Source organism: Plectrocnemia conspersa, unplaced genomic scaffold (genome assembly GCF_051122295.1).
Source record: "Plectrocnemia conspersa isolate PC_06_02 unplaced genomic scaffold, ASM5112229v1 ptg000008l, whole genome shotgun sequence".
Taxonomy (NCBI): Eukaryota; Metazoa; Arthropoda; class Insecta; order Trichoptera; family Polycentropodidae; genus Plectrocnemia; species Plectrocnemia conspersa.
This window is the reverse complement of record NW_028277172.1, coordinates 22,439,939-22,558,108: the sequence shown is the minus strand read 5'-3', so window position 1 is coordinate 22,558,108 and position 118,170 is coordinate 22,439,939. Positions and strand designations below refer to the sequence as shown.

The following is a 118,170-nucleotide window of genomic DNA, read 5'->3' as shown; positions in this document are numbered from 1 at the left end:
AGCAATTTTTAATTACGTTTCGCCCGTAAAAATATGGCTAGCCAAAGGTCTCTCTGGCACCCGGTCGATATTTTAAATTAAATTTTAAACTTTTTTACGACTTAGGAAGCTGTAAAAAAAACTTTTTAATTGATCGTATATTTTGAATAAAAAACACTTAAAATTAAACAAACAATCTTTTAAAATAAATATTAAAAAATGCGCTCCCGATAAGAAAACTGTTTACGTTTCGAGAAGCTGTGTTTAAAAATATAAATTAATTAATAGCGAGCGAAAATTATGGCCCCGATTTTTATTCGAATAAATTTAATTACGAATACAAAGAATTTCAATGTAAATAGACTAAAAACCTTTCTCGCTTAAATAAGCAAGCAATTAAAAAATTAATTAAAACCGGATTCAATTTAGCCCTGGCGAGCGATCCGGCAAGGGGCGGAGAAATGGGCCAAAAAAATACATAAGAAAATCACTATTTAGAAACTTGCGCTTGTTGAGGATCTGTGGGTGTTTATTGTTGTGATTTTATTTTGATTTTTAGCCAACGTTAAATAAAATTCAAATATAATTTCGGGCAATTAGCGGCAGCCGTGATAAATTGCCCGACGCGCCAAATTAATTGTTTATTATGTTATAAAAAAAAAGGTATTAATTAAAGTTATTCTTTGCGTAGCGTAAGGAAAAAAATATGGATCGCGTATGGGCATATTTATTTATATACTCGACGTGTAATTTTGTTACAGCTAATTACTTTCAGGGTGTACGTACGCAATAAGTGTAATTTATTGGGATGTAATGCGAGCGAAATTTTGCAAGAAGAAATTTATATTCTACGTACTTTTTACAATTAATTAAATATTTTATAAATAAATGTAGCTTTAATATAAAATACGTACACTATATAATAGTCTGGTAATATTGTATATAATTAAGGCCTATAGGACGTTCTTTATTGTATTGGTTCATTGTAGCAATGATCCCATTACATTTTATAATGTTTACAGTTACTTTTAAATAAGCTGTAGCTCAGCCCAATATATTTGCATTTTTTTATATTTATAACAACATAATGTGTTCAAAAAAAATATAGTAATCTACGAATTCAAAACCTTCCAATCACCATATAAACATAAAAATGTATAAAAGTATAATGCACATGAAAGGAATAAATAAATATGTATGACCACTATGTCATTATGAACGGCCACCCCAAACCATGACCAGCGTTATAATTTTTTTTTTTAATATTACAGCGTTAAAAATATTTTTAATTTAATTCATAAATTAAATTGATTATATGTATAATAATATTCAACTGTAAATTGCGTGTTGTATCGACACAAGATCATATTTGAATAGTTGGAAAATTATGAGAGAGACGAGCAGTTAATTGGAGCTCGTTTTTTGTTCAAGAACTCGCACATCTAACTATCAGTAATAACAACAACTAGCGTATCTAATACAACACTAGCATGAATTCTGATTAATTTCTCGAGAATTAATTAGTACATATGTGGCACATATTATTAAGTGCAATTATCGATAATAATGACGAGCCCGCGAGCATGCCAGTTTTCGTTTCAATGTGTTTAATGAGAAAGCGAACCGGTTTCCTTTTTCTCATATCGATATTAATATCTGTGGCTTAAAAATGAATTAATAATTAACATATTACATACAGAAATTTATCGTGTGACATTTTTATCAAAAAGGATGAGGTTAAAGCTCGTTAAATTTTCCTCTGTGAACAAATTAAGAATATTTAATTCTATAATAATATTAAAGACATCGAAAACGTCGTGATTACGATCGTTTGTAAAATAATAATTAAATTCTGTAAAGTTCATTAAGTTTTACGACTCCTTCGCTGCGACCACCTCCGTAAATAATAATAAAAAAATATTATGTTTAATTAGTAATAAATTATCAAATGCTGACGCTGAAGATACGCCCATGAATAATTGCGTTTAATATTAATTAATATTTAATTTGATTGGTAATTAAATTGTAAAAAACAACTATTGTCTTTGTGATGAAGTCACCTAATACATGTAAAAAGTATATCTTATAACACATACAACTTTAAGCTTATATATCATTTAATTGAATTATAATGAGCCGCAACCTTTTTATTATTTTTAGATATAATTATATATATTTTAAAAATATATATCACTAATTTACAGAAAGATTTCAGTCTGATATATTACATCTTACTATGAATTTGTAGGTATTGATTGTATTTACACCGTTGTAACGCATTTATTTAACCCCTGTAATATTTATAATATAAATATATAAATAATTTATACTTGCAGCCCGCTGATTTAACACTAAAAATCTAATTAGTCAGAAATTATAGTTATGAAAAAAAATACTAAGCATGTTTTTCAATAAGATTGATTAAATATGGTATTTACAATGATTGAAAAGCAAAAGTATTGCAAAAAAAATATTTGCTTTGAATCAAACTATTTTATCTTCATATCAAAAAAGTGCAAGATTGTTAACAAACACTGATATACTCGTATAGTACTAAACTTACATATTACAACGACTTTTAACGACAATCTTATTTATGATTCAATCAAAATCTCGCAAGTTACTTTGACACCAGTTGAACCAGCATACACCGCAATTTGCATCACAATTACTTTTAATGGTTGCATGCGTGCTTCAGTCGTTCCCAACGGGCGGGCCGCGGGCCTGTACGCCCAATCAAAAGTTTTCTTTTGCCTTTGCTTGAAAACCAGTTGGTGTAAGTATCCGTATATTAAATGTATAATTTTGTAAAACATGTGTTAAAAATATTGAAAATTTATAACTCATGTAAGAATATACAGCAAAATTTAACCAGAGATTGATTTTTGCAAAGCGAATAAAAGAACCTTTTTAGAAGTGCGACTAAAGAACCTGCCAAACGCTGATATTGAAAATATAGTCAAGAAGGATCGGCACTAGATGGCTGTCGGCATCCGGTTCCTTAATACTGTTTAATGTCAGCTATGAGGAGCTGGTCCAGTTCGTATCATTTAATTAAATTTTTATTGTTTCTCCCTAATATGTATTCTTTTAATTATATTTTTTTGCATATTAAAATAATACTTTGTATTGTTTTTTTAACCTGTTAAGCCACGGTAGTCCAAATTTAATTAAATTAAATAAATAAATCAACACAAAAACAAACGAAATTTATGAAGGTATGCAGACATAAAACTCATGACATATTACAGTCCAAAATGTTCATTTAATTTTAAATGTTTTGACTTTTGTCAACATTTTTTTCACGCTACCAAAATATTTAAAAATGTATATATTGCCATTTCTAGATATCTCCAAGTGGTGGTGGAAAAGCTGGCGGAGGGATGACAGTGGAAGATCCTTAGTTCTTTCTTAGAGCAGAGATTGATTCCTCTCAGCTGCGGTGCTCATATGATGCAGTCCCTCTCAGGACGTGAGCGTCCATGACCGTATGTAGTCAATTTGAGTTTCTGCCAATGTCTCATTGGAGACAAACGTTATGTATTCAGGGCTGCCAAGCTTACTGACCAATCACAATCATGTAGCGATCATCCAGCCCTAAAACAAAGAAATTAGTATACGCCTTTAGAAAGTGACATCTGTTTAATGGACATCTCCGAGGTCGAATTGTGCAACGGGATGTTGTGGCCTTACTGTGCTTTTTGCGATATATTCGTTTCCGTGATTATTTCGTAAAAAACTACTTGTTGTCAATCATTTAAATAGATTGTAAATATACTATACATATTTAAAATCCAAATTTAAACTGATAGTTCGGATTATTCGTGCCCTTCTTCCCGGATAATGGCGAGTATACTGGATTTTGGTAATTTTCCCTATTTTATTCGTTATCAGATTATTCCTACGATCTTGTTGGGAGTGTTTTAGTTAGAGAAACTTTCACTTAACATCTCGGAATCACTTTTGGGAGCAAGCGGAATTTTTTTCTATACATAAACAACGTCTGCGAAAAATATTTTAAAATAAAATAATATTTTAAATATTGACAACTCAACAGTTATTCGTGTCCTCTATGACACCTTGGTTCGCAGCATCCTTTAATCAAGAGATATAATTTGAAATTTGGAAATCTTTAGATATTATTTTTAACTTATTCGATTATATATTATTTTTTACATAAAACAAATTTAAAAAGTTACTTTCTAAATAATTACCTGAAATTTTGTAGCAACTTTCTGTGAAAATGTAATACCACTAGTGCTAGATTTGCGAGATTTTATTCAGACAAACATTCTTTGAGAATGTTTATGTATTTTTGTTTGTGTCATTCCTTCCAAATCGTAATATATTGTCAAATTTAAATAACTAATAAAAAAAGCATCGATGAACAGAAGCCGTCAAACCGGATTTGGGTATCCCGTCGCGATAATATGACGTCCGATATAATTGCTTAATTATAATTTGTTGTCGTTATATAGATAGGGGATCAACGCCGTCATTTCTTCGCGGCTGTCATCTGCCCCCGTAATCTGACCAATTTTATCGACGTGAAACCGGTCGAAATGCCAATTTATGACTTGTGGCCCGACACGCTAATGTATTCATACCTGACCACTTTTACGTATCAAAATGGAGAAAAAATAAAAACGAGCTAAAGAGCCACTAAACATTGAGATTGGAATTGAGCTTTATAAAAAAAATATATTATGAACGCATCTGATGCAACTGGTCTGCTAAAGAATCAAAATAAAATATATACAAAAGATAAAAATATATTTTAACACCGAATCTTATCCATACTTATTTATTATTATAAAATGATCGATTATTTAATATGATTCTAAAGAATGTATAAGAGGAAATAAATAGAACTTAGAAACTTGTTTAAAAAATTAGTGACGGTAATGTTATGAATGTTTTCTTCTACAATACAAATGGTTGAGTCATTAACCAGATATAAAGCATTTGGCATCGAATGTACAGCAGTGTAAATCTAATTTAAAAACGCATGTAAATCTCATCATTAAAACATTGATAAAAAGGTCAGATAATAAAAATATAGGCAACGTTCCATTATTTGATGAGCATCTAAATAACTTAATTAAAAATATAAATATTTGTCATTACAAATGGAAACAAGAATATAGTATTATCTTGACCCAGAAAAAAAATCTAGCTAGAAATGCTGTTACTACTCATTAAAGAAAAATAATATAATAAAATGTTTAATGACACTAATAATAAGCAATTTAAAGCATAGAAAAAAATATTAAAACAATTATCAAAAATACTTCATAAAATAAAAGTGATTCTATTTAATAATCGAGATTTAACTACAGATAAAAAAATAGCCGATTAATTTAATAAACATTGCATCTCAATTGGAACATTTCTATCTTATATTCACCAAATTAAATTAGAAAAAGTCATAAGATATACACAAAAAAAAATTTAAAATTAACTCAGCGCCTCATACTGATATCATAACAATTAAAACAATCAAATCAATTAATTGCCCCTATTTTAGTAAAATTTTTGAAAAAGGAAATATTCCCGATTGCCTAAAAATTGCCAAAGTCACTCCTTTTTACAAAGTTAATATCGGTTTTAGCAGTTCTAGCAAAAATATTTGAATCAATTTTAACCAAAAAAATTTTAATAAATTTTAACCAAAAAAATATAATCCAATACAAAATATGTAGCTTTTGATTAAATTAATGAAATACAACAAAACTTCAGCATTACTTATAGAATTAAAAAAAGCTTTTGCCACAGTAGACCATAACATTTTATTTTTTAAATTAAAATAGTGGGACCAACGCCAAATTTATTAAAAAGCTATTGAAATAATTGACAACAAGTAGTTATAATAAATGGCACACACACTTCTAATAGAAAACAAGTTAATGCTATACAAGCATACACCATGTTGCATACGAGACGCTGATCTCTATCGAGACCTTGGAAAGAAGACAATACCAGAAAGTTGCCTTATCACATCAACAAGGGCTTAAGGATCACGTCAATGTTGACGCCATTTATCTCTATTTATCAACAAGCTCTCTATAAAAATATTGTCTTCAAACAAGTAAATGGTTTCATTTCTACATCCATCATATGATACATTATAATACGGTGATATATAAGTTAGGGGACTTAGTTGTTAACTAATACTACATCAGCTCCCAAATGTCAAAGGCTATCATCATCCTCATGGCACTGCCACTTTCCATCAGTGGCGATTCTTGAAGCAAGGCACCATCGGCAAACGAGTGGGCGGCTTTCAGCTCCAAAGACCGATGGCGGGAGCTCATTTGCGGAACATTGGAATGGTTTTAGGGTAGCCGACGGTGGCGTAATGAAGTGACGCTGGACGAGTCCATTACTCCTACCGCCCACCCCACCCCCTTATCTACGAAATCCACCCCCTCGCATTTCACTTACATAGAGACGCCAGGGGTAATAAAATATAGGATGTAAGTATACTATCAAAATATTACCGGACACGTTTCTTCCATCAACGCCATTAAGTAATCAAGCCGGAAATTATTATGCTCCAAAAAGTTTATCCGTCGTTTCTCAAAACTTCGATTATGGGTCTGGGCGTTTATATTCATAACAGCGCCGGGCGATTAAACGGATATATTTTTCAATTAGCCGTTTCAAATTTGGACGAGGAAAAATGTTTGCCACCACTGGTCGTGACCCCGCTAATCATAACGGATTTTTAATACTTTATATAAATTTATACACAAAATTATATTTTTAAGATGCCATTACATGTTACAGAAAATAGATAAATTCTATTATTGTGTGATTTTTATCAGTGTTTACTGGCTTTATAAAATAGATAAATAAATGCATCGTGCATTTATTGAATTGTAAATATAAATTAAGAATAGCAGAATATTTATAGATGATATAAGCCTTCAATGCTAGTTCCTGTAAAAAAATGATGCTGAGTTCAGTGACTCGCGAGTAAGATAACGAGAAACAGCAGAGGACTTAAACATTTCGACCGTTTTAAAACTATCAGTTTTTTTTTTAATATTGTCCAACTATTTGTAAAGAAACTTTAATTACAACGTTCAACAACGCAGGTAGTAAACTTTTTTCCCAATGTAACGCTGCAGTAAGCTTTTTTGGTTTTTGAATAATATATTTTATTTATTTTTTAATTATATAAAAACACTTTTTAATTGACGAAATTCCAGAAATTTTTAGGTTAATATTATGCAACAATAAACTTTCTTTATTTTTCAAATCATTCAAATCAAATTTAATTTTGCATTTATCTAAAGTAATTTACAATATTTTTTATATACATTAAAACTTTTACTTTATTTATAATCTATTAATTTTTGTTCTTTATAAATACTAGACACGCCCGCTGACGTCAAAAATTTTTTAGCTACACTACACAATCGCTAACACCAAATGTATTAGTAGTCTTTAACCTCTATTTAAATAGTTCACATTGAGGAGATTGCTGCCACGATGTTAACGTAGTATCAGAGTCTAGTTTACCAGCTTAGAGTTTTGAAACACTAATCGGTGTGACTTCGTAGCCAGTAAGACGCAAGGGGAAATTAGTGAGAATTGTATCATATTATATTACATACTAACTGTCGGTACCTCACTGTCATGAGGTACCAAAGCTACTGAGGACCCTCAACTTTTTGGGTTTTAAATATTATTTTTATAATATTTGGGTTGAAATTTGATAATAAAAGCACTGTGTTGTTGTGCGATTTACAAAATTAATAGGAAGAGATTGCACGTTTGCGCCCGAGAGATATGCGGTTGATCCTTTTGCATTTTTTACTGCTACCGCGTTATTGCGTAAATTTGTGCACTACACAGACGAGCATTTAAGAATTTGTAGCTATTGGTCAAAATGATTATATCTGTAAAAAACTACTTCATATTTATATTGTATTACGATTTTAAATAAGTCTGCAACTTTACTAAATATTAATAAAACATTTTGTATTATTTAAAAATATGTTTGCAATTTAAATATGTTATAATAATAAATAGCATATGTTACACATCCGATAATAAAAAATGTTAAGCCTTACTGACTGAATTTTTTTAATGCAATAATGGTTTTAATAGATTTTATTTATATACTTAGTGTAAACAACAACTCACGCCCAAATATGAATATAATAGTACATGACACAAAAAACATAAAAATAAAAAAGTCGAGTGTTTTAGGACAATTTTAAAATAAATTTTAAAATTTTAATATTTGCATCCTCATAAAATTATTATGTCATATCATTGTCAGTGCTCCGTGTAAGTATTGTATTTAGATTTTAATTATTCTGCATAGTTTTTATTGCTTATAATTATTTTTTAGAAGTCATGAGCGAGCAATAATATGATAAAAAAAATACGTTTTATTACCATTTATATGGTTTGATCGACATTAACATTCAATCCTCATACATACTAAGTATATATTACATGTTCACGTTTAAAACGTACTTGGTTTGTTTATATTTAATCAAATTTAACAAATATGTGTATTAAATCAAAAGCAATGATAGTTTGTATGTATGGCTCATGTTGATGTTTATATTTTTTATTACTGCATTTTGCTTCAACGCGTGTTGTATATATTATATAAACCCAGCTCTTTGTTGTTAAAAAGGTGTCATTTCCTACATTCGCAGTATTTTCTCTACAATATATGTGCATCTACAATTTGTTGATATCGTCCTGATTACGTCTTATCCATTAACATTTTTGTCCTTTGCTCGAGACGTTTCCGTGATCGGGGTCCGAATGAGAGCAAGAAGAGAAAAGAGAACAGGGGGCGAATCGTTTTCACGGTGGCCCGTCATCATCTCTCTCCACTATTCTACTTCCAAATGAAGTGAATTACACACTCGACCGACCTTTCAATATAAGCGGCCAGCGAAGCGAGCCGAGATGGCCCGATCCTCCAGGACATAAATCTGGAGACGCGGACGCGAAATACGCTCACGTCGCACAACTTTCAATTGAAAACTTCTAGCTATAAGAGAAGATAATGCGGTGAAAGTAGTATAATTATGTTTCGAAAATACTTCGCATTATAGGATCCATTGAAAAGGATAGTAAAATTAAATTTCTTAAAAAAGATACGCGGCAGAATACAGGAAAATGTAAAAAAAAAATACAGCAAAAAAAGAAAGAGAGATGAGAAAATGTAATAAAGTAAAAAGTTAAATAGTCCATTAAAATACAATAAATAATATAATAATAATAAAATAAATAAATGAACGTCCAAAACCATATTTACTGCATAAAGTTATAAATAAAATATAGTAGTTTTAATCTCTTAAAGTTATATAGGTTAGTTATTTAAAAAAACTTATTCTTCATAATTAATGTGTTATGTTACAGATAAAGATAAAAGTTCGGGTACGAGTATATATTCGTCTTGGTCCAATATCTGTATTACCCCTCGCAGCTTCTAGCAGAGGGTAGATGAAAAAGGGAATCATTTAAAAAAAGAAAACAATTTGAATCGCTGCCTGAATACATAATGGCGCAGAGCAAGTTCCTCTTATTTTCCACTCAGGTGCCCTTTTCTATCCCGCCGGTGATGTAGCCCTCAAATAAATAACGTCAATTGTACAAATTCGATGTTAATGCTAAAACTTTCATACGGGACGCGAAATATTACTGAGACCTTTCTATATCTACTATTTCTATGTATGGGAACACAAACCTTTATATACTTTATGTGTTCAATACTGTATTTATTGCTCAATTCTCGAAAAATAAAAACTCGATTTGATTATTATAGAGAGGGACTAAGAATTGATTTACTCTTTGAATGTTCATGGATAATATACCGAGAAAAAGATTAATAAGACATAAAAACATCTTTAGATATAAATAGATTTTTTTTCAAATTAAATGTACGCCCACTTAACACCAAATGCTGATTAAGTACATAGCAGCTAATCCAGTAATATTATAAGTTACGCAACTGAACAGATCATTCACTATTATCAGTTTTAAAAATCCTTTAAAATGTTCGCCCATCCCTAATGTATGTAGCATACTGTATTTGGTGTTTATCCCGCTGCTTCTACCAGATCGCAATATTGCGATGCACTAGTGAAACGCTACGCACTTCTCTTTGTAAGCAATTAGCTGTTTTGAAGTTTATAACAGCATTATATTTTCCCGTAGTATTCCATCTTAAAAAACTCTCATAAATTACGCCTATGTAAATATGTATGTACATCTAAATTTGAGATGTATCTCGTTGAAAATGAAAGATGGAGTTTTTGAAAAGGACATTACGAGTGAAAATTCGCATTTGACGTCGAGTGTCTAATTTGGCATTGTCGAGGATATGAAGATGCATTAGCGATCTGTTAGATAGCACATCCGAGAGGCTCCTGTGATCCATCTGCGGAACACGCCTGTGCACTTAGCGACCCGGTGCCGCTAATTACGTCAATTAAAACTTAAATCCGCTATCTATATCACCAGGACACGCCAATTCTGCGACAGAAGGGCCATAAGCTGCCGCTGAGATTATATAATTATTCTAAAAGCATTTTTATTTTGAGTATTTATTTAAAATCTTGCCCAGTGAGGTTGTCATTAATACATTGTTCTAAACTAAATGATGCGTGATAAACATCCAGATCCATGTGGAACGCGTGATGCTAATTGCGAGTGAAACAATTTTATTTATTGTTTAATTAATCAATTCAATATGTTTATTTATAGACGTCTACACTAAAGATTCTGAATAAAAAAATCTAGAGTAATAAATAGTAATAATACTACAAATAGTCCTGATAGTCTAAAAATATTTTATTTTTTTTTAAGATGAAGAAAGAGGAATGATGGCACAGAACAAAATTTGATTAAAAACCATGACGTATACATACATATTTTGCCACATCGAAATTAAAAATAAGCCACTCTTATATATTTTGGTTATCGATTATTCCAGGTATGCAATCACATATTTATAATCATTGTAAAATATCGTCTATTAGATAACATCCAAGAAACTACACTTTGTATATTGCGAGTCGTCACTCAGTACGAATTTTTGTAAATTTTTTTTCTGCAATAATGATTTTAATTTATTTTGCTGTAATAACCAAATTTAGCCAAATAACCTACTGCATCAAAATCGTCGTAAAATATAGTATCCCCAAATATCAATAGATAAAAAAATACGCTTTATTAGCATTTATACGGTTTGATCGACATTAACCTCAATCTTCATACATACTAAGCATATATTACATGTTCACGTTTAAAACGTACCTAGTTCAGTCAAATCTAACGTATATGTGCATTAAATCGGAAGAAATTATAATGTTTATGTATTATAAAAAGAAAAACTCACTTTTCGGCCTCGGAACCCGTCGCCTGGAATTCAAAATTTGAAGATTTCATTACGAAGATTGTTTATCTAATTTAATCAATGTATTTTGCATTAAATCGGAATTAATGATAATGTTTATGTATTATAAAAAGAAAAACTCACTTTTCTGCCAATCTTCGTAATGAAATATTCAAAATTTGAATATTTCATTACGAAGATTGTTTTATGATTGTTTATCTAATTTAATCAATGTATTCTTCTTATCCTTAACAAATTATGTATATATTTAATTTTTTATAGGTATAACACACCTTGTTTTTTTGCAATCCGATTATTTATATTCAGTCAAATGACGAATTAATGAAAATTATTGTCGCGTAGCAAAATTTTGTTTATAAACAATAATTATTTAAAACTGTTGTTACGTTACTGTCGGCCATCTTGTTTTATATTTGAATGCTCATTTTTCATTGGTCGAAACAACAGAATGCAATACCGGCGGCTCAAAAATTAATCGGAACAAATTCAAATTTTATTTTTATTATTATAATATTATTATAATTAAACATATTTCCTTTGTTTACGTGTATTATTTATTATACACCGTTCATACAAAGCGATACGATTTACCGAGTAGAGAATGTGTCATTTCAAATTATGCGCGTCCGGAAGCGGAAGCGACGGCTTAGAACAATTATATTAAGATTTTGGCGACGGGAGGTGATGGGTGGCCATTAGCTGATTGAAGAAGTTTACATAATGTAAAAATAATGGGGCGCGAGCGCGTCAGATGTTGCCAGTCGAGAAAATCTGTCACGCCAGTGTTACCAAAGTGCCGCCAAATTTTGGCCATAACAAAATCTAAATGAAAATATATATGTATATAAATATAAATAGGCTCGTATGTTTCAATACTTAGGCACTTCATAAATTGAAAGATACTGTAATATAAATAAACTATATTTTCCATTGGTAATATATTTATAAAACTTGCCTTTAATATGTATGATTTTTATATATTATTTATAGATTTTATAAAAGGTGCAATAGTACAATCCCCAAGACATAAATTTGTAAAATCTTATAAAGAAATCATGTTGATTCGAACCTAAGATCTTTCAATAGGTAAACAATGTTATCACTGTGCTGTTTTATGTAGTATATATACACATTATGTATATTGTGTACGCAGAGTCAAGTATTAAACACTCGTTATGATAATATTCATTTAAGAACGAGAATGAAAAGGCACTCGCAGAGAGTGGAAAATGTAAAAGGGAAGGAAAAGCGGGGGTGGTTCTTAGCCACTTAGCGCCGACATGAGATTCGGCTGCAGCTTTCTAACCATTAGTATAAAAGCAAACCTGAGACTCGATACAAAAATGCTTTTGTGCCCACTCCACGGAACCTGCACAGCCCTCAACAACAACACCCCTTATTTATCATCATCACCATCCCCCTCGGTTTACACACTTATCCTTAGCCGCGACCTACATTTCCACTCTGCCAACTTTTTTGTTGGACATTTCTAGAGAGCCACTGCGCCGTTTGGGTAATGAATTTTGAACAATGTATTATTATTTTTGCATAATCTATGCATATAATATAAAAAATGCTACATACGTGGGTGTGTATTATTCGCAAAAATTCTTTCAGACGTAGGGTTGAATTTGTTTTAAAATTACTTATTTAGATTCTGATGCGAGAATCGAATCTATAGCTATGAGTTAATATGAAGGTTACACTTTTAATTATTTTGTAAGTATAGTAAGTATAGTGAGTGTGAAAATATCTTTGATAATATTTTTATAAATTTTATCGAAAGCGATATGTATTTTTAATGCGAGTGGAAAAAGGGTAAGTAATGTTGCCGTCAGAGGACAGTGGGCACGGGGTGGCGGGTAGTACGTTTTTAAAAGGTTTTTTTAGAGTCGTACCCCCCGAGGGTTAGGAGCCTAAAAGCACTATCTCAGCCAGTGCTCCACAAGTCTTCTCAAATTCAACTTACTTTTACCGGGGAAACAACTTATCGATGTGTTACCCACTTTGCAAACGCCGCTAGAAGCGTTAGGGGCGCTCAATCTTCCGAGCCCGTTCCCACTTTTGCGATCTAAAACTAGATATAGTCTCAATCAGATGGCGATAAACTAATTTATAACTTTGTGTTGTGTACGGTGATTCAATGAAAGGTATCTTACGGAATTTTGCGCAATGTTTGTTAAGTCAAACATACGAGAGATATTTTGTTTAAAAAATAGTTTTAAACACTTATTGGCATTCTACTCCTTTTCACATCATAAAAATCAAATTATCGTACTTATAATTCACGATACTATTTTGTCCAATAGCTGTTTATAACATCAAAAATAAACAAATTGTAAATAATGAATTTTGATTGGATATTTACAGAACCATCAGATAAAATTCGCTTTTATTTATAAAAGCTTTACTTAGCGAATATTTATCATATATACTTTAAAGCTCATCTAATAAATGTACAGTATGCTATTCCTGGCATTTGATTTCTTAGTTTTATAATGAAAAATATATCACTATGTAATTTCTTATAAAATAGGTCTCTAGGATTATTTGTTTCAATTACTTTTTGATTGTCATTATACCTCGGCCTAGTAAAAAAATAAAAATAAAATAAAAACATTTATCAAGTCATCTCTCAGTAGCAAAAAGTACTTTACTGTGATGTACACTGAGTGTACATGTCAAATTATTATGTGAATATCTTTATAAATATGTTTAACAAAATGTTTATATTTTAGGCATTCTTCGATACACTTACATATTAATTTAAATAATTAAATGTATAAATAGTTGTCAGATGTATATGTCAGATGTATACAATATATATATATATATATATATATATATATATATATATATATATATATATATATATATATATATATATATATATATATATATATATATATATACAAAATTATACATATATATAAATTATATATGTATAATTACATACATATATTCTTTCATTAAAGTAAAGTATCAATGCACAAATACAATCAAATGTATTAACGTTGCCATTTTGAATATTTGCTTCGTAAGGTAGTAATGAATACAGAGATTTTTTTAACATATTTTTAAATAAATATTTGCAACGTTCAATTTCTATATTTATACAGACGGAATTTACTAGTTTATTATTCATACACAACACCAGTTGATAGACACACCAGACTCGCGTCTGAAGTCCCGCGAACTGTGCCCACAAACCTAACAACTCTACAAGAACGCCGCATTTCTCCAACGTGTGGAGTAGATACATGGCTTACGTGCACGATGGTGTATACAGTGGCGTAGCTATGGGGCAATTTTAAGGATTGTCCCAGGCGGCACATACTCTAGCTACGCACTGGGTGTATATTACGCGGTACGAAATCAGACCATTCATAATTGGCTCCACTACACATTGACGCTCAGATTACTACTTCGCTACACGAACCTCTTCGACCATGGATTTAGCCCTCGCCCCTGTTTGAGCAATCACCTGTAACTATTATTTTAATGATTTTTTTGTCATTATATTCGGGTTTCTTTTTATTTAAATCACTTTCTTTCACAATTTTTTACATGTACACTGAGTGTACATCACCGGAGCGCGCAGATTTAATTGTGTACCGTAATGAGTACGTTTAATAAATACTAACTAGCTCTTCTTAAACTCATGTAGCATATTTCTAATAATTTTAATTTTAAAAAAGGAAGGATTATTTTACTATACCATATTTGCGTTAATGCAGTCAGTTTGAGAGCTATACATTTCATCATCATTCATAATTAAGAAAGAGATTGCAAGTTTGGGTTTACGCCCCTACTGTTAGCTCTAAAGCACACGATACGGATATACGTTCGATATACATATAATTTTTCAAATTTATAAATATTTCACCTTATATTACAAAAAACTTAATGTATTCAAATTATTTAATATGTTATTTTTATAAAATATAATTTTAATTCAAACCCGATTGTCTTTTTATATGAAACTATAATCATAGCTTTAAAAAATAAGCATTCTATTTACAACGGAATCTAATATAGAAATAACTTAAACTTAAAGGTTTGTAGCAAATACGAGAATTCAAAATTATATCTTATATATTCTAAATCAACTAAACCCGATTTAAATCAATATCGAAAAGATTACCATAAAATCTATGTGTATTATAACTAATGGTAAAATCGCTTTCAATAATTTGATTTGTTCAAAATAATTACTAAAAAATAAAAACATTAAATTATTGCCTTCGCAGATTTGTCCTTAGGTTTTAATTACTTTAATTTAAAACAACGGTTCATTCACAGAAAGGCGAACATCGAACATTTATTTAAATAAAAATGATCTTTAGTTTCGCGAAAAACACTTTAATTTACTGTGATGTATAGAGAGTGAACATGTAATATTATAATGTGAATATCTCTATAAATATAATAAATAAAAATATTTATATTTCAGGCATTCTTCCACGATACACTTACATCTAATCTAAATACTTTCAATACATAAGTAATTATTGAAAGTAGCAAAATTTAATATCCTGTCAACAAAGTCGGGTATAAATTCAACAATACAATTAAGCATATAGGAATGGTTCAATTTTTTAATGTAGAAATGTGATGAATTGTCATGAAAATTTATTCATATTCATAATCAATAAAATGCAAAATTTCACTCACCTGTTGAATAACCAATGTTGACTATTTAAAGAAAAAATATATAAGCATGTGTAGACTAACTAACTGTTAGCCTAAACCAACTGTGAAATTTAAACTTAAGCTTCAAGCAGTGGCGTAGCTAGAGTATGTGCCGCTGGGGGCAATCCTTAAAATTGGCGTCCCTCATACATTTTTTTGCAGGGTCATGAAATCAGCATTTCTTAAAATAATAAATTTATTATTGTTAAGCTCTTGCAATTCGTAGATTTACATAAATTTTAGTTTATTCAGGATTAAGAACCACACTAGACGATTCCATCGCGAATATGCCGCCCCCAAGCAAGTGCCTCCCGGGGCCCGCCCCCCCCATAACTACGCTACTGGGTTCAAGCATATTTAACAATATTATATGCCCCTTTTAAAATATATTTTAGCATTAGTTGTTTTAATATTAACTCATAGAAAAATTTATTCATTATTTCTTGCTTCGTTTTTAATTTCCTCTCACTGCTCACTACTGACTTTGCCACAATCAGAAAATGAATTTGTATTTATATTGCAACATAAATATGTATTAAAAGTTATATGGGTCGAAAAGTTATTTTATAAAATATAGTATTTTTAATCTGAGAAATGAAGACCTCTGTACGGACGTATCTACGTGTGTCTAGCGCTCTCTGTAGCGAAGAGAGCTTTTTATTTTATCAGAGTGCTTAAATCATGCAGGTTTACTTACGGTGCCCACTTGGCAGATTGTCACCGGCGTATTTGTGTGGCCCCACTCCGCCGGGGGCCCCAGGAGCCCCGCGCGAGGGGTCGACGCCGTCACATCATATAAATTGCCAAGTTTGTGACTTTCGCAACTTTGCGCTCGCCCGTTTCGGAATTGCCGACCTTTTATAAATATTTTCGTCGTTCTGCTTTACCTCTGAGCACTTTTGCAACATAATCGATACACTGTTTGATCTAAAAATATAATTAACCACGAATACAGTATTATTTGCAATATAAACTAAAATTAAAACACAAGAGTGATCGCGCGTGCTGTGGTATGAACCGGTGCATTTATTTTTGATTCTTCAATTGTGATTTTTAATAAATTATTTTAATCGTTGACTATATATATTTTGATATCAAACATTTATAGGGATCCAATCACATTCGTTCGCTTAAGTTATCCTTATACGGCAGATGGCAGTAAACAGTAGATACTCTGCGCAGATCCATTAAGTAAATGCACTCCGCCCTGCACTCCGTACTGCATTAATATTGCATTTCTTACGGAAGTATCTGTGCCGCATGTAAACTATCCCTAGGGGCGGGCGTACTCTGCTAAGTGAATCCGCAAACGCGATGCATGTTTTTAACGGTACAAGCCAAAAAATCCGAAGAGTACATTCGGTTAATTGACATGACACCTTACAAGGCTTTCGTGACATAAGTGGTGCTGTACGGAAATAGGAAACACTTTTGTCAAATTGGTTCACCTTGAGCAGAATGAGATTTATATTTAATTGATAATTGAAAATGTGATCTCCCATAGGAAATAAATTAATAAATATCAGATCCTCTACAAAAAAGCCATTATTTTTTATGTGTACAAGTATGGTTACAAATACTTCTGCCTGTTTCTGTTTTTAATATTAAATCATGCATCCAGTGTTAATTGCTTTGGTCCCTTACTTTGTTTACTTTAACATCATCTAATAAAGCTTTTTTTCATCCTGACGAGTATTTTAAATTATAGCTGCAAGCATTGGACTTTTAGTGCAGCTTATTGACCTTTTTCTACTCTTAACTGTTGCCTTTTACACATGATTGCAAAAGCATCTCTTATAAACGATTGCAATTATTTTTCAGTCATTTATATCATATTTTCTATATAATAAAATTAAATATTTTATCGGGACCACCTATAATCGTTGCAGCGAATCGCTAAACCGATAATAAAACTTAAAAAAATGTTCCTCTTATTAACTATATATTAGAGTTTTTTATGTCGATGTGACAAACAAACCAGTATCCATTAACAGTTTCAAAGCACTTGCAAAAAACCATGCACCTTATTTTAACAAAATCAAAAGTCGATACTAAACACATTAGACCCGAATTATGCATTCCTGAAGATTATACCGTCTAATAAAATTTATTTTCGCGCCCGCCCTCCAGAAATCAGGAATAAGTAAAGCGTAGATGAGTTCTCCGAAAATAATACAACTGTGTGTTATTCTGACAACTGATTAATGACCTTAATTTATTTTAGCAGCTCCATATTTAATACTAAATATTCAATACGATAAACGTATATTAATGATAATTACTTATTAATGAGCAACACGTGTAAAATATTAATTACATACGATTTAATTAATTTGTAACATGTGCATAAAAATAAATTCGTTGTTGCTATGGAAATTTATTTTTAATAAAAAAAATATGCAGTTAATTTGTTGGTTTCAACAATATATTAGACATAAATAAAAAGTCTGGTTCCACCCAAAATCCAGAGACATCATTTCAGCGTTTTCCAGGGGGGCAAAAGTTGGCCAGTCGCTGTCGCAGGGAAAACGCTTGATTATCTAGCGTACATATTAAAAAATATATTACTACTTACAATGAGTAAGAATTGAATAAAGCATATCTAAACCAAATTTTGACCAATAGGAGAGCGCAAAAAATAAATATTGCTTCTCAGAAGTCAAAAATTCACGTCAAAATCAATAAAATCGTGTCGGCGCCGTCGCATTGGGAACGCTCGTTACCGAGCACTGGCACGATTTTATTGCTTTTGACGTGAAGTTTTGACTTCTGAAAAGTAATAATGGATTTGGCGCCCTCTTATTGATCAAAATTCGATTTGAATACATTTTAACCAATACTCTCATATCAGAAATCCGTGTAATTATCAGTAAGAATTGTTATCGCATATTTTTAAAACAATGTAATATTGAAGTGTAGATAAACTATGGAGCAATATTCGAGATACGACTTTCTTTTTTCGCTTATTTTTTCCTGCGAGTTGAGATGGTTTAGTTTGTATTTTGGACTTGACCTAATGCAAGTTCTTAAACTGTAGTTATATTTGTTAAAGTTGGGCTTGGTTAATTTGTGTATGTTTGGGTTTTTTTGGGTTTGAACAGCAAATATACGTTTCGTAACTGTCAAATTGAATTTTAAAGCAGTATATAATTTCAAAAACGCCTATCATTTCAATTATATTTTCGCTAGTATAAATATATTCTGATTCCCCAGTGAAAATAAAACTTCACCATAAAATACACATTCACTGTAACATTTATATATCGCATGTAAATAAATAATGATAAGTACACTAGATAATGTAAATTAGGAACGAGCTATTTGGGTGCGTGTAGTTGGCTATTTGGCGCGTGTGGTGAGATATCCTCCCTTTGGCTCACCGTGCTATTGGGGGGTCTACTGTGTATAAATGTATATATAGCTACGTTTGAAAAAGTTAATATAATATAAATTTATTAGCACATGTCAGATAAATTATATTTTTATTAGTAAATATATATATCTACCAGTGAAAATATATTCTGATTTGATTTCACTAAAATGACATATTATAAAAATTAATTTTGAGATTGATTCGAGACTGTTTTTATAGATTTTTTTGAGGAATAACCCGAGAATTTCCAGTTTAAAATCAAGGATCTTTTCTCAGTTTTTTCCAGGGGTGGGGGGACAAAAGTTAGCCAGTTAGTGGTCATTATTTTAATATTTCGATTTCATTAAAATTCATATTATTTAATAAAATGACATGCATTTTTGGCCAAATTCAAAAGGGACAAATAACGTCAAAGAAGATTGCCGTTTTAAAAGGACATCCAATTCTTAAGGATGTACTGAATCACTTTTGACACTTTATCTATAATATAAACAAAGGAAAGTTCAGCCGACTCGCACCTAGCGGAGCTACGCTGAATCGAGCGAGACGACCCTAAGAAACAGTATTTCAAACTGTTGCGATTTAAAAATAGCTTTTATAAAATCTTTTTAATTTCAGATTTAAAACAAATTATTTACTATTTAGTTGAAACAAGCGGACTAAAAAATTAATAATGTAAGTTATTTATTTTGATTTTAATCAGCAAGAGTGTTTATCAACTTAGTCGATTAAGCAGTGTTTTGTGTATTTAAAAACGAAACACGTGCAATGACGCGTTCACGGCTCATAATCGTGACGGTGCAGCGAGAAACAAATACGACTTTTAATAGAGCATGAGTCGTACAAACGGAAGGATTTCATTGCCCAATTTAAATTTTATTGCCTTGGCTCGTAATTACACGAATGGAAAATAAAAACAAACATACACGCGAAAAAAAGTAATAGAAAAGTTTCAGCGTTACGTTTTTTGATTGAAGCGAAAAATTTCCCCGCTGATATTAATACGGGCGTAATAAAAAGTACACCCCGTCGAATGGGCGGGGGTGCACGAATGGAGGCACCGTATCCGCACGAGCGCTCCGGCTATAAAGCATAAACCAACATAAATAACTTCAATTGTTTGGTGCCGTATTGTGAACTTTAATTACAATTTGAATTAATTTTGTAATTAAAACGGAAACTTAAGAGCTTTTCGCTTTAGGTGAAGTTGGAGCGATAGAATAGCGGGGGGCGCCGGCCTGGGCCAGGGGGCGGAGGCGCCGCGCTTCGAGGGCGTAATTAGCACCGCAATAATTAATGCCCGCCGAGGTGAGGAGGTGACGAGCTCCTGGTCGACCTTCTTCCTGTTATTCTTACCTAATTCACACACGGGAAACGGTCCGTAAATTTCTGGCAGATTTATCTCGCAGATATCAAATCTGATAATTAAATAGACGATTCACATGTTCGTTTAAACAGCTGCGTCACGTGCTTGAACATCCTTTGATGTATCCGTATCACAAGAAATTATAATGCACCTGACAAAAACAAAAAATAAATAGCAATTGCATACAAACGATTCAGATTTGCCTTGACAAGTGCACATTCCTCAGCGAATACAATATAATTAGATAAGCACACATGCATAGATATGTCTGACGGACATCATGACAGATATGTCCGAGCTTCGCCACACACGCAAACTGTCTGAACTCAGACATTAGTCCTAATACTCATTAAAAAAAACTGTTGTCTGATGTAATTTTCAAAAGAGCAAAAACTTGCTATAATATGTTTGGAAGATATATCTTAAGAATGGACAAACAAAAAGCGCACACACGTTCAAACGTGATGCTCGGATCTACATGTCCGTGTCCGATACGTTCGTTTTGAGCACGGACAACGGACAGTCAAATCTGTGTCTTTTCTCACCACACACAATCGGATTTGTCCGCCAGACTTTTTTTTTGTTTTTCTCAACAAAGTTAATTTTATTCTGGATTATTGATTTAATTTGCGATCGGGAAAACTTCACAATGAAATTCAGAAGAAACCCTTACAATATTTTATAAAGGGGGCGTATATTATGAAGGTGTAGTTTGACAACATAGCCTAATAGCTCTAAATAAGCCTTTTTCTCATTCGTCAAAGCTTCCTTGGAACAACATTTAAAATGATTGACACTTACCAGAGTGAAAAATACTTACGTTACGCATTTCAAGATGCACTATCATAAGCACATTACTAACATAGCTACTTATTCTACTAGTCTGTCACTGTAACGACTTGATTGCATGCTACAATAATTTTAATCAATCTGGACTAGACACCGCCACCCGATACTGACACATGTACATCGTACACATTTTATTTTATTTTCAATAAATATATATCAAACTCCTACCAGTCAGCAACTTGTCAGTTACCAGTTTTTTTATTAAGAAAAGATAAACATATTAATGCTTTTTATTTATGTATCTTAATATACCTATCTAGTTTAACTTTAAAGTCGACTATCTTCTAACGTGTCTCAAATTCCTCATATTTAATCGATACGCATCAGAATGTCAAAACAATACAAGATAAAAATATGGAATACCGCGAATGCGACATTTATAATTGATGACAGTGTTGAGAATGGTTTAGGGCCCCTGGCGCAAGAAGTCGCCGCCTCGCGAGGAGAGAGACCTCGGCGCGAGCAACCATTGTGCGGCCGTAATGAAACTTGTACATTTATGTAATTTCGGAATTAATTAATATGCTGTCGTGATACGTGCGATAATGGCCTTTCGGTGTAGCTGTCAAACGGCGCGGAACTCGCAACCCCACCCCCTCTCACCCCCTTACCCCTGAGAAAGCCTGCGCCCCATTCCGGTCTCTTCGCCGTGTCACACAATAATATTCCATTCAATCACGCCCTGGAACGCTTCCATTCCATAAAGGAGATTTGCCAGCCGAAACTTTCCGAATTGCAGAAGAAAAAGAAGAAATTATACCAAAGTGGATCACCGTAAGTGGTGGCACAGAGTAGGGGTGATAATCCGGCAGTGGGGTAAATCGAATATTTGTATATATGTATAGCATTTTTTAAATTCATGAAAAAATATTTCCCTTCAATTTTATCTTTCCTTATTAAGCAGTTTTAATAACACTACAACATTATTTTACACAAAGATTTTGAGAAGGCTTTAGATAAAGTGAAATGATCAATTTTAAATCAATTATCACTTCTCAGAAGTCAAAAATTCACGTCAAAAGCAATAAAATCGTGTCGGCGCCGTTGCAGTAGGAACGCTCAGTAACGAACGTTCCCACTGCGACGGCGTCGACACGATTTTAGTACCTTTGACGTGAATTTTTAACTTCTGAGAAGGGATAATTGTTTTTTCCGCTCTCCTATTGGTTAAAATTCGGTTAAGATGCGCTTCATTCGACACTCACTGTAAGTCGTAATATTGTTATAAAAAGTATTTTTCACTGCGACCGACGGCGACGGCACGATTTTACTGCTTTTGCCGTGAATTCTAAGCAAAGGACACCCCTGGAATTGACTTGCCACTGACTTGCAAACTTCCCCCCCCCCTCCCCCGGCCATGGAGAAATCTGAAACGACGTCCCTGGACGTGAGACGTAGACTCTGAGCACCAGCGGCTGTAGGCTTTCTAGCGAAGGATCCTGAGTACAATTATCAAGCCTATTTAGCGTTATCGGTACAACAAGGAACTGTACGAGCTGTATCAGAAGCATGTTGTCGTCAAGTGTATTAAAATATAACGTCTCAGATACATTAATCATTTGTCTAGCATTGTCGATTAAAGAGCAGAATTAAAACACTACTGTGTTGTTCGAACACCAAACAGAACACTGGAATATTAAATCCGCGAAGTGGAAAATCAATGCTTACCTAGAGCAGTAGCACTAAGATGGTGATGATGTTGAGTTCATTTGAATATATAACAGTTTTACGAGAGCAACACATACGAACTCCTACAAGAGACCAACCAACCCCTGATCTATACCATTCATCTATGATGCTGGTAATTTACCCATATAAAATCTTTCTTTTAGTTTAAAACTTAATACTCTCAGATCAAAAAATCTTCGAAGTTCAAAGCTTTACATTATAGCGACTTCAGTTAAACCGCTTTTGATGAAAATCCGAGAATTCCATGAAGCGAACAGCTTTAGTTCTATTTCCTATTGGTCGATTAATTATTTTAGGGATGCTATGTTCTATCTGATACATTTTTAAAGAGTATACCTCATGCTCGTTGAAGAAAGACTCTTTAAACAATGAATTCCAAATTAGTGCTACGGAAACAAGGAGCATAATCTAAACCAGATCTGAGATTAATAAAATCTCGTTTTTTAATCCATTAAACATGGCGGGCGGGCCAGAACTTAATATCGGAAGTTGTACAACGCTAACTTATCGATATCCATTCTTTCTTATTTATAATTAATCCGCAGCAATACGGCGGCGCGCCGGGGGCATAATTAATTTCGCAGTTATGAAGTGGCATAAGAGGAACGGAGTCGGGTGGTAGGGGCGCGCAGTGGCAGCGGCGGTAGGGGTAAGAAGGACCGAGGGCCGGCACCTCCTAGCGCCATACTGCCAATAAAGCTCAGTTGAAAAGCACTTAACGGGATTGATTCAGACCATTTACCATTCTTAAAACAAATACAAAGAGCTTTCCATTACATTAAATTATAAAACCTTTTTAAAGATTTAGTGAGTTCAAGGAAGCACTTAGCGGATTGAAATTCTAACGGAAGCCTCACAATAAATTCTAATTTGATTGACATTTCCATTCGGCTGAGTGGGCCGGAAATGAGCGCCATGTTTCTTTCATAATTGCCGACGCGCGAGCTCTCTCCGATATCTCTCGGTGGCTAAGTGTTGCCATAATCAGCGATTAATATCAACGCGGCGGTGACCCCCCCCCCTCCTCCACCCACTCCATTACCATTTGAATACAGGCCGAGTGTTACATTAATACATTAAAAAAGTTAATATAACAATTTTCAATAAAAACTTTTCCGATAAACAAAAACATCATTTACGTCAGAAACAAAAATATACACTCCAGATTCTTGAATGTAGCGTTGGCAACTTTAGAAAATGCAGTTCATTGGTCAATTTTATTGGCGTACAGAAGTTTTTAAATTATATTTAACATTTTTATTATTAACAAACAAAATATTTTCTGAGAATTTCTCACTTCATAAACTAATTCTTATTTGTATGCACAAATGTGAACTTTTAATTATTTAAAAAAATATTCTACCTAATCTCGATTCAATGCCGCTTCATTTAATTAATTATATGTTATATTGAAATCTTTTTATAGTCTCTATTACACCTCTTTATATTTTTTTCTATTCGTTCCTAATTTATTTTCATTTTTAGTTGTATTAGTGTGTCGCTACTTATCCCTTCAAGGTTTTGAGGCCCAAGGGGTGTGACTTCGCAGCCAGAAATAGATGCCGGAAAGCTGGTAATAATTTATTCAGTATTACATATATCGAAACAAACTATTGTATAAGTATATGTGCTTTTTATCCGAGCGCTGGTGGAGAAGCTGGCAGAGGAATTATATCCTCAGAATAATCCTCTAAAGCAGTGAATATCACGCTATCCACTTTTTATCCAAAAACACACAGACGCTTTACTCACACAATCATATTGTAGGAGTTAACAACCAGTAACTGTGATATTACATATATTTTATTTTGTGCGAAATAGACCGAAATATTTATTTTTATAGCCGGATGTGACACAGACAAAAATTCTTCAAATAAGTTGAGTGGACAAAGTAAAACATGTAAAAGTAATGTAATGTAAAAAGTAATTGAAAAATCTTTGGCAGTGATTTTGTAAAAGCACTACTTCTTTATTAAGGACAATAGTTAAAAAAATTATAAATAGTTGCAAAAATTTAAATCTCTTCGATCTAGTGAATACAATAATTTATTTTTGATAAAAATGGCAATTGTGAGTTTTTATGAGGTATTGTGTGTCCCTCCCCTCCCCCCCATATTAATTGGTCTTAACCCATCCAACGTTGATCATAAAAGAATAGTGTAAAAATAAATATAATTATATACACTTATTCCTAAATATATGATACACATATATTTATAATTAAATAGTGAAACTCCCAGAACCAAATCCGAAATAGTGCTCGGATAACAGATTCCTGAAACTCCCCTCTAACCTCCCTCCGTCATTTTCGTTGTTTGGTATAATTGATTCGAGCCGAAATACAAGAACCACATCCGATGAAAACGGGCGAAACAGGCAACGCTCGATCTGGCTACATAAAACATGCATTAAGTAATAACATAATGGAAGCTAAGTGCAGGCGCATTCCCATCACTCGGCGGCAGCCACCTGCCGGGTGGTGGGAGAGGAGGGAGCTGCCACCCGTCGCTCCGTCAAAGATCTCTCACCCCCACTACGGAGACGGACACGTAAATGGGACCGTTTTCGTAATAGGGGTCGCGGATAAAAGGAAGATTGGCAAATTGACATGCGTGCCGTAAAGAGGCGAAATACTATCGAATATTATTGCGTATTTATAAAATGGACACCTATTAAAATCAAAATATTGTTGAATCCTTCGTATGAGTTCATATCTCGAAATATCTCGATTAAGTTTTCAAAACTCTCTGATCCACAATCTTGCTACCCTATTCAAAAATAAAATTAAAAAATCGTAACTCTGATAAAAAATAGTACAGCAAAAAATAGAGTAAAAAACATATTTAACCTTTTTGCCGCAGTAATTTTATATGGCTACATGCCATATAAAAATACTGTTTCATATTTTTTTCTAAAAAAGATAAAACAGTATTTTTTTAAATTTCATCCAATATATTATTGGTTTGCAACAAAACTAAGGGCGTACACCCGCGTCCTAGCGGCATTCATGTCGTCGTGCGTATGCTGACACGGGAGTCCTTACGGCATTCAATCAGTCAATTTTAAAAAATTGACTGTTTGAATGCCGTAAGGACTTTAGCTTATATAAACTTCCGATACCGTGTTAAAGAGAATCAAATGGAGCCCCCCCTTCTCTCCTCCTATTCAGAGTAAACGGTGCCCGTTCCAATCATTCCAATATTTTAATTATACTTCTACAACTAGTAAATCTATGTTTATTTTAAAATCATATTATCTAAATTATTAAAAATACATATATAGTATCATTTTACAATAATTGAAGTGAAGCAATATAACATATTAACATTTAAATAGCTTAATCCTAGATATATAATAAAATATTTCAGAGGCCTTCGTGAGGCAAGCGCGCAAAAAAAATATTAAAAATATTTATTTTTTATATAATTGTAAGAAATATTCATCTAGTGAATTTATACAGCTAGTATATTTGAATTTGTGATTAAAACTCCACTATCATTAAATACCCTTCATAACAATTTTTCTCTTTAAGCACATAGTTACTTTTCGGTGTTTTCAATAAATTTTTAAGTGTTCAACTTAAATTTGATCTTAAATATCCATTATTTTTTAGATATAATTGCATTACAATTTAAGATAAACAGAATTATTGCTAATTTATATACGTACATGAAAAGCTACATCCGCCACTGTTTTAACATCATCATTTACAATTTTTCCTAATCAAATAATATGATTTAATAATAAATATTTTTGTTTATATTTTAAATGATTTTAAGTAAATGTATACAAATGATTATTTTTCAATATTGCCCTATTTTACTTTTTACGAACTAAATTTAATTTATCGTATATGGCTAACAAAAGTTGTCTTATTGCCAAAAGTGTCAAATAGACGCGAGTCGGTAAGTTGACTTTGTTTGATTTCGTGTATTCCGATCAATGTTAAGTACTTTAACACAGACAAACGTTACTGTTTTAGCTAAATTCTCTGCTTAATCATGGAAATACAGCCTAATAACGTTGCGCCCGACAGCCTTGACGAAGAAACGTTAAAATCAATCGAAGCTTCGCTGGTCGCGTGGATGGATGGAATACCCTGCACTTATGACATTACATGCGTAAATTTTCTTAAGAAATCCAGAGAAATCTATGAGAGAATGATGATTGACCAAGGAAATTACAACTTCATTGACGTTTCTGATCCCCGGCGAAAATGTGTTGTTAATATTTGCCTAGATGTTTTTTCTAGATTCAAACAGAAAAAGTCGGACTATGAAGCAGGTATTTTATGAATATTTTATATACAACATTTAACACTAACATTTCTTGTCACTGGTGATCCTGAGCTTTTTTTATATACGCTTGAAGATGTCTTACCTTCTCTCCTGACCTAATAGAGAGCCAATTGCCGTTACTTTGGTCTTCTTTGTCCCATTCTTTTACACTTTCAACCAAAACAATTAATAAACCTACATATTTAATTCAGCTGTATAATAAGTGTTTTTCTATTAAGTATCGTTTTTTTTAGTCACTATATTTTACTTTTCTTTACACCAAAAATTGATTAATGAAATTGTTATATTTACTTATATTTGGCTGTTTGAAGTCAAATCGGTGAGATTTTCCTAATATAAGTTTAATAAATTACTTTAATAAAAAATATGTAAACCTTCATAATTGCTCCTGAGTACCTAAAAATAAGGTTCTTTAAATATTCTGAGAAGATCATTCATTTGTCGGATATATTAGAAGTGTTGTTTCGTTATTGTTTACAATGACTTCATATTCAGATGTATTGTTGCATATGATAGTAGTCTTATACTTTAATTTAGATGTCCGCGTATGCTTTAACTTCATTTATATCTCTATGGATACCAAGATAGTTTAGATCTATTTTATAGTCATTGTTTTTATTAAAATCAAATTAAATAACATTGTAGATTAGGCGGCGTCACATTGTCTCACTCCACAATTAATCTCAAATGGATCTGTAGTCTGATCCGGGATTCAGTTAGTTTGCTTCTGTTAAAAGCTCGCTTAAAATCAATAAACATACAGTGATATTAAATAATATCCCTTTTAATCTAATTATCCAGCTTCTTCCGAAATACCCAGCATTCTTTCACAAAATTATTGCTTCTGTTATTGTGGTGATTAATTAATTTAGTTGTAATTATAATATTTTACTTATAATACTTCAATTTTTATGTAAACTTTAAGATCTTTTTTTTAAATATATCATATGATACATACATACATATATTTAATTTATATATTATTTTGCCAAAGAGTAGGTTTTGGTTAAATATGATTTTATTATTTATTAGGCTTACCTAACAATACATACATATTATTTCACTATTTCGTTTTTTTTGCCACCAAGAAAATTACCTGATTCTTGTTTTTTCTGATAAATATCTTATTAGACGCCATTGGTGCATGTGCATTTTGTTTGAGATTGAAGAAATTGGGCAACGATATAATTGGATCTGAGACATTATTTTGCCTGGCCGTTGTTTGTCTTTATATGCTTACCTGGAGATTGCACATTGTTTGTGTTTACACTGATAAAATTGTTTTCTGCAAAGAGTGCATAATCTGTATTCTATTGACCCTATCTGTTTCTTTATAAATGCAAGGGACACAAATACATAAATATTTATAATCCTTTTAACAGTTTGATGATTATGCATGATTCAAACATTATCACAATGACCTAATTATAAGTCATTTGTACAAACATACAGTTAAAAACGACTTAAATATGTCACTATTTATATTTATATATATTTAGATTTCATTATGGCCAAAACTTGGCGGCACTCTGGTAACACTGACGTAACGGACACTCTTCTCTTGTCAACTCTGGCGGGCCCCACACCCCCCTGTATATAAATAATAAACATGTAACTATAAATATTCGATAAAATACTACTGCATCTATTAAAAAATATCAAAAAAAATACATTTTTACATTAAAAAATCAATTACAATATAGAGCCCAAAAAATGTCGGAAATCAATGATACAGATGAAATAATTAGTAATTCTACATATACATATATTAGGTTATCTTATTTGTGGCAATAATTTAGTTTTATATTTTAATTAACCACTCCAAATGTTCTCTTTTATCCTGTAGTATTTTACTGCTTTTATTTTATTTGAAGACACTCAATGATTGATGAGAGCACTCCTCTTCGTCGCTTTCATATTTAGAGCATTATTTTTTTTCCTCTGAAATGTTTGGTTGTAACGATAACCAAATTCGTTCGCAACCTTTATCTCCTAAAAGCAATTTGTCCCGGATTTTATTGTGTTTTCCATCTACCACCGTTTTTCTTTCATTTATTTTTATATTAATATGTTGCCTTATTTTTTAATATGGTGGTGTATTAAAGATATTTATTTTTCAGTTTACTATTGATAATTAACGATCTATTTACCCATACTGATGCAAAAAATTATATTAACAAATAATAAAGGTTCTCCCATTTCAGTTCATTGGCTTTATAAAAGTTTAAATATTCACAATCAGCTCTTTCTTTCAGTAAAACTTGAATTGGAGGAAAAAATTAAAGAATTACTCAGCAAATGGATAGAAGTTTTACCTATAGATATTTCATTGCAATTAAACGATTTTAAGACGCATACTAGGAGGATATTTAGTATACTTAAATTTCCTGGCTCAAAATACGAACATATTAAACTTGAAAAGGAATCTACAGATGAATGTGTTTTTCATGCACATTCATTGTATAATCTTAAAAAATCAAATAACACTATGGTTGTACAAGGTTAATGACTATATTTTTATACTAACCGTGTACTAAATGCTGAAATGGCCAATTCGTATTTTTTCAGATGAAGCTGAACTTTCTTTGAATTCAGAAGAAGCTGAACCTTCTTTGAATTCAGAAGACGAAAGTCCGGGAAAAAAATGGACAGATGTTTACGAAGATGAAAAACTCGGTAAGCAATTTCCGATTGTCGTTTTAGAAAGGATCGATCCTTCTAAATATATCAAAATCAAAGCGGAACCAATGGACAGCAATGAAGAAAATATCAATACTGAACTGTTAACGGCAATCAAATGTGAAGAGGTTCCTATTGAATTTACGAATTCGGACACAGATGATACTCCCGAGCCTCCTAATACTATTAGCAATTACCAAGAAGTTGGCCCACACATCCACCATATCGATATATTTATAAAGCCAAAAATAAGCGAAATTTTATACGTAAATGCCAAACGAAGATTGTTAGAAACCCCCGACTTTTTTGAAGCAATATCTCCTTTTTTAACAAATTTAAAGCAATATGCTGGTTGCAAATTTATCGGATTAGATTTAAAACAAGTGTAATTTGTGCATTATAATATTCTATATGTAATATATGTATATGGTAGATTAAAACGTGTCGCAAAAATAACTTTTTCTTCAGATTTCTTATATCCTTATCACTTTTTATGTTATTTTATTAATTTAAATATAAAAAATGATTTTTGTTCTGTTCTTAAACGTCTTGTATTATATTAAAATAATTGTGTCGTACACGTATGTATAAATAAAAATAAAATTATCTCTAAATACATGCATTGTATTACTTTTTAAAAATATTTAACCCATCAAGTATTTTCCTGTAAAAATGTATTTAATATATAAATAGCTTTATAACAATAGTTGATGATAAAATATTAATCTCGATTAAAAACGTTAATTTAAGTGTATAATTAATCATTCACACGTAGGTCATCTAAATACCCGCCCAAATTTCAGACTCGTGTAACGCTATGTTTAACATTTGACATCTACAGTCATAGAAAATCTAATCCCCGCGTCCTTCAATGTCAATAGTTTATTTTTATAAAATTCCACGAACAGCATTTAATAGTTGACTGGCTTTTGGGTGTTTCAAATCCCTTGATTATATTAATATATCCTTTAATCGCAGATGATTGAGATATTGCGCGAATAGAAAACCCGTCTTAGGCAACACACTTGGCTAACATTTCTGGAAGAGTTTCCTTTTTAATATTAACGAAATTAAGCATGTCACCTGTTTGTAATTCAATCATTTTCCATGGATTTGATTCGGTGGCTTCATCTTCATTCTTCTTTAAATTGATGTCATGTTTGAGTTTCAAATGTTTTCTAAGCGACAATGTCGAACCTCCTTTACATATTAGTATTGTAGAACAGGTGATACATTTGGCTTTTTCTGATGCAATGCCTTTTTCAAAAAACTCCAAACGCTAGATTTCTTAGGGCCCATACGCACTGTCGGCTAGCCGCCGGCTCAAAAACGTAGGTAACTAGGCTAGGCGGCTAAGCCGAGCGACTCGAGGTCGGGTAGGACATTCGCGAAGAAATTGCAATATTAATTTTAAAGAGAAAAAAATATTATTTTAATTTCAATATAATATTCAATTTCCCTGTATGAAATATAAATGTATATATCTCACACAATTTTTTAGATGCTAAATTCATTAAATAAATCTAGAAGCAAGAAATAATATAATATAATTATACATATTATTTTTTAATTATTTTTTTTTTCGTTATCAATATTCATATAAAATTATTGTAAACAATTCGGGATTCAATTTCTACGATGAACTTTTCTGTGTCGAAGCCATTTTGTGTGAACGATGTATAAGTCGCCTCGAAAGTCGCTCCTCGTGCGAATGCACTCATCTAAACCCATGCTTTTATAGGTTGCCGCGACAGGCAAGTCGCCTGTGCATCACCTCTGCAGAGGATCGCGTCTGACGCTCCGGCGACTCGGCGCCTGCGTGCGTATGCACCCATTTAAAACCATATAAAGTACAGTCGCCGGGCGGCTAGCCGACAGTGCGTATGGGCCCTTAGAGTTCATGCTTACTGGAGGTTTGAAAAAATAAATTATATTTACATGTAGATATAATAAAATATACATTAGTCAAAATGATAAAATACCTGTGTTGATGTTTATGAAGTAACTTCTTTCGTTTTTTCAAATTAGTATCAAACTAATTGCGATATTTGCACTGCAACGTCTAGTTATATACGTACAAAAATAACTCCTGTATTTATACAAAATGTGTGGAGGAACGCCATTTTATCTGATATCACTACTCGACACGATTTTTTTGCCAAAGAGAGACAATCCTCCTTTGCCAGGCGTCAGGAATAGTAACAATTTTGAGCCACATTGGACAAATGATCTTGATTCATCGATCAAAGTTGAAAGGATAGTGCACTTCCCTTCTTCATGCCCTGGCACTAGGGATTCTTTATACCAGTCGTGACCAAACAACGGCCCGCGAAAGATTTTCATACGGCCCTTGACTCTTTTGATTTAATCAAATGAATGTTTTTTACAAGAAAAAATAATAAAAATAGTGGTGAAAGATCACCTTTGGTAAACATAGACCATGCTGCCTATTTCGACAAAAACTTTACGCTTCGTTTCATTTTCTGGCACACAGAAAACAAAACCATCTGTAGCATATTTTACGCACATTCTTGCTTCAATTTCCCATAAACGCAAAAAGCGTCGCGAACACGCAACACGTTCATCTTACAAGAACAATCTGACACTCATTTTTTCAGGAATGTGCTAAATATTCATGTACCTAAAATTCAAATGTATAAAAAAGTTTAATGTGTTGTTTATGGTAGAAATCCATCTTAGTTTGGTTTATACGTTGAAATGATTCGGTCGCATTTGCTTTTTTAGCTCAATTTTATTGGTTTAAATATAATGTGAAATATTCCTTCTAACTGGTTTTACATTAATATAGCGATGATATAAGTATGTATTTATATATGTAGTACTATTATTACGACTTTAATTGCGTTTTAATATGTATAATGTAATTTTTTAGATGCAATTTAAAGATTTTAAAAAGCAAATTTTACCTCTGACGACTGCTGATACCTACTATTGTATTTGGTAAGTTTGATATTATTTTTATAATACTTGAAATTCTTCATAAGTTAATTCACTGTTTGCCTTGTCTGTATATATAAATGGGAATTTGATAACAAAAGTTCTAGCATTTTTTGTAATATTAATAACACGTGTCTTATTACACATAATATATCTACACGTCACTACACCATAATACATGGGACAAAATATGAAAAATTTCAAAGAGAAATAACCCGACACCATTCATTGATTTTGATTTTGGTAAACGAATTAGTTTGGCTATGGTTGAAGAAATATGTCCTGAATGAGTGAACGATTTTGCTGAAGTGAGTTTATCTGCATTAACCATTACAAGAAGAATTGAAGATATAGGAGAGAATGTGAAGGAACAACTCAAAGAAAAAGTTCTCAACTTCACGCATTTTTCCATTGCACTCAACGAGAGCATAGATGCAAATCATACAGCTCAATTGTTCATTTATTTCTGCAGTGTAAATACACAATTTGAATTAACTGAAGAACTAGCGGTGTTGAAAAGCTTGAAAGATATTTCAATGTATATCAGAATCGATTAATAACCTGAAATAAAATTGGAATTCCTTATCAGCGGTTACAACGGCTGGGGCTATAAATATGATCAGTTTAAATACTGGATTCATAGATCAACTTCATCAATATTTTATTAATAATGCTATCAAAAACCATTTAATACAATTATAAATGATGCTAAAGACGGTATGCAGTTGGAATTAATTGATGTGGCGAATGATCCTGTAATCAATATAACAAAATTAAAATCTAACCATATTAAACAATGCAAGATAGATGTTTGATAGTATGTACTTATATTTGAGAACAGCATTTTTAGAATGACATTTAACAAATCAAAAAATCGAATGCGCATAACCAATCTGCTCTTAGAAATTTTTCTCCAAATTGGAACGATAGATTTAAACACCAATATTAAAAAAATAGTTAAAACACATCCTTGTTTTTTTATTTATAATATTTAAGTATCAATAAAAAATGTGAATAATAATTCTAATAAAGTTTTTACTACTATCCATATTTTTATATTTGATTCTGTACATACGTAAATTTGTACGTTTGTTTTAGGCATTGGATTTTTTTATACTGGCCTGCCAAGCATTTCAAAATTTTGACCCAGCCCGGTTCTCAAAAATTTTTGGGACCCCTGGTTTAAACCTTTAGCTTGTCAGGCCGCTATTTAAGAGCTATTAGCAAGCCAACACAGCGGCAGGCCACTACTCGTCACGCATTCCATCCCTCCAAGCAGTGGCGTAGCTAGGGTATGTGCCGCCCGGGACAATCCTTAAAATTGCCGCCCCCCCCCTTATACATTTTTCTGCAGGATCAAGGTCTGTGCCCCTAAATAATGTGTTCCGTAAACTGTGTAATTAGTAACATATTTTAATAATATTTTTTTGTAAATATGCAATGTAATATCTTGAATTGTGTCTGCTTTGGCAAACCTAAGATCACAAAAATGAAGTTATTGCCTCCATTTTATAGCGAGAATAAATAAAATCGTTTATCTCAGATCACATACATATTATATCTGCGATTATAATACATTATGATTCATCTATTTAAGAATTTTATTATTAACCAATAGAATAAAAATGATTTAATAATAATAATTTATTAATTAGTCAATTTACAAGAATAGAAAATTAAATCAAAGTATTAAAATACATATATATATAAATCCAATATACATTAAAATATATATAAAAGAATATGTAATGCTAAATAATCAAATTGATAATAATGAAAATATCAAAATTTAGCATCTCTTCTTGTCTTATAAACATTAGGTAATCTAATTTTATTTAATCATAAATATATAATTTACAAACACTATATCAATACAAACTCTTCGTACGAGTACAGTGATTCCGTTTCATGACATTTCCAAATCCACTCGGGTATTAAAAAGTTACATTTTTTATTCTTCTCCTCTCTGAGACGATCGATACAGTTTGGAGTCGTCACAGCCACGTCCACAGTTTTATCGGGCCACTCGTTTTTAATCTCGCCTTGATAAGCCACTATATGCCTTTTTATGTCGTCCACATCAAAACCGTCAACACTAATGTTTGGATCTACATAAAACTTGATTCCCCAGAAATGATCAAGTAAGACTTTTTCAAAAGTACTATTATTTGATATGTTTTTCAAATCTGGATCCGAATCTGTCTCTACTTGGTAAGGATCAATAGCTGTTTCTTTTTCTTCACTAATTTCAACTTCATCTTCTGAATTTTCATCAGACATTTGCAGTTTTTTTAGTATATTTTTCACTCTGTCTTCTTTTGAGGCTTTCTCCTGAAGTTGCATAATCCTTTCGATATCATCATCGGTGTCTCCGTCTAAAAATATTAAGAGAAACTGAATCTAATTGTGGTATGTACACAGATTTCGATTAAACATTATTAATTTGGAATTGTCTAAGCATAACAAAACTATTTTTCAGTCAAATCTTATCTATATAGTTAAATATATTGAACCAACCGTCTTCATCTGGTTCATCGTCTTCAATTTTCATGTTTCGAATTGGATTGCTTTGAAATGAAGAACTAGGCGCATCAGGAACGTTAATCGGTTGTTTAGGAGTTCTTAACTTTGGATCCGTTGCGTACCACTTCCACGGTAAATGAGCTTTCTCTCTACTGCAATCTTCGATCCATTCAGCGGTGACAACGATCCCGCCGTTGCTCGACCGTTTGACTTGATCATGTTTGGGAGTATTTGGGAATGCACAGCTATAAAAATAAATAAATATAATGTCTATGCTATAAGGAAGATTATTAAAATTGTGACTAACATCAGATGGGTGCAAGAGCCATGCCAATCTGTACTATATTTAGCACCCAATGCTACGGCAGCGTCTCTAATGTTGCCCCTCTTCGGATTAACGTATCCACTGATTACAAAAACCACGCCTCTTAAACAATCGTTACCTCGTACAATATCGGAGATTTCTAGTTTCACCTTTTTCTCTGTCGAAATAAAAAGTTATTAGACTTAGACGTATAGTTCAATAAAGTAAAATATACGTGTGGAAATTTAATTCCTGGCTTGACGCTGCAATACTGAATCTATAGGGAATCAAACTAAAAGTAACCAAATAAAAATAAGAGTGCTATTTAACAGAGAATTATTTTGAGAGATATGTGCATTTAAATAAATTCTTTGTTCCATAAAAAGAATTGTTTGTGCATTCATGTAAGGTAAATCTTTGAATTTTTTCTTCGGAAAGGGATTTTTTAAAGAGAGATATTCATAAAGACAAATGCTCGCTCACACTTAATCTATCCAACAGTAATGCACAATTCGTTTTGTGGAACAATTATTTTATATATTGCTCATTTAAATTGTCCTCTAAAAATAATTCACTTTCATATTTACTAGCAGTTTTTTTACTTTTAAATCAATCATATCAATAGAGGTTGATCTAGCATCCCGGAATTAAAGTTCCACACCAAGAAACCACACCTTTAGAATCATTTTCATCAGAAGAATGAGCTCTTTTCCTATCGTTTCTATTATTATCATTAACTTTTAAACTGGTACTAGTAGAGGCATCATTATCGGAAGCATTATTTTTAGGATGAACACTGACTCGATCTTCCTTTTCTTTTTCAACGTTCATCTTGCTCTGCGGCGTCTCTATCTTTTTGTTATTATCTTTCTTTTGATTGACAATCTTTACCTTTTCTTCTTTATCTCGCTTTTGATTAGCAATCTTTTCTTTTTCATCCTTATCTCGCTTCTGGGCCAACCTTTGCTTTTCATCTTTATCACGCTTCTGATTATAAATCATTTCTTTTTCGTCTCTATCTTTCTTGATAATCATATCTATTCTTCCATATTGATCGTCATCGTCCTCCATATACATGATTCTATCGCATTTTCTCGAGAGAGACACATCGTCTGACTTCTCTGGCATATTATTCGATGTTTTCTCCACTTTTGGTCTACTAGTTTTAATAAGCAAACTGGAAGAATCTTTATTATATAAATTGCTCGATGATCCGGCTTGTCTAATTTGAGCTTCTAAATAATTGTAAAAAATGTATTAATAAATATTCAAAAACAATGCATTAGGATCAATAAAATACCTGTTGATAATTCAGGTTTTTTCGCTTTAGCAAACAGTTCTCCTGGTTTAAATAAATTGTTTAAATCATCATCACTATCACAATCATCTCTCAACTTGAATTTGCCCAGCATTCTATTTGAAGCACTAGATTGAGATGATGACGGAGAGTCACTATTGATTATTGTGTCCGAGCTGAAGAAATGTATAAAGGAGAGACCGTACTGAAACAATAAGAGGTTTTATTTATTATTATAGTCGTATTATTAATTACACTAAGTCTCATTTTATAGATATTGTTTGTTGTATGTATTTTTTTATTTTTGTTTTTTAACAAAATTTGTGTAACAACTAAATACACAAATTTTCACATCGTGCAAACAACCATTCCCGCACTTCTGCGTTTAAAGAAACTAAAATGTAAATGTAATGTTTTAGATGAATAAAAAAGTTACTCAATTGAACCTGATCATAAAATAGAATTACATTTTTTTCTGAATATTTTGTAATGTGAAAATGTTCAAAATATCACATTATAGGAATAAAATTAGCGTGTAATTTTACAAGTGAATCTGTGGAAAAATTAACATTTTTGTAGTATTATATTACCTGTACATGTCTATTATAAGGTTGAGTACAAACAACTCTAACCCTGTCCCATCTCTGAGTTTGTATCGATTGCACGAGCTGTTCCGTTTTGAACGTTCTAACGTTTGATATGTTAAGGGAATTTCTAGAGTCCCCTGGATTCATAAATGAACTAGTGAGAAGCAATACCTAAACAGTGACACAAATTAGACATTGTAACTTACAATAAAACACAATACAAATAGAACCAAACTTCATATTGTTGATTAGTTGACTCTGATCGTCCAACTAAAACTTCTACAAGCGCACTGTGATAGTTCCCAATATGAATTGATGTGATCTGAACTGATTTTTCTAATTGAAAGACAATAGACAGTGAAGATTCGCCCTTTTCTAGAGTAGTCCATCGCTTATTGCAAATGTCTTTAGATAACAGATTGGCCGCTGGGTGGTCCTACAATGCAAATGAAAACATAACCTAAAATTGTCACAATCATATAATTAGCAGATAAAATTGGGTATTACCGGATGTTCGCTGCTAAAACTGACAATGTAATCGACTTTAATTTGTGGCATGTTTTTTTCGATTTGTTTGAAAAATTCATAAGGAAAAATGGCGCGCCAAAATTTGACAAGCTTACTTCACAACAAACCGAAAGTGAGTGATGCGCATTTGAGCTACAATTATTAGATAGTAACGGCTTAGCAGACTGATTACTACTGTCAAAAAATATATTCTATAATATATCTAAAAAAATTAAATTATATAATGTGTGCTAATAATTATTATCTAATTCTAATTATTTGCATTGCAACATATTTTTCTTAAAAATTTGATGATATAAAAATAGAAAAATCGAAAATTCGATTTTTATAGATTAAGTAACGCTTTTTGCAATAAATATCGTTTGCACACATAACTTGTAATATCATTGGCGAACTTAAAAATAGAATATTTTTCAATATTTTCTTTTAGAGTTTTTTAAGACTTATATTGAGCCCTCTACCAGGTAAGTAATACAAGGAATATGCCCCTTAGGCCAGCCCTGGTGCTGCAAACGTTAGACGTCCACTAACGTAAACCGTTGTATGAGATTTAAAGGGGCATATTAAAAAAAATAATTAAAGGAAATATAGTGCCATCTCTGGAGAAAAGACAAAAATAAATATAAATAAGATTTGGGTTTTTTTATATTAGTTTTTACTCCCATACAAACTACGCGAATTGCTGAAATGGTAACACTGGCGTAACGGGCACACACTTCCGGTGGCAACCATGGTGAGCTCGCACGCTGGTGCGGGCCCGCGCCCTGTTCAATTGTAAATAAACAACTCTTTGTCGCAAATAAAATACTACTACTAGTGTTGTATTGATCACATTTATTTATTTACACAAAGCACATGACAAACGTTAGCCTAATGCGGTTACAACACAATCAATAACTACTACATAAGTGGTGAGATGCAAATCCCTGACATTTACTTTATTTTTATAAGCTATTATTTCAGCTTAAAATTAATGGATTTTATTATAAATAACCAAGTTATATTTTATTTTAATTATTCATTACGATATTCATCAGTGATATTATAAAAATCTAGGAAAACCTAATCTGTGATTATGGATCGGAATGATAATTGTATAATTATCACTAAATCTAATTTTACAGATTCGATAGAAAATGAAAAACACTAATGTTCATTTGGGATTCAAATTTATGTCATTGATTTATTATGCTGATGCTCATTTTTTCTCGTCTTATTTTCATTATTTACTAGTTAAAAAAAAATCTATTTGTATTTAATTTATATATGACATATGAGTACATTTTAAATATCGATAAATATTGTTTTTTTAATCTAATATATAAATTGTAAAAATAAAACACATTTTCTTTTTATATTACATTAATTTTATTTTTTATTAAAAGCCACTAATGAATATATTTTTTATGCGGCCCACATATTAAAATAATTATTCCATTGTGGCCCATAGGATTTTTTGCGACCCTTGAATTAAATCTTTTATTATTTAAAAGTCAAGAACAGAATTGATTTTATTGTGATGTTAAATATTTATTAAGAACATTTTTTCTAAATATAATCATTATTGAAATTGGTATCGAATTTAACTTCTGAATAATAAATTAACTATATAATAGTTCTGCTTTCGGCCGCACGAGGGCTTTGCGATATAAAAGCTGAACTTTCAGTAAGTGAACGCTTATTCAATTGTTAACTTTGTCGTGAGAAAAAGCTCCAGTATACATACATCAGATTCTGCGCGAGTTTTATGTGAGTACAGATTATAATTGATATATTAAAACATAATTGTTTTAAAAGCATCTTATTAATATTCCATATTTTTTAATAAAAGCACTATAAATAAATATGTAACTTTTTAACACTTTAACAAAATATTATATATTTATTCATTTATTTGTAACATTTAAAATAACCGATTTTTAAACATATCTTCAAATTTAAAATTATTTAATATAAAAATATTTTTTTGTAATAATATCATATTTTAATTGCTAAGTTTTGATCTATATGTAAATCGTATTATAATATTACAATATTATATTTAATTTATAATAAATTACCTACGCAGATAATATATTTATTAATATTGAATTATTAAATATTTTTAAATAACCAGTATTAATCTTGTATTGATGTATTTATAGTATTAATTTCATTATTAGCTTTTGTGGATTGATAAACTAAAAATTATGAATATTGTAGTAAATTTTCCTCGATCTTTCTCCCTCGTTCTGTATCGAAAGGTCACCGACCTGCCTCAAGGACATGAACAATTTCCACGAACCAACCTGGGAAAATCCCCTGTCTCACCGATGACACTGCCAGATCCCTTCGCGTTTGCGAAAGGTTTTAACTTACAAAATTCATATAGACAACAGATCCGGATGAAAGTTGCAAAATTCGCGTAGGTGTCTTTCAAAGCTCTGGAGGTTTCAAATTTTCGAATTTCCACTGAATGCGTGAAAAATTTGTGCGTGGGATGTTGTGAGACTCTGATGCTTTAAATCTGAAATGATTAACTTTAGCGATCGTTCAGAGAAAAATCAGACATAAACGCCTACAAATTGTGACCTTACCAAAATGACGCAGAACTTATATTAACAATTTAATACATATATGCACAAGTAATTTTATTATTATATCTATCTAACCTAGGTTTTTGAGAAAATCTTGAGAAAAACTCCTGAGATTTGATATTTTGTTTTAGTTTTTATGTAAAACAGGTGGAAACAACCTAATGTTGCTATTCTAAATATATATTAAAAGTATCAAGTCGCAGTGTAATTATTGCATTTATCATTAGAGTAATTAATATAATTTAAAAAGGGCCAGAAATTAAAATTTAACGCTAAGGTTTATTTAACCTGATTGCATATTTTAAAGTAAATCAATATAATACTTAAAATGTTTATTCACAGATTCTGCTCCAAAAGTTCTATTTAAAATGCAAAACCTGTTTTTTTAATGTTTGTTACGGCTAACATGTTTTAATATTCTTATTATCGCCTTATACGAAATTCTATAGTTTGATGTTTTAAATACATATAACACAGAGTTTCAAGGTTATACTAATGTTGCTTTAAAATTCGATTGTTGAAAAATTTCAATGTAATTTAGTGTAAGTCTAAGATTGATATTATATTTGTATTAACAAACTTGAACCTTGCCCTTACGGTGCAAACATCCGGTGATGTACACTCAGTGTACGATTATGATTTAATGATTTAAAATTGGAAAAACACGAATAATATTACAAAATAATAATTTGAATATTATTCAAAGTCGTAACAAATATTATAAGTGTGTAAAATGAGGCATTAGACATTGCAATTATTTTGTATAAATGCAGAAATTAAACGTATCAAATATTTATTTACAAAAATAATAATGAAAAATTAAGTAGAGAATCTCTGAAGCGAAAAATCCGACATGGTAAATTATTGCCATAATATTTATTTTTGCTACTTTTGATAATTGCATATATATTGAAATTTCTTAAATTATTATGTACATACATATATAAAAAAATACCTATAATAAAATATGAACATATTTTGCAACATAATAATAGAGATATCTACTTATTAAGATGGCATGTGCACTCGGTGTACATGACAGTAAAATAAATATTTAGTATGAAAACATGTTCATACATTCTTTTGAATCATTTTTTTTAAATCTTAGAGATTGGTAATTAAAACATTGTTTAAAATATCAATTAATTACCATTGTTAAAAATAACTGATATATTTTAAAAAAAACACATTTTTTAGTTATGATGAAAGATTGCGTTTTTGCGGAAACAATTCAATGTTAAAAATAATTATAATTACATATTAATATTTTTTAAATACACCTACTTGTTTTTTTAAATAAATTAAATAAATGTCTTAAATTTGGCTTATTCTGGAAAAAATTTAAATCAGAGATTAATGTATAATAATCTCAATACCCATATTCCAAAAAGATTAAAAATTGTCTAGTTAACCTATTAACTATTTTAATAACCCAAGCAATATGTAAAACACTTTTTGTTCTACTAATCTAATGAATTCTATAAAATTAGGGAAATAATTTTTAATGAAATATTAAAATAAAACCGCGTTAAAATTTTCTTAAAATAAAATATCAATTTAATAATAAAAAAAAATTATTGTTTTTCTAAATAGCATAAGTATAAGTTTTATAAACGGTTTTCCGTGCACCTAATCACTTGATATCGAATGCACCAGTTAAATATTTAAAAGATATTTTGATCAATATTGCTTTGCCTACTGTGAGAATTTATAATTTAATTTTTTTATTATTGTCACTGGCAGTTAACACGATTTAGTTCATGTAACTGCATCTAGTAATATGAATGTGTTCAAATTGAGTTGTGCTTAGTAAGTTTCAATCGAGCAATTTAAACAACTCGTAAGATTTGTCTGTCTCGCCTTTTAATTTAAGACAGAAGCTTTCAAGCTGTTTAAAACATAATTGAGTAAAGTTTTTTATTTTTTATTGTCATAACACAGATTTATCAAACTAAATTTTTATTTTAATAAGTAACTAGTAACCGAAAGATCTGGGTTAAAATCTCATATATAATTATATTTCCGATCGATAATCACAGATTAGTTTTTCTTAAGACTGCTTTGTGATTATATTAGATGTCATTTAATTTATGTACAAATATTGATTTCTATAACGCCATATTAGGTTGCATTGCTCGGTCATTATTATCAAAGCAATCTTCCTTCTTATATCCTACAAAAAAATCTTGTTATACATATCTTTAAGACTAACTTGAAAATGTCTGGTAACATGCTGCCGTTAGTTTTATTGAAGTGACCGTTTTGGTCTAATTAGTACGGCGCCCGCCTCGTTAATGTGTCTAGACGACCCCGTTGGGAAGTTTTGACAAAATGAGGAAAATATATGTAACGTACTTTATATTGACATCTGAAGGACGTCTGATAATAATTACAGATCTTTACAATAAGATAATTACAAGCTGAACTCAAAGCACGTATGCTTGAAACGTCCATCTACTTGATTTAATTTTATTAAATATCTAATGACAAAAACATTTTTAACTTTTTCCATTGATTAAAACTATGAACTTCCATGCTTTCGCTTTTCTGTTCAGAAAACATTGGCTATCCTTTCTCTCTAACAGACACAATACTTCAAATGATCTATTTTTAATGGCTTGTATAATCAATTTTGATTCTTCGTTATATATTTCTATCACTTATATTCATATCTGTACCTCGAATTTATATACAACTCAATCCATAATTAATGTGCCTGAAAATATTAAGCAAATTCGAAATTATGAAGATTTTTTACATCTACTATTTAAAAGTTGTGTTATCTAAAAGTTAATACATAAAGCACACAACACAAAAGATTTTCTGTTTTATTTTTTATATTTAAATTTGTCGTAATTATTTGTTAAAAGCATAATACTTTTATTTATTTATCACACAGGTATTAAACAAGCGCACGTGCCGAACGCTTATTTAGGTGGATTACCCACTCGCAAATGTTGCTTTCTAAAGGGTCTGAACAAAGTAATGCACTGCATTTGCTAGAGTGAATGTGTATTTTTCAACATTTAATTTATGTATCAGTGAAATCATATCTATATTTAAAGATTATTTTGATATCACAAATAATTACAAAAAAAGTGATAATATAAAATACTATTTTACAAAAAAAAAATTTATCAATGGCAAAAATTTAATACAAATTTCAAAATACATTATCGTATAAAACTAGATTAAACATTTATTATGCACATATGCAGTTTAGAGCAGTATACAGTGGCGTAGCTATGGGGGGGTGAAGGGGGCGGGCCACCCCGGGCGGCACTTGCTTGGGGGCGGCATATTCGCGATGTTATCGTCTAGTGTGGTTCTTACCCCTGAATGCACTATAACATATATAAATCCACGAATAAGAAGAGCTTAATATTAACCAATTTATTATTTTAAAAAATGTATGGGGGGCGGCAATTTTAAGGATCGCCCTGGGCGGAACATACCCTAGCTGTATATAATTTCACTAGCACCTGTCAGATAAATTAAATTTTCCCTAGTAAAAATATATCTATCAGTAAAAATTTAATCCGATATGATTTCACTGAAATACTAGTGAAAATATATTTTCAATGGTAGTACATATTTACTGTAAAATATATACAAATGTAAACAATATGCCTTATATAAATGTAACCTCACAATACATATATCAAAGTAAAAATGAAATTGCTGATATATATAAACAAAATACTAGTTCAGCTAAAATTAAATTTTGTGATTTAAAAGTTTAAAATAGTTCATTATAATTGAATATTGCTAGTTTTATATTATATTAGGTAGTTATCTGGTTTATAGAATGATTCTTGGCTCTTATGCCAATAAATGGAAGGTGTGGTAATTCGATTTGGCGCCACAACAAATCGGTTTAGAGTTGCATTTAAATGACTAATTGCATGTTCCAGCGTTCGCTATAATTTCAGTGTGTACCAGTGGTGTATTCCGAATTTTCGTAATTGAACTTCCAGAGCAGTTAGTTCGCCTGGCAACAGTATCTATATTAATTTATTCGCGTATAACGAGTGGGCTTATAATATTAGCCGACTTTGTTACACTTTCATCCACAAAGTGTTTACTTATTAGAGTATTCACGTTTTCGTTTCGTATTATAAATTACATTTAATAATAATTCATATTTATGTTGGACGTAAAAGGATCTAGTACTTTAGCATAAAGGGATTAAGTACAATAAGTACTAGATGTATGAAGAACTTAATATTTTTAATTTTAAATATTATTTGCATACGTCAGATTAAATTAAATTAAATGTTATAACGTGGGGTCACGAAAAGATCACCGTTACAAATATGTGTAATGAACACGCACAATACAACACATTTTTTTATATATACTTCAACAATTGCATTTTCACTTTTATATAGATTTCTTAATAAATATACCTATTGAAAAGGGATTTGTAACTCAACCCTTTACTAAAATTTACCCCCGTATCATATCAATACGAAACTTATTCTAAAAATAAATATGTAAATAAATTACATATAATGGTCAAGTATAATAAGCTAAATTCAAATGTAAATAGGAAATCACTAATAATCACGCGGGACAATAAAAATAGAGATAATTGTTGATTTAATTAATACATAAACTATAATATAGCGAAAATAGTAACTATACAAATGTCAAAGGAGACAATAAAGGTCAATGTGATGAGACCTTTTATCAAATTGTTTTTAATTAAGAATATGTTTATGTACAATTGAGAGATTTTAGAAATAGATAAAAAACACTAATATTACAAATTGTGTTAAAAAATAATTTTGTACTTTTTATTATTAATATTTTATATTATTTTATAAAAATATTGCATATGTACATAGGTGTTAATATAATTATATAAATTACAAATATAAATCAGAGATTAAGTTACGATATTTTTTAGGGAAATATTTTTGCGAATCAATGACAATTAAAATGAGCAATATATAAAATAATTGTTCCATAAAACGAATTGCTTGTGCATTACTGCAACTAAAGATTTTCCGTAGAAAAAAATTCGAACCTTAGAGATACAAACAATGAGTTTGTGTTATATTAATTAAATTGGATGAAAGAAATTAAAATATTTTTCGTCAATTATATTTTTAATTGAGTATAAAAAACTGGCATTATTTATTCCCTGCAATTATTTTGAGAGCATTTAAATACATAGTTCTATTGAACGAATTGCTTGTGCAATACTAAAAAAATTCGAACCTTACATAAATAAACATCAAATACTTTGGGTATCGAGACAACAAATACAAAAACTTCAGAAACAACACGAACTTTTACATGTTTTTAAGTTATAAGTATTTAACGATAAAACATGTGTAGGCCTTTTCAACGAATTGTTTCGTTCATCGAACGAATTCTACGAATTTCGGTCATAGTAGAACCATCGATAAACATTTTTTCACAAATGTTTTTCGAAGGCGTAAAAGCATATTTTTTTTGGGGGAAGCCTTGCTTCTCAAAATAAAATAAAGGCGCATTAAGGACCATGGAAATTTAAGCGGCAGTAGTCACACGGGTATATTGAGATAAAAACGACTACGTTGTTGTTAAAATATTCGTCTTTTTTTCATGAAACGCTCTTTTGTCGTTTATTTTGCCTTTTTCTTTCACCAGGAGATAATTTAAAACCATGGTAAAAAATAATGAAAAATTATTGTTAATTTAATTTTTAGCAACATTGAGCGAGACATACGTGCTATAAATTTAAAATCAATTATATATAGTAATAATATTATTTTTAATTTCCATCTAAATAATTCTGTATTATTAAACTCAGGCAGTGTAGGAAAATTGATTGCCTGCAATTCACCGTCAGCAATTTACCGCCAGCAATTAATCGCTAGCACCTTACTGCCGCGTCAATTGATCGCATAAAAAAATATAGCCTACAAATGATCGCTAGCATATTTTAGTCTAAAACAGTGATATGTGCTTGATCAAATTATAAAAAGTATCAAATCTATCTTAAGCTATGATTAGCATATTCCATAAACTATGAGGGTATTATGGAAAAAATAGGTGTATGGAAATATGTAATTTAATATTTAGATTAAGAATTTTAATAGCATTTTATTTTAAGCATGAGTATGTCTTCCGGGTGACCATCTATAAAGGAAGCTATTGTGGTTGCTTTCCGATGACCACAAAAAATTACGAGTGCGAATAACTATTTGTTAAAAAAAACAATGCTATTGTTTCGACAAATATAATATATTCTATCAGTGGAAACAGACTAATAAAAAAGTTCAGGATCTAAATGCTTTTTGTTTATAGTTTTTGAAAGTATGTGATGGTCATTTATCTGGCTCTTGAGTGCTTAATATTATATTGTTATCAAGTGTTTGTTTATAAAGTGCGTGTTTTATTTCTAGAATATAATTAATATAATACATTTTTTTTTAATTTTGTACAGGTACAGTGACTCTACGTAACCAAAATATAATATGTTCATAGTTAATAAAATTAATGTACTAAGATTATACCTTAAGTAAATATAATATATTTTTGCTTTTTAACAAAGGGCAAAGTTAGTGTTATTTATTTTTTACATGAATAATTATTCAATTATTAATTTCACTAAAAGAATGGTAATATATATATATATATATAGATTATGATAATTTAAAATCAAAAATAATAATATTATAACATATCCATCCAAAATATAATTTTTTAAAAAAATTCTAGTCAAAAATAATAAGTTTTAGATTATGAAAATCAAAAAACATGCAACTGCAGATATGTCTAAAAAATATATATTAAAAGTTAGTTAAAAAATAATATTTTAAAATATTACTATTTTATTATTACTGATTTTGATAATTATATACCATAATAATTTTCTTGTCTTTTTTAGATCGAAGTATCTCAAAATTCACCAATACAATGCAATGGTTACGTCGAATGGTTTGGTTGTTGCTTTTTATTAATTAATATATTAAAAACATATTGTGTTTACATATATTTAAATTAAACTTTTCTATTACACACGCCATATAAATAATAAAACATATTTTCATATTATTGTTTGTATATATCAACGTCAAACATTTTCCGGCTTGGTTTTTCATTCAGGCATTTTGTATGCTGAATTTCCGTGATTAATCATTGCCCATTTAGGGTTCAAGGAACCGTTGCTTCCGGATTCCTTATAAAGACACTTTACATAATAATACGTAATAATATTTTTTTTCTCAAAAATCCAATACTTTAAAATATTGCATATTTTAAATGACCTCCAATAAATATAGTATGTACTTAAATATCTCAAATGCATTCAATGACTTATTAGTAAATAAATATAAAATAGCACAATAGAACGAAAGTTTTGGATTCTCTGCCAAGTATTCAAAATATTCTCGAACTGCTATAATAATTTAAATAATAATAATAAATGTGTTTGAGTATACTTTTATAATTGTTTAAGATCACTCTTTATGGTGATATTTATTAGTATTATTATATAATATTTTATTACATATTTAATAATTCTGCCAAATTATACAATATGTATATTATCTTTTTGCAAAAGCGCTGAAGAGTGATTGAAAACAATTTTTATTTTAATTTTTATAAAGTAGGTCATTTTTTATATCTATATTATAATTATTTACGCTGTCAAGTCAAATTATACAAAGGAAAATCTCACTAACTATATTTAATTTCTTGTTAGCCCCGAGCCGATGTAATTTAATTTTTAAAATTTCGCAGTAGTTAAAAAACGGAGTTTCACAAGAAAAAGACCTTCACCGCGAGGTCAGGGCCCCCGAGAATCATAAGGGATCTGCCTGGCCTCCTACAGCAAATAAATCTACCCGTTTCATTAGAAATTAAAATACGGAACGGGAAGGAAGACTCTTGTCTTTGTTTAACACTTGACATGGGTTTCACTACAAACAAACATGAAAATGATTTAATGCATCTTCAAAGCGATTAATTACTATTTTATGTTTCAGATGCTGATGTAGCAGATCTTCCATCGTTGGTGACGTTTCATCTTATTTATTATTTATAAGAAACAATGCATCGTTTTAAATTTAAAGATAGCTGTTAGGGTCTTCGTTTGTTCAGATTGAATCCATATTGATTTTGGATATGTTTTCGCAGGTGGGTCGTTGAACGGCCAATGGGTAGTAGAATTTCCAGTAGGGACGGCAGCTAGGTCGCTTGCTGCACAGGGTGTCGCAGCTGCTACTTTGTGGGTCAGAGTTGAGCCAAGAGCTGCAGCTCATGCTAGAAACCTGACGCTTTGGGCGTTTAGGGTCACTAGGTTACCTCCGCCCGCCAACGGTACCAGACTAAGCGCACAGGTAATCTATGATATTTCAACTACTCAAACATTCATGATTCAGTTGAGATACAGAGCAACCATCAAACTAGTTTTCATACCCTTAGAAGCGAGAGAGCTACGCCATAACCACTTTAAGTCGAAATTCAGCTCTTTTCATTAATACCTTGACTGTTCTTCTACTGATAGAGACATAGTGTTCGTTATACACTCTAGTACTACTCTATGTAATTCACATGTCAAATTGTAGTTATATATGATGCGTAGTTGTTGCTTCAGTCAAGTTTTAACAATTGACTTTGACGCTCTGCGATTTCTTTATTTTTTTTATAAAAAAAGTACAGTAAGATATTAGAGAATGTTTTACCAAGTCCTATGGTATTGCGAGGATCTAAGTTTCACTGTTCAACACTAATTGTACACACCATTGGTGACACAGTTTCGAAGCACATTATTTGGAGACGCAGACCTCAAGGATGCGCCACCTAGAAACTGTTTTGGCAGTTTTTGTCAGGAGAACGAGGTGGTGCAGACTCGCTCCGTAAATGCAGAGTAAAGCAGTGCAGTCTTAAAAGGCCACGATGTGACCCCTCTACAGGAGATGCTCTAAATGGGCGGAAACTTCATTGTGATGGCTGTCCAAGAATTAAATCTTAAAGCTTAACTTGATAACTGGAATGTAATGGGAAACCCTGGCGCCAGGCCAAGAAAAAGACTAGTGCACCGTCCTTTCTGCTTTGCTCGACGGCCCAAAATCAACTGACCGACGTGGCTCACAACTGTTCTTGTCCCTAACGCCTGTCAAAAAGAAGGATAAATTATCCGAAAGTATTTAGCAACGTGCTATAAGCTAACGAATTATGTTTTTTTATAAAGGTATTTTAACTATATGTTATCTCTCTTGAAAAACCGTTTTAAAGTTGTTCTGAGAAACGTCTTGTTTAACGATCGGTCGCCACAGTATAAACATTTCCAAAACGGCCGTACTTAGTAATTAATGTTGATTAAAAATAAAATTTACGAAATTTACACGGCTCTTGTAAACCATTTAAGATATAAAAAGAGAATCAGTCAATTTTTTCCAAAGCTGTTTAATTAAAAAGAACATCGGAAAGCAAATATTAAGCAAGTCGCCGACGGTTTAGAATTGATCCAACTTGTATTAACAGGTGTATTAAAAAAAAATTCTAATGGTCCTAACGTAAGTGCCCAAAAAAGCCAAGACCGAAAAAATCACGTCAAGTTCGATCAAATGTAAAGGTTTTGCGCACTGTTTTTTTTCGATCTTAATGATATAGTCTATTACGAATTATATTTGCGGTCAATAAAAAGTAATATTTTTCAGTTTTACACCTTTTGCGTGAGGTAATCCGAAGAAAATGAATAGAATTATGGGCAAACAACTCTTGAACTTTTTATCACGTTAACGCACCGGCTCACACTTCACTACAAATCGTGTTTTTAGACAAAAACGACACCGTCGTAATGCCGCTACCACAATACAAATTTGCAAATTTTGTCTATTCCTGCATATATAAAGGACAATAAATACACAACAATGGCAAAATCGAGTAGCAACATTGCAAAATTTTCAATGAAGTGACTGATAATCAGTGTTTCAAAATAACTCCAAACTCTTTTTAAACTGTGGAACTCGTTTATAACCCTACCTTAATAAAATTTATTATAAACTTGAAAATTGACTGGAGCTGTTGGGACAAAGATAGGAACATTGTGCAGGTATAAATTTAGGTTCATGCTTTAACTTCACCTACCCGAAAATGCAGATATTCCAGAAAGTTCATAATACTTTTTAATTCTAGAATGCTTTGATACTATTTCCCCTATTGTTTCAAGCTATTGATTTTGGACAATTTAGTCTGGAACATTTTAAAGATCTCACGTGAACTAAAAAATAAAAAAGTTACAGACCATGGTGCACATGTCATGAATTTTTCGACATGTGTTTTGTACCGTATGAAGCCTGGCATAATCGTGATCAACGCATTTTATGTTTGGCAGTGCTGGCTTTTTGGATTTTTTGTGGAGTTACGCTAAGAGTCATATCTATGTCGAAACCCAAAACGTTGGAGCACCTAAAAACCCGCGATACCGCCAGAAATCTACGAAAATGTCACAGAAAGGATCGTGCGATTATACTTGCGAATCCTTACGTGCGATTGTACTTGCCGTTGTCAGTACAACAACAAACTATACGAGTTACATAAGAAGCCATAAGTATAATATAATGCTACGTTTCAGGCGGACCAGACATTCTGTCCCGCTATAAAACTGACGCACCTTAGCAATTACGCGGATTGTGGCGTTCTGCGCATTGGACTATTAAACTGTTCGGTTAATTCCTTTACCATCATGTACAAACTTGCAGGGAGATCCTGTATTTGGCTCATCCTCAAGTCTATAGTTCTTAGATCAAATACGCTGGAATCCTCTTTGTCGTTACCACACACTCTTAGTGCATGATCTGCCTGATATTCTGTGTTCTAATTGATTGGTGTGTCCCACAGGAATTTGAAGAATATACGGAAATGGCTGGATCGGCAGCTGTGCGCGTGGGTGGGTTGGAGAGCGGCGCTGGAGGCGCTGGCTGGCAGAGGGTCGACGTGACCGGAGGAGTCCGTCGATGGGGTGGCGCTGGACCCCTGCTGCTGCTGCTGGACTGCTCCGGTTGCGGTCGGGCGGTTAGAGTGCCTATGGGTAGCGGAGGAGTCGGCGGGGCTCGCCCCTTCTTGGTGCTGCGGGCGGCTCCCGCGGGTGCTCGAAGAGTGCGTCGGAGGGCGCTGGACTGCGGCCCCGACGCCAGAGACCAGTGCTGCAAGCAAAGGTTCTACGTGAACTTTAGGGCGCTCGGCTGGGACGATTGGATCATAGCGCCCCGTGGCTACTACGCCAATTACTGTCGGGGGGACTGCGGCGTGAACAGAACGCCGGACACTTTTCTCACGTATTATTCGCACGTGCTCGACGAGTACAGGCGTTTGGATAGACTGGCGGGTCTCAGGCCGTGCTGCGCACCGCTCAAGTTCTCCAGCATGTCGTTGATCTACTTCGGCCCCGACTCCAACATCATCAAACGGGACCTACCCAAGATGGTGGTCGACGAGTGCGGCTGCCCCTGAGCTCGAACGGCCAAGACCCGGCGATGACCCAATCGTGCGAAAATATCCGGACGCTGCACCCGAGTGTCGTTTCGGGTGCTTTATAACACTTTTTTTACCGAGTCTAATCGACGCTTTTAACTAGTTAGCCAAATTATAAATTACGATATCTCAACGATCGTCAAAGATTAACTTTCGTTTCCAGAAAACGATCTCATAGCGCGCGCCGAAGACCGATCGAGGTCTTCGGTTTGCGGTGCGACTATAGGTGTACAGGAAAAGAATGTGTTTTTCAACTTTAACAATTTTACAATCTAAATACCATTTTGCTTTTCTGTTAAGTGTGTTCAAACAGACGCCAAGTAATGAGCATGTAATATGCTGTGTGATGCGGATCTTAACAATGACGTCTGATGAAAACATCTGTATTACAGACGTTTGTTCTCTGATTGTATTTAATTACACTAATGGGAAAATACGAGAGAAAGAGACAATTATTTTTATTATCGAGTACTTCACAAAAAAATAGCACAAGCTCGATGTACATGTGTTTTTATTTAAGCAATAGTGAGAAATTACAATTTTAACCTTTTGTTTTCTCTGTTTTATGCAGGAACGCCTTTTAACAAATACGTTGAGGTTGTAAAATTCAGGCAAAAATGATCCACTCCATTCTCAATGCTCGCAGCATTTCACGAAAACGTACAAAAATAATTATGTATCGGTTTCAGATAGTTCCGGCTTATTATAATTAAATATTGGTGATTCGCCTTAAACTGCCACGCTATATTTAATGTAAAAATCTCCAACAAAACTGTATTCCTAAACGCTCATTACTTGGTTTGAAAACATACATAATCAGTGAACGATACTTTTTGTTTATATTATTCTGTGTAAATAGCCTTGATAACCTAATTCTTGTTCTCTAATGTTCTTTTCCAGTAACCCTATTATTATATATTTATAGATAGGCTTCAAATTAAATTTTCGTCCGACGCGCACAGTCGGGCGGTCATCTGGAATAATAAATTATTTATACTACTATAAGAAGAACAGACGTGTGACTTCGAAAAGTTGTTTTTCTCGAAAGTGGACTCTTTACTATACCTTTTGTGGTCCGCGTCTTTTAAAAAAGACTGTTCAACGCGGAAATATGAGAGGGTGAGAGAAAGGGTGAGAAAGTCACATGACAATAAAAATGCATAAGTCCTGTGGATGCTTCGTTTCACATTATACAAAATAATATAAAAGTTATATAAACGTTTATGTCTAAACAATTATGATGATGATGATGATGATGATAAAAATAACCAAAAAATTGTAAAAAATAAACCTTTTTCGAAAAAAAATATGTAAAAGGTTCGCGGTTATGATGACACCGGATGAGGTCAACGGCTGAATTAGGAAAACTCAAAAGAATATTGTAAAATATTATTTTGAATCGCGTTGAGGGATATTTGTTTATGGATTGGGCTGGTATTTTATATTATAAATGGTCAGTTATTAAAACAAAATATAATAACAACTTTATTTTAGTTCAGCCGCGCAGTTATATTTTTTTAAATGCCCTTTAATCACACGTATTAAAAGATAAAATATGTTTTTAAATGATTAAGATGATTTTTTAATTGAAATTTTATGATTTTAAATTATCTACTTAATTAAAAACTTTTATCAGAATATTTTTTGGAACAAAATAAATATTTTCATTTGTGATAAGAATACATAAATTTATTGGTAAATACAAAAAATCAATTACTGGCCATTTGAATTATTTTTTAGTGACCATCAAAATCTAAACTATTTTTTAAACGATTGTTATCGCTACACTAAATTATTTATACTGATCGTTTGTCTGATAAAATACTGACCGTTTAAATACAGAAGCCGTTTTTTGTGAATTGTATACTATTTTCTGTTTCATATGTTGCAATCGATCCGACGCCGATTGACACTGTTCGGTGATTGAGATTTTTAGAAATTCGCTAGAATCGCTTTGTCGAAATAAATACCTACTAAATAAATAAATCACGAAATTTTTAATATACCAAATAATATTTTTTTTATTAATCAGACTTAATCGTAAAATAAAAATAAGATAAAATAAAAATAAAAATCCATAAATTTTAATTAACCCTCTGATAATAAAAATAAAATACATGTTATTATTAACATCGACATGTGAACGAAAAATATTGTTTTAAATTAAAATAAATGATATATCTCTATAATCATACAGTTCTCAATCTATTTTTAAGATTGAAAAAAAAATATAATATATAATTAATAAATTAGTGAAGGAAAAATTCACAACTTTTACTAACATATATATTATATATATAATATACATGTATCTATGTATGTAAATATGTATCAGGGGTTTTCAAGTATTGTCTTCTGTTTATTAAAAAAAATTGCTTTAAAGATTTAATAATAAAACCGCTGTTGAAAATCCCTAATATGTATCCATAAAATGATTGGTGGTTTAAAAGGTATCATCGCGATTAATTAATCATGTAATCGAATAAATGTTTTACTTTACAACTAATAGTTAAGACTAATACGTCTGCTTAATCCGATCACACTTATCAAACCACATATCATTAAAATACAGCTATTAGGAGCTTACAAAAGTATTGTTTTTAATTTGCACGATTGTTATTATTGTTATGTCTTACTTTGCATTACTATCATTATATATATTTATTGTTCCCGTGTAAAAATATTATTATATATATAAAAAAATATTCATCGAATTACTGAATTAATTATGAAATTGTTATTTGACACGATAATATTTTGTACATTGTGTAAAGAAGTGTTGTTATCAGCCGTTGAACGATTCCAAGATTCGCCATGTTCATTTTGGGTGAAATCTAAACAAACTCGTACTGTTTGTCTTTGGAATTGCATTTGATTTTTAATTATTAATAAAAAATATTATTAATTGTATAATATTCGTTCGACACTTTCAGACGACTTTATATCCTACATAAATACAATAAATTTTGAAGATAACACAGAATAAAAACGTTTTTCTATAATATCCATCCATAATATCCTTCCAGTCATAAATTAAGTTGATAAGAAGAGTAGCAGTGCTTTAAATTTTGCGAAGACTAATCAATAAAGTTTTCTGCATTGTACAAAAATTTTACCAAAATTTTTTTGTTGCTAATAAACTTATACAAAATATTTTTTAACTCTTTGAGAAATCCGTATAATTGTTACTTCAAATGCGTTTATAATATATTCCGACAAGAATGTATTTATTAAAAAAATTGTTAATTTAAAATATTTAATTAGATGAAACAGCTGCGCGAAGTCCATTTAAGATTAGGATTTTATGTTATTTTTGCATAAAAAATTACAGTACAAGTGTTATTTCACAAATTAATTACCTAGACATAATATTTCGATTCGCCTTGAAAAAAAAGTAATCGAGTAAATTTTCAAATTTTGTGTCAAATTTAATTAAATTGTACAAGATGCATAAAAACAATGACATTTAAGCAAAAAATTTAGTAGCTAGTCTATTGCCCTAAAAATATTTTTTAAGACCGTAGACTAGCGATATGATGCTAAAAATTCCATTTCTAAACAAGCTCTTATGTGACTAGCCTTTTCACAAAAACACAAAAAAAAAACAAGTGAAAAACGAGTCGCCAAATAGGAAGCAAAATCATCGTTGCCGGATTTTTTATACATTCAAAAACAGCATAACTGCAGCGCATGAACTTAGTTTTATAAGATAAAACGGGATTCACGTACCGCTCGAATTACCAGTGAATGCTTAAAAATAGACAAGATGGAAGAGTTGTTAATTTATTTTTAATATTTCTCTCTACTTCTTACACAGATTAGCCTCTGAACTCGGCACCAGTGAAGCTCACAACAAATCGACACACGCGTTCAGTATGAGCATAGATCCTTATGTATCTGCATTAAAAATATTTATATATATAAATATATATATATATATATATATATATACATATATATATATATATATATATATATATATATATATATATATACATATATATATATATATATATATATATATATATATATATATATATATATATATATATATATATATATATATATATATATATATATATATATATATATATATATATATATATATATATATATATATATATATATATATATATATATATATATATATATATATATTTTAATCTATTACATAATATCAATGCTTTTTCCAATCATTGATATGTACATTTAAATTTAAATTTAACGACACTTGTAATTCCCTTGTTGATATAATTCACTTGTTTAACAATTTTAATAATGACGGCAGAGACGTCATTTAATATCTTTCCTGTGGAGGGGACACAATAAGTGAGAATTGAATGAAGCATATTTAAACTGAATTTTGGCCAATAGAAGAGCGTAAAAAACAATTATCCCTTCTTAGAAGTCAAAAATCCACGTCAAAAGCAATAAAATCGTGCCAACACAGTGGAAACGCTCGTTACCGAGCCTTTCCACTGCAACGGCACCGACGCGATTTTATTGCTTTTGACATGGATTTTTGACTTCTGAGAAGTGATAATTGTTTTTACGCCCTACAATTGACCAAAATTCGGTTTGAATATACTTTGACCAACACTCTTATATCAGAAGTCCGTATTAATATCGGTAAGAATAGTCATCATATTTTTAAAACATAGTGTAATATCCAAGTTCAGACAAAAATGAAGCAATATGCGAGATCCTCCAGCTTATTTTCCCCTGAAAGATGAGTTGGCATAGTTTGTATTTTGTATTTGACCTAATGAAAGTTCTAAAACTAAGTTTAGTTTTGAACTTTCATTTGGTATGGTTTGGGTTTGAGCAACAAATGAACGTTTCGCAACTGTCAAATTGAGTTTCATAGAAATTTTAAGGCAGCATATTAAACGCCTATGAGTTTTTCGTTTTTACTAGTAGAAATATGTATCTACTGGTAATGTGCTTATATATCGCATGTTAATAAATAATGATAAGTATGTAAATGTATATATTGCTGCTTATTGAAAAGTTGAAATCATATAATTTTACTAGAATCTGCTAAATAAATTATATTTTCACTGGTAAAAATATATATTTATCCGTGAAAATGTACACCAATATGATTTGACTGAAATGACATACTTTAAAAAATCAGGATAAGTTCGAAACTGTTTTTTCCTAGATTTTCTTTGAGAGAAAACCCGAGAATTTCTGGCTTAAAATTATGGACATCAAAGGGCAAAAGTAGGCCATTAAGTGTCGTTTTTAATATTTTGATTTCATTAAATTTGATAGTATTTCATTAAGCGACAGGCATTTTTCTGGACAAATTCACCTGCCTTACCCCTCTCCCCCCAAATCAGATATTTTTGAAGTTCACTAGTGCCACCAAGCTGTGCTACTATTTTGCGTGTCATTGATAAATCCTGTGCTTATGGTTTCAAAGTGTTCAGTGAAACTCAGTGACTCCTCTCAGCTTCCAGATGCAAAATTTATTACAGAACATTTTGGGAATAGTTGAGGGCTTTTAATAAGACTTTATATACACAGCATAAAATAATTGTCAATGCTACGAGCTAGCTGTAATTTTAAAATATCCTGGCGGATCATTCAGTACTTAAAGTTAAATAAAAAAATATGCATCGTTTGTTTCTTTGCAAAAGTTCGTTGCTGAGAACAAGATCTTGAAATAAGCTCATATATTTTATATAAGAACAGAAACTTTTGTGATACAACTACAAACTCAGTCAATAGCTTGTTAAAGAAAAATTAGATGTACAATAGTTGATATTTAAAGCATTTTTTATTTATTACTATGATTTGTTTTAAATAACCGCTGGTTTGAACCAATATTAAGTTGCTAACAAACTTTGTCGAGCTATTTATAAAAAAGCCTGGTTGAAACTACAGAATTTGCGCTTATTTTTATTGAAATAGCGTCATTAAACATTTTGCAATATCAAATACAAAATGGGGCATAAATATCTCTCTTATTTTGAGGAGGCACTGTGTGAACTATAGTGGTTGTAAAGAAGTAGAGTATGTTTAATTCGATAGAATATGTTCCGCTGTTTTGATCGGTTGAAATTAAAGCTTTGTTGTTCAAGCGTATTATAAGAACAACCGTTTTGTAATAACGATGCAGAGAGCGTTCCTTACATGTGTTTCAAATTGGAAAACGATTTTGTTATGAATGTTTAATCTTCTACTAGTAGACCTATGACCGTTTTAAAACACCAGAAAATGGATTACAACAAACAATTCCCTATTTACTCTATATATATATAAGGGAAAAAATATGGGAATTGATTATGAGTATTGTCCTTAAAATTAAGATTAATGTTTCTCAAAACTGTCGTTAGTTGAAAAATACAATAATTCAATACAAAATTATTGTAGCTTCATAGCATATCTAAGAGAATAGTATATTTCGAAGACTCTCCCATCGATCGTTCGGGAGATGGGGCAGTTAAGCTGGCGCCACATTTCCTAGACTCGTCTGGCTAGTTCACGCATTGCGGACAAATAAATGCGTTCTGATCTGGATAGCTTCCAAATGGGAATCCTTAAGAGTAACAATCGATATTGCAGGAGCCACCAGGTCTGCCGCCATGACAACCGCACCCCCGCCTACGCGTTCCGACCATTTGAGAGCAACTGGTGGAAGAGGGTTCTATTGCGGGTTCATGCATAAACGAAATTATTGGGATTATGGCGTACTAGTACATTTTTTCAAAATAAGACTAAATAAATTATTCAATTGTTTTTTTATCTCAATATGAATCCATTGTAACGTTAATTATTTTTAAATTAAAATTAAAATATTTTTGTGAAATAATATAATTTTTTAAATAATACTTTGTCCTGCAAAGAAATATCTCAACCTAAATACTATTTTTAATTTAGGTATAAGTATAATAATAGCAATCATTAAATTATCAGGTATTTCTCCTTTAGATTGTGCTTTATTTACAAAAAATGTAATTTAGTTCCTAATATTTCTCATGTTTCTTTAATTATATTTATATCCAATTCATTAGTGCTGGTTTATTTTTTTTTATTCACAAATTATATTGTAAACTTATTATAAAGATCTGATTTAAATTCTTTAAATGATTTATTACTGCACTGTACTAATTTATTAAACTGAGATATTGAATTCACAATCTCTATACTGTCAAGTTATTCGTTTATAATGAAGTATTGAATCAGTGGCATTTATGTTCATGTTTTATGATTATAAATAATCTGTATAATATAACGTTAAAGTTTCTACGGTCCGTTGCGCAATAATTTATTACACAGGCAAATCTGATTTTCGGCACGCGTGTACCATCGGCTTATGAATGAACAATTTTCATTCAAGATTTCCCGTTGGGATGAAATGTTTGATTTGGCTGAAATATTATACCACTCTTATGCTATATATTTATTTTAATATTCAAACGTGTCGTTAGACATCAAACTCACACAAGCGAATTTTTTCGAGGTCTTCTATTATATTTTCACTAATGTGATTTCGTTCAACCATAGAACAAAATTAAACTAACGTAACGCATTACATTACTTAAATACCTTTTTCGTTACAAAATAATTTCAATGTATATTTATGAACCTCAAAATATACAAACTAGACATAAAATACGTTTTGCAAATTAACTATTCAATTGAATTTAAAAAAACTAAGAGTTGTAGTAGTCATAAAAAATAGAAAATATTAATACACATATAATTATTAAACATCCTAACATAAAAATATGTATCACCAGTATTTCTCACTTTTAAAATAATGTATCTTAGTATTTTGCATAATGTCTTGAACAAGTTTGCTTTCTAACGACACATATTGATATAATACATTGAATATAAATTTCATATCCTAGTCAAAATGTTGTGATAGTTTTCGTGTTACGAATACGTCAGCTGGGGCTCGGGAAAACCCTAAGGGTTTTCCGCAGACGCCCACGTTCACCAGAAATATTGGGATAGGCAGTGATGCAAAGCAATTCGTATACAAGTATATTATTTAATCTCAAATGATTTTGACACTACACATATGTTAGACTGCCTTTTGGGAAAACTATCCCGTTATTAGTTCAACTTTAAGTTTAAATGAATTATGGTTGTGTTGGGTTATGGGTAAAATTTCATTGAACGAACGCGAATATAAACCGAGCTATTTACGGAGGGATCAGTGAACTTTAACTAATTTGTGGATGTATGAAATATTATATAATGCTTGAGTATAAAAAATTCAGATCGATACTAATTGCAAACAAGCTTTGTATGTACATATGTAGATTTTGGTTTACGGAAATAAAGTTAAATACAAAATAATTGAAGTACATTGTAAAGTGACCTAAAATCGCAATATTGATATTCTGTCATACGCTTATATTTAATTTAATAGTATCTTTAATAAGAGCTTAACGTTCATTCTTATACGACTCACGTCCGTAATGTAAAGATGCGAGCCTATATGTTAAATATATTTAAGAAAGACAAAATTTAAGACTAGAATAGAGTTTCGCTGGTCCTTCACGCCCCGCAAAGGTCAAGGTCCCACGCCACAATAAAACGATTTCTTTACAGGGACGTTATTTAAGATTTTTTCCAGTAGGGGGCAAAAGTTGGCAACAACATGCATTTTCCTGACCATATTCAAGGTGGGGTGCTCCCACCTGCCCCTCTCAAATAAATTAATTTTATAACAATATTAAGAATTACAAAAACGAAGCATATCTAAACCGAATTTTGACCAATCGGAGAGAGAGCAAAAAACAGCTATTTCTTCTCAGAAGTCAAAAATCCACGTCAAAAGCAATAAAATTGTGTCGGCGAACATCGCGTATATACGTATATAAAATAAAATTTGTGAGCTTTTAATATTACTTATGAGTTTCATTATTAGCCATGATAAAATAATCTAAAAGTCTAATGTCTGTCTGTAAAAGAGCAATCTATTTTCTGTTCATTTTTGCCGATTTAAATGATAATATATCAACAAATATATTTTTATTATTGAAAATATCGAAATGGTAAAAGCAAGTTATGAAAACTATGAACAAATCTAAATTTTTAAACTCTATAGTTTGAGTGATATTACTAATTTTATTTTGTATACCCATTATTAGGATTATTCTCGTGTCCTGGTAAATTTAATAACTCAAAACTTTATATATGATTAGTATCATTACTGAAATGTTAAAAAATAATCATATTGCTAGGTTGCCATCGGTATGCTTTATAAATTACCTTTTATGATATATTATATATAATATAATAGGAATATGATTGTATCACGAAATGTAAAAAATATACATAATTTTTAATAATAACTTAAACTCATGCGATAATATCGGAGAGCAATTTTTCATTTATTGTTCGGTTTTGATTGAGGTAACCGATAAAAAAATTATTGGTGAAGGAAAAATATATTATGTTTGCGAAACGGTTAAAGGGGTTTTTATGTGGAATGCTTATATTTTTATAATATTCGTCGGAACTTATGATTATAAATAACGCCATTCATGTATGTTTACATAAATTATATTCAACAAAAATATCGAATAACCACATGAAAAAAAAATATATTTATGTATTTAATACAATATAAACACATAGTAGTTAATTATTTAAAACTGAAATACATGTATATATTTTTTAATATTAAAATATGGATATTCCACGTTATTTGAAAAAATATTTTTTTTTCAAGGTGAAAGAGTAAAATAAAGTAAAAAAATTATTGAATCTAAAAAAATTGATATTCATAACCCGACATGGCGCTTTTACATCGAGAAGGCATTCGACATTGTCCTCGATAGAGCTATCACAATTGCAATCAACGGAGGAACCTCCACTAAGAATATAGTCCCATAGTATCTTCAGCCTTTATATTTTATCTTTATTCATTCACAACATTCCGATGCCGTAGAGCTGCTAAGTTACGCTATATGTGGATGACCTAGGGATAAATAATATAATACATGCTCATTGAGCAAGAAAATAATCGCTAAGAGGCTTGAAAGTGGCTTGCGGCTGATGCGCAATTTCAAAGAGAAAATTAAAAGAGACTATTATATTTTTTGCAGTGCTATCTTTGTATTAATATTAATGATAAGCCATTCCCTATATTTTCTTTACTCCCGACTGAATTAGAAGAGACAATCTGAAACCATCGAGCAAAAATGATTCTGATGCGATTATTACTCTAGCATGTTCAATAATTCCTTTCGTAAAATATGCCTAGTCCAAAAATTGGTTCGTAAAGATTGTCATAAAAAAATAACTAAACTTGTCACATTGATCTTGGCAAATATAATCGATACGACTTATCGTTTAGATACAAACATATCCTACCTAAACATATCTTAGAAACTTGTCGATTGAGAAGTTTAATGATTTGCATCCAGGTGACTACTGCCATGACACAAGTCTCAAGAAAATGTGGCAGCACCAAATCTACGTAAAAGTAGAAATAACTCGCTTAGACACTAATTTTTTTTACAAAAATCCATATTCTACAAATTTATTAAATGGATTTTCAGATTATTTAAAATCTATATTTGCAATTTCAAATGATTATTTTTAAACCTATACAGTTTTTTTTGCTAAATTCTGTATTCCGTATTTGTAAATACACAAAAGTGACTCGCAATCAAAAAATTTAATTCGAAATAATTACTTACCAATAGCTTTAGTGATTTCTGGCGATTTAGAGAGATGTTTTTTCCGAACAGTGGTGGAGAAGCTGGCGCAGGAATGTTGTCCATAGACAGTACCAATATTTTGTGGTTTTCGTATTTACATTTCCTCTATTTTTAAATAATTTGGTTTCGATGGTCATTTTGTGGTTATTTTTCTGCTGGTATGTGCAGAAGTAAAGACATTATTATTAAACACTAAGCATTCCCAAATAAAAGTAACAGCCATTTTAGGTGTTTCGAAGTATGTGGTTAACATGATTAAGAAAAAAGTCGATCAAAACCTTACTTTAGAAGTGGATCGCGTTGGAAAATTTAACAGAAAGTGGATCACCACAACTCATACTGACCGCAAAATCAGATATATCTGTCTCCAAAATTGCAAAAAGAGTGGGGCTCATCTTATCCTGATGGTCAAGGAAGAAGACATCAAAGTCTCCATAATAACAGTCCGGAGGAGATTGGTTGAGGAGAACCTCGTGGGTCATCGTCCAGCTAAAAAACTTTGCCTCATGGTAGCTCTGAGGAAAGAGCGGCTGGAATGAGCCAAAACACATTAACATATGACTATTGGGGAATGGAATCGGCTATCATTTTAATGGTTTTTAAGCTTTAAAAAAATCCAATTTTGTAATTATGGGATTTTTTCATGTGTGTTTCTCTGATATCACATTATAAATTTTGGTGGACAAATCATCGTTCGTCCGACAACTCCAAGGGAAAAAATTCACCCAGAAAGAACACCCTGTTACTATTATGGTGTGTTCAGTCATCTCCTCCGAGGGAATGGGACCCCTTCACATCATGCAAGGGACTATGAGGCAGGATAAGTACAAATACTGGAAAATCGGTTCTTGCCTCAAGTCTGAAAATGGTTCCAGTAATATACGTTCATGCACGAGTTCACACCCTGCCATAAAGCCAGGAGTGTCACTGCATTCCTGGCTAAATAAAACGTGCAGTTTTTACCATGGCCAGAGAATTCTCCTGACATGAACCCTATTGAAAGCCTATGAGAACTCACGAAGAGGAGGGGGCCAAGGGGATGATTATAACAAAAAACAGCTCATCAAAACCCGGATAAGGGTTTCGATGAGCTGCTTCTTGTTTATAATCACTCTTATCACTCTCCTAAGCTAAGGCAAAATGCAAAAATGTGCATTGAGAGTATACCACAACATATTTAAATATGTTTAAATATAATTAAATAAAAAAATAAATATAGATGAATAACGAATATGGTGTTTAAATGTTCCCAATTTAATGTTTCTAATAAAAATAATAATTTCTGTGCCTAGTCATAATTTTTTTTATGAATATAGTAAAGGCGAAAAAATATTATAGGCGTCTCCATTAATATAGCAACCCACTGTATTTAATATTGTCGTAAAATGTATGATATGAACAAAAAATTATGAAAAAAAAAACAGCTAATATTAATAAACAAATATGGATCAATTATCCTGCACGACAACGCTCGACCGTATACATAACAAATCATCACCTACAAATTAAATTATTAGAAATATGAAATTTGCCGCATCCTCCCATATTCACCCGATCTCTCGCCAACAAATGTTCACTACTTGGAATTATATTTAAGGAATAAAACGTTTCGAACCCAGATGAAAGTAATTAAGGTGTTCATCGCCTTTATATAGTACAAAAATCAAGATTTAAAAAAAATAGTATATTTAACATGGTCTCTCGATAGAATAAGACCCTAAAAATGGGTGGAGATTATTTTGCTTATATTGAAAATATCGCATTTTTAATTTCACCTACAAATTTATAAATTTAATATAATACAATCTAATATATATTTCCCGTTTTTAAAATCTCCCAATAACACGGTAAATTGGGAACGTGCAGTTGGGGGACTAGAATATACTCACACAATTTTTTTGCAATACGTAAGTACGAATCAGACGCATGTGGTGAGATACCCTTTCTTTGGCTCACTCACACATTAAGTAACGGACATCTTAATAGCACGTTCCTAATTTATCGTGTTATTGGGGGGCCTACTGTACATAATACTAGTATTTTCAAACGATGACAGCGACGCTAATTTTACACTGGCAGCACTGAATGATTTGACAGATCATTGCAGCGTTCTGTTCTGTTTACCGGCTTTTAAACGTCAAAGATTTTTTAGACGTATTATTAAATTAACAACATGGAGTCAACTCAACCAACTCAGGAGTTTAAATTGGAATCAGATTGTGAATTGCGATTTGAAGTCGAGACTAAAAACGAGAAAGTTACTGTTGAGGTGAATTTTATTTTATTGTAAAGTTTAAATATTAAATAATTATTATACTAATGTATTACTGTAAACAGGTAAAATTGGGATTAGCTGAAGTTTTCGGCACTGAATTGTTCAAAGGAAAAGTTTATGAGTTTCATACGGGAGCAAAAGTCGCAATATTTACATGGCACGGATGTACTATTGAACTGAAAGGAAAAACTGACGTCAGTTATGTAGCCAAAGAAACTCCTATGGTAAATCAAAATATATTTAATTTATTTTAAACGATTGTGAAAATATTGTATGTTTGCAACAGGTTACATATTTGAATGTTCACGCTGCTTTAGAACAATACAGAACAGAAGCAGAAAAATCTGATAAAAGAGGACCAATTACTATGGTAGTCGGTCCTTCTGATGTAGGCAAGAGTACAGTTTCAAGAATTTTATTGAATTATGCCGTTCGTATGAGAAGAAGACCTATATTGATAGATTTGGATGTAGATCAAGGTCAAATTGGCGTTCCTGGAACAGTGGGTGCTTTGTTAGTAGAAAGACCCGCCACAATCGAAGAAGGATTCAGTCAACAAGCTCCGTTAGCTTATCATTTCGGTCATAAATCACCACACGATAATATAGAACTTTTCAATATTATTACCAGTAAATTAGCTGAAGTTATATCCGATAGAATGGAAATTAATAAAAAAGGTTATTATTAATTTATTTATTCTTTTGTTCTAAATTTGTTTAAATTAATTTCATTTTATAGCTCAATCTTCTGGATGCATAATAAACACTTGCGGTTGGGTCAAAGGAGAAGGATATAAAATATTAACACACGCAGCGCAAGCTTTTGAAGTCGATATTATTTTAGTATTAGATAATGAACGATTGTATAACGAATTGGTACGCGATATGCCAAAGTTTGTTAAAGTCATCTTCTTGCCAAAAAGTGGAGGGGTAATTATTTATATATTGTTAATAAAATTATTTAATAGTTACTAAATAATATTTTCGTCATAGGTAGTCGAACAATCAAAGAAAATCCGAGGTGAAAATAGAGATATGCAAATCAGAGAATATTTCTATGGAAAAAGGACACCTTATTATCCTCATTCTTTTGATGTGAAATTTTCTGATGCAAAAATATATAAGGTAATATTTAGTTTAAAAGAAGATGGTCATCTATTTATTAAACCAAAATATTGATTACACTACAAATAGATTTTCGCTATAAATGAGTAAACGGTTTGATCGAGAGTTCTTTATACTAGTTCGTGGCGAATGGGAGAGAGGCCAATTTAGAACCAATAACATCGTTGTTTAGCTCTGCCTCCAGTACATCCCTTGGTGAAATCGTAACTTCCAGGTGGCTATTTGTGGGCGATCATCTAATAATAAAAGATATTTACAACGATGCAAGACTTGTCTCTAGGTGCAAAGGTTGATATTTGGCCAATGCGATTATTTGGGATGAAAACAAACTATTTCTTATTGTCTAATATTTATTAAACTACCCGTATGATTATTCAAAAATCAATTAAACCTGGCATTCATGTAATTTCTATGTAATACATTGTCATTAATTAATTTATATAAGTATTTCATGTAAATTTCGCATTTTTGTATAGATTGGAGCTCCGTCTTTACCAGATTCGTGTATGCCTTTGGGTATGAAAGCAGAAGATGTATTAACTAAAGTGGTAGCAGTTCTAGCGAGTCCGTCTTTAGTACATCATGTACTCGCTGTCTCCTTTGCATTATCGCCTGAGGAAGACGTAATTAGAACTAACGTTGCTGGGTTTATTTGTGTGTATGTGTCTTCATATAAATAATGATATATTAACTATAAATAGAATTATATCATAAAACCATATTTTCAGAACCGCCGTCGATATGGAGCGACAAGTCTTCACAGTGCTATCACCGCAGCCACGTCCATTACCGAATACAATCTTGCTGCTTTCTGACATGTTATTTATGGATGCACATTAACGTCTTAAAATAAAACTAAAATTTTTACAATTGTATATTTTTTTTAAAAAACCAAACTAATAAAAAAATAAGTAATAAAAATTTAAGTAACACTTGTAAAATTATATTGTTTTAATTAACAGCCGAGGTTTCTCTTTTTGTTGATAGTTTCATCTGACCAATCGTTCTCTTTATTAACCACGCAGTTTTGATTTGCGAATTCTGTCGCCTGTTTCACGGCTTCTCCGACTAAAGCTTCACAATTTATAAGGCTAACCTTAAATTTTATAATGATATTTTATAATAAACAATACATTAATATTATTCTCAATATACGCTAAATATATACCTTTTTCCCTTTCATGTGAGCTATTAAATGTATATTTTGATTATTCACTGGCGGTGTAACGCTAGTTTTAAATACAGGTATGATGCTTTCGATCCATTTTTTAGCATTGAAATTTTCACTCACATAATTCTGAAATAAATTGTTGTATTAATATACTTCTACATTTTTTTTTAAGTAAAGCAAATTCACCTGAGGTACTCTACATGTCGCTTTCAATATTCCACTAGCGCATCCCATCACTAAAATTGGTTTCGTAATATCAGTTTGAAGAGCAGTCGTTAGCGATAACGTTCCAGGTTCCAATAAGTACGAACAGGCGAGAAAATGCACCATGAACTCTTTATTATTTTTATCCGCCTCAGCAATCACCGTCATAATTTCCGTCTGCACTAGCTCACTAAATTATAAACGGTACATATTAACACAATACTCACTTGTAGCTAATAAATAAATCATACATGATAGCTTGATCGTTTCTCTCTTTGAGAAGTTTTTCAATACTACTCAAAGTTTCCAAAATATTAGCTCGGATGTCGAACGGTGTCCCATCTCCTTTGGTCAATTCGTTTAATTTATTTTTAATAGCCAGTATTCGCTCTAGTATTGCTTCGCGGTGTGATATTTCATTTTCTTCTAATTCTTTCTTTAAATTATCTGCATCTGACGCAAGATTGTTTAACTGTAAGATGTAATATTTAATAAATGAGTTGTATATTAACAATATAAAATTAACTATCAATTTTACTTCTATTGCGATTTTTCCGACTACTGCTCTAAAACTAGGCATAAATCCTCCAGCACCGCGAACACTAGTCACAGTAAAGTTTTTAATATGGTTACTGAATGCAACATGCGTTCCACAACATAATTCTCTGAAAAAAGGTTATATATTATATTTGAATAAATTCTCAAAGTTCATTTCATTAAAAACTCGCAAATAAAACATGATTTTTCTACAAAATATTTCGTTGCAAATCTCTTAAGATAATGCAATATTTTTAAACGAGAAAAAACTTATAAATGGAATGTGAACATGATCGCAGACTATTGCTAGATGTTGAAAAGGGATGATCCTTAGCAAGTATACAAAAGAAAAAGAAGTTTTGAGGAAAAGAGAAAGCATTGCTTAAGGACTTTTAAATTTTTTTGTATCCATTGAAACTTTCTTAATGATTTTAGTTTTCATATTTGTGTATTCCTGCCATATATTTATGTCAACATTAAAAGACAAATATCTTCAAATTGCATTTTGTATATTTTTTTTAATATTTTATCATATTGTTGTGAATAATCTTACGTGATAAAAAAAATTGTTGTAATTTTTGAATAAAAAACTAAAACAATTTTCAAAAAGTAGGTTTTTGCAGACCTGTGTATTTATTCATATTACACAAATACAGTATATACAGTGAAATCTCTTTGTAACGAATACCGAAATAACCAAATTCCCAGTATAACGAATTTTCAATTTGTCCCGAAAAACTTTCATACAAAATGTTTTCATTATAACGAAGACCGATCTCAGTATAACGAAATATTTTGATCCGCTATTTAAGCTAAATTTATGTATGTGTGTAAATTTTATATATATTGATAGTCAAATTACCGTGAAACAAATGTATCATCATTAGAAAACTTCATTTCCACCATTCTTATATTCGTTTCTGGATAAATTTCTCCCGGTATCATGGTGACGTCTTTTAAGGAATTTAATTTTTGGCTATCAATATTATGCGTGACTACTGGCGTACCTATAGCGCAGGCCTCTCTAAAAACAAAATTTAATTAATAAATTATTATATACAACAAAACTCGCTGAGAATATATTTCATACCTGACTAATTGTTGCGCCTGATTGATCCTATTCACTGACAATTTACCACCGTAAACCCCAAAATCCAACACAAGACCGTTTCGAGTGACTTTAGATCCCAATTGGCACACAACGCTCTTCGGCAAGACCATCCTAACAGCAGCATTTAAAACATGAACAGCGGAATGATGCTGCATCAGTTCCAATCTATTATCGGAATCAATCGATAAGTCGCCGTAGCAATTTACTCTCAGAGGCTCGTCCGATAGTCTCTCCTTTATTTTACCATAATGCAATATAACGTCTTGCAATTTTGAAATATTCTCCACCTCAAATATGACATTTTCGAATTCAATAACTCCGATATCGTGACCCTGACCTCCTTCTTCGCAATAGTAATTACTCTTATCGAATATCAAGAAATAATTGGAAGAAGAATCGACATCTATCGAATCGACAATGTTTCCATTTTCATCTAAGATGACTAATAATTTTGATTTTAATTTTGGAAATATATATTCTTCATCGTTAATAGCTTTATAATCGTATTTATAAGTATCGTCAGTAATTATTAAACCTTTTGATAATAAAGAGTTGACTTTTTCCATAAAACTAATTAGACCGCTCGTTCCTTTTTTGGAAATAACGGCTTTGTGCTTCAACTTGTGCTCTAATTTCAACTCTCTAAACGATTCTTCATCAATGTTTAGCTTATTGACTCTAGCGATGCTGTTAATCATGTTGTCGTCTAAACCAAACGAATCATATAGTTTGAAAGCTAAATATCCAGGAATTTTATCTGCTTGTATTTTTTTCATTTCCTGAAACGTTTTAAAAATATATATATGTATTATATGAATATAATAAACAATGCAAATAATACCTCTTTGAATTGTTTATAGCCTTCAATTAATCCCGGATACAATTCATCGGGTAATTTCGATACTTCAGGGAATGTTTCAATCAATGTTTTTCTACCTTTTTCAACATTGGTTTGAAGCATAGATAAAGAATGTTCTTCGTGTAAGATTATTTGCTTTGCAGCTTCTCTTTTGATGTATAATTCTGGATAAGTAGCTCCCAGTGATAAAGCCACTTGATCGTACAGCGAAATTAATAAATCTGAGTTACATTCGAAGATATTTTTGCTCAAAGTGAGGGTTTTTCGCAAAATATGTCTTAATCTTAAACTTGAATAAATAATATTAATTAGTTGATAATATAAATATAGCAATATTAAATAATAAAAATATATTACTTGCTACAAGGGAAGACGTTATCGGCTAAGCATACACTAATCATTCTGGCATGATCTGCTAATATTCTGTAATTATTGTCCACATTTGCATCTTTACCAAATTGACCGGTGTACGGTGGAACTTTACCGCTTTTCTGAATAATAATAAATTATGTTTTAAAAAATATTTATGAACTTCTGGAATTTTGTTGTATATTATAAAAACAGTATGTTACTATAAATATATAAACTAACAATTATTTTTACATAGCATATTTAAATAATTGTATTACTTTATGTATAATATCCATTAGAGGTGCAAAGAGATCGCTATCATAGTTTGATGTTTTATTCTGTAATAAAGTAGCAATCCGTTCCAATCCCATTCCAGTGTCGACATGACACTTTGGTAATCTTACTATATTTCCATTACTTTGCCTATAAATGAAATTTTTTTTAGAAAATATTATTTTAAATAGATTTTATATTATAGTAATAGAGCACCTTTGATATTGAATAAATACTATGTTCCATATTTCTATGGGTGCTTTGGAATTTAAAAAGTGAATTTCAGTACAGGGACCGCATGGACCTTCCGATCCCATTTCCCAAAAGTTGTCTTTCATATCACACGGTAAAATACGATCGTTCGGAATACTAAAAAAATTTTTTTATCAACATAATACTTGGATTTAATTTAATTTAACATTCATACCCTAATCTCAGCCATATATCGCGCGTTTCTAAATCAGGTTCCAATCCCAAATTTTGATTTCCGCCAAAATAAGTAACCATCAATCTATCTGCGTCGAATCCGTACGGTCCTGTTAACAAATTCCATGCCATTTTACACGCATCCTCCTAAAAAGAAATGTCATTTTTATGGAGTGTGCAGCAACGAAATATATAATAAATAATTATTTGTTACCTTATAATAATCTCCGAACGACCAATTTCCTAACATTTCAAAAAAGGTGTGGTGAGTGCCATCTGTACCGACCGAATCGAGATCGTTGTGTTTGCCGCTAACTCTGATGCACTTCTGAGAGTTAACTACTCTTTTATAAGGCGAAGACACTTTACCCAGCAAAATACCTTTAAACTGATTCATTCCTGCGTTGACGAACGGAACGGTCGGATCGCAAAACGGCACGACTGGACTCGAACGTACATATTCATGTTTGTGTTCGTTGATGAAAAATTTTAAAAACTCCTCTCGAATCTCACTGCTGCTTTTGGTGGCGAAGCGTCTGCATTTAAATTGAAGCCAGTAATGCTTCAGAAGCGTGTTGACTTTATGACATTTCATAGAAAGGGTCATTTTGAGTTACAATCTAAATATACATATATATCAATTACAAAACGGCGGTCCATAAACGAGTATTCATTTGCTGTTAATAACTTACTTTAATCGATTTATGTGTTTAAAATCAATTGGAAGCATAAGAAAAGCGATCATTTAGTTAAAATTGACTGACATTTTCAGTCTTAATATTCTTACTAGTCATAACACCAAAATTGTTGGTTATATATTTTTAACAAATCCAACATAAATTGTACAATAATTTCTAATAAACAGTAAACACTTTTTAACGTATTTTTAACAAATTTAACAACTATATTTAACAGATACATAATTTGTTTATGAAATAATATTTCAAATAGTGTTATTTTATTGGGATCCAACAAACTTATTTAAATATACAACTATTTTTTTTAAGTAGTCGTAGATCCATTTCCGAGAAACATAACAATGCTTTATTTTTACTTTTTAATTGGTCTATATATTATAATTTTTTATAACTTTTTAATTGTTTCTTGAAGGTTCGAATTATCATTCCGTCCATAAATCACTTTCTCTATTAGCTCTCTTTTTGTGGTTATTGCAATTTTAGCAATCTCCCTCTTCAAAAGCTCCTAAGCATTTCCGATGAGGTTCATATTAAGCGAGTTTCCTGGCCAATCTAACACTTTGATATTTTTATCCTGCAGTAACTTTCCCAGAAATTACTAATCATGATTAAAAGTTAGGTTCTTTACGGTGAACACATTACATTCTGGAATGTGTTTTGCGCCTAGTCTACGACACCAATTTTGTTTTCTATATCGAAGCACACCTGCAAATATGCAAATAACTTCCCAGTAATGCCAGTAAAAATAAACAACAAAATCATAGATAAAAATGATCGACTTGAAATATAATTGCGCTGCCTTTACATAAAACACGTATGTATTTCGTTTGGGTCTAATAATATGGTCAGGTACTGTATTTTTTGTTGTTGTATTCTGAAAACAAAATGCGTCAAACTACTTTCTTGACAAAATAACTCATAACATAACTCATATATTAAATTTCCAATTCATTTAGATTTTTTGGGATTTTGCAGAAGCAAGGTTGTCTTGCACGAAACACATAGATTTTAGGATATTTTTGGATTCTTCCCGTAAATTTCGATATTCAGTTGGTAGAGAATTGTTATTTGTGTAGAACAATTGAACAATTTTAATGCGTTGAACGGCGGTTAAGTGATCCATTTCGTAAATTTGTTGTTGCAAATTAATAATTGACACTTGGAACAGGCGTGATTATTGACATCTGTCTGATTTTTATAATGCTGCCAACATAAATAACTCGACTTGGATCACACTGCGTAAAAATTTACAATATATGTCGCATCAAGTGCTGCCAGCATTAAAAATATTTTCGAATAAGCACCTAAAAAAAGAATGAAATTTTACATAATATTAAATCACAGTTGTAATGTTGCAGTTAAAATGATAAAAAATATTTAATTAAATTGAAAATAAATATTTGGAAAAAGATAACATTACGTTCGGTATTGGCTGATGTGTCGCGTTGTCGGCGAGTGACAATCGTCGTTTGACAGGTAACCTTTTTCGTCAATAAATACCTACATTTTACACTGAATTTCGTCGCAAACGCAAACAAAGCTACCAATTTCAATCGACAATTGCACATAACCCGACTGATTATTCAATCGAACATATTTCACGCAAAATTCAAATTTGCATTTCGGCAATTTATCAACAATACGTGGTCCAATAAATTGACGCCTTTGCACATTGAAATTGAATAGTAGACGGTTCAGTGCAATACTGCAATATTTCAGGTTATATCCAAAATTGATTAATATTTTTATATTTTTATGACGTTTTAGCCAAGATGAAACACCACCACAAACTTATATTATTCCTGTCGTTGCTGACGCTCGTTTTGGGTGATTCGAAGATAACGGCGAAAGCGACGGAAAACGAAGAAGAGGCGAGCGACGATGACAACGAAGGCGATAAAGATAGAAACAATGCTGAATACTTGAAAAAGTTGCACCGCTTGGACGACAAAGTCAAGAATTTTCTCAGTGTGACTAAGGACATGGAAAATGCATTAAGCAGCGACATAAATGCAAACGAGGGAATTGAAGGAGGTAATATAATTTTAAATATATATATTTATATTTAACGAGGACATTTTAAATGAGCAGTATATAATATTAAATGCGCATTTATTGTAAGCATTTTATTTTATAAAATAATAATAATAAATAAGATGTGGTTTACACATCAACGCTTAATACCAAAATGTTCCAAACGTAGATGTATAATTATAGTTTTACTTTACTTAACCAATGAAATTAAAAATTAATTGTTTGATACATTTTAACTGACTAATTAACAACTTTTTATTCATACTATTGAAAATATAACTTTACTGTAACAGTTGCGAAACGTCCAATTGCTGTTCAAACCCAAACCTATTCGTATGAATGTTCTAATACTAATTATAGCTGCTGAACCTATTAGGTTTGGGTTTGAAAATAAAATATTGCTCAATGTAATATTTTTTATTAAATTAAGATATATTTATTTTTTGCTCATTTTTAAATAATTTAATGCACAAATTATTAGTCAGATAAAATATTGCTCAATCTAATATTTTTTATTGAACATGGATATATTTATTTAATGCTTATTTTTTATTATTGTAATGCAAAAACAATTCATTTTGTGGAAAAACGTTAAATCGAACTCATATTTAATATAGGTAGAAAATCATCACTGCACATTAAATATGATCCTTGTGACATTGATTACATTCCCAGTTAATCAATTAATGTATAATATATCGCATGCATATTGTTGTATGAAACAAATTTAATACATATGGCCAGTTCATTTAATATTTAATTATATATTGTAAATGTAACATATTACAAAAAAAAAATATTAAAAAGTAATTTTTTTTTAATTTCAGATTTAGATCCACAAGCTTTTGAAAAATTTCAAAAATGGATGACCACTTTGAATAATCTCGGTTACGATTCGACCTCTGAAAGTGATTCCGAGGTAACCGTATTTTTATACTAATATCTCATAATATTTCATAATTATAATATAATATTGATGCACCAGGAACAAGCCGATAATCCCGAAGAGGCGCTGAAACTTTTACTATCCTTACCTGAAGAACCTGACCCAGAACTCACCGAAGAAGAGATTGAAAGTACGCTCGTGTTCGTTGTCAATTTACATACAACAATTTCAAAAATAATTATATAATTTCAATGTAATTGTAGCCGAACAAATTTACACCGATGGAATGTTGCAATTGAACAAAACACGAGGAGATAAAATTTTAGGATACAACTTGATCACGCAAGCGGCGCAGAAGGGTCATAAAAAAGCTAGGATGATATACGCATGGGCTAAACTGTTCGGCAGTCATATGGATCAGGATATCGACGAAGCGAGAAAAACTTTCGAGGCACTGGCTAATACCGGATATTCAAATGCTCAAATGGTATGTTATTATTATAGATTTTAAAGGTATCGAGAGAAGTTTAATAATTTGATTAATGCACTTTAGGGTCTTGGGTTATTGTACGCTTCAGGAATTGGAATTGACGTTTCGCAAGCGAAAGCTTTAGTGTATTTAACGATGGCAGCTTTAGGCGATAGCACGTGGGCTCAAATGGCGCTTGGATATCGATATTGGGCTGGGGTTACAGTCCCAATGTCGTGCGAGAAAGCATTGTATTTTTATAAAAAAGTTGCTACTAAAGGTAAGACACCACAACATTTTTTTACCATTAGATTATTAAATATGAAGTCCAGCTCCATTGTGTTATCTTGTAAGAGAATCTCAGCTGTTTAATGGCAAACTCACTCATCATTTCGTCCAATCAGTTTCAGTAGACACTTGTTTAATTCATGCGGCATTTATCCATCCAGCTTCTTTCCCTTACCGATTAATTTAAAATAGTTTAATGCTGTTCAGTTTGAGATATATCTCCTTCCATCGCGGCTTTAGCTTAGTACTCAACCTATTGTTTTGTACAACAGTTGCAAATCAAGTATCGTTAAACGGCGGTGCAGCCATTCAACGTATTCGCATTTTGGACGAACATGAAAATTCCGGCATAAGCAGTTTCATGCTCTATCGCGATATAATTGAGTACTACAGGCTCTTAGCTGAAAAGGGCGATATACCAACTCAAGTAAGATACACAAATAATCCGCTATACTTCAAACAGACTCTTATTAATATTTAAAAATATTTATAGGTGGGTTTGGGTCAACTTCATTATCAAGGAGTTCGAGGAGTACCCATGGATATTGAACAAGCAATGAAATATTTTCAACAAGCCGCCGATGCTGGAAACGCCGAAGCAATGGCATATCTCGGAAAGGTATAAATCAGCGTCATAGCAAAATTACAGATCTATATTTTAGAACATTGAAATCGTTTTTAGATTTATCTAGAAGGCGGCGATAACGTAAAGGCCAATAATGAAACGGCGCTACGCTACTTTATGAAAGCAGCGGAACTTCACAATCCGGTCGGTCAGTCCGGTTTAGGGCTCATGTATTTACATGGTCGGGGCGTGCCAAAAGACACGAATCAAGCGCTTAAATATTTTAAGCTCGCTGCTGAACAAGGATGGGTAGATGGACAGCTTCAATTGGGAAATATGTATTTTGGTGAGTTTAATTTTTATATTTATTTTCATGCTAAAAGTTTATAGTTATTTAAAATGAATTATACACTTCTCGATATTAAGAGTAAGATTAAAAAATAACAATCAAAATGATACTCTAAATGACTTCAAGACCTTTATAAATAAAAAGTTTTATAAACAAAGAATTCATTCATTATTAAATTGTGTTAAAAGACTCTTTCTGTAATATAAACAAATAGATTTTTATATTCATATTAAAAATAACTCAATAAAAATGTCCAGCCATTTTATATAAAACAACCTGATAAAATTTATAAGTGATTTTTTAATTTTTAATGATATACAAAATTATGGTAAATTAATATTTCTTGAACTATTTATTTTAGAAAATTTGATTAGGTATTACAAAATAAAACTATTAAAATTTTGTATGATTTCTTAAGAGAAATATAAAAAAATATTGTAAGCTTGTTTGTTTCTGGCTAAATTCAAGGGGGTCCCAGTTTAGAATCCACCAAATGGTGCTGTCACAGTGAAAATGCTCGGTTATCTAGCGTTCATACAATATTAAGACTTTTTATAACAATAATACAATTTAAAATAAGTGAGAATCGCATGAAGCATATCTAAACCGAATTTTGACCAATAGGCGAGCGCAATAAACAATTATCCCTTCTCAGAAGTCAAATATTCACGTCAAAAGCAATAAAATCGTGCGTCGCCATTGCAGTGGGAACGCTCGTTACCAAGTGTTCCTACTGCGACGGCGCCTTATCGTGAATTTTTGACATATGGGAAGTAATAATTGCTTTTGCGCCCTCCTATTGACCAAAATTCGGTTTGAATATTCTCTGACAAATACTCTCATATCAGAAATCCGTAGTAATATCATGACCTTTTTTATTGTCCCCCTTTGATATTTTCAAAATCTGATCATCTTAACTTTATTAAGTTTAGGATAATATATTAGGAGCTTAAAATAATGTTCCAATTATGAATGGAGATAATAAGTTTCTGTCTTCATGAACCTTCATCTGTAATGCTTTATGGTGACAGATTCCATTTTGATGTAGTCATATAGAGCAGTTTCTGGAACTCAGTTACGATTTTTCTAATTGTAACTGTTTAATTCTCCTCCTGAAGAAATAAGAGATTTAATTTTTTCGCGTGTCACTTTAACCCACGTTAGAAGACCGTCTTATCGGGGATCGAAGGACCAGCGAAACACTTAGATGAATCACGATTTTATTGCTTTTTCTGTGAATTAGTAGTAATATCAGTAATGATAGCCATCATATTTTATCTGTTCTTCTGCTTATTTTCCCCTGAAAAATAAGTTGGGTTAGTTTGTATTTTGGACAAAGATATAATGAAAGATCTAAAACTATGATTAGTTTTATAACTTGAAAAAATAATTTCGTGATAGATTCAAAACTGTTTTTTATTAGATTTTCTTTGAAGGATAAATTCAAGGGGAAGCAAATGCCCCCCCTTACTCCCCTAAATGACGTTCTTGCACATTCCGCTAAAAAGCGAGGTACATTAAGCCTTATTCATCCGTATATCTAAAAAAAACAGTAAACATATCTGTGTAAAATAAAAACCATTACAAAAAAAGATTGTTTCAAATTCATAAAAAATATTTTGTAAAAATATGTATCTACCGGTGAAAATGTATTCTGATGAGATTTCACTGAAATGGCATATTTAAAAAAATATTTTTGGGATAAATTTGAGATTGTTTTTTCAAGATTTCTTCTGTAGGATAGCCCAAGAATTTCTGGTTTAAAATCAGGGACATAATTTTAGCTTTATTCATTTGGGGGGGGAGGGGAAAAAATTAGCCAGTCAGTTTTTTTTAATATTTCGATTTCATTAAGATTCATAGCTTTTGTTAAATGACATGCATTTTTCTGGATGAATTCAGGGGGAAGGCAAATGCTATCTTTTATGCTATAAAATGCTGTGAATTCGCCTAAAGACCTTCTATAAGAAAGAAAGGTCATTTTTGACTCACATCTTACTCAACCTTGCTCCTTGAAGTAATGAGGTTCTAAGAGTATTATATTAAAATATAAGTCTATGAAATTATATAATTATGCTAGATATTCCCAAGTAATTTAACCTAAATTGTTTCAATTCTCAGGAGGCATAGGTGTTCGTAGAGATTTCAAGCTTGCCAATAAGTACTTTTATCTAGCATCGCAATCTGGTCACGTTTTGGCAATTTATCATCTGGGACAAATGCACGCCGAAGGAATGGGTGTTTTAAGATCTTGTCCGACTGCTGTAGAGGTATTACTTTAAATTAAACTGCACTATGATTCTAAGTATATGATATTAACAAAGTAACAATCTTTTAGTTCTTCAAAACTGTAGCCGAAAGAGGAAAATGGGGAGAACAACTGATGTTAGCCTTCCACGAGTACAGAACTTACGAAAAAAACAAAGCATTCGTTCAATTTGCTATAATGGCGCAACTGGGCTATGAAATTGCACAAAGCAATGCTGCCTTTTTACTAGATCGAGGTAAAATATATTCATCATAATCATAGTATGATTCATTGCATCTATTTTAAATATATATATATATATATATATTTTTAGGAGATGTGACATTATTCGAGGATCGTTCTGAAGATTACGTGCGTGCCTTAACTTTTTGGAGCAGAGCTGCATCTCAAGGCTATTCCGCTGCGCAAGTTAAAGTAGGAGATTATCATTATTACGGCCTGGGAACGTCCATCGATTACGAACTGGCCGCCAGTCATTACAGGTATTGTTTATTATTCAATGATATAACTTGTAAAATATAATGTGCTAAATTTTATTTAAATATCTATATTAGATTAGCGTCGGAGCAACATAACAACGCACAAGCAATGTTCAATTTAGGATACATGCATGAACAAGGATTAGGTATGCAAAGAGACGTTCATCTTGCGAAGAGATGTTATGATCTTGCAGCGGAAACGAGTCCTGATGCGAAGATTCCGGTAACTTTAGCGCTTCTGAAACTGATGGTGATGTTCAATTTGGAATCGATACATGATGTAAGCTTTCATTCATAAATGTGAATATATAATATGTATGCTATTTTAAAATAATAATTTTCAGAGTCCGTTAGCTGCGTGGTTCATAGACGAGACGATTCTTTCAAATTGGGATATTTATCTTATAATATTTTTAACTGGTTTATTAGGCGCAATCATATACTTTCACCGTCCTCGGGGAGCCCAAGAAGAAAACTAGCGTATTATGCGTTATAAATGTATGTGTAATATAAAGACTTTACTTGATTATGACTTTCTATGTTCTATCAAAAATATTATTTTGGCGTTTAACGACGCACAATCAAAATGTCTCGAATGTTTATGAAACATGTCTTCAACGTATTTTTAAAACAGAAAACTATTATTTTGGTTATGCGTGTATAAATGCTTCAACATAACTGTGTATAGAATAATAATTTAATCGTCTTGAATGGGTAATGATTATTGTGATTTTATATTGTTTTGATTAATGAGGAGATTTTACATGTGGGTTAAATGCAAAAACGCCTCTCCAAAAATACATTTTTTAGATAAGAGTCCTAATTTTAAAATCTTGAGTAGCTCGACAATTTGTATTACTAGGTTTAATATAAAATGTATGAAAAATTCTTTAAGAAAAACATTGTTTGTTTTACAAAAACATGTGACGGAGAGAGTTTTTGCATACTCATATGAAAGTGTATCCAAAGAATGCACTATTATTGTTAATAAATACTAGTGAGAAACTGATAATTTTACATATTGTAAATAGTAATCGTTTATGTCTATATTATAATTCGCTTTACATACAGCGATGTACAAATTGCTGCGTCCATTTTGTTTTTCTTCTTGTTAATATTATAACATATAAACGTGTAAGGAAAGTCAATCAATATGATAATTTTTTTTTTTAATAATATAATTCACTAAATTTTTGTACATATAAATATGAAGTTCTGTATTGATAAACATCAAACATGTAATAGATTTTTGCTTTAATATTTTGGACACGACTTGGTTAAATTATGTATGTTTAAATGATGCGTGATTAACAATGGTATATGTTTTATATGAATTAAAAATAAATATCAAAACTGAATCAGTCTTTTTACCTAGTAATAATCACATAAATAAAGGATCTTATTATTTCACAAAATATTGTATGAACAACAATCGGGATTCGGAGAAAAACATTCCACAGAGACTTCATTACAAGAAATGATAAATAACACGCAAGGATTCTTCGGTGCATTAAATGAATATTTCTTTGTTATGAAACGGTCACAGAAAACAATATAGCACCGTAAGGCCACAAAAAATTGTGTTACACATACGCAATTCACCTCGGAGATATCCATCAAGCAAATGTCACTTTCTAAAGGTGTATACTTATTTCGTTGATTCTAAGAAGCGAGTGCATCAATTGGCTGGATTATCGCTGTATGATTGTGATGGGGCAGCAAGCTTTGCAGCCTTGGATACTTAAGCCTGGACTCGGATGAGAAGAAGGTAGTCACAAACAGTCACCTAGCAAACTCCGACAGACATTCGAACGTCCGCAGACCACCTACGGTCATGGAGGCTCACATCCTAAGGACATTACCATTCGAGCACCGCAACAGAGAGGGATCAATCTCTGCTATACTGTCGCTGTCACGCCACCTACAAGACCTCTGAGGATCTTCCACCGACATCATCCCTCCGCCAGCTTCTCAACCACTACTCAGAGAAAAACATCGCGCCCATCATAGTATACTGGAGTACCTCAAGGATCCAATTTGGGTCCATTGTTGTTTTTATTGTTCATTAATGACATAGAAACAGCAATAGAGCATTCAGATTTTTTATTATATGCAGATGAAAATTTACAAAAAAATGCATTCGATTTCTGATTCCCTCGACCTACAGGAGGATCTCAACTCTATATGGAAATGGGCTTGCTATAACCAATTGCCTTTCAGTGTTAAGAAATGTAACACAGTTTCATTTTCAAGGTCATTAACGCCGGCAAAATATTCATACCATCTAGGCGGATATTTTCTGGAAAGGTTTTCTTCAACTAAGGATTTAGGAGTGACTTTCGAAGAACGTTGGAAATTTAGCCAGCACATTGCAGAGACTCATAGCAAATCCTTAAAAATGCTCGGTTTTATCTTGAGAAATGCGCGTTACTTCAGGAATACTTGCACTCTTTATGATACTCTAGTCCGCAGCATACTAGAAACTAGCTCCATCATTTGGATCCCAGGCGTAATGAATCAATGTAATGAATTGAAGCTGGAAAAAGTACAACGTAAATTTCTTCGATATTTATACTTGAAGGAATACGGGTATTATCCGTTCTTGTTTCCCAGTGCTTTTATTTTGAGAGCCCTGGGATACGTTTCTTTGTCGACTCGCAGAAGTGTTTATGTAATTAAACACTTCTGGAAATTGCTCAAGGGCATCGTAGACAATCCTTCAGTGCTCGAGCAGCTTCAAATGTGGGCTCCTGAAGGTGGTTATAGTTCTTGGTCCCGTCCACTATTCTTGCCTGTTAAGTCTAGAACTGAAGCACTTGCCAACTCTTCTCTGGCCAAGGTTATTTATCTGCTCAATACTGTCCATAGTAATATTGACATTTTCTCTTGCACATATGGAGTTTTGGTTCATTTCGTATGGGACAATGCACACCTGTTGAGGTGATTTGTGTCTGTTGTTTTGTCTTGTTTATATTTGTATGTATTAGTACTTTTGACTATCGTGACGCATTGGGTTTGCCTGTCAGGTCACGATGGTTATAATTTTAATAAATAAATAAATATCGTAAAATTTAATATAATCTAATGAAATTCTCACTAGTTTCCACCTATGTCTTACTGGCTACAAAGTCACACCCCTTAGGGTTATACAACCTTAAAATTATTTTATATATATACATATGTATATATTTAGTTTTTAATTCAAATGAACGTTGATTTACCTTAATTTTGTCTTTAGTGTATCTAAATCTAATATGGGGATATATAATTTTATATGTGGCCCGCGGAGTTATGATGCAATTTCAAAGTGACCCGCAAGTCACTTGGATTGGCCGCCCCTGGTATAAACAATTAGTTATATTAGCTAAATAAATTTATAAAATAAATAAGTCAATTCGCAAGGTGTTGTGATGGAGTGCAGATAGTGAAGTTGTAAAGTTATAAAAGATAAATAATAAACACCAAAATCATTACATATATATATATAATTTTGTTTATTAATAAAGCTTAACGTTACAAAATTTCGCCACTGGCGTTATTCCCAAACGTAAATATACGCGACAGACCTCTACTATGTACAATTATGCATAATAACTCAAGTTCGCCTTCTTCTTGGCTTGCACTTCTAAAATAGCGTCCATAAAGTCTTCGTGTGTCACAGATGTTGCGTTTCTCCTCAAAGCGATCATTCCTGCTTCTACACAAACAGCCTTACACTGCGCACCGTTAAAATCATCCGTTGACCTTGACAGTTCTTCGAAATTAACATCGGGGCTTACATTCATTTTCCTAAAAGTTGAGCAAACACATTATTAATAATCTGTAGATATATATCTATAATATATATATTCAATATACCTTGAGTGAATCTGCATAATTCGCGCTCTCGCCTCTTCGTTAGGATGTGGGAATTCTATTTTTCTGTCTAAGCGACCGGAACGAAGCAGAGCAGGATCCAAGATGTCCACTCGGTTGGTCGCTGCGATTACTTTGATGTCCGCCGTGGAGCTGAACCCGTCCAACTGGTTTAGCAACTCCAACATAGTTCTTTGAACTTCCCTATCTCCGGCCTTTTCCGAATCGAAACGTTTCGTGCCGATAGCGTCTAATTCGTCTATGAATATAATAGCTGGAGATTTCTCTTTTGCGAGTGCGAAAGCATCACGTACTAATTTAGCACCGTCACCTAAAATAATAAAAATATTTTAATAACGCATGTCCTTAAATTAACACTTGATGAATTTGTCAGTCGTTAAAATATTCAGCAGCACGAAATGCAGATAAAAACACAATGCTAAAAAATATTTTACTGTACGATTTTGAAACATCAAAAGAGATGAATCATGAAGGAAATTATGGGTGTGAATCATTGAAAGAAATGATCCTTTTGGTGTACATAAGTTTTAAATGTGATATAACAGCCACAGCTGTCGCTGATTTTTTAAACATATAAGGGAATTATTATTATTTTTAAGGCAATTGACTACGACTGAAACAAATCGCTGAAATATTATCTGTAATAAACTTGAAATAAATTAATGAAAATGCTGAACATGGAAATGTTGTATGGGAACAGAAGATATATACATATAGTCTCTCATGTCAAATGGAAACAAAACATTCATTCAAGAATCAAAATTGCAAAGGTCAGTCAGTTGGTCGGACCGCCATGATTAATATAACTTCAGATCTAATCAAAATAAGGCAATGCCTCTCTCTGTTAAAAAATTACAATATGCTTCACAGCTCGATATATTTTAATTTTTGTAATATATCAAAAAATACAGGGGAGTGTAGAGTTGGTTTTATATCAGCCTGCTCTTAAAAGTACAGACAGGCAATAATATTGGCTCGTATTTTTTGGCTCAAAATTTTAATATGTTTGTGGTCAGAACATATTGGTCAGAATAAATATTAAATTGTCACAATTTATATTAGTTGGTCGGAATTTGAAAACACTATCAAGGCCATATAAAATCGCTGCAAACTTACGCTAATGGCTGGCGATTTTTACGACAATATTGTATTTTTTACTTTTTTGAAGTAATCGTTCTATAATAAAGATTTTTTGCAATGTGCGTAAAATGAACCAATAAACATGAATTATATATTGAACAGCTGTTTTCAACTTTGAACGTTCAGGAAATGATTTTTTTTAAATAAATTTTGAGATTTATGGAGTGCATCCGAATGTAGTGCGAGAAGGTCCAGTTGGGGAATTTGAGACGCTAGATCTTCACTGCAAATCCAAGATTTTGCAACATTTAACAAAAAACTTTTATATTTAATTTTTTTGTTGCATTTAATTCATTAACTTAACAAAAACATGATGTATATGCTGATCCCCGGCCAAGAACAGTCGGCGCAAACATGATGCATATTCGCATCATGCGGCCGCCAATGGTCTAACCCACGATGATGCCACATATGCATCACCGGCCACGAGAGTGTTAAATGGTCAGAGTTTATATGGTTGTAATTTAAGTTGGACTAATCAGAATGACTTTTTCATTTGAAAATCAAATTTTGAAAAATAAGAAGTTTCCGAAAGTAAAAATGGTGTAAACAAGTCGTAAAAAAACCAAAAAAAATACTGTCTAATACAAATGAAATCTAGTGTTAAGAGCTTTGTATAAATTTCACAGTATTTTTTTAAAAATGATTCAAAAATTTTCCTATAATAAATTTAATTTGTAACAAAACAAATGCTATGATAATTTGCTGATTTTTGAGATAAAATGAAAAATAGTATTTACCAATGAACATCTGCACTAATTGAGGTCCGGCTAATTTTAAAAAGGATGATTTTGTCTGCGCTGCACAAGCTCGTGCCAATAGCGTTTTTCCAGTTCCTGGCGGCCCGTACAGTAAGACACCCTTGGGCGGGTGGATACCTAGATTGACGAACTTTTCTTTGTGGGTCATCGGTAAGACGACGGCTTCGATCAATTCCTGAAAATGAAAAACAATCATAGATAATAGGTGCAAGGTTTTAACGCAACAATTCAACAATCTAGTACCTGAATTTGTTTATCGAGCCCTCCAATGTCTGAGTACTTTTCAGTGGGACGCTCGTCCACTTCCATCGCCTTGACTCTGGCGTCGTACTCGGCGGGCAAGGTTTCCAAGATCAAATACGAGTCTTTGTTGACGCCGACCAGGTCGCCGGGCTTCAGCTTCTCTGCGTCGACTAATCCTATGACGGGTAGAAAGTAAGTTTGCCTCGTGGACGTCTTGATGACTGCGCATTTTCCTTTGCGCTGAGAATCCAAATCGACCACGGCGCCGTCCTCCTCTTCCTCCTGAGGGTCCACGTCCAGCAGCTCGATCACGTTCGACACCAAGTACGGAAGGGTCTTGTTCACTTTAATCTTTTCGGCGTTCTCTTTGATCTTGTCGTTTTGGGCCTGGAGCTCGTGAGAGATGCGCATCACTTCGCTCTTCATTATTTTAATTTCGTTATCCATGAGGCGCGTGCGGCTGACCAGCTCGTCCGTGGGCATCCGGAGCACCTCCTCGCCCAAACCTTCTTCGCCCTCCCATAATTCGCGATCGTCCAAACTGCCGGCCATCGTCGACGCTGCGCTCTCTTGACACTTGTGCACTCTCACGCCTCGGTGTTGCCACACCGCGTCGTACTCGCGCCCGGCATTACGTTCATTTTTATACTACCTAGGTAATTGCCTAATTAAATCTTGTAGCAGGTCAAAAAAGACGTTAAGTATCTTTTGAAATTTAAAATTAAAACGAGTTACTTATGATAAACAATTTTTATTTACAGTAAAATGAAAAAAGTTATTAATATTTCAATAACACAACTTAGATGGAAATATAAAAAGCTGTATGAAATTTAATCAGATTTACAATTTTTAACAGTAACAACATTGATGTCGATGAATGCATAAAATTTTCATAAAATACTGTTTTATGTCAATTTTAATAATTCATTTTCTGCTATTTAACTGTTTTAAAAATAGTTCATTATCACAAATAATTGCTTTTAAGAATCAAGCAATGGCATTAATTTTAGATCTTTAGACAGCTACATGTTTAGACATATTATGAATAATGCACGAATACTTTCTAATAGTCATATCCGAATTTGGATATTGTGATAAGTATAATTTTAACATTACGATTGCAGTATTGCCCGCATAGATCCAGGGTAACCAGTTGACCCAAAAAATATATATATACACATCATTTTGTAATAAAGAATTTCATTGCAATAAAATGTATATTAATATTAAAACAGGTAAAAATAAAATTTCCAAGTATTTAATCAAAGAAAAAAAAATGTATTGACTTACTTATTATATTTTTAAATTTATCTCAATGAAATTTCGATACATTTCGATAAGATAATGAGAAGCGTCATTTATTGACCCGAATTTTATTTCATACTTGTTAATATTTCATACTCAATCCCTATTCTGAAGTCGCTTTTGAAACTAAAACATCATAATATCTCGAAAACCTTTATGAAACTGTTTTTATTGAAATTATATATTACCCTAATATTTTTTTAATTTGCTTTCTTACTATTTTATTGTTTCGTGCAGTTTATCTTTTTTAGTTTAATATTGAATCTAAATGTTTGATTGAAATAGCATATCCTTCTTATCAGGCATGGTCAGCGAGATTTTTGTCCTTTCGTGTTAAGTGACGAAAGTGAGTAAGAGATAAGAGCGTGCAATTCCACACACTGATAGATCTCACTCACTTTCGTCACGAGCGAGGAAAACGAAAAATATTTTACCGAACGGTCGATTTTTAAAATTTACCGACTGAGACTACGATTTCAACAATTTTAATAAAATCAACCTTTTTGCTAGTGTATAAAATGAATAGCAATAAACATAATGACAACTGATAATTTAAATAACAGCTGTTTATAATATTATTAATGTTTATAGTACATATTACAATTATCACAAATAAAATAACGTAATTATTGTTTCGTCTTGTTGTGGTGTGCAGCCTGTATGTCAAAGTGACGTTTGTCGCTTGGCGCCGGTTTTCTAGAACGAGACTTATTTATATTGATTATAAAAATGCATCCAAGAAAAACTTTCATTAAAGATCTTGTCGGCTCTGATATATCTTCGGTTTGGATTTTTGGCAAAATCGAACAGACAGTTGGAGCAGATATTATTATCATAAACGACGGTACGTCTCGAGCTAAAGTAACCGAATGCAGTTCAGCAAATCGTCAAAGTTCTACAACGCCGATTACAAAAGGTATTTTAGAGAAAACTTCAAAATATTATAATATTGTTATTTATAAAAAAATCATGTATTTTTTATACTTTTAGGATTACATTGTTGTGTAATTGGATTGTTATTAAAAAATAAAGCGTTGCCAGAAATTCAAGCAAAGAAAATTATAAATTTTAAGGATAGTCATATTCAAGAAGCTATGTGGAATTTAGAAGTTCAAGAAATTAATTTGCTTTTAGAAGGAAAAATTGAACCTAGCTTGGAATAGTAAAATGTTTTGTTTTATAATATGGAGATTAAAGTTCTTATGTGACAATATTTAAGATTAACCTATTTCACAGTAACGCCAAGTTTACGTTTGTAATAACATGAGTAATAAGTTTCTCCTGTAAATAAATACGAGTTAAATCAACATCTTGCTGTCTACGATAGTATGAGTATAAGATAAGAAAAATGTTGACGCTTAATTAATACACGGCAAACAAAACAACACTCCATTACATATACTGTAAAAAATCAGAATACTCTTCCTACATTTTTCCAATTATCAAACTTGATTATGATTGTAAGTTTTAAATTTAATATGTAAATATTTTTTATATAAATATTACATAATTTTACTTCTGTACATATATTCATTAATTATAATATTTTTTTATCAAGCTGTTTGTAATTAATATATAATATATGTACTGGCGCTATCTCCATATCTTTTTGTATTTATTAATTTGTAATATTTAAGCTTCAATTTCTGTGTCACAATCTATATTATCTTCTTTCAATGTCACAATCTATATTATCTTCTTCACCATTTAGCAACTACTATATGTGATCAAAACATCTATTAAGAATGTATTCAAGCGACTTTCTCAACAACAAAAATACGTAACGCCCATCTAAGCGCGCCTGCCTCAATACAATAGGATACCTTTTATAGATATTTTGCAAAAGCAAGGTTGTCTTGCACGAAAACACGTGCAGTTATTGCTGCTGTTTTCCAAGTAAGAATATTTGTATATCAGTTGTCAACCACACAGCTGTTTATATAGTGTATTATTTCTTACGTCATCGTTAATAAGTTTTTTTTGAGAAAAAATGCCATTATTATATTAGTTTATTTTATTTAGTTAATAAAATATTTTGAAATTCATTATTATTTGTTTATTTGTAATTAACGTGCTAAAATTGTTTGTATAATATTTGGCAATAATAAAATAAATATATATATATATATATATATATATAAATAAGCCCTCACAATTATATATTTAATATACTTAAAAATCTTAATCACAAACACAAATGTTTTAGTTTCAAATTTTTATATACTATCTTTGAAAAAATAAAACTTGCCGTTATATAATATTTTGAAATAATTCTGTATGACTGAAGATAAATTACAAGGAATTTTTAACCTTTTTGTCTTTTATCTCGAGTTTCAGGTTGTGCAAAATGAATTGAAAAAAAACGCTATTTTATTATATAATTAAATAAAAAAAACACATTTATAAATCGTCTTCTACTAATTTTCACAAACATCCTTTGGAGAGGGGGCTCCAAACCTGATTTTTGGCCCAGGTCCTACGTTACAACAACAAATTGTTAATAAATATATTAACTTTCACGCACCCATGCTATACTGCTTTGTCAGAGAATTTCGCAAGAGAAAGATGGGTGAGTATATCCTATTTTCTCTCACACGGATTTGCTCGCGAGCAAGTTGCACAAGTGCGTGTAACAGAGCGTCAGAAGTCGTTTTAATCGAGCGTCAGTATTTGTTTTCCTATCGTCGGGAGATTTACGTCGAAGCGCAGAATATTCTTGCGCTTCTTAATTATTTTTCGACTTAACCAGTAAATTTATTATTTTTACTTCTTTAAATAATTTAATATACACTAACTTTAGTTTAAATAATATTTATATCGATAGTCGAAAGATATACTGATTCGTTTTTTTTGTATGGTTTTGCTGATAACATGTGCGTGTGTCTTATGTTAAAAAATCACACAGTTCTGTTGCTCAGTACAAAAGTCTTTAACACAGATAGTGAAGACAACAAAAACAAACAACCACCGGTGATTAATTTTTATAACAAAACAAAAGGCAGAGTTGATCTAGGACAAAGTGACTCGTGAATATTCTTGTGTACGGGCGAATTTATTATTTATGGAGCTCATGATATTATGGCTTTCAATGTCAAGGTAAATTTAGTTAAAAATAAGTGTAATGGAACGACAGGAGAACGTTTATTTACATAAACCGCAAAAGTCAGCGATAAACTTATTTATGAAGACTTTGCCTCCGAAGATCTTTCTACATCGTCTTCGCCCTGTAGCACTCGTAATATTAAACTAAGACGTAAGTGTAACCTTTGTTCTGATAATAAAATTACTCGTGTATTGCGTTTTGTTTGTCACAGAATTGTGTAAAGTATGTATAATGTAATATATGACCGGATTTTTTAATGTTTTATTTCAAGTAATTTTTTGTATGTTTTATTATAAGTAATTTAGGCTTAATTTTTTTATATATGATTTATTTTTAATATTTGTAAGAAAAAAATGTAAAAAATATATTGTGTTTTATTGCGAACGTTTGAGAAGCCGTGTGAGCTTGGCGTCATCGCGACTAGTAGGTCTGAATAGGAAATGCGTTTATGTACGTGCATAAACAATGACAAAAATGCATAGCGTGGTCTCATTCTAAGCTTGATTAAAAATATTTCTGTTTCTCGACAGTTAACAGCAGATAACAAAAAAACGACTAATGTCAAAATTGCTTCTTATTTTTTTGTGTGTATTAATTTATTTCCGATATAAATTTATTATGTTTATATTTAAAATGTATTTCATTGTAAGCAAAAAAAAATAGTTTTTACTCTCTCCTATAAAAAGGGATTTTGCGATAATGGTTGTTCTTCAAATAATGTTTATGATACGTTTGCTAATTGAAATTGGCAAACGTATTATTTATTTTAAACAATGGTAACACTGAGTTTGAATATCGTTTGACGTTTAGCTTCGGCTTCGGAACGGGGTGCGCGTGTCTTTTGAATTTAATAAATGGCGTAAAAAATAGGTAGAGCTATGTTGGTCTTTGTTTTAAATGAACATTTTAGTTTATTTAATATTTATTGAATGTTGTTTTCAGTTAAAATGTCCAACATGCATAATATTTCACTCCTCGATCACGAGTTTCAAACTCTCAGAGTTTCCGCGTTGACCAATGCGTGCGCCATCAGCCCTTTCGTGCACGAAGTTACAATCGGACCTAACGTCACACTGTCGGATCGCAAAAAGAACGAAGTGCGCGAAAGGTCCATCGGCAAGTCACCCAAAGACAAGCCGAATACGAATGGACACAAACATGACCATCATGAAGAATTTGTTTACACCCAATGCGGCACGATGACGTTGGATAGGTTCTTGCATGACAAAGAAATCCAGAGGAGGGAGGCTGTGAATCAATCTTTGAATAATATGTTGAGCAGGATGGCCAATAAGCGAGCGAAGATGATGAGTCAGTTTTGGCAACAACAAGAGTTGGAATACGAACAGAGGTTTCGAGAGCACCAAGCCCGCGAAATGGAAATTCTGCAAGAGTGGGCCAAAGACGATAGAATCGCCCAAATAGAAGAGGAGAAACTCAACAGAGAGAACAAAGCTCATTCGGAGAGAATGAAAAAGCTTTTAGAGAAACAATTGGAATCGACGAAACTGATCGAACGACTCAATTTAAGTTACACGCGCATAAGCGAAAGCCATAAGGAGATAAGTCATATTATCATTTCTGATGAGATCAACGGTCTTAGGATTTTAAAGAAATACGAATCTAGGCTTATTACTATTTTATCTTCGACTTCTGCACTTATAGAAAAATGTAAATCGGGGATCGTGACAGTGGAAGAAGTAACTAAGGCTTCTGAGTTAGAAATCGATATCGAAGAATTAAAGAATCAAATCAATCTGAATATAATGTCGGCGAGGGATCAGACGAAGATACAAAAACCTGTTCCAGTCATAGTGAAGCCTATCGAATCCGAGGTTAAGCAACCGGTCGTTAAAATTAAACCGGAAATTGTTAAAATCGAACCGGTACAGAAAGCGACCGAAACCAATCAGTACTGTAGTAAAAAATCGTTCGATAATTATATGGAATTACAAGAATATCTTATCAACTATGAAAATAGTTACAGGCAGTTGTTAGAAGATCCCTCTATGAAGAAATTCAGGTTCGATTGCCAAAAAGCTGTCAACACTCCAGTTAACGCTATATCGTCTTTGAGCGGCGAACATATCAAAGATAAGTACGATAAGCTCTCTAGGCTCTTGAATGGCGATCGAGTGATCGTCGGCGACGCTTACGTGTCGGCCGGATTACATCCGTTAGGTAAAGCTTACTGCAAAGACGTATTAGCGAGTAAGATCGTCCAACAGGGCGAATTGTTAGTTTCGAGTAACCCCGAAGCCGCTTTTCCCATAGCTTCCGTCGTCATCGCTCTATGGGCGCAGTTTCCGGAGTTCGGTAAATTATTATGCGCTCGCTTCCAGAAGAGATGTCCGTATATAGTGCCGATGATGATGCCTCAAATAACCGGACGTAATATAGAAGAGTTTTATAAGTCTCGCGGATACATATACGATAAAAACGGAGCTGTCGAGAAACAAGATAAATTCTTAAAGCGGATGTCTGGGATTTTTAGATTATACGCCGCTATTTGGGTGACTAAAATGCCGTACTCGGTCAAAGCTCCGCATCCGCATAATATATCATTCGCTTGGCGATGGTTAGCCGCATTCGTAAATCTAAATCCGGAGGTCGACATAACGCCTACTTTATTATACGACTTTTTCACCGTGTGCGGCTCTCATTGTTATAAATACTTTAAGATACAATTCGCCAAAACGTTGAAGTATTTGTTGACGGATTATTTGATGGAACTGAACAAGATCGACACGGGGGGACCTAAAACTAGATTAGACGTGTTGATTCAGGATATTATAAACAAGGGTTGTATTGCTCCACCTGCAGGATTGCAGTCCACCGCTACTTGGTAATGATGAAATAAATTAACTGAGTTTTTTTTACGTATTTATTTATGACGCCAATGAATTGAAGGATTCCATTAATTGAATTATTTTTATGCTCTTGTCGTGTTCAATATCATTGTTCGTGAATGATCTTCCAGCGCCGGTCACCATCGGTGCGTACATCATAGTTTTCTTCGCTTTGAAAATGTAGATAATTTGCTGTAATGTAAAAGTAAACGCAGCTAGTTAATTATATAATATTATTAAAATGTATTTTTGATAAATAAAATGATTATGTATATACTGTAATATGGTTTATTATTCCTATGAAACTAATATGATATTTGCCACAAATATAAGATTTAAATGATTTAAGCTTAAACACAATCATGTTTTAGATATTTTTGACCTTTTGAAAATTCACAGTTGCTTTGAAAAATATTTTTTAATAACATTTTTATAATGAATTAAAACTATATAATAGATTATGATAAATACTAGATACAGTACATAAGTATATTACATGTCTCTGGATTAAAATAAAAACAATGCCATATGAACGTTTTATATACTCCTATGTGTTTTTATTATCGTCAGTTTTACAAAAATAGTTCTCTTAAGTGACACAGTTATATTATCGCTGCATATTAAATTAACTGAATGAAAATTTTGACAAAAAAATATGACCATAGAGCAGATTTAAAACAACAAAAGGTTGAAAAAAGCATGAGATGTTTGTAACACTTATTGGTGGAGTCATCGGAAATTCTCGAATGAAAATTATAACATTATTGATTCACCTTTGGAAGATAATTGAATTGATAAAGTCTATCGTTATGTGCGTCAAAACATAAAAATGATTCATAAAAAACAATGTTTACATAATAAATTTATAGAAGGCGTCTTCCATAACAACTAATATAGCATCTAATAAGAATAGGGACATAATATTATTTTGTTTACTAAGATTGGGTAAGAATTTGGAATGAAAGTGTCGCAAGGTCTTTATCAAAACTTTCAACATTAGCGAAAGCGTATAGTTATCGGAAACTCGTCAGATAAAAATTATAACAATTTTGATTCACATTAAGAAGATAAAAGAGCTGAAAGTAAAATATATATATATATATATATATATATATTTATACTATATAAACCCCTTAGCTACAACTTGCCTTAGCTACAACTTGACATCTCTAAAGCCTGGAAAGAAAAGCAGAGAAATTTTATATTATATAAAATTTACCACTCATATTTACCTCTAATTAAGTATTCTTCAAAATGTTAAACAAAAATGTAAGAATTGAATAATTATGTGTTAAATTTCACATACAAATATACTTTTATGTAAAATAGTCAACGGGTTCGAATTTCAAATGAACACTAGTGTTTTTTCAATCATATCGTTTCTGGGAGATCCGAATTAGTGATTATTATATAATTTCGATCAATCATCACAAATTAGGTTTTCCTAGATTTTCCTAATCTTACTGATGAATTAAATAAATATTTATTGTACAATTTAATTAGTTTTAAAGATTATCTCAGAATGTAGTTTATGTACATGAATCATATTTATTATGCAGTGACGATGTGCTTTATTCTGCTGGGATTAAATCTGATTTATATGTAAAATTATGCGCTGTTTTTAAATATATCGATTAATTTTTTTGTGTTATTGTTAACTTTAATGGCTTATGTGTCGTTAAATAAAATCGGCAATAACAAAAAACTGCATATATTTGTGTATATTTACATCAGATTATTAATCTGTTCCAAACGTAATCTGTTAGATGGCTAGGCAGCAAAAAAGTATTACAAAAAATATACATGTGGGCCAAAAGCTACAATAAAAATCTATTATCGAGAAACAAAATATCTTATAAAATAATTAAATTTGTATTTTTTTATAATAAAAAAATAATTAAATATTTTGTTGAAGTTAAAGGACTAAAAAAATATGATTTTTATAGATTATATCTAAAAACGCGTATCAAATCAACCTGTAATTATTTATATTTTGTTTAAGGACAGAATAGCGTAGTCCGTAACGTCTCAGAGTAGTAACTCTAAGTGTAGTTTCACACGTGCCGGATGGATTCGTCTGGCACCAGGCCGGCGCCCTGTAGTAGGGATGGTGTTGTATGGGCTAGTACCTACCATTTCAGACGTGCTGGACGAATCCATCCGGCGCCGGCCCAACGCTGGCTGCCGGGTTGTCGCCGGCCGCGCTCACTACAACTGTCCGGCGCCTGGTACCGGGTTTAATGTGGTGGGGGTAAAACTCAAACATGAACCGGGCCGTTGACAATATTTGTGGTATCTTTTAATAAAATTATTAAATATATTCCTCGTGTTTAGGCAATAGCGGAAGAAATAGACCTCGAAATTTTAATTATATTAGTAGAATCTCTTTTAATTATCTTAGTAGAATACATATGAAAATAAAATCCTAACGCAAAATGCGTGGAAGGACTTATGTGAAGTCGTTAATCCTAAATGACTGGCATCTGTTGACAGGGTATAGGTCGGGTTGGCAAGAAACCGGCCACGTGTGAAGGGTTTGTAAACGATATCATAAGATTTCCTATCGAGCTCGATAGTTTACCGTTGCATTCTAATTAAAATCCACTATTATTTGCCTCTCAGCCATACACCGAGGGGGTGTTACCCTGCGCTTCTAAAGAAATATTCACCATTTTATTTTTATTATATAATAATGCTCTTTTCTTATATTAAATACAAATATTTTATTGCTTTTGGAAAAAACAATAGTAGGAACACATTTAATAATGACTTCAATAATTAAATTTATTTAAAAAAACTTTGAAATTCTGTGCAAAATTAAAAAAATCAGATACATAAGTAGCAAAATTATAGAATGAAGCTAGTGGTATTGTAGGTTAATCAAATTTATTCATTTAACAATCCAGAACTCACGTCGATCCCCTAGAAATAAAAGTAGGAGGGGTTTTTAAAGGGAATTATTGAAAGAGGTGGTTATAAACCTGAACAAGTGTTTAACGTAGACGAAACAGGGCTTTATTGGAAGCGAATGCCTGATTGCACGTACATTTCAAAAACCGAAAAATCTGCGCCTGGTTATAAGGTGTCTAAAGAACGATTAACTTTGCTACTTGGTGCAAATGCCGCGGGTGATTTTAAGCTAAAACCACTTTTAATATATTTGTCCGAAAATCCAAGGCCTCTTAACCACTAGGACTAAATAAAAATCAATTACCCGTCATATGGAGATGCAACAAGAAAGCTTGGATGACTAAAGCTACTTTAGAGGATTGGTTCAAAAATCACTTTTGCACAGAAGTAAAAAAATATTTGCGAGACAATAACTTAAGCAACAAGGCTTTGCTAATTTTGGATAATGCACCAGGGCATCCTACTAATTTATCCAAACTATCTGAAGATGTCATGATTGAGTACCTTCCGAAAAATACAACAGCTCTGATTCAACCAACGGATCAGGGTGCAATAGCCACCTTTAGGGCATATTACCTACGCCGAACTTTCCGACAACTTATAAGGGAAACCGATGGTAAATCTTCAATTAAAACATTTTGGAAAAAATATAACATCAAGGATGCTGTTGACAGCATCAGTGAATCATGGAAGGAATTAAAATTAACAACAATGAACCATGTTTGGAAAAAAATATGGCCAGAATGTGTAAAAAGTACTGATGCAGAAGTTAATTGCCTTCCTGAAATTAAGCAAAACATTTTGGATCTAGCACATGATCTCGGCTTTGAAGGTTAGAACGAACGTGATGTGCTTGATCTACTTGAAGCTGATAGGGAACCCCTTTCATATAAGGAACTCATTCAGTTGCAAGCAGAACCGGCATTTGATGAAAAGACAGAGCCTGTTGTATTCAAACAGCTAACATCAAAAAAATTGTCAAAAGCTTATTCCTATTTCGAACAAGGAATAAACATCCTCCTTGAAAACAATCCTGACGTCGAACGTAGCGCTAAAGTTTCTCGAGGAATTAACTCAGCCATTAGCTGTTATAAATCACTGAAGAACGAAATGGACAAGACGGCAAGACAAACAACGTTGGACAATTTTTTTAAGCCAGGCCCATCCTTACCAGCGAAAAATGATAACGACAGTGATCTGCAGGTTACCATTTCTTCATCGTCTTCAGATTAAAGCCATTTAAAAAAAATATGTATGTATACATACACATATTTTATGTAACATGAAGTTGTTTCATTTTTGTTTATGGATTATTGTTGGTTTTTGGAGTCTGTTATTATTTTTATGTACAAATGTATGTACTTGTTATGTATGTATTTTTGATTTAAATGAAATAAAAAGATGAAATGCATTTTAAATGATAAACCATGTTACATATTTAACAAATTTGGAACTGATCCCATTGAATTTGTATAAGAATAATTGATTCTTTATAGGGCTTTTCGCTTGGCGGCCAAGTTTCGTGGAACGTATCTAGGCCGTAAAGCGAGGTATGGGTGTATTCATAATTCAGAAATGATCCACTGTGATACATATTTAATGAATAATATTCATTCTCAGTTATCCCCAGGCAAATTGTTCTATTCATTTTTAAGTCTGCAAAGGTAATATTTAAATAGTAGCCGCAAAAGGCTCGGTAATCAAAAGTGTTCAAGATACACCAACTTTTAATTCAATTAAAAAAAAATATTACCAATACAAACTTGATTAAATATACAGCAAATGTCAGGAATCCAATCGTCATCAATGCCATTTCAGCCGATGGAAAATCAACGTGATGATCCTTAAAACCTCGAGCTTCTCTTTTTTGTTTACTCGGCCAAAGCACTCTCAATCTGTCGTCTAAATAAAATAATATTTGCAATCTCAACAATCATCAAATATGTAACATTAACTCACCTATAGATATCAACATTGAATCGTGTATATTTCGGAGTAAAGATATTCTCTTGGATAAAGTATCAGGAATCTTTTTTACAAATTGATGAAAATATGCAATGATAGATGTAAAGTTTTTCAATGACAGTTTATCCAGAATCGCGTTATTTTTCCCAGATGATGTATTCGGATCTAGCGTATTATTTGCATAAACATACGAAGAGTCTTCATGATATTTTTCATATTTAGATGATCCATTTTGCCACAATTCCATATAATTATTTATTGATATTTCGGTGATGTTTGACTTGATTTTTTTATTAGAAATCACATCTGATAGTCGGATGAACGATTGATCGAAAGGCGTGAATACTGACATTATATTTTCAGTCACAGCTAGCTCCTTCTGTATAGGACTCAGCTTTATCCATTGTAAGCGACACAAACATGCAGCATTCATAATTAGTAATAGAGTTAAGAGCTTCATCTGTGTTTGAGCAACGAACGTTCAGACAAGACTGATTATTTAGAGTGATGCACAGTTACACAATAATTATTTCAAGCAGGTGACAAATTAAGGTTGCGCCTTTACATGCATCGGTTGAGGAAATATGAATATTATCAGAGCATGAAATATGTTATGTGACAAACTACAGATGAGAAGACATAACACAATTTGAATAATTATTTATTTTGTTAATAAGAATGTTATATAATGATATATATATATATATATTTGTATATATATATAGAAAGATTAATTATAATATTGTATAACAATAAAAAAAATGGATATAATAAGCTAAAGTATATAAAGTAAAAAATAAACTTTATTATAATAAATTAATGAATCAGCTTAACAAAACATTTAATAAATTAACAATAATAATAATAATGTAATATAAATCTGTGTGTTGTGTCACTGTGTATATTTTCAATATAACCGATTAAATCTTATTTCATAGTGAGATTTCTCGCAATTAACAAATATCTTACGTATTACATACATAATAATATAAAAAACGCTAATTATTCATATAAAATTAATCACAACAGACATATTTGCTTCATATAACAATGAATTAATTAAACCGCTGAGATTTACAAATCACTTGTATTGATCGTTATGCAGGCCATATTCTTATTATCACAGTTTAAAGTGTGCGGCAAAATCTTTTTGGTTATATTCATACCGTTCAACAAATCTGAGTAAAAGTATAAAGCATAAAAAAATGTATCGCGTATGGAATGTACGTTTATAAAGGGTCAGGGAGTCGGCTCTTCTTCCATGGATGACCAGCGACTGTCGTCCGACTCGTGCGTTATATATCTGCAGCCGACGGCCGTCTCCAACTTTCGCAAATCTTTCCACGTCTCAAAATCTTGCAACCACGGATGCAACATACTTTTGTCGACTGTGTACCTTTTCCTTTGTTTGACTTGCAGTAAGTTGTTGATCAAATTAATGGCTGCAAATAATTATTGAATATTAACAATATTATTACGAAGCAAATATTGAGAAAATAAAATAGATAAACACCATCGGATGAAATCTCGTTCCACGGATTCGGCGGATACATGAAAGCAGCGTTCTGTATTTGATCGTTAATATCTTCGTCTTCGTTGAAAGGGAATGTACCGCTTAGTGACACGTAAACAATTACGCCCACACTCCACATATCCAAAGATCTATTGTAGCCTTTATTTCTTAAAACTTCTGGAGCTATAAATTTGTATTATTTATTTATTACTAAATGGATATAATTTTATAATAAGGATAAGATAAAATTAATTGAGATTATTTTGATTAAAATTGCTGTATGTTGTATATGTATATTTAGGCTGTAAATGATGTCGATATTATATTATCGTTTATTTACTACTCATAATATACAAACTATATTATTTTATAAATTGGCATTAGTGTTGGATATATGTAGTTTAAATAGTGGCCAAGAATTGGTAGTGCAAATTAAGCATAAAACACGAAGGCACAGTAGTAGCTTAAAATATTCGCTGCACTTATTAATGAAGAGGCGAAACTAGTGATGGGACGATTAATCGGAATCGGAAATATAGTAACTTTTTGGGTATCAGAACTGAAGAATTTTTAACCTAATTTCCGATTCCTTAGATTTATTGGTATTTTCACACTAGCCACCCACAATCTAGTGCCTTGTTGATTTAAATAAAAGGAACATGAATGAAATATTAAAAAATGGAACATCTACGGGAAGACATTTCTTAAGACATAAAATGTAAAAATATATTTCTCTAAAAAATATAAAATATTATGAAAATCCCCTTTGCTGGTGACATTCCAACAAAAATGAGCTTCCCATCCTAGTATATTGAGTGAGGATATATCGTCGCTCGGTAACGAGCGTTCCCATTGCGACGGCGCCGACACGTTATCAGTTAAATTATATTTTCGCTAGTAGAATTATATAATATATATGCTAGTGAAAATGTATTTGAACTTCAGTGAAAAATACACATTCACTGTAAAATTTATACATTGCATATAAATAAAAAAAATGATACATATTGTAAATGTATATATATTACAATGCATGGAAAAATTGAATTGAAATCATATAATTTTACTAGCATCTGCTAGACAAATCATATTTTCACTGGTAAAAATATATATCTACAAGTGAAAATGTATTCTGATATTTCTGTTTCATCAAATTGTATTGTGCCAAGGATATGAGTGTGCACAGATCTTCAGTTTGAGTATTAGATATTGTGTAAGAAATGCAAAAAGTGGTGGCGTGAAGCATCTTCTTGATAAAAAAAAGCAGATAGTTTGATTTGTGATGATTGTTAAGAAGTTATTTTCAAAGGTTATAGTGCTTTGCTAAATAGTGTTTTTTTTATATTGGTTAAAAAGTTTTTTAAGACATATAATATGAGGATTTATAGGAATATATTTTTAAATTTTGGTTTGACAATGAAGAGTGACGCCTGTTTTGGGCCTGACGCCTGATCTTACATACTTAACCTAATTATTAATTATAAAATGTACTTCAACAAATTCATAATTAATTAGAAGTGTTACCCAAATAAGCCGGTGTTCCGACGACAGATCGTCTAAAAGATTTCTCGCCTATGATGCGAGCGAATCCGAAATCGCACAGTTTCACTTGTGGGAAATCACTATCTGAAGATAACAACACATTTTCCGGTTTTAAATCACAGTGCACGATATTTTTGCTGTGCAAATGCTTTAAAGCTACTAATATCTATAAAGGAAACAAAACAATAAGAAAGCGTACATTGTGTGAAACATACTCATATAAACGACAATAGTCGCACAAATACCTGAGTAATGAGAAACTTGGTGATTCTTTCGGTCAATCTTCCCTTCTCATGCGATAAAATCATTTCCAACATGTCACCGCGTAGTTTCTCCATCACGACAAAGATCCTCTCGTGAGTTTCGAACATTCTTTCTAAATTAACCACTCCGCAATGAGATAGATTCTGTAAAATCGCTACCTCGTTTTTCAACTGAGCTTCCTGCTTCGTAGGAAATCGAAGCTTGTCTATAACCTGTTGAAATTATACGAGTTAAAATTGTATATTATATAAATTATTGAAAATTGAGCATACTTTTATAGCCACGGCTCTGTTCGTTCTTCTGTGTGTACCTCCGTAAACAATTCCAAATTGACCAGAGCCTAAAACTTCATCGGGGAATATCTGATACAACTGTGACATATCTGTTATTCTTTCTTCCGGCATTCCATTACTGCTTTCGCCTATAAATCGTAAATTATAATCAGAAATAATCCTTTGCCTATTAAATAATAAAAAAATTACCGCTTTGTTTCGTAACAGGCATCAACGCTTGTCTTATTGCTGTTTCCCAAGATTTCGCCAAATAAGCTCCGACTCCGCTATCGGGCGGCGGAAGCGGAGCTCTCATTCCAGAATTGCCAGTTAAATGCATCAACGGGTCGGCTCCGACCAAGTAATCAATATTTAGAGTACGCAATTCAAAACAATGCATCACGTCTAAAAGAGCAACGCAAAATTATTTACTTCTCAATTGACGAATGCATTCAACGGATGTTTATTCTTACAAAACATTTACCTCCTTGAGGCACTCTGGCCGTATCTATACTTAAAATATCACTTAACGGTATCTCCTTGTAATACTTGGCACCTTGGTCCGATTGGAAGAGCGTGATCGATTTAGTATCGAGCCTCCAATAATGCCTTTTAATCTGGAGATTAATAATCAATATACATAATAAAATATATCTATATTGGGCGAACATTGTTTAATAATGTACGTACGGTTTTATCTTTGTTCGTAAAATGAACGAGCCATCCTTCTTTGAGACTCTTTGAGCCTCTTTTCTTAGTATGCTTCACCGATTGCACGATTCTCATCAACGGAATATTTGCACTCGGAGAAGACGATGAACTAGTAAAAGTTAATCATGATGATTCTGATCGCTCTAAATCATAGTATAGATTTAAATGTATAATCACCTGCTCGGTCTACTAGATTTATCATCTGTCGGAATATTTTCAACGTCCAATTCGGGGGTCGAGGTCAAAGAAAACGGCGGAGGACCTCCGTTTAACGACGTTGTCTTTGAATTTGTAACTTCCGAGTCAGAATCGTCTTCTTCTTCATACATAGAACACGTCATCAGTTCTTTTTCGCTTCCCGTACTACCTTCTTGGCCTTCGTCTGAAATAACTTAATCGATAATTCATTTCGTCGGGCTGTGTGTTATTTTATTGCAAAAGAAAAACCTACTGTTACTATCTTTAGCGACCTCTCCGCTACAATCCTTGGGAATCTTCTCCAAACACTTTTTATGAACATTGTGGTGGCAATCCTTGCACTGTAGGCCCTGTTTGAATAGACCTTTGAGTAGTTTGCGACACTGTCGACAAACCGTCGGTCTAGTGTAAGTATGTAGTACGAAGGTGTGAGGAATGTTGACAGCTGATTGATTGTTTTGAGCCCAAGCGACGTGACTTCCGAGCGACGGCGAACGGTTCTGTTTAGTGGTCGAAGTCGAGATAATACTCTGTCACGAAATGACAAACACGATTAGAACCGTTTTGATATATTTGTACTTAATTAAAAAATACTGTATTATGGATTTTTTTCATCTGATAATTGTTAATTATGAATAGTTAAAAAAAAACAACCAATTATCTAAGGAAACAATTTATTAAAAAGTATTTAACATACAACTATCAACATGGAAAAAAACTCATTTCACAATAATTGCAAAAACATTATTAATAAAAATAGCACCAAATTAACAATTATCAGATCTCCCTTCACCACTAATATAAAAACATTATAAACTAATATAAAATATGATTTAAATACTGGAATATTCAATGCGGAACAACTATAAATATATATATATATATATATATATATATATATATATATATATATATATATATATATATATATATATTTGGAACCGTAAAATTTCTTTAATAAAAATACTGTAACGGTAACAACATAATTTCCATAAAATATGAATCAATTTATATAGGTATACAGAAAAAACAAATTTCAAAATCTGCGATTATAAAAATATTTTCAATTTATTTTTAGCATGAGTTTGTCAATATCAACATCAATTATTTCGATAATATTTTTAAGCTTAATAATCTAAATATACGATGGTGAGTCAAATGATAAACATAGTTTGAATCGTGGTCAACAGGTAGCAGTACAAATCAGGCATGCAACCCGAAGGCAGTAGCTTAAAATGAGCATCTCACTTACAACAATCACTGAAGTGGAGCAGAATTATTCGTTTTTTTTTTATATAATCATTGAAAACCTTCAACAAATAAAATTTTAGAAAGGTGATGCACGTCTGTAACTCTAGCAAGTGTACGAGTGGACTAGAAAAATCAGTAGCAGTAATAATAAACAAAGTAGCCTAGCACGCAAAAATTCACACCCAATCATCTGTGAATGAGAAGTAATTTTGAAGCACTAAGTGTCCAAGGGAAATACGGCTACTAATACAACATACGCAGATCTCTATGAGAAGCATCTTCAAACTGTAATTGAATCAAAACAATGTGAACGTATAGGAATATGACGATGCTTAGCTTCATATTCCAACGATCCAAGATTTGCACTTTGTGTACACGTCAGCTCTCATCCGCAGAGATATTACATCGAAAGGTGTTCATTTGACTCACCCTCTTAAAAATATATTATATTTGTATAAGTAATATTTTAAAATATGTTCACATATTTTTAAGACATTACTTAGTACAAGTTTTAAATCAACTTTAAAAATACATTAAATGTGATTTATCTGCTAAATATGTATATTTTCATGTTGTACATAATCAACAATATAAATTACTGGAAGTACATATACCATAATAATACCATTACAAAATGTAATTAATTATAATAAATTCTTAAGCATCTACTATAATAAAATTATATTCAACTAATAATACCAATTTTTTATTATTATGGAACGGATAGAAGTTAATGCGTCAGTTTAAATTAACTAGTTCGGCTAACTTTCTTACCAGCGAATTGCCCGATTCTTCGTTTTGCGATGTTACGGATCCTTGCGACAATCTTGACGGCGAACGGGGCGGCGGCAAATTCGACGATCTCCTCGCACCCGATCCGTTCGTGTGAGAGCAGTTGTTGGGTATTTTCACTGCGCATCTCTTATGATAATTTAAGCCACAACCTACGGTTTAATACACACATTTTGAATAACAATACAATTCAACAGTCATTTTATTAAACAAATGTATACCTTCGCATTTCAAACCCTGTCGAACTAAACCGAAGAGCATTTCACCGCAAAAATCACAGAAGGTCGGCGCCTTGTACGAATGGACTGCTAACGTATGTGGTCTAACTGTAGGCACATCTTCAGGAATGCATAGGCTACCTAATAATAATAATAAACAATATAAATAATTAAACAAAATCTGATAACATAAATATGTATTATTTTCCAACTTACGATTAGCCGTTAAAACTATCTCTACTATAGTTTCGTCGGTAATGTCGGCGGCGGAATTAATTAATTGCAGCACATTAGAGGAGCAATAGTCGTGTCTGAATAAAAGCAATCTGTCGGAAAGCTTATTCAGACCGTTATCTGGCATCTGGAAACGAAAATATGATTGATTTGTATTTAAATAGTGTGATTAAGCGTATTTAAACTGTAGCTGTCTACCTTAGAATGTATGAAATCACATGCTAAATCTTTAAGGGTACGAAGGTTCAGTGATGTAGTAGGAATTGTGACAGCATCGCGTAACACACCAAACTGGAACATGAATGTCACTTCAGGGGCGTCCATCTTGATTTATCTGTAACAATTAAAATAATGCATTGATTTATATATATATATATTTTTTTTTAATTTCATGATGACTAAATAGCTTCTTGTTTGCTATTCAAATTTTATTCACTATAGATAAAAAGAATATTAAACTCGAAAATAAGTAAAAACTCACTTTGCATTTATATAAAAACATTTAAAGCTGGTAAATGTTCATAATATAAACAGTAATAAAAAATTTAAATAAGATTTTTTCGACCAAAAAAATATTAATTTTATTATTGTGTAAGAAAACTTTATTAGCATATGAAAAGCACAATGAATGTTCTTATCTCTAATGGACTATTGTTTGGCACAACACTGTTAGTATCAGTCAGGACGTCATTTCCCCCCCCCCCCTACTGAATATTTTATGCATTTAATTTAAATACTATGAATCTTAATGAAATCGAAATATTAAAAAAATCTGGAATACATTTTCACCGGTGAAAATATAATTTATCTAGCAGGTGCTAGTAAAATAATATGATTTTAATTTTTCCATATTTAGAAATATATGATTTACATTATTAACATGCAATGTATAAATGTTACAATCGATGTGTATTTTTCAGTAAAATTATATTTTCACTAGTAAAGTCCAAATATATATTTCTATTAGCGAAGATATAATTTAACTGATATTACACTATGCTTTAAAAATATGATATTTTTACCAATATTACTATGAGCTTCTGAATGTTAATCAAAGTATATTAAAACCGAATTTTGGTCAATAAGAGAGCGCAAAAACAATTATCACTTCTCAGAAGTCAATAATTCACGCCAAAAGCAATAAAATCGTGCTGGCGCCATCGCACTGCAACGGCGCCAACACGATTTTATTTTTTGACTTCTGAGAAGGGATAATTGTTTTATTGCGCCCTCCTATTGGTCAAAATTCGGTTCAGATATGCTTCATTTGATTCTTACATCAGTTCCTTAAACATATATTAAAAGTTACTCAAATGCATCTAATAGCAAAATAACCTAAACTAAACGAAATATTTTACTGTTGGCTATCAAATTTCTAGATATAATTAATAATACTGTAAGCCGAAAAAATAACACACGTAGATACATTAAAATGTAAGATAATATTAACTGTTGTGAACAATGTGATATCAGTTATTGTGATCTGTAATAGGAAAAAGCTAAAATTTACTAATTGAAAATCAAATATTATTTTAATATTCATTAAATTAAATTTCTAATACATGCCATATTTGTATTATAATATAAACAATAAAGTGATTGCTTACTATTTGAAAAAATTATTGATTTTTGTTTTTTTTTTAATTTTAATTTATCTGTGAAAAAGTTAAGTTGCTCTCAAATGGATAATGATAATTAAGTGGATTTTGCTCTATAAATTTTAACCTTGCATTTACTTTACCAATTTTAAAATATATTAAGTGAGTATTGTAAATTTGAAGATTATTTTTTTTTCTATTGTTTTTAGCAGTTGTGAGCAACATTTTTCGCAATGGGCCGCAACTCTTACAAAAACACAAATTATATTTTTATCTAAAATAAAATAATGTATTTAACCTGTTATTTTTTTATTAAATTTTATAAACTAATTTAAAAATATGACATTTACACAGAAAACTGTATTAATTAATTATTTCTAACTAAATGTTTTTTGCAGTATTTCACATAAAAATAGATATTAAAAAAAATTAAAAATGAATGAAAAATATAAAAAAGGATTAGATACATTTTTAGACACATAAGTAAAAAAACTTTGAAATTCTTTAGTAAATTCATAAATTAGTTTTAAACAAGGAAACTTGAAAAGACTTGCATTATTATTAATATTTTTTTATTTATACTTTGTTGCCCCCCCCCCTCCTCATTCAACCCTGCTAAAACACGCGACGGCATAGAATTAATCAAGGGTTCAATCAATTTATTGTCAATTTCTTCGTACCACACTTTTTCATTTCTTTTAGTTTTTACACACTAGATGGTTTATGAACTCTATTTTTTTTCTTTATTATTTTTCAAAGATTTTCAATAGGGTTCAAATTGAGACTGTTTCTGGATCAGTCCAAATATAACTAACTATTTTCGCCCAAAGACAGTGTACAGAATCATCCCTGAAGATTCAGTAAAATTTGAGCCCAGATGCTTTTCATTTATTAATTAAAAAAAATTCAGGATGATTTTGTAATCTGCCGTCTTTACCGTTCTGTTGATCAAGTGTATACTCTTCCCAATCTGAAATACGAAAAGCATCATCAGATCATTTGGCTTCCTAGATTTCGCACAGTTGGCTGGAAACAATAATCACGGTATTTTCCACTTTTTCGACGACGAACATGATCTGAACCAAATAAATTAAATTTGCTCTCATCGGAGAACATCACCTTTCTCCAATCGATAAGTTTTTTAAAGTCTGTTGGCTAGTTACAACCAACAGACTGCGAAATTCGTCTTGTCGAAAACCCCATTGACGAATACACAATGATATTGCCTTTTTGATTTTCACTTAATTTCGAGTGATTCGACATTATGACTTTTAAAAATATTTTTTCCATGAAAGCTGTTAGAAAACAATGGAGACTTACCCCTAAATGAACACAAAAAAAATCAGAGAATTCCAGCAAGAGATAACAGAAATATCTTATTTCTTTACGAATTCGAGAAGAGATGCGTTTTTTTGCACGCTAATGTATATAATACGACATAAAAAACGGAAAATTATATATTTTGCACAAAACTGTTAAAACAAAAAAAAAATTATTGGATTCTAGTCCACATGTAAGTTTAGTTTTAAAAGCTCTTATATTATCAAACATTTGATTGATCAGTTTATTTGGTCCTTGAAGATCTACATTTAAATTATTCAAATGTTGATTACATACATAAGCACAAAACTTAAAAAATATTATTGTTGCTAGTTCCAAGAAGAATATCGATGTATATAAACATAGCATATATTTTGCAATTTTTTTTTTAATTAATATTCTACGTATTATTGAGAATCTTTGAAAAATCTTGAAAAGCGACATCAATCACAGCGTTAATTTGCATGTCTAATGTGCATTTGGACCATTATAGTACCAAAACAAAATTTCTACAATACTTTTTATTAAAAATAAAAAAATAATATGCAAATTTCACCAAAACTATTTTTTACAAAGGCTAATGTTATGCTTTAAAAGTACAATGTTTGCAACATATCATTTTAGTAGCTTCACGCTTTTGAAGATGATCTATTCTCTCGTGTTGTGTTTTGTGGTGCTTTTTACCACCAAGACTGCGCTAGCGGCAAATGGAGTACGAGTCAACAAAAATACGTTCAGAATTTCCCTCCCTTTAGTGATACATAACATCTCACACAACGCGCATTCTGCAGTAAATAAACAAAAAGAAAACGATAAAGGACCAGTCGTATCGACAATAGAAGGAAAAGTTCGAGGGATCGTCAACGAGAAGAGTGGCTTTAAATATTATTCCTTTTTGGGAATACCATATGCGCCTCAACCCAAAAGATTTAGGGTAAGTTAATAAAATAATTTAATATTAAAAATTAAAACTTAATTAGAGATTAAGTATAATTTTTACATAAATCTGCAGGATGCAGAAAAAATGAAACCTTGGACTGGCATCTTCGATGCTACCGTAGAAGGTGATATTTGCATGCAGAAAGATTTTATATTTGGTTCGATAGGAGGGAGTGAAAATTGTTTATTTTTGACCGTGCACACTCCGACTCTAGATCCAAAGAGAAATCTTGCCGTCATTATTTGGGTGCACGGCGGCGCATTAAAGACCGGATTCAGCACGAGTTCTTATTACGGACCGGAGAAACTGATTCAACAAGAAGTCCTGGTAGTGTCCGTTAATTACAGATTGGGCATATTCGGATTCTTGTCGACCGAAACGGTTCACGCACCCGGTAATATGGGCATGAAAGATTTGGTGTTAAGTTTGCATTGGATACAAAGAAACATACACGCGTTCGGCGGAGATCCTAACAATATTTGTCTGTACGGAATCAGCGCGGGATCGATAGCAGTCGAGTATTTAATGTTGTCTCCGATGACTCGCGGATTGTTCGCGAAGGCGATATCTCACAGTGGATCAGCTATAGTTCATTGGGCGTTTAACGAAGATCCTTCGAAGTATGCGTTTAGAGTGGGAAGGTATTTGGGTGTAAATACGTTGGATATCCAAGAATTAATGGATCAACTGGAAAAGGCGAATGCGTCGAGTTTAGTATATATTGCAGAAAAGATCGGGGAAGACGAATATCCAACAGAGATTAACTTTCTTCCATTTGTGCCGTGCGCTGAAAAGGTGATTCCTGGCGTGGAAGCATTTTTGCTCGATAATCCTGAAAACGTATTAAGATCCGGTAATTACAATAAAGTACCTTACATGGTCGGTTTCAACGATATGGAAGGACTGTATTATTTACAAAATAGCATAAATGTCACAAATCATTTGATGATCGCAAACGACAATTTTCCTTATTTGATGCCCTCCGATTTGATGGCTACAATTGGCAGCTTTAAAACAAAGCAGAATATAATAGAAAGCACTAAAAAAATGTATCTAAAGAATAGACAAATTGGAATAGAGACAGCTAAAGAATATGCAATTTTCCTGAGCGACGCTTATTTCTTGAACGCCATATACAAAAGTATTAAGATTCGGACGGAACTAGGAGAATATCCTATTTATTATTACGAATTTGCATACGATGGAGTACTAGGAAGAATAAGAAAAAACCAACTATTGAATATTAGCGGAGTAGCGCACGCCGAAGACTTGGGATACGTTTTCATCATACCGGAAGTCAAACTGAAAATAAACACGAGCAAAACTGCTCAAAAAGTAGCTAAAAGATTAACCACAATGATAGGAAATTTTGCCAAATATTCGTAAGTTTACAATAGATTATTAAATTTTAGTTGTAGCATAAATCAACTATTAATAATCTTAATTTCAGAAAGCCAGTACCTGAAACGAATGAACTTCTACCAGTAGAATGGAATCCGGTCAAAGGAAACACGACATATGATTACATGAAAATAACGGATAAAATGAAAATGTTTCAGAATCCGAACAAAGAACGTAATGAATATTGGATGGAATTGTATTATAACAAAAATTGTAAGTAATTTAAAAGATCTTGTTATAATAAACACAAAAGATTAATATTAAAATGTGTTGATTAAAAAAAAACAGAAAAGTAAACAGAAGACTATAAAATTTGTCTTTCTGTCGTGTATGTTGCTAATTTTCTTGCAGATTAGCAATTTAGATTGAGATGTGAATAAACTGCATTAATTTTATTTTTGAAGTTGTGTTATGAACCCCTTAAAAGAAATAGTAGTTTTGGCAAATTTATTTTAAAAGAATATTTAGAAATTATATAATGTCGATGAAACTCAATTTGACAGTTGCGAAACATCCACATCGCATATTGCTTCATAGTTTTTTCGGATATGAAAGTATTGGTTCAAGAATAATGAAACCGAATTATGGCGAATATTAGGGCGCAAAAACAATTATCACTTCTCAGAAGTGAAAAATTCCCGTCAAAAACAATAAAATCGGCGCGATTTTATTGCCTTTGATGTGGATTTTTCATTTCTGAAAAGTGGTTTATATATGCTTCGCCTGCAGCGAGTGAACTTTGAATAGCTCTCTGCAACGATTATACTTGAAAACTGTAATTTATATATAAATAAAATGAATAAATATTTTTGGAATAAATTTCAGTAAGTACCTCTCAGAATATAGTACATAGTATAACAGTTTTATGACATAATAGTTCATTTGTTTTCTATTCTTATTATAATATTTTGTAACTGTAATAACAATATGACATTAGCTGTCAATTAAAGTGAAAACATTGCATAATTATTATTATTAAAAGTATCCTATGGATAAATCGATCTTTTCACACAATCGATTACTTAAACATACATATGTAATAGAATGTGTCTAGTGAGATTAAAAATAAAAAGTAGTAAATACGAACCTCTTCGAACGTGAACTGCATGAAGTTACACGAGGAAATCGAGACGTCTATCTAGACTACGAATCGAAAGTGGTGCTAAATGAGACGGGGTAGTGGTTTCGTTCGAGGTAGAAGGAGTTCGGAGCCGCAGAAGGGACAGAAAAGGCTCAGTGTCACTGACCCTGATTCGCGGCCGCCGCCCCGTCACCCCTGCGACGCGACGCACTGTTGTCAACACCGCGGAAGAAGCTAAACATCGTTAAGAAAGCGCTAACTAATAGCTAACTATACATTCTAAATTTAGACATAATAAATATTTTTCTATTATTATATTTTTATATAGATCAGTATATCAAAGTGTGCTATGTCAAAAATTAATTAATAAAGTAACTACTAACGAAGCTGAAAACACAATTAATTACAATATACATCACTAGCTTTCGATAATAATATATTTTTTCTTTATATATATTAAACACAATATTAAAAAAATAATAAAATATTTACGCCCCTTTTTTTCCAGCTAACTTTAATCTCTTTTTTATTGTTTTTTTTTATCGTAAAAAGATGATTTTAAAATTTGGAAAATTTAAAAACAATAGCAAAATGATAGTAATGTGTAAATTTTACATAACGGTAATGTCTAAAGAAAATTACCTACGCACCGCCGAATGACTGCTTGCTTCCACGTAAATCTTGCAATGTTCGGATCCAATGCAATTGATATTTATCGTTTTGGTTGCATTTTTATTCCACGACAACAAAATAGCATAAAATCAATTATCACAATTTTTAACAATTGAAAAATGCATTATTTCATGAAATATACTTTCAAAATCAGAGCTCAGCTTCGCCCGACTGACCAATGGTACTGTGTTTTATTCAATTTATTACACCGTATTTATACATATTTTGACGAAAATGTAGATGTCTTTATACCAGAAATTTGAGATAAATTTAAATAATAATTACAACTGCGGCGAGCATCTAAAATTTGACTTTTCTGTCGTATATGCCTGGATGCGAATATTTATTACTAAATTAAGATATATTTAAACAAAGAAAAATCAATAGTGGTGTTGTGATGTCATGATGAGATGTCAAAATTATGGTTCAGCGGCGAACATCTAAAACTTAATTTATAGGCTACAAAAAATACCTAATTTTTGGGCTATAAAAAATATACAACATCGACAATATGACATCACAAGATGGCGTCAAAGCTCGACAATACTCTAAAACAACAGGGTTACCAATCAGATGTTATTCAAACCGCTCTCAAAACACTTCCCAAACGGAAATTTTCAGCAAAATCGGTCATGTAGTTTTTTACTTTAGAGTACATACACATACGAACGTTGCCTTTTATTTATATAGGTAGAAGATAGACGAATCGAGCGGTGACGGAAACATGCATATTACTTTTTAGCAGATTACTTAACATAAATAAGGCAATCAAAACAAATCCGATCGCGTAATACAAAATGTATCTAGTGGCGAATTTAAAAAAATACAAAAGAACGTTATAATTATACAAAAACCATTTACGCTGCTAAAATATTAAACATTTTTATACTTTTTTTACCATGTAACTTTAGTTTGCACGATTTAATAATATGTTTTAGTAATGTATATGTTTTTTGTATAATTATGACGTTCTTTTTTAATTTAATAAATTACATATTCTCACAATAAGCTTTGTACTTTGCGATTTATAAAGACAACAATACTATGGGGACCCCGAGACAACCGTCCGTGACGCAGCATGAGTGAAAGTGAAGTTCCGCTGAGCCGCGCGCCCGAACTATGCGGCGTTGTACAACCACACCGCACCCCCGCCACCGCAAGCAACGCGCGGAGTGGGGATACTGTTGCACACCCGACCGGGATTATTTTTAGGCAGTACCTAAAGGCTCACTACGCACTTCGACTCTGGACTTCTGACACTGCAACACTCACTGGACTACACGGATTCTACACCTCGCCTCCTGTCTGAGAAATCATCTCCAGGACACGCGCTCGAGGTTTAATATCGACGACTGTCGAAGGATCCCAGTCAGCACGCGTCAAGAACGTACCGGAAGATTCATAAGGGCCACTTTGTACAGTTCGCTGTACAAACGTCCTATCACAGATCTTCAACCGGACTGCCGATAACTACAATATAGAAGCGTAACCCCGCGACCGCTTCAATATCATAGGTAATATAATATATGTATTTGCGTGAAAGTGGTGATGCTGAATATTTTTTCTATATAATAATAATGTAAGATGTATTCGATATTTATGAGCATATATTGTAAATAAATCCCACACTGGCATATTAGAGATTAGTGAATTATACATTATAGTATTGTAACCTGTATTGTATATCATATGTAAGACAAATAAAATAATAATAATGTACTAATAGAATATAAAAAAAAACATAAAAATGCAATTTATGGAATATAAACCGATAAAAAATTGTGTTTTAAATATTTAAATATTTTGTAAGTCTTTAAAATTATTATGTTATGTTTATAATTTCATGATGTGAACAGTGAGTTTGTTTTAAAAAAAATGCATTTATTATAATTTAAATTAATAAAAATTTATTAGGCTTCCTTATTAAAAAAATTTAATTTCTGATGCCACATTTTCAAAAGTCACTGACTAGCCGTTGCACTTTTCAAATAGAGCCGAAAATATTAAAAATCGTAAACGTTATTTAAAAAATATAATTTATTTTTTAGGTGTCGGGCTAATGAACTGAAACACTCCTCCATTTATAATTAAAAGTATTAACGAACACGATAATCATAAAAAAATGACTAGCTTGATTCGAAAGTAATGCTTTAACCGTAAAAATGGATTTCATCGTTTAAAATGAAACACAGTGGGAGACTACTTATAAATGCTGGTACGCGCCTTAAATCATATAGGATTAAATATGTTTTACCTTGAAAATAAATAATTAATTAGTTTTTAATATATCTTACCGGCCAACGGCAAATTATTTCGAAGAATTTCACCATACTTTTATAATTGATTAATCACAAAATCTACCATAGGGGGGGCCATGAATATAAATACTGCGACCCTTGCAACCAGGAATCACTTCCCCTTCGACACTTTGTTTAAACATCCACATCAGAGTTCAAAGTACCCGAACTTCAAGAGACCTCCAACTTGGTCCTGCAACCAAAAAAGAGGAGACCAATCCGTCGTTTCTCTATTCTCACCCATTGATCCAGCTCGGCGTCCGGAATCCAGAACGACCTACTTCAGAGACGCTAATAGTCCACGGACGCACCCACGGACAATTTGTCTTAACTGTTGCGAAATAAACAATTTATCTTTGTCTTAATCAAGTAAAAACCCAGACTTTATAACACGGTTAAACGATTGTATTTTATATATATGAATTGTTTGCTTACAGCTATAAAAACTAATAAATACAATCCTTACATTTATATATGATTTATTTATCAGTAGAAAATAAAATGATACAACTGATTGCTACAACTCAAATATTAAAAGATAAAAGTTTTGATTAATGAAAATTATAAGCTTATTTATATCAAGTTAATACTATTATATTAAATTATCATTAATACTTAATCTGTATAATTAGTAAAAATAATCTAAAAAAAATATTAGTTTGTATAATAATTTGTTGATCAGCTTATCGCTGATTATGACCAATATTTTGACAGTTCCTATAAATCGTGGAATGCATCGAGTGTTGATTGTTAATTCTATAAAATATTAAATTGAAAGGTAAGATTTTTCTCATAAAATATATTCTAAAATATATTAGCGCTTTCTTGCATTTTTTCTGTTTTAAGTAATATGGAGGGCCGAGAAATAATAATAAGTCACATGTTCAATAAGTTATTGAAAAAAAAGATTATAGAATGCGGAGACTACTCGATGAATCCGGTGGAAGGCTCAACCTGCGAAATTAAAATATCAGACGTTTGTTTCAAAGATGCAAATGGAGAGCGACCGATAGATAAAAGCACCATGTATTTCTCCGGTCAATTCAACGGCAATTGTACCATCGGATTCGCCACTCATTACGTCGATATAGACTTTGAAAGGTGTTTGACTCAGATGTTCCTAGAAGAGATGTCATTACTTGAGATGATATATCTGGACAAAGACGGCGAAAAGGCATTGGAGATTTCGTGTATAGTAAAAATATTGACGATCGACGAAGATAGATTAGTGTGCGATTTAGTCTGGGATAAAAAGTTATCGTGGGCCAACGATTTCAAAAACGCCGGTGTCAAACTCGTTCAAAGCGACCGTACAATCGACGCTTTCAGGCAATTCAGCAAATCTATCCGATTGTTGTTGTCGTTCGGTGCTGTAGATTATGAATCGATGCCCGAGTATAAGAAAAAAGAAGTGAGCGATTTGAAGTTGAAGCTGTATAACAATATGGCGTTTTGTCAGTTGTCTTTTGACGAGTATCAAGCGGCCATCGCGCTCTGTAACAAAGTTTTGGAAATGGACAGCGACAATGTCAAAGCTCTGTACAGGAGGGGCACTGCTTTGATGGGACTGCAAAATTGGGAGGATGCGTACGATGATATCAATCGAGTGCTGGTACTGGATAATACGGTGTCCGAAGCTAAAGCCAAAATGATTATTTTGAAAGAGAAAGTGAGCAAGAGCAATGAAAACTATAAAAAGGCAATTAAAAATATGTTTGTGTAAGCTTAATTTATTGCTATTTAATAACTTCAAATGTATTTTTTTTTTAATAAATTTATCAATTAATTATTTGTATTTTTTATGCCCAATATCTTTAAAATTATTTTTGTTTATTATATATTTATTTTTCTTATGTTTCAAATTTTATTAAAATATATACTTTAAAAATATATATATATATTTTACAACTTTGACTCCACAGCCCCGGTAATTAAGGCAATACTGACCCGTAAATATCAGAATTGGTAGTATAAAGATAAAAGTAGACCTGTAATATGACTCAGAGTCACTCCTGGCACAGTATCTCTGCATTGTCTCAAATTTTGAGATTACATTTTTTTCACAATATCTTTGATGCTAGGATAAGACAAAACTCGTTCTTTTCTTCTTACACCAGTTGGAGCTGATAAATCGAATTTGTACAAAATTAAATTTAAAAAGTCTTGAAACGTCTGACGAATTACTTATGTAAATCTCGATCTTTTTTAAAAATTGTTGTGTGCATTTCATTTGACGGGTTATCTACCTGCTGGCTCAGTCGAGTAATATTTTTAGTACCTGCGTAAAATTCCGCAGCAGTTTCCTTTATTATAACTATTTTTCACAGCTGTGCTTAAAAAATTCATTATTTAATTTTATTTTATTACGGGCAATCCTTTCTTTTCAAATTTATTTATTATATAAACTAATAGTCATATTACAACAACCGACTGTCTTATGGTGCATTCATGCAGAAATACGTACAACTACAGGCGCATCATATGGCAGATTGTGCTTCCGATAAATAAAAAATGATGTATTACTCTTCTTATTGGCTTATTTATTACATGGTTTAACTGTATAGGGTGTTTTACAAATCAAATCTTGCTTTTAAACTTTTTTCTCATAGATATTTCCATAGTAATTAAATCGATGCATGCAGTGCATGCATTATTGATTGATTATAGGTGTGTAGTATTTTTTCCGTGTATTATTAATGATTAAATCGTTTTAAATTCCATTTTTGAAGATGATTTTTACATTATGCTATGAATTATGATAACGATTTGTTTGTGCGTACATGTGTTTTACGATAATCTTATTGCATAATATAAAATGTGTCTCATTTAAGAGCTGATAAGATTAATAAATAAAAAGGCATCTTATAAAAAATATTAATTTATTCACATTACACCAAAACCACATTAACAAATATATCCAGCTATAATTACAATTAGAGAATGAATAGAAAGGAGAGTTACAAAACCTTTTAAGTCTATATTATTATTATAATATATATATTTATATGTGATGTATCATATGTGCACATGCACATTTTGCTGTGTTCATTTTTAACCCCTATGGCACTTATCTATCCTGTAACGACGACTAACCTGCTCGAAATCTGATCGTTTATGAAACTTACGATTAAATATGTATGTACAGTGTGGTGCTACCGATTTTATTTACAGTACGAAAGGCTAGTTTGAAATACTGGAAGATACATTCAGGCACATTTGGTATTGTATTTACATTTTTTTAAATATAATATGTAGGGAAAAATATAACTCTTGACATTTATAATTTTAATTTAATCACAATGAATAACTACTTATTTGAGCAAACAATTTTATAAGAACTAAATTATGTTTTCAAATATACAAAAGTGATGTGACCGCCGAAAACTCATAATAGTTAAAAACATAGCAATCACATATTTACAACTTCTATATTATATATCTTTAATGTATTTAACGAAACTGTATTGCATGCAATAAAATATTTTACATGTTTGTTATTTTTATTTCAGATTTTGAATCAATATTTTAATTTACTACATATATGTAAATACTTTCTAATAAATTATAACTTACGAGATGCTCTAGTATACATTGATCGAGTAAAAATCGCATTTAAACAACATAATCTTAGCATATCGATATGTACGTGAACATTATAATTATAATTATTAGACGATGAAGAACACTTTCCATATCTATGAAAATATAGATATGTATTATTGTTATCGAATCGATCGATACATTGTTTCTGCGTTGCAATAATTGTATGTATAAATAAATCACTACACTCTGCTGCTTTTATTGAAACAAATCATGTAATAGAAACTCTAGTTAAAAACAAATTTAATTTTAACCTAACGAAAACACAATGAAATATATTTGTTGCGTGCAATTTTCCTTCAATAACCAGTGCTCGTATATGAATAGATTTTATATAAAAAATATCTTCAAAACTGAACAGATGCATACGATAGTTTCATATATAAAGAGCAAAATTCAGATCGATCTTAATAAACAACCTTTTAGGCTTTGATGTTTCATTTTAATGGATCAGGAATGAAGACATACGACTAGAAGAGGCAAG

The 118,170-nt window shown here is 31.6% G+C and overlaps 12 protein-coding genes across 14 annotated transcripts; 8 read left to right on the top strand and 4 right to left on the bottom strand.

Moving 5' to 3' along the window:
• Positions 1-27,109: 27,109 nt before the first annotated feature.
• On the top strand, positions 27,110-30,936 carry LOC148233453 (uncharacterized). The gene is made up of 4 exons (XM_088189607.1): positions 27,110-27,248; positions 27,326-27,627; positions 29,897-30,142; positions 30,210-30,936. Exons 2-4 carry the CDS (start codon positions 27,345-27,347, stop codon positions 30,707-30,709), a joined length of 1,029 nt encoding a protein of 342 aa, XP_088045733.1. The 5' UTR covers positions 27,110-27,248; positions 27,326-27,344; the 3' UTR covers positions 30,710-30,936.
• Positions 30,937-34,914: 3,978 nt separating this feature from the next.
• XRCC1 (DNA repair protein XRCC1) lies at positions 34,915-38,635 on the bottom strand. Its single transcript, XM_088190189.1, has 8 exons — positions 38,497-38,635; positions 38,225-38,425; positions 37,993-38,160; positions 37,406-37,607; positions 36,780-37,340; positions 36,109-36,283; positions 35,796-36,046; positions 34,915-35,653 (listed from the first exon to the last, which is right to left on the bottom strand). Exons 1-8 carry the CDS (start codon positions 38,545-38,547, stop codon positions 35,142-35,144), a joined length of 2,121 nt encoding a protein of 706 aa, XP_088046315.1. The 5' UTR covers positions 38,548-38,635; the 3' UTR covers positions 34,915-35,141.
• Positions 38,636-40,200: 1,565 nt separating this feature from the next.
• Positions 40,201-55,546, top strand: Actbeta (inhibin subunit beta). Its single transcript, XM_088190606.1, has 3 exons — positions 40,201-40,266; positions 47,977-49,429; positions 51,936-55,546. Exon 3 carries the CDS (start codon positions 51,957-51,959, stop codon positions 52,545-52,547), a length of 591 nt encoding a protein of 196 aa, XP_088046732.1. The 5' UTR covers positions 40,201-40,266; positions 47,977-49,429; positions 51,936-51,956; the 3' UTR covers positions 52,548-55,546.
• Positions 55,547-65,211: 9,665 nt separating this feature from the next.
• LOC148233450 (protein CLP1 homolog) lies at positions 65,212-67,531 on the top strand. Its single transcript, XM_088189645.1, has 7 exons — positions 65,212-65,531; positions 65,600-65,761; positions 65,824-66,214; positions 66,276-66,466; positions 66,530-66,661; positions 67,138-67,319; positions 67,390-67,531. The coding sequence occupies exons 1-7, from the start codon at positions 65,436-65,438 to the stop codon at positions 67,499-67,501; spliced, it is 1,266 nt and encodes a 421-aa protein (XP_088045771.1). The 5' UTR covers positions 65,212-65,435; the 3' UTR covers positions 67,502-67,531.
• Positions 67,523-72,381, bottom strand: AlaRS-m (alanine--tRNA ligase, mitochondrial). Its single transcript, XM_088189644.1, has 14 exons — positions 72,286-72,381; positions 71,808-72,213; positions 71,595-71,740; positions 71,384-71,536; positions 71,173-71,317; positions 70,901-71,034; positions 70,526-70,832; positions 69,664-70,463; positions 69,436-69,597; positions 68,575-68,701; positions 68,288-68,508; positions 68,019-68,226; positions 67,830-67,958; positions 67,523-67,757 (listed from the first exon to the last, which is right to left on the bottom strand). Exons 2-14 carry the CDS (start codon positions 72,198-72,200, stop codon positions 67,617-67,619), a joined length of 3,066 nt encoding a protein of 1,021 aa, XP_088045770.1. The 5' UTR covers positions 72,201-72,213; positions 72,286-72,381; the 3' UTR covers positions 67,523-67,616.
• A 1,340-nt stretch (positions 72,382-73,721) lies between these two features.
• Hrd3 (HMG-coA reductase degradation 3) lies at positions 73,722-80,988 on the top strand. 3 transcript variants are annotated; one of them, XM_088189418.1, is made up of 14 exons: positions 73,722-73,767; positions 74,059-74,325; positions 75,153-75,244; positions 75,311-75,401; positions 75,475-75,698; positions 75,765-75,960; positions 76,241-76,395; positions 76,462-76,587; positions 76,651-76,879; positions 79,004-79,152; positions 79,221-79,386; positions 79,465-79,633; positions 79,706-79,910; positions 79,975-80,988. In XM_088189418.1, the coding sequence occupies exons 2-14, from the start codon at positions 74,064-74,066 to the stop codon at positions 80,107-80,109; spliced, it is 2,199 nt and encodes a 732-aa protein (XP_088045544.1). In that variant the 5' UTR covers positions 73,722-73,767; positions 74,059-74,063; the 3' UTR covers positions 80,110-80,988. The 3 variants fall into 3 exon arrangements, with proteins under 3 accessions (XP_088045544.1, XP_088045546.1, XP_088045545.1); XM_088189420.1 differs by having other exon boundaries at positions 73,722-73,976; XM_088189419.1 differs by having other exon boundaries at positions 73,722-73,983.
• Positions 80,989-83,097: 2,109 nt separating this feature from the next.
• Positions 83,098-86,257, bottom strand: Rpt5 (26S proteasome regulatory subunit Rpt5). Its single transcript, XM_088189255.1, has 4 exons — positions 85,651-86,257; positions 85,387-85,582; positions 83,489-83,816; positions 83,098-83,419 (listed from the first exon to the last, which is right to left on the bottom strand). The coding sequence occupies exons 1-4, from the start codon at positions 86,200-86,202 to the stop codon at positions 83,212-83,214; spliced, it is 1,284 nt and encodes a 427-aa protein (XP_088045381.1). The 5' UTR covers positions 86,203-86,257; the 3' UTR covers positions 83,098-83,211.
• A 1,348-nt stretch (positions 86,258-87,605) lies between these two features.
• LOC148233446 (uncharacterized) lies at positions 87,606-88,166 on the top strand. The gene is made up of 2 exons (XM_088189919.1): positions 87,606-87,871; positions 87,946-88,166. The coding sequence occupies exons 1-2, from the start codon at positions 87,685-87,687 to the stop codon at positions 88,116-88,118; spliced, it is 360 nt and encodes a 119-aa protein (XP_088046045.1). The 5' UTR covers positions 87,606-87,684; the 3' UTR covers positions 88,119-88,166.
• Positions 88,167-90,814: 2,648 nt separating this feature from the next.
• LOC148233445 (uncharacterized) lies at positions 90,815-93,186 on the top strand. Its single transcript, XM_088189674.1, has 2 exons — positions 90,815-90,928; positions 91,001-93,186. Exon 2 carries the CDS (start codon positions 91,006-91,008, stop codon positions 92,905-92,907), a length of 1,902 nt encoding a protein of 633 aa, XP_088045800.1. The 5' UTR covers positions 90,815-90,928; positions 91,001-91,005; the 3' UTR covers positions 92,908-93,186.
• A 5,381-nt stretch (positions 93,187-98,567) lies between these two features.
• On the bottom strand, positions 98,568-111,338 carry PKD (serine/threonine-protein kinase D3). Its single transcript, XM_088189673.1, has 15 exons — positions 111,124-111,338; positions 104,976-105,111; positions 104,760-104,904; positions 104,547-104,684; positions 104,308-104,477; positions 102,536-102,812; positions 102,262-102,466; positions 102,064-102,193; positions 101,858-101,990; positions 101,584-101,778; positions 101,374-101,522; positions 101,083-101,313; positions 100,820-101,003; positions 99,296-99,478; positions 98,568-99,224 (listed from the first exon to the last, which is right to left on the bottom strand). The coding sequence occupies exons 2-15, from the start codon at positions 105,099-105,101 to the stop codon at positions 99,022-99,024; spliced, it is 2,469 nt and encodes an 822-aa protein (XP_088045799.1). The 5' UTR covers positions 105,102-105,111; positions 111,124-111,338; the 3' UTR covers positions 98,568-99,021.
• On the top strand, positions 108,318-112,986 carry LOC148233443 (juvenile hormone esterase-like). The gene is made up of 4 exons (XM_088189675.1): positions 108,318-108,629; positions 108,708-110,017; positions 110,086-110,249; positions 112,823-112,986. The coding sequence occupies exons 1-4, from the start codon at positions 108,339-108,341 to the stop codon at positions 112,873-112,875; spliced, it is 1,818 nt and encodes a 605-aa protein (XP_088045801.1). The 5' UTR covers positions 108,318-108,338; the 3' UTR covers positions 112,876-112,986.
• A 1,763-nt stretch (positions 112,987-114,749) lies between these two features.
• Positions 114,750-115,872, top strand: LOC148233442 (uncharacterized). Its single transcript, XM_088189573.1, has 2 exons — positions 114,750-114,864; positions 114,933-115,872. Exon 2 carries the CDS (start codon positions 114,937-114,939, stop codon positions 115,807-115,809), a length of 873 nt encoding a protein of 290 aa, XP_088045699.1. The 5' UTR covers positions 114,750-114,864; positions 114,933-114,936; the 3' UTR covers positions 115,810-115,872.
• The last annotated feature ends 2,298 nt before the right edge of the window (positions 115,873-118,170 follow it).

Excerpts from the sequence above, each read along its gene's own strand:
- LOC148233453 (XM_088189607.1), top strand. The coding sequence starts at position 27,345 with ATGGAAATACAGCCTAATAACGTTGCGCCCGACAGCCTTGACGAAGAA. Across the intron at positions 27,628-29,896 it reads AAAGTCGGACTATGAAGCAG|TAAAACTTGAATTGGAGGAA; the intron begins GTATTTTATGAA and ends TCTTTCTTTCAG. Across the intron at positions 30,143-30,209 it reads TAACACTATGGTTGTACAAG|ATGAAGCTGAACTTTCTTTG; the intron begins GTTAATGACTAT and ends GTATTTTTTCAG.
- XRCC1 (XM_088190189.1), bottom strand. The coding sequence starts at position 38,547 with ATGCCACAAATTAAAGTCGATTACATTGTCAGTTTTAGCAGCGAACAT. Across the intron at positions 38,161-38,224 it reads CAACTAATCAACAATATGAA|GTATTGCTTCTCACTAGTTC; the intron begins GTTTGGTTCTAT and ends GTCACTGTTTAG. Across the intron at positions 37,608-37,992 it reads CTTATAATAGACATGTACAG|TACGGTCTCTCCTTTATACA; the intron begins GTAATATAATAC and ends TTATTGTTTCAG.
- Actbeta (XM_088190606.1), top strand. The coding sequence starts at position 51,957 with ATGGCTGGATCGGCAGCTGTGCGCGTGGGTGGGTTGGAGAGCGGCGCT.
- LOC148233450 (XM_088189645.1), top strand. The coding sequence starts at position 65,436 with ATGGAGTCAACTCAACCAACTCAGGAGTTTAAATTGGAATCAGATTGT. Across the intron at positions 65,762-65,823 it reads TAGCCAAAGAAACTCCTATG|GTTACATATTTGAATGTTCA; the intron begins GTAAATCAAAAT and ends TGTTTGCAACAG. Across the intron at positions 67,320-67,389 it reads GTTGCTGGGTTTATTTGTGT|AACCGCCGTCGATATGGAGC; the intron begins GTATGTGTCTTC and ends CCATATTTTCAG.
- AlaRS-m (XM_088189644.1), bottom strand. The coding sequence starts at position 72,200 with ATGACCCTTTCTATGAAATGTCATAAAGTCAACACGCTTCTGAAGCAT. Across the intron at positions 71,035-71,172 it reads TAATGGATATTATACATAAA|AAAAGCGGTAAAGTTCCACC; the intron begins GTAATACAATTA and ends ATTATTATTCAG. Across the intron at positions 68,227-68,287 it reads AGAAACGATCAAGCTATCAT|TGAGCTAGTGCAGACGGAAA; the intron begins GTATGATTTATT and ends TTTATAATTTAG.
- Hrd3 (XM_088189418.1), top strand. The coding sequence starts at position 74,064 with ATGAAACACCACCACAAACTTATATTATTCCTGTCGTTGCTGACGCTC. Across the intron at positions 74,326-75,152 it reads AAACGAGGGAATTGAAGGAG|ATTTAGATCCACAAGCTTTT; the intron begins GTAATATAATTT and ends TTTTAATTTCAG. Across the intron at positions 79,911-79,974 it reads ATTTGGAATCGATACATGAT|AGTCCGTTAGCTGCGTGGTT; the intron begins GTAAGCTTTCAT and ends AATAATTTTCAG.
- Rpt5 (XM_088189255.1), bottom strand. The coding sequence starts at position 86,202 with ATGGCCGGCAGTTTGGACGATCGCGAATTATGGGAGGGCGAAGAAGGT. Across the intron at positions 83,817-85,386 it reads ATTAGTGCAGATGTTCATTG|GTGACGGTGCTAAATTAGTA; the intron begins GTAAATACTATT and ends TTATTATTTTAG. Across the intron at positions 83,420-83,488 it reads ATTATGCAGATTCACTCAAG|GAAAATGAATGTAAGCCCCG; the intron begins GTATATTGAATA and ends CTCAACTTTTAG.
- LOC148233446 (XM_088189919.1), top strand. The coding sequence starts at position 87,685 with ATGCATCCAAGAAAAACTTTCATTAAAGATCTTGTCGGCTCTGATATA. Across the intron at positions 87,872-87,945 it reads TACAACGCCGATTACAAAAG|GATTACATTGTTGTGTAATT; the intron begins GTATTTTAGAGA and ends TTATACTTTTAG.
- LOC148233445 (XM_088189674.1), top strand. The coding sequence starts at position 91,006 with ATGTCCAACATGCATAATATTTCACTCCTCGATCACGAGTTTCAAACT.
- PKD (XM_088189673.1), bottom strand. The coding sequence starts at position 105,101 with ATGGACGCCCCTGAAGTGACATTCATGTTCCAGTTTGGTGTGTTACGC. Across the intron at positions 104,905-104,975 it reads GTGATTTCATACATTCTAAG|ATGCCAGATAACGGTCTGAA; the intron begins GTAGACAGCTAC and ends TTTCGTTTCCAG. Across the intron at positions 101,004-101,082 it reads CCAAGTTTCTCATTACTCAG|ATATTAGTAGCTTTAAAGCA; the intron begins GTATTTGTGCGA and ends TTTCCTTTATAG.
- LOC148233443 (XM_088189675.1), top strand. The coding sequence starts at position 108,339 with ATGATCTATTCTCTCGTGTTGTGTTTTGTGGTGCTTTTTACCACCAAG. Across the intron at positions 110,018-110,085 it reads GGAAATTTTGCCAAATATTC|AAAGCCAGTACCTGAAACGA; the intron begins GTAAGTTTACAA and ends TCTTAATTTCAG. Across the intron at positions 110,250-112,822 it reads ATTGTATTATAACAAAAATT|ACAACAATACTATGGGGACC; the intron begins GTAAGTAATTTA and ends CGATTTATAAAG.
- LOC148233442 (XM_088189573.1), top strand. The coding sequence starts at position 114,937 with ATGGAGGGCCGAGAAATAATAATAAGTCACATGTTCAATAAGTTATTG.